The sequence below is a fragment of the Giraffa tippelskirchi genome, chromosome 3 (genome assembly GCF_054371585.1).
Source record: "Giraffa tippelskirchi isolate mGirTip1 chromosome 3, T2T-mGirTip1v1.2.pri, whole genome shotgun sequence".
Taxonomy (NCBI): domain Eukaryota; kingdom Metazoa; phylum Chordata; class Mammalia; order Artiodactyla; family Giraffidae; genus Giraffa; species Giraffa tippelskirchi.
In genome coordinates, this window is record NC_137277.1 from 48,811,431 (window position 1) to 48,955,609 (window position 144,179).

At 45.7% G+C, this 144,179-nt stretch overlaps 1 protein-coding gene and 4 long non-coding RNA genes across 7 annotated transcripts in view; 2 read left to right on the top strand and 3 right to left on the bottom strand.

The window, feature by feature from the left end:
- The window catches only part of LOC145543332 (uncharacterized), a 10,846-nt gene extending 7,176 nt beyond the window's left edge, over nt 1–3,670 (bottom strand). The window contains exons 1-2 of the long non-coding RNA XR_014080647.1: nt 3,469–3,670; nt 1–2,239 (exon numbers count right to left, since the gene is read on the bottom strand). The exon at nt 1–2,239 is cut by the window's left edge and continues 2,106 nt beyond it. This is a non-coding gene — a long non-coding RNA (uncharacterized LOC145543332). The remainder of the gene's footprint in view (nt 2,240–3,468) is intronic.
- Nucleotides 3,671–44,623: 40,953 nt separating this feature from the next.
- On the top strand, nt 44,624–106,120 carry HNF1B (HNF1 homeobox B). 3 transcript variants are annotated; one of them, XM_081584497.1, is made up of 9 exons: nt 44,624–45,175; nt 49,796–49,995; nt 54,630–54,894; nt 56,961–57,196; nt 82,288–82,448; nt 88,148–88,283; nt 92,628–92,822; nt 96,055–96,173; nt 105,620–106,120. In XM_081584497.1, exons 1-9 carry the CDS (start codon nt 44,832–44,834, stop codon nt 105,638–105,640), a joined length of 1,677 nt encoding a protein of 558 aa, XP_081440623.1. In that variant the 5' UTR covers nt 44,624–44,831; the 3' UTR covers nt 105,641–106,120. The 3 variants fall into 3 exon arrangements, with proteins under 3 accessions (XP_081440623.1, XP_081440624.1, XP_081440625.1); XM_081584498.1 differs by having other exon boundaries at nt 44,832–45,175; nt 88,151–88,283; XM_081584499.1 differs by having other exon boundaries at nt 44,832–45,175; nt 54,708–54,894; nt 88,151–88,283.
- Nucleotides 49,075–58,353, bottom strand: LOC145543337 (uncharacterized). Its single transcript, XR_014080650.1, has 2 exons — nt 56,936–58,353; nt 49,075–53,632 (listed from the first exon to the last, which is right to left on the bottom strand). It is a non-coding gene; the product is annotated as an uncharacterized LOC145543337 (long non-coding RNA).
- Nucleotides 58,581–65,492, top strand: LOC145543336 (uncharacterized). Its single transcript, XR_014080649.1, has 2 exons — nt 58,581–58,795; nt 63,426–65,492. It is a non-coding gene; the product is annotated as an uncharacterized LOC145543336 (long non-coding RNA).
- Nucleotides 80,094–82,084, bottom strand: LOC145543335 (uncharacterized). Its single transcript, XR_014080648.1, has 2 exons — nt 81,950–82,084; nt 80,094–80,610 (listed from the first exon to the last, which is right to left on the bottom strand). It is a non-coding gene; the product is annotated as an uncharacterized LOC145543335 (long non-coding RNA).
- Nucleotides 106,121–144,179: the final 38,059 nt, after the last annotated feature.

Sequence of the window (144,179 nt, forward strand, 5' to 3'; positions counted from 1 at the left end):
AAGAGCAGTGAATCCCCCCAAAGTTCCAGGGCTCCTCATGGCTCAAGGACTCTGAGATCAGGCATCCAGTCTGACTCAGTGTCTCAGGACGGCCAGGAAGTCCCTTCTGGCCCCTCAACTCCCTCACACACTCACACCGCACTCCCACCCCCCCCCCACACACAACTCTAGCGGATGGAGGTACCAGAGAGAGGCTGGGAAACAAAGGTGGCTTTCACCCAGAACCAGCTGAGAGAGGACGACCGTGGCAGGGTCTGCAGCCCCGAAGCAGGGTGCCGTCCTGTGACTCTGAGCTCAAAAATGTGTGAAATTTCTTTTTGCTGGGTATTCTACATCAAGCGGAACCTGTTCTCAGAGAAACATTCCATTTCACAGACCCTAATGGCTTTCCTCTGTGCCGATGCATTAATGAGGCTCCGGCTCGTTCTAATCAGAAGGAAGCCATGCAGATAATTGCCTGAATTTTTAATTCAGGGTTATGATAGGGGAATCAAAGTCACACTGCAGTTGCTGAGGCTGCCTCTGGTTCCAGACCATTGACTTTTGCAATTTTCTTTGATTCCCCCTCTCCGTCTCTTTCTCCCCCACCCCCAGCTCTCTCCCTCTCCCTCTCTCTCTGGGACTTGGTGGAGACTACAGTTTCAGGTAGGGGCGGGCTTGGAGTAATGGAGCAGCCTTGGGGTCTCTACACAGTCTTTCTTCTTCCTCCTCCTCTTTTAAACCCTCTCCTTCCCCACCACCACCCCCCACACACACCATAAAAGGATGGATATGGCCTGCACCTGTCACCCCAGGGCTGGTTCTGGGAGAGTGGCCCGCACTGGCCTTCCCACTCAGGGTCTTCATGCCTGCAGGCAGAAACAGGAAATTTGCCCCAGGAGAGGCTCTCCCTTGGCAATTGACTTCTCATTTCATCCCAGTTCTTTGGAGCAATGGAGAGAAATGGAAAGGCCAAGGGGAAAGGCAGCTCAGTGACCTGCTCTAGATGATGCGGGGACTAGAGCAGGTGGGAAGCTGGAGGGATCTAAGCCTGGGTCTTTTCTGAATTAACTCACACCACAATCCCTGCACACTGGCAATTCTAAAGAACTTACAGGTCTCTGAGAATTTACAGGTGGTAGAAAGAGGTGCAGGCAAACTGGTTAGATTATTTGCCACCCACCAGCAAGTACCCAGAGGTTGGTACAGAAGGAGGCTCCCTGACGTTGGGCAGTCTTCCCAGTGTATCCAGGACCTTGGAGTGAAAGAGAATTTGCTAGGGTGAGAGTCAGTCTTTCTGGCTCAACCCCAACCAGGCAAGCTGGCTTTTCCGGGAGAGCGACTGTTCCTGCAAGGAACGTGTCTTCTCCCAGCATCCTCCAGGGCTGGCTCTACTACAACACCATCAGCAGATGTTTGCCCTGGAAGCCAGTAGTCAGCAGAATGACTCCATCCCTTCCGGATAGGGCTGCTGAATACCTGGTCACCAGTCACATAGTCTCTAACAGCAGAATTTATTTCCACATCTCTGGTTCTATACAGGTTCAGGATTCTTACTTTCAGAAAGAGAGAAAAGATGCTCGCACCATGACTGAGCATCTTCTAGGTACCAAGGCTCCTTCACCATCATTCCATTTAATCACAACTAGTGCCTCATGAAGAAGAGATGACCGCCTCTACCTTACAGATCAGGAACATCAGGTTCACCAGAAAGAAAGGGAAATTTTGCCACCTCCTGTATCTCACTTTCCATTGGAACGTTTCTTCAGTGGAATCCAGAAGTTCCTTTATAGTTGTGTTCTCAGGGCTTGGTGATGCCACTACAAATGCAGTCTTTCCAACTGCAGGCTTTCAGAAATTATAAGGAGCAGTTAGCTTTATCATGCTGCTGGAATTTGCTCTCCACGGGGCTTTTGTCTCCTCAATAAAAACGTCACCTCATGCTTGAGACCCGGGTTTGACCTCTACTTCGGAAAGATCCCCTGGAGAAGGGAATGGCGACCCACTCCAGTAGTCCTGCTTGGAGAATTCCAAGGATGGAGGAGCCTAGTGGGTTATAGTCCATGGGGTCGCAAAGAGTCAGACCCAACTGAGTAGCTAAGCCTTTCACTTTCATGCTTGAAGAATAGCTCTCTCCCTAGTGAGCCCTAGCAACCTTCAATATGCTCTGCTGTCACCTAGACACTAACCAGGAAAGGAGAGAAGACTCAACTCCTTAGCAACACGCCATCCATTTAGACCAGTGGACCTCATCTTGGCTCTGTAATATATGAAGATAGCACAGAATATCCTAAGAAATATTTATGAACCTATGTTGAACTTTTTATACAAAATCACTCTCCATTTCTTTTAATTAAAAAAAAAAGTCATGTGCTTTGGAACACCTTTATGCAGAATCAGGGTCTCATCTATTCAGGAATATTTCGACCCAGAAATCGAACCGGGGTCTCCTGCATTGGATTCTTTACCAACTGAGCTATCAGGGAAGCCCATCATCTATTCAACCAGTCAGCAAACAATGAGCACCCACTATGTGCCAGGCTCTGCCAAACGCCAAGGATGCTAAGTTAAAAGACTGAGTCCTGCTCTCCAGGAGGTCGCAGTTTACTGGGGTAGATGGATGTGTAAAGACTTACTGTGCAGGGTAAGGGCTGCAGCAGAGGCAAGTATGATATAATATGAATATTGACAGGGATTCCGAAATCGAGTTAACAAGGTGATAAGTCAACTCCAACAAAATGGAGAGGAACAGCAAAAATGCTTATTCCTGAACCCGGAGTATAGACCCATTCTGGGACAAAAGACCCGATTCTAAATTTGGTTCCTGGGACTTCCCTGGTGGTTCAGTGGATAAGACTCCATGATCCCAGTGCAGGGGGTCAAGGTCCAATCCCTGGTCAGGGAATTAAGATCCCACATGCTGCAGCTAAGCCCTTGCGCTGCAGCTATGGAGCCCATGCCTTCTAGAGCCTACGCACCACAACTAAAGAAGCCCGCCTGCCAACGATTGTAGAAGCCTGTGCACCACAATGAAGATCTAGTGCAGCCAAAAATAAAAAATATAAAATAAACTTGAGTCCCTTCTCACTCAAGAGCCATCTTTCTCTTAGCTCCCTGGAGATCCAGACTGCTCCCCAGGTCCTGTGCATTCCAGCTCCAGCCCTGTGAACTTGGAGTTAATGATTAAACTGGGCATCGGTGCCATGGCTTCCTTGGGGTGAGCTGGACTGCTCAGCTCTGGAAACTGCCAAGTTCCTGGCTCTGCTCCAGCCCAGGATAAGCCAGAGACACAGCCAGCCCCCACACCCAAAGGCAGCTCTTTTTCCAAGTCGGCTGGAATCTCAACGATATGCAGTCGTCGAACCTCCTGCTGCACACCCAAGGCACTGTGGTACTGTAGAAAGGGGGTGTTCGAGGAGGTGGGAGTCTTGGGTCCAAATCCTGGTTCTGTTCCTAACCAGATGGGTGACCTTGGGACAGTCTCCTTACCTGTTCTGAAGTTCAGGTTCCTCATCCATAACAAAAGAAGGTTAGACCAGAGCATGCCTTGTTCTCTCACACTTCCATGACTTTGCACATGCTGTAACCTTTGCCTGGCACACCCTTCCTATCTCTTCTGCCTTCTTACTCATCCTCCAGGATGCAGCTGAAGGGTCGCCATCATCAGGAACTCTTCCCCAACCTTCTCCCTACAGACTGAACCGGGTGCCCCTCCTTTTACCTGATAGCACCCTGTGTTCCCGTTCAGCCCATTGTCATCATTGCTTTGTTTGTCCCTTTATCCTGACCCACTAGTCTGCAACACAACAGTGCCTAGCATCTAATGTATGTGTGTTCAGAAATTTTAAGTTTCATCCAGTTAGAGTCGTGATGATTACTGATATTGATGAAATTATTTCTACCATTTTATTTTGTGTTTTCTTTCGATCGCTTCTTTTTACACATTCTACCGAATTGACTGTATCTTCTTCTGTTTGGTTTGGAAGTTTTCCACTTTATTTCCATTCTTCTTGTAGGAATCCTTAAAATTTTAACATAAATACTTGTTTTAATGACTATAAAGTTAACCAGTATCTCTAACTTCTTATCCCCAAATAGACTTCAGAACATTTTAACTGTTCTTCCTAAATTCCTATTGTGTCTTAATATTTTATTTTTATTTTTAAACCTCTAAAATTACTTCGAAAATTTTTGTAGCTGATAATTATTTAGATATAGCAGTGGGCTTACATATATATTTTATTTTTTGCTCATATTGCTTCTTGCAAGGCACCTCCTTCTATGTGGGCTCAATTCACTTCTAGAAGCACATCCTTCAGTAGTCCCTTCAGTAAGAGTTTATGATGATAAACTCTGTCTTCGCTTGAAAATTTTATGATTTTCCCTCGGGGCACTCGGGCCCGGTCCTTACCCTAGGCAATGCTGCCCGCTCCTCTCCGTTCAGCCCCCACTTGCTGGTGGCGGATGATGCGAGCGTCTGGGGTTCTTTGCTGGTAGTTGCTTTAGGCACGTAATCTGTGGATTTTATTTATTTTTTCCTCCCAGTTACATTGCCCTCCGAGATAAAAAATCCTCCCCCACACCCGCCGGTGAGAGGGTTTCCTGGTGCTTGGAAATTCCTCCTCTTTTACGACTCCCTCCCCGGGACGGGTCTCCGTCCCTAACTCTTTTGTCTCTCTTTTTTTATCTTTTATAATTTTTCCTACCTCTTTTGAAGATGACCAAGTGGGCTTTATCCCAGGAATGCAAGGTTTTTTTAACATCCGCAAATCAATCAATGTAATACACCACATTAACAAATTGAAAGAAAAAAACCATATGGTTATCTCAATAGATGCAGAAAAAGCCTTTGACAAAATTCAGCATCCATTTATGATAAAAACCCTCCAGAAAGCAGGAATAGAAGGAACATATCTCAACATAATAAAAGCTATATATGACAAACCCACAGCAAACATTATCCTCAATGGTGAAAAATTGAAAGCATTTCCCCTAAAGTCAGGAACAAGGCAAGGATGCCCACTTTCACCACTACTATTCAACATAGTTTTGGAAGTTTTGGCCACAGCAATCAGAGCTGAAAAAGAAATAAAAGGAATACAGATAGGAAAAGAAGAAGTAAAACTCTCACTGTTTGCAGATGACATGATCCTCTACATAGAAAACCCTAAAGACGCTACTAGAAAATTACTAGAGTTGATCAATGAATATAGTAAAGTTGCAGGATATAAAATTAACACACAGAAATCCCTTGCATTCCTATACTCCAATATTGAGAAAACAGAAAGAGAAATTAAGGAAACAATACCATTCACCATTGCATCAAAAAGAATAAAATACTTAGGAATATATCTACCTAAAGAAACAAAAGACTTATATATAGAAAACTATAAAACACTGATGAAAGAAATCAAAGAGGACACAAACAGATGGAGAAATATACCGTGTTCATGGATTGGAAGAATTAATATAGTGAAAATGAGTATACTACCCAAAGCAATCTATAGATTCAATGCAATCCCTATCAAGCTACCAATGGTATTTTTCACAGAACTAGAACAAATCATCTCACACTTTGTATGGAAATATAAGAAACCTCGAATAGCCAAAGCAATCTTGAGGAAGAAGAATGGAACTGGAGGAATCAACCTGCCTGACTTCAGGCTCTACTACAAAGCCACAGTCATCAAGACAGTATGGTACTGGCACAAAGATAGAAATATAGATCAATGGAACAAAATAGAAAGCCCAGAGATAAACCCACGCACATATGGACACCTTATCTTCGACAAAGGAGGCAAGAATATACAATGGAGAAAAGACAATCTCTTTAACAAGTGGTGCTGGGAAAACTGGTCAACCACTTGTAAAAGAATGAAACTAGAACACTTCCTAACACCGTACACAAAAATAAACTCAAAATGGATTAAAGATCTAAACGTAAGACCAGAAACAATAAAACTCCTAGAAGAAAACATAGGCAAAACACTCTCCGACATAAATCACAGCAGGATCCTCCATGACCCACCTCCCAGAATATTGGAAATAAAAGCAAAAATAAACAAATGGGACCTAATTAAAATTAAAAGCTTTTGCACAACAAAGGAAACTATAAACAAGGTGAAAAGACAGCCTTCAGAATGGGAGAAAATAATAGCAAATGAAGCAACAGACAAACAATTAATATCAAAAATATACAAGCAACTTCTGCAGCTGAATTCCCGAAAAATAAACGACCCAATCAAAAAATGGGCCAAAGAACTAAACAGACATTTCTCCAAAGAAGACATACAGATGGCTAACAAACACATGAAAAGATGCTCAACATCACTCATTATTAGAGAAATGCAAATCAAAACCACAATGAGGTATCATTTCACACCAGTCAGAATGGCTGCTATCCAAAAGTCTACAAGCAATAAATGCTGGAGAGGGTGTGGAGAAAAGGGAACCCTCTTACACTGTTGGTGGGAATGCAAACTAGTACAGCCACTATGGAGAACAGTGTGGAGATTCCTTAAAAAACTGGGAATACAACTGCCATATGACCCAGCAATCCCACTGCTGGGCATATACACCGAGGAAACCAGAATTGAAAGAGACGCGTGTACCCCAATGTTCATCGCAGCACTGTTTACAATAGCCAGGACATGGAAGCAACCTAGATGTCCATCAGCAGACGAATGGATAAGGAAGCTGTGGTACATATACACAATGGAATATTACTCAGCCATTAAAAAAAATACATTTGAATCGGTTCTACTGAGATGGATGAAACTGGAGCCCATTATACAGAGTGAAGTAAGCCAGAAAGAAAAACAACAATACAGTATACTAATGCATATATATGGAATTTGAAAGATGGTAACGATAACCCTATATGCGGGACAGAATAAGAGACACAGATGCATGGAACAATTTTATGGACTCTGAGGGAGAAGGTGAGGGTGGGACGTTCTGGGAGAATAGCATTGAAACATGTATATTATCATATGTGAAACAGAACACCATTCCATGTTCGATGCATGTGACAAGGGCTCAGGGCCGGGGCAATGGGATGATCCAGAAGGATGGGATGGGGAGGGAGGTGGGTGGGGGGTCCAGGAAGGGGAACACATGTAAACCCATGGCTGATTCATGTCAATGTATGGCAAAAACTATTACAATATTGTAAAGTAATTAGCCCCCAACTAAAATAAATAAATTTATAAAAAAAAAAAAAAAGAAAATTTTATGATTTTGCCATCTCTCTTGGAAAATAGTTCAGCTGGGTATAAATTTATACACCAATGATTATTCTTCCTTTGCACTTTGAAGATTATTTCCACTGTGTTCTGACACATTTGGTGGCTAATGAGAGGTCTCATTTCAGTCTGACATTGCTGTATAGGAAACAGGTTTGTATTCATCCCTTTTCACCCTTTTAACATTTAAAAAACATAGCTTTTAACATTTTTGTGTTTTGTTTTGTTCTGTTACTTCTGCAGCTGCATTATGTTGATGTGTCTACGTGTACGGTTGTTTTTATTTATCTTGCATGTGACTCAATATACTCCTTTAATCCAAGAACTCATTTATCTTTTTTCCAAATTTTGAAGCCAGGATTCCTTTAAATATTGCCATTTCCAAATTTTCTCTAGACTCTCTTTTAGAATCTCTGTTAAAAGTATCTTGGACCTTCTCATTCTCTATTTCATGTCTCTTAACCTCCATCCATAACATATTTCTCTTTACTTAACCATGTTTCATTTTGGGTGATTTCCTTAGTTCCACATTTCATATCACTAATTTTCTCTTCATTTGTAGCTTTTCTATCATCTAACCAGTTTATTAAGTTTTTGGTTCCAATGACCTCTATTTTTCAGCTTTTAAAAGTCCACTTTTTCAGACATCCTTATTCTAAATACTAAAAACTGTGTCCCTTTCTTAGCCTTTTACCTCTTTAAATATTTTAAACACACACATTTTATAGTCTTTTATGGAATGCTCTATTATCGATAGCTTTGTATTATAGATACAAATGCTCCCATTTATTATCTCCGTTAACTCTCCCTCATGGTGCTTCGGCTCCTGATGTAGTTTGTAAGTTTTCATTATGGTCTCATCTTCAGCAGTGATTATCTTCCGTGCAGTTTCACATATGACTCTTCTAGGACCCTAGTGATTTTGCTGGTTCAGATTGGTTCTTATACTGCACCACCTGGATATTATCAATTCCAACTCCACACTGACATATGACACTGGCTTGGGTTTACAATTTCTCATGAGCATCTGTTCTTCCATCCAGAGTCCTAGGTGGGTATTAAGACTCCTGGTAAATTCCCTAAGTTGGTGAGCAACTCTCCAGTTCCTATTCGTATACAGAGGAACCCTTAGAATTCTCCCCATTTCCTCACCTCTCCTTACCCTCAGTTTCTCTTCTGTGCCTTCACTTAGTACTGAAACTTAACCTCCCTAGCCTATCTCTGAATCTGAGACCCCTGTCAGCCATCGTGGTCTCAGTGCCTACTTACTATGCTAACTTTGAACCCTTCTCTTTAGTTCTTTCTTACAAGCTCGACAATGTATCTGGGGGGAAATTTTTGTTCTACTTAATCCAGATTTTCTATGAATTTGTAGAGAAACAAGCCCACTCTAGTCAATCTCATTAACCAGACATTTCCAGAAATTTCTTTATGATGAATGATATATGCAAGATTCCTCCAGCTCTAAAGTCTATACTTTTTTAAAAAATATTTTTTATTGGGGGATAATTGCTTTACAATATTGTGCTGGTTTCTGCCATACGTCAACATGAATCAGCCACAGGTATACATATGTCCCCTCCTTCTTGAACCTCCGTCCCATCTCCCTCCCCATCCCACCCCTCTAGGTTGTCACGGAGCACTGGGTTGAGCTCCCTGTGTCACACAGCACATTCCTACTGGCTCTTTAACATGCGATAATGTATATGTTTCCATGCTATTCTCTCAATTTGTCCCACCCTCTTCTTCTCCTACTGAGTGCACAAGTCTGTTCTCTATGTCTGCATGTCCATTGTTTCCCTGCAAATAGCTTCATCAGTACCATCTTTCTAGATTCCATATAAGTGAGTTATTCACATGTACTCAAAGGAGAAGCTTTGAGAAACAGAAATCCAAGAACCTTGTCCATCTTTCCTAGACATATGGAAATAAGACATAGGATTCAGTGACTCTAGTGGACACCTCTTGGCACATGAACCAAGGTTCTCTCCCAGTTACATTTGGTGACAATAGACAGAAAATATACTTTTGTGTGTTATTTAAAATGGGAGCAATTCTACTGACCCAATTTATGGAATATTAGAAGACTTAAAGAACTGTTCTAAAGAGCTTTCTGTGTATTGTGATTTATTCCCAACAATGCTAGCAGTCCAATGTCAAGGCACATTACTGATGAGCTCTTCTTCATGGGTGTTAGAAATGTGAAAGGCTTAGGTGAGAGGGGAGTTTGGGGGAGAATAGATACATGTATAGGTATGACTGAGTCCCTTTGCTGTCTACCTGAAACTATCATAACATTGTTAATCAGCTACACACCAATATAAAATACAAGATTTTTAAAAATGCATATGCATTAAGCAGTATATAATATAGCCTTAATTAAAAAAAAAAAAGAAACGTGCAAGGCTTATAGGAGGAAGACCAGTCCTCAGAAAATCCCCATGCAAGCCTGAGCCACTGAAGGAAATTGTCTCTACAATCTGCCTTTCTAGAATGAAGACATAGTAATTTCCTATATTACAGGATTTTATTTATATTGCCCGAAACTACCCCAGAGAAGGCTGTGTTTGTTTTGTCCATGAAAATCATTGCAGTTTGACTCAGCCCTGAAAAGTAAAGTGTGTTAGTTTTCTGTCTTACTCTTTGAGACCCAATGGACTGTAGCCCACCAGGCTCCTCTGTCCATGGGATTCTCTAGGCAAGAATACTGGAGTGGGTTGCCATTCCCTTCACCAGGGGATCTTCCTGATCCAGGGATTGAACCCAGGTCTTATGCACTGTACGTGGATTCTTTACCATCTGAGCCACCAAGGGACACAGAGATGAACAGCATGAGGGCTCTCCAAACCCTCACAGTCTGGATGATACGAAACATGGATAAAAATGGGAACTTTCCTGTGATTTTTTTTTTCATTTTATTTTCATTTATTCGCCTACTTAGCATCTTTGGCATTTCTCCTAAACAATTCCTCTTCTGGAACTTCCCTGGTGGTCCAGTGGTTAAGACTCTGCACTTCGATTACAGGGGCATGAGTTTGATCCCTGGTCAGGGAACTAAGATCCCACATGCCACGTGGTGGCCAAAACAAACAAACAAACAAACAAATGCTGATTCATACCAATAAATCAGTCTATGGGATTACATCTAAAATAATAAACAATATTTTTAAAAATTCCCCTTTCTTCTGAACAGTGGGAGCAGCATTTTTGAACCTCACTTCATGGTAGCTTGAAAAGTATAAGGTGTCTCAACAAGCTCCACCACATGAAATTCATTTTCCCCTTGAAGCCACAGAAGGGCAGAACTTAAAACAAGCCAGCAGGAGCCTCCTCTTTCTCTGAAGCCCAGAGCCCCTGCCCTGCACGTCTCTTGGGGCACCTGCCACTTTTCATTCTGTATTATCACTGCTTGAATATTTTTCTCATCTTCATCACTGGAATCAAAACCCCTTGAAGTCAGGGCTCATGCCTGGTTCATCTTACAGTTGTTTAAGTGAAAGTGAAAGTCGCTCAGTTGTGTCCAACTCTTGGTGATCCCACGGACTTAACCTGCCAGGCTCCTCTATGCATGGAATTCTCCAGGTAAGAATACCAGAGTGGGTAGTCCCTCCCTTCTCCAGGGGATCTTCCCAACCCAGGGGTCGAACACAAGTTCCCCACATTGCAGGCAGATTCTTTACTGTCTGAGCCACCAGAGAAGCCCATAGTTCTGTAAAGTTCTGCTTAAAATTGCTTTTGTCCTATTTGATCTAGTCCAAAGGCAGTTGAGGCCCAAGACTGTTCAATTGCTTACTGAAATATTGCACACCAATAAGAGAATTCCCTGGCAGGCCGGTGGTTAAGATTCCGCCATCTCAATGCAGGGGGAGCTGGTTTGATCCCTGATCTGATCAGGGAATTCAGATCCTGCATGCTGTATGGCCATAAAAAATCTTTTTAAATAAAAAAAAAATGCATACCAAGACAGTGGCAAATAGGGTCAGCAACACTAGGACCGGCATATACACTCAGCAAACACCTGTTCTCTAATTCAGTGCTTCTCAGACATTAACCAACCACAGATCGCCCAGGGTGATTTTCTAAATGCAGATTTTGATTAAGAAGGTCTGGGATAGGGCCTGAGGTTCCGCATTTTTAACAAGCTCTCAGGGATTCCAGTGCCACTGGTCCACAGACCACACTCCGACTAGCAAGGATCTAACACAAGACAGACCCTGTGCTGTGGACACCCACCATGTGGGTTGGCATTGAGAGGTTGGAAAAGAGCAACAACGTATAAGAAAGAAAGAAAAAGACCCAGACTCTCAAAGCTGAGAGTTCGAAGGCCACAGGAAAATGCAGACCGGAAACATGTGCGGTTAGGGTGAAAGTCTGTTCATAGTATCCTAGGTGACAGGAGAAGGAAGAACCAACTATTTCCCTGGGTTAACCACAGGAAACTTCAATGTATTTCCTTGCAGGGCAGTCATTTCCCTCTCTAGTGACTAACGCTAACACTTTTTTTTTTGTCTGAGTCTTCAAGCAGAAGTGTACCACGGCAGCCTCCTTCAGGCATGTGTACCCACAGGCCCAAGGACCCCATCCTCTCCCACACTCCCAGTGCTTCTGCAGTACTGGGGCCATTACTAGACTGATCATCTAATCAGAAGATACTGACCCAAACTTCAGCCTCTCTGGTTCCTCTGAGTCCACCTGGTTTTGAGACACCAGGTCGTGAATGCCTGACTTCTTAGTATGGTGCTGGGTGGAGGGAGGGGGAAGTTGTGATGAAAAGGGTTGGCCGTCTGCCTATCGGTTATCATATAGCTGGGGTGATTCTAGAACGAGAGCTCCTTAACTCTGCTACTCTGACACCGTGGGATTTTTTTTCTTACAGAATGAAAAACGCAACAACAACAAAAACCCTTGTTTCAGTAATAATCTCATTTACATTTAATTACATTGCCCTGGGCATTTTTCTTTCATTGGCAATGATTGAAGCCTATAAACAGTGTCTAGGGCCCTCAGGTCATAGTCACTTCCTGCAAGAGAAACTGAGATGGGGTCCCTTAGCCAGCCTGGAGCTGCTGGGTACCTGGAGTCTGCCCCGTTCCCCCTGGGGACTGGCATGCCAACTCTGACAGCAAGTTCTCCAAAAGGCTCTTTGAAATAGGCTGGGAAAGGGAACAAAGATGAGGAAGTAAGTTCCTTGAAGGGGCCACCCAAGTGTTGCTGCCAAGAAAGATGCAAAAGCCCCAGCTCTCCAATTCTGTATATCTTATCCTTTCTTTCTTAAGGATCCCCTGGAGAAGAGAATGGAAACCCACTCCAATATTCTTGCCTGGAGAATCCCATGAACAGAGGAGCCTGGAGGGCTACAGTCCATGGGGTTGCAAAGAGTCAAACACGACTGACTGACTAATACGACTTTCTTAAAGATTAACAGGGGGAAAGCAGCTAAGCTGAGCAGAGTGCCTCAAAGTCAACAGACCCCAAGTGCATGGTCAGAGGCAGAGCACAAGAGTGGCAGCATGGGGGTGGGAATGGAGGTAGCTCTTCTGGGGACACTGGAATTTTGGAGAGAGAGAAGCCTGAGAGGTTGTCTAGATCAGTTTACAAATGGGAAACCAAGGCCCAGCCAGGGGAAGAGTTGACCCAAGTCTCTATGCAAATACTCCTAGTATATTTTAAATGCATTTATGAAACTATAGGGATGAGGGTACTTCACCAGCTGGCCCAGTGGTTAAGAATCTGCCTTCCAATGCAGCAGACGGGGGTTCGATCCCTGCTGGGGAGCTAATATCCTACACGCTGCGAGGCAACAAGAGAAGCCCCCCGCCCCTGCTACGGATCATAACTAGAGAAAGCCAACACACCTCAGCACTGAGCCCCTGAACCTCAATGAAGACTCAGTGTAGCCAAAATAAATCAGTAAATAATAAAATAGAATATGGGCATATGTCCTTTTACTAAAATCCCCTTGGACTATCATCAAGGAGAGCTTCAGAACTGATCTGTGAAGGCTCAAAAGCTGTAAAGCAAGCTCAACCATCTTTAACCTTCTTGTTGATACTCTTTGACTCCCTGGATTCACTTGGGAAAAAGAAAAATCATCACATTCATGAAAGATATATGTGACCACGTTAAGTCAGGGGCAGGAAAACTACAGCCCTCTGGTTTGAACACCTATGAGTCGAGAATGGTTTGCACATTTTTGGATGGCTGAAAAGAAAACAAACAAAAAATAACATTTCATGATCTGAGAAAATTAGGTAAAATTCAAATTTCAGTGCCTCTAAGTAAAGCCTTGTTGGTACACAGCCACGTGTGTTTGTTTATAGATTAACTATGGCCACTTTTATACTACAATGGCCAAGTCCATCAGTTGGCCAGACTATAGTGTGTTCAAAGCCAAGAATATTCACCATCTTGCCCTTTACAGAAAGAGCTTGCAGGCCCTTCATGTTGAGAATAAAGGTTTGGAGTAGGATGTTAGAAGTGATCCCAGGCTTTGCCATCTAAAGCTAGAAAGTTCCAAGGTGGGGTAGGGGTGGGACACATCACTCACGAAGAAAATTCTCTACAAGCTTACAGAGGACCGTGTATGCAGAGGGCAAGGATTAATCCCCTGTGTGGAGAGAGGGCGGTGTCTTTGTGAGCTGCCTGTCTCACTTCTGGGCCTTCCCTGCATTTGACAACCTACATTAGCCCTGAATGCCCCTCCATCAGAGCCTCTGGTGGTCCCTCAACATGATCCTTAAAGACCATAGCCTTTCCCATGTAGGTATCACTGGTACACCTTCAGTCTGAGACCTTGTGTCTGCTATTGGTATAGTCAGAGATTAGAAATAAAGGCCTCCAAATCAGAAACGTGTGCTTTGACTTCGTATTAACAGTGTCGGAGAGATTACCCCGGTCATCCAGTGGTTAAGAATCCGCCTTCCAATGCAGAGGATGAGAGTTCAATCCCTGATCGGGGAGCTAAGATCCTGCAGGCTGCAGGACAACTAAACCAGTGAGTCACAATGAGAAGAACCCTAGAACCACAGCAAAGAGCCTGTGCAGCCAAAAAGGAAAAAAAAAGTGTCAGAAAATAGGGTGAATGAAAAAGCCTCTAGAATTTCCTCCTCTGAGACACTGCCCCTACTCCCTTGGGAAGATTTAGAGACACTTACCTTTGAGCCCCTTTGAACCTTAAACAGCATTCAGCATCATACTGCAATTAACACATTGTCTTATAAGTGATTATTTGTGTATCTGTCTCCAGAAAGACAAGGACCTGATCTTTTCATCTCTGGACCACCCCCTCTCCCCCGCCGCCCCAGGACCTAGGACCACATGTAGCACATAGTGATGCATAAGTTTGCTAGAGTTTCTATAACAAAATACCACTCATTGAGTGTCTTAAGCAACAGAAATGTTATTTTCTCATAGTTCTGGAGGCTGGAAGTCCAAGATCAAGATGTCAGCAGGTTTGATTTCTCCCAAGGCCTGTCTCCTTGATTTGCAGACAGCCTCCTTCTTCCTATGTCATCACAAGGCCTTTTCTGTGCTAATCCCTGGTTTCTCTTCATCTTCTTATAGGATGGCTCAAGCTCAGTCATGTCTGACTGTTTGCAACTCCATGGACTGTAGCCCGCCAGGCTCCTCTGTCCATGGGATTCTCCAGGCAAAGAATACTGGAGTGGGTTGCCATTTCCTCCTCCAGGGGATCGTACTGACCCAAGGATCAAACCTGCATCTCTTGCATCTATTGCATTGGCAGGTAGATTCTTTACCACTGTGCCACCTGGGAAGCCCTCATCTCCCTATAAGGACCCCAGTTATGTTAGATTAGGGCTCTACTCTTCTGACGTCTTTTAATTTTCATTATCTCTTGACAGTTTCTAAAGATCCAAATGTAGTCATATTGAGGGTTAGAGTTTCAACATGTATATTTGAGGGGCATGCAATTTATGCCACATCACTGACTGCCTAATAAGTTTCTTTTGGAAAGAAGGAAGGAAGGATGGATCATATGTGCAAAAATATTTACAAATGTCAGAGCAGGTTACACATGTAACTATTTCACTATCAAGCAGTGGAATAAACCCTCCCCCTCTTTAACTTCCCCTCTCCTCCTGAAACTAACTCACGAGCCACCAGACATCGCCTCTGTTCAGTTTCATGCAGCAAACATGAGAAAGGGGCCTGTGCTATTCTGGTCTCCCCAGGGGTATTGACCTCAAAGCAAAAGACTCTCCAGCCCTCACAGTCATCTTGGGTCCTCGAGGCAGTAAGATACACGTTTTACATCATAATCTGGTGTATATTCTTCACAAAACAATAACATTACTCTGCCATCCACTGGCATTTTCCAACATATTCTTTGAAAAATAACTGCTTTCTGTCTGTGAACCAACAAATTGACTTTATATCCCATTAAATGGACCAGTTTAAAAACCCTTGCTATGTTCCTTCAAAGGAAAGCGAAAAAGGGCCCCTTCCCTTTTTTCCCCCCAGATCAGCCTTCTCTATCAAACTTAACATTGTACAGAAGAGTTCTACAGACATTATCTCATTTGATTTTACAACAATCCTGAGAGATACATTTTGCAAATGAAGAAACTGACAGCTAGAAATATTAGTTAACTATGCTCAAGGTCATTCAGCCAGAATTCTACTGGGGTTTGAACCCATGTTCTCTGACTCAGGTTCAAAATACTCTCGTATATCATGCTGAGTAGTTTCATTTTTGTAAAAAGGGGGAAATTTTGCCCATTTTCCTCATCCACATATTTACTTTAATGCCATCATTGATTATTCTTACCTTACTTTCTAGCATTAGAAAAATTTTAAACTTTGGGATAATTTGATTCCTGGTTAGATTAGTCTCAAAATTTTTATAAAGCCTGAGTAAACTTTTTTCTGATTATTAAAAAATAGAAATAAATTATATAAAATTTGGTAAAATATTAAAAAGTTGAAAAAAAATAAAATCAACCAAAATCTGAATACCAGGACTTTCCTGGGAGTACAGTGGTTAGACTCCACACTTCCAATGCAAGCGTATGGGTTTGATCCTTGGTTGGGGAATTAAGATCCCACATGCCCCATGGCCAAGAAAATTTAAAAAGAAATAAAAAGTAAAATCAAAATATGAATACCCAGACCCAGAAAAAAAAATCATTACAGGCATTTTGGGTATTTCTTCCCAGTTTTCTTGTCTATACACAGGCCTGTTTTTAGTACTTAATTGACGTCATACTTGATTTTATTGTCTGAACATTATCCCAGAAGTCTTTTTCCATGTTCTTTCAAACTCTTATGTTTTTAATGGCCCCCAAAATATTTTATGATGTGAATGTGCCACAATTTACTTAACCATCCCCTAGTGTTAGACACTGGTTTGTTTCTAGTTATCATTTTTGTAAATCAAACTTAAGAAATAATGACCTAACTACTTTTCAATGCCCAGGTGTTTTTCCTGGGTCAGTTCCAACATTCTCTAAATCTTTTTTGGAAATAAGACCTAGATGGAGACCTTCAATATTATGTAGTTCAGTATCTTCGATCTAAAGGTGTGGATTCCTGCAGAAGTTCCCATGGGGCTGTAGAATAGTATAGGTGAATGATGGATGGGGCAGAGTCAAGAAGCCCATGCCCTTGAACTTAGGAATTTGGGTCATTTCAGCAATTAGAAATGAAAAATGATTTTATTTATTTGTTTGTTTTTGGCTGTGCTGCTTGTCATGTGGAATCTTAGCTTCCCGAGCAGGGTTAGAACCCCCACCTCCTGCATCAGAAGCGCAGAATCTTAACCATTGGACCACTAAGGAAGTCCCAGAAATGAAAAATAATTTAAGGAGACCCTGGTCCAAGGGCTATATTTCCATCAGTCACCTGTAGCATGACCCCTACAGCAGTTAAGTCTTCATGGAGGGAAACATCAGAATTTGGGAAAGGGAAAGTTGCCCCCAAATTACACTGTAACGTAACTAGAGAAAGGGGCCCTGGCCCAGATCAAGCAGGTCTCAACTCAGCGTTCTCTTCATCCTTCTGAACAGATGTAGTGTAAGTCATAAAGCATCAGTGAAAATTTCGTAGGACTGAATTTTCCATCCCCCAAACAGGCAAGTGGTACTTGTGCACTGAGGTTTACAGTCTGGCTGGGCAGAAATAAAAACTCAAAAATAAAACTCAGGTAAAAACTCAAAATAAAAACCAGCAAATCAATAGCTTCAGTGTATTATAAAAACCAAGAATAGATAAATGGAACCACTTCCATGGAGCAATTTAACTCCCCACAGAGGTTTAAGCAGAAATTTTGTTTAGCCTTTTTTTTTTTCCCCAATGCCAGAAATACATTAGGGGAAGAGACCTATTTTCTTTTTATTTTTAAACTGTTTATTTTGTATTGGGGTACAGCTGATTGACCATGTTGTGACAGTTTCAGGTGAACAGTGAAGGGATTCAGCCATGTGTATACATTTATCCAGTCTCCCCCAAAACTCCCTTCCCATCCAGCCTACCATATAACACTGAGTAGAGCTCCTTGTGCTACATAATGGGTCCTTGTTGGTTATCCATTTTAAATATAGCAGTGTGTATATGGGGAAGAGACACATTCTAATATCAAATACTTGAACCCTACTGGGACTGATGCTGAGACTGAAGGTCCAGTACTTTGGCCACCTGATGTGAAGAGTCAACTCATTGGAAAAGACCCTGATCCTGGGAAAGACTGAATACAAAAGGAGAAGAAGATGACAGAGGATGAGATGGTTAGGTAGGATCACTGACCCAATGGACATGAATTTGAGCAAACTCCGGGAGATAGTGAAGGACAGAGGAGCCTAGTGTGCTGCAGTCCATTGGGTCACAAAGAGGCAGACATGACTTAGCAACTGAACAACAACTGGAGTACATGTTTTAACAAACACCCAGACAGTAAATATCTGCCTTTGGTTGGTCTAAAATTATGCCCTGCCTAACTTCCACAACCTCCATGCCGTCTTGCCAGTTGCTAGCTTCCAGCATCAAAATTCCACCAACTGCTGCATCTTGGTTCCTAAGGAACCTGCCTATTGCTGAACTGCATTACTGACATTACTAGTCCCCACACCTTCCTTTGCTGCTAACTTTGGATCAAATACAGGTTACACTGTCAACTCTGTGAGTTGGTAGCAGCTTTCCAGAAGGCAAATTGACATGACATATCAAAAGCCACAAAGAGGTCTATACCCTTGGGCCAAATAATCAAAAGAGAAATCAAAAGGAAAAGAAAATTTTCAGAAGATGTCCAACTTAGTGTCATTTAAAACTATCCCACAATAAGTTAACCACAGCACATCTCTCTTACTGGCTGTTATTTGTTGAAGTGGTTCTCTTACAGGTCTGGACAGCCTTCTAAAGCTCACAACACCTCTGTCACAGATGTGGAAACCAAGGTTCAGAGCACTAAGCAGTCACTGAATGCCTAATAAATGGCGGAACCCAGGCTTGAACCAAAGACTTTGTTCCGCTCATCCCCAGGATTACCTGGGACCCGGACACCCTAGCAGTGAGTGTCAGGAGTGAAGCATGATGCCATGACCTCCATGGTGAGCCTGAAGACGTTTCAGCCAGGAGGAAGAGGCCTTCCTGAAAGAACCTTATGGGACCAGAGAAGGACTCCAAATTAAACCCAAAGTTTGATTATAATATTCTTTAAAAATATGTGTAAAAACTGAAAACGGAGACTTCCCCGGTGATTCAGTGGTTAAGATTCTGCCTTTCAATGCATGGGACGTGGGTTTCCTGGTTGGGGAACTAAGATCCCACATGCCATGGGCAACGAGGCCGGTGGGATACCGCTACTGAGTCCGCTCGATCTAGAGCCTGGGCTCCGCAGCGAGAGAAGCTTATGCAACACAGCTAGAGAAAACCCAACACAGCCAAAATAAAATACATAAAAATGTTTGAAAACTTGAAAGCACTCACAGAGGCAAATAGTTGGCCTAGCATTTAGGGGAGGAAATGAGTGGATGTTTTATTCTATTTATATGTTCTTAAATGTTGTCATGCCAAAGTCTTAACAGCAAGCCTTAAAAACAAACAAACAAAAACCTGACTTGGTCACTGACTGGAGCTTTATAAATGTATGTAGGTGTTTTTCTCTGTCTCCTACCTTTGAGTAACTTCTCCACCCCACCAGTTCTCTCGGTTTCATGATGCTTGCACCTTGTTGAAACCACAGCTTCCCCTCCGGGGATTGCTGGTGCTCAGGAGGGAATCACGGGGAGGACTTTTTCAGCAGAGGTGAGAGGATATTGGAATATGACATCACTATTCAAATAGTGCAGGAGAGAGGGAGAGCACCAAGTGCCAAGGAGAAAACCAGTGGGCTTTTATGGCTCTGTTTATGGGAAGCGCTCCACCGGCTGAAAGGTCAGGAGCTGACGTGTCCAATGGCACTGCAGCATCACATGAAGAAATAGAACCTTATAAAAATTCATAAGCTCACCAAGCACCCACTTGACTCGGGTAAGGGGTATGGTGGCCAGAATGTTGTCAGGCCTCAGAAAAAAGGAAGCCGAGTAGCTAGCTGCATCCTGAGGACCTAGGTCCTTCTAGTAAAAGAACACTCATAGCACTTCTCTGGTGGTCCAGTGGTTAAGAATCTACCTGCCAAGGCAGGGGACATGGGTTCGATCCCTGGTCCGGGAAGATCCCACATCTTGTGGGGCAGCAAGCCCGTGCACCTCATGAGCCACAACTACAGAAACCTGCATGCCCTGGCACCCTCTCTTGAGCTCCGCAACAAACGTGGCCACTGCAATGAGAAGTCCACACACTGCAATTAGAAAAAGCCTGCACGCAGCAACAAAGACCCAGTGCAGACCAAAAATTAATAATAAACAAAGAACTGAAAACAAAACCACTAACTAGTAATATACATTGGGTGCTTATCATATACATGCATTGCAGAAGCTCCTCTTGTAGTAGCTGATTTAATCCTACAATAAGTACCATGAGTTTACTTTCTACTTTACAGAGGAGGAAACTGAGGCTTAAAGAGGTTAAAAAAAAACTGGCCCAACTGAGATTCAAGCCCAGGTCTGCCTGATACCAACGGCTGTTCTCCACAGCGTTTCACTACCCACACTGCCCAATGGCCTTGACCTCGTCCCATCAATGACCCTATGTGGTACCAAGCACTGCTTCCTTCATGTGGAAGACGTTGTCATTCCCTTAGGTCACAGGAAACACTGCCTCAGACTACCCCTCTCCCCTGGGGGATCAGATCTGAGGGAGGAAGTTTCCTGGGCTTCCTGCCTCTTCAGTAAAAGAAAGAGGCAACGTGTCCCATGATGGAAACTGTCTGGGCTTTGGAACAAAATGGATCCAGGTTTGCATGCTGACATCTGCATTCAGTAACTTGAGTAAGTCACTGAATGTCTGAAAGCCTCAGTGTACTCACCTGTGAAGTGGGGGCCCATTTGTGAGTGGCGAGAATTGCAGTCCATTCCAGTGCCTGGCATGAGATGAGAGTCTTTTCTCTTGGTTAGTAATCTGTTCCTTACTGATTCTGAAGGAACCTACTGCCCTGGTGCCCCCTCTTCAATGAAACTGCTATGGGAGAATAGGTTAGTACCCTCGAAGAGGCATCAGTCACCTGGCATGCATCTCTGGGTGGCTACCTTTGGCCACTTCCTTTCCCTTGACAAGATTTGCCTGATCCATCCACCAATGGAATTTCTCTTTCCTCTGATGGGAGTTCTCTCCCTTTCAGCTCTCCATTCCCTAGTCTCCTAAGATGTTACTTGACCTGCCTTCCCTCATAGCTTGGGCTTCCCTCATAGCTCAGTTGGTAAAGAATCTGCCTGCAATGCAGGAAACCCAGGTTCGATTCCTGGGTTGGGAAGATCCCCTGAAGGAGGAAATGGCAACCCACTCCAGTATTCTTGCCTGGAGAATCCCATGAACAGAGGAGCCTGGCGGGCTACAGTAAATGGGGTCGCAAAGAGTCGGACACGACTGAGCGACTAAACCACCACCAATCTGCTAGCTGCTCTGTGCCTTCCTGTCCACAGTGGCCTTTGCAGACCCTTGGAGCCTGCACCCAGAAAATTCCACCAGGGCATGGTCTGCCAGGGCAGTGACCATGTCTGCTTTCCTCACGCTCTATCCCCCACGATCTGAGCACTGTGCCTGGCATACAGTAGGTACTCAATAATTGTGTGATGAGTGAGTGAACAAATGAATGATTAACGCCTAGTTTGTATGGCCTGAGTGGAGAGTGAGTCATTCTGCAAACGTTTGCAGAGGACCTATTGTTGGCTGTGGGCGGACAGTCAGAGATAGAAGGTCTGTTAGGCTCCCTGGGAATCAAGGTAGATTATGTGCAGCTTCTCTGTTACGTGTTTTATGTACATCCTCTCATTTAATCCTCAAAAGAACTCTACACATGTCAGGGAAACTCCCATTTTACAGGGAAGACTAACTTGCCTGTTCCCCACCTAGGTGGGGTGTCTAACCCAGGCCTCCCTGACTCCAGCGCTTGTGTTACCTGCTCACACAGCAGACCACCGAGCACAGAGATGAGGTGCATGGGCTCCAAAAGTCAGACAGTTCGGATTCAGAGCCTGACTCACCTCTTACCAGCAGTGGAAATTCTGACAACTCATGGGTCTCTTCAAGGCTTAGTTATCTTATCTGTGAAATAAGGATGGGGGTATTTCCTACCTCAAAGATTGTTGTGAGAATGGAATGAGGCAATTTAAGTAAAATACACTGAGCCAAGCACACAAGTCTTTGGCGACAGCAGCCAGCCATAACAGGGGCAGTAGTAGTAATGGTAATAGTAATGGAGGTACTAATGGTGGGCTTCCCTCATAGCTCAGTTGGTAAAGAATCTGCCTGCAATGCAGGAGATCTGGGTTTGACCCCTGGGTAGGGAAGATCCCCTGGAGAAGGAAATGGCAACCCAGTATTCTTGCCTGGAGAATCCCATGGATAGAGGAGCCTGGCAGGCTTGCAAAGAGTCAGATATGATAGAGCAACTAAACCACCAACCAATTAATGATGATAGGAATGGTGGTGATGATACTAGAGGTAGGAGAAAGTCTGGTGGTGCTAGTATTAACAGTGGCAGTAACTACAGCTACCAGTAGTGATAGTGGTAGTAGTGGTAGCAATAACAGTGGTAGTAGCAGTCATGGTAGTAGTAATAGTAGTAGTCATTGTTGTTCAGTCGCTCAGTCGTGTCTGCCTCTTTGCCACCCCAAGTACTGCAGCACCTCAGGCTTCTCTGTCCTTCACCATCTCCCAGAGCTTGCTCAAACTCATGTCCATTGAGTCAGTGATGCCATCCTACCATCTCATTCTCTGTCACCCCTCTCCTCCTGCCTTCAATCTTTCCCAGAATCAGGGTCTTTTCTAATGAGTTGGCTCTTCAAATCAGGTGGCCACAGTATTGGAGCTTCAGCTTCAGTATCAGTCCTTCCAATGAATATTCAGGGTTGATTCCCTTCAGTAGTCGTAGTAGGGTGATTTTAATTTCAATGTACCCAGAAGCCAACGCGGTGATTTGAGGAGGTTGAATGGGTTTGTCCTCTTAGTGTCCTACCGCATTAACCTGGAGACTGTGTGACCACAGGAGCAGGGTAGGGTGGAACTGAAATCCAGCACTCAGGGACCTCCTTAGGGGTCCAGTGGTGAGGACTCCGAGCTTCCACTGCAGGGGCAGATACCTGGTCAGGGAACTAAAATCCTACAGGCCACATGGCAGAGCCAAAAAATAAGAAGAAGCAAAGTAATCCAGCACCTAAATGCCAGAGGCCCTGAGATCAGAACAGAAGAGCTGCAGCTCCCAGGCACAGTCCTAGAGGAGAGAAGTTACTTGGCACCCATAGGACCTGAACCCACCCCCAAGGGAACACACATGGGTGAGGAATGGGGTGAGAGGCATACCCTAAGGTAAATCAAGGAGGGTTGGCTTTAGAGACAATTTTATTCCTGGCATTTCAGGCAGACCTCACGAGAACAAGTTTGCACAGAGGAGAACAGGAAGGTCAGGTGCACAGAGGGAGCAGAGCAGTGCGGGTGATGCTCCACCCAACGGTGATGCTGGGACAGTGTCGGCTGGTGCTCCCCACTCTCAAATGGGGTGGAAGCAAAGGAGCCCCAGGTTACGGCCAGTTCCCCTTCTCTTCTCACTCGTCTGGACCCTTTCGTGTGAGTTTGAGAGCCACTGGTCTGGAAAGACATGGTGGCTAGTCAATGGGGAGAGAGTTTAAAAGGTCTCAGAGTCATATTTAAAGAAGCCACACACACACACATACACACACACACACACAGGCCTAGAGTAGGGCAGAAGGCTGAGTACGTGTTGTGGGTGTCAACACCAAGAATGTGGCTTTGGAGCAAGATGGACCTGGGTTCAAATACAAGCTTCTGTGGCTATGATACCTCAGGCAAGGGGGCAATATTAGCCTGCTAGGGGCGTTAGGCAGATTAAATGAGACAACATCTGTAAAGAAATTAGCATGTGCTACTAAGTAACATGTACTTAGTAGTAGCTTCATTGACTGCTCAGAGAAAGGCAGCTATGATGATGATGACGATGATGATCTTTATTATTGAGCGAAAGTCATTCAGTCGGGTCCGACTCTTTGCGACCCCATGGACTGTAGCCTGCCAGGCTGTGTTTGTTTTGCCCATGAAAATCATTGCAGCTTGACTCAGCCCTGAAAAGCAAAGTGTGTTAGTTTTCTGTCTGACTCTTTGAGACCAAATGGACTGTAGCCCACCAAGCTTCTCTGTCCATGGAATTCTCCAGGCAAGAATACTGGAGTGGATAGCCATTCCCTTCTCCAGGGGATCTTCCCAACTCAGGGATCAAATCCAGGTCTCCCGCATTGTAGGCAGATTCTTTAACAGCTGAGCTACAAGGGAAACCCATCACTATTACGTCAGGTTTCCCTGATGGCTCAAGCAGTAAAGAATTCGCCTGCAGTGCAGGAGACACAGGAGACTCAGGTTCGATCCCTGGTTTGGGATTGAAGAGGAAATGGCAACCCATTCCATTATTCTTGCCTGGAAAATCCCATGGACAGAGGAGCCCAGAGGACTACAATCCATAGGGTCACAAAGAATCTGACATGACTTAGCATGCACGCAGTGTTACATCAGCACAACAATGTAGAGACATTGCTGAGACTTCCGTGGTGGTCCAGTGGTTAAGAATCCACCCGCCAATGCAGGGGACACAGGTTTAATCCCTGGTCTGGGAAGTTTCCTCATGCCATGGGGCAAATAAGACCATGTGACACAACTATTGAAGCCCATACACCCTAGGGCCCATGCGCTGCAACAAGGGAAGCCACCTCAATGAAAAGCCCACAAACCATAACTAGAGAGAAGCCCCTGCTCATTGCAACTAGAGAAAGCTTATGCATAGTAATGAAAACCCAGCTCAGCCAAAAATAAATAATAATTAATTTTTAAAAAATTGCTTTTACATCCACTCCCACAATCTTCTCAGTTATATGGTCTTATGTGGGAACTGTCCCGTATTTTGCTCAATTTGTGTCACATGTGATGGAACTGACTTCTGAACAAGGTTTCCAGACCCATGAAGGTCAGAATAAAAACACACATATATCTCTTGACTGTTACACGATTCTGAGTATAATTCTGGACATAGAGTATTTGAGTGATGGGTAAACTCATCCATTGGCCAATGGTGAAGTTGATAGCTTGCAAGTTTTCCAGCATGGCATCTACTGGGGCAATCCAACAATCATCTTTTAAGCACCTGCTATATGCCAAGAGCACTGGGAACGTCTGCTCTGGGGAGTCTGTCCTACGTGTCCCTCTGTGGGAGAGCATTACCGGGCCAAGATGGTGACAGTCAGGCTCTACCAAGATGGCGGTGGTCAGGCTCTCTCACCTCATTTCCTGTAGACACTGACTTAGCACACTTATGTGATAAATGAGCTCATACAGGGTACGGTACAGGTGCACTGTTATACAACTCTTTGGAGAGTCGCCGCTTCTGTTGGCAGTGTTAAATAAGGCCACTCGGAAAGTCCCTGGCTGCTGCATCAGCCACCCCAAAATAAAGCGTGTCTACAATTCCCATGGTTCCTTGAACCTTCTTCCAGCTCCCCAACTTGTGCTTCACCTATCTGGAGTTTGTTGATTGGCAGGACATCCCTTTTCTTATTGTTAAGTGATGGCCCTGGGAGAGTCCCCTATACTTCTTCCCTCTGCTCTGACCAAACTGACCCCACTCCTGGGCAGAAACACTGGCATGGAACAGAAGGGACAGTACAAGAAACTAACTTGGTCCAGTGAATTTAGGCATTTGATTTTCAAGTTCAAGATCATTTCCTCAGAGACTAGACAGAATTGATGGATCAGTTACTCTGACACTGAAGGACAGAAAGAACTGCAAGGCCTGCTTAAATAAACTCAAGAGAAGCCGAAGGGGTGAAGGTCCATTTTAAATATCCTTCTCGGCCTCACTGCTCTTTCTGCCTTACTGGTCTCTGTTTTGTCATCTGGAAAATGAGGATATGAGGCCAGCTGGTCACCGAGGTCATTTAAGGAGACCCTGGACATGGCTCCATGTGGCACCTGACGATGGGAGAATTCTGGCTCTTCTCCAGTGGTGAACTCCCCAGGGTCATTATCCCCTCTGCCCTGCCCCCATATGCTAGTGACCACTAAGCTTGCTCTCGACACCTCTAAGAACCATTCCAGCTAGACCTCTGATGCCACTTCTAAGGTTCTTCCCAGCCCTGCCTTCTCTGCTCCCAGCCATGACTCAACACTATGGCGGGGTGGGGGGGCTTGAATAATGAGTTTCACTTCTTCCTCTCTCTCTCACTGCTGGGTGATTTCATAATGACACACCCTTCCAGAGATGGTCGGGGACACTTCAGGTAGATGGAGGCAAATATGACTGTCCCTTGATGTCTGTTTCCTCATTCACAAAAAACAAGTGCATGCTTCGTTTTTAATCGATAGCGTCACCCCTAAAGAAATTTTGTGTGACAATCCTATCAATCAATATCTCAGGCAGAAACTTGGATCAGTGACTCCTTTTTCACAAATTACAAAATGAATAGTCTTGCCTCTCCTCCTGTGCTCCTGCCCTCTCTCTTCAATCCAGAAATGCAGGGGCTCTTTCGTGGGCATTTACCCCTTTAGAGAGGAGGGGAAATGATGGGTATTCATATGAGGTTTCTTTCCTGCCTGATTCACTCTCTGTCATTGTGGCTGAACATTTCCCATACGACCAGGCAATATTTGAATAATTATCATTCAACAAGCAGAATGGTTGACCTTCGGCAGCTGGGTGACTCCTAAAAATGAGAGTGTTGTAGGAGAAGGCAGCGTCGAGGAGTCTAGGACAGTGCCCGACTCAATGTCCCTTGTTACAATCACAGAATGCGGGTTAGTTCGGAAGTTCCCAGGACTGCCACGCATCACCCAAGCCACTTGGGAGAGCATCTTGGGTAGGAGCTGGGCTCAGGTGAAGAGGCAGTGATAAATGAACCATACCTCAGAAGAATGGCCATGTGACTGAGATAAAAATGATCTACTCTGCAGACGGTGAAAAGATGAAACCAGGCAGGACTGAAATTCAAACACCAGGGGAGTTTTTCATTCATTCACTCATTCATTCAAAAAACACTTATTGGGGACCACTACATGCCAGGCATTGTTCTAGATTCTGGGGTTATATGGGCTGCCCAGGTGGCACTAGTAGATTCTACTAGCAGAGAATGAACCAGATCTCACTGCCTCCCACCCCACCAGAAAAAAAAAAGAATCCCTGCCTTCCTGGGGCTTAGCATTGAGAAAACAGACAATAAACAGAATTAAGTAGTTCACCACATAACTTGTCAGATAATGATAAATGCTTTGGAGAAAAAGGAAAAAAGGCAAGGGAATGGGGCTTGAGAATATCAAATAAGAGGTGGGCTACAGTTTTATTAAGGGTGAGCAGGAAGAGCCTCACAGAGAAGACAACAAATCAGTAGAGACTTAAGGGAGAGATCTTTGGGGAAAATCCCCCAGGGCAGGGAAAGAGCAAGTTCAAAGGCCCTGGGGCAGTTTCCAGGAGCAGCAAGGAGACCCTGTGACTGGAGTCAAGTACCTTCCATCAGGCTTTTGCTCTGAGTGAGACAGGAAGCCACTGTATATTTAGAAGCAGAGAACAACATGATTTCTTTTTAAATTTTTATTCATTTTTTTATTTTGGCTGCACATAAGACTTCTCTAATTGCTGTGCCCAGGCTTCTCGTGGCTGCAGCTTCTCTTGTTGCGGAGCTCAGGCTCTACGTGTGCAGGCTTCAATAATTGCAGCACGTGGGCTTCAGTAGTGGTGATGCATAGTTTTATTTGCCCTACCACATATAGAGTATTCCAGGGATTGAACCCATGTCTTCCACATTGGCACGTGAATTCTTAACCACTGGACCACAGGGGAAGTCCAAACATTACCATTTGATTGAACAAAAACTCCTTGGTTGCTCTGCAGAGAACAGACTATAGGGGGCAAGAGCAGAAGCAGGGGAGACCAGATCAGACAACAGGAAAGATGACTGGGATGACTGAGGGGGTGTTGACGGAGGTGCCAGGAAGGGACCAGATTCTGGGTTTATTCTGAAGGAAGATCCAACAGGGTTTGCTGAAGGGTAAGATACAGGTGTCAGGGACAGGAATGCCTTCTTGTTTGGAGGCATGGAACAGTAGAAAGATGGATGTATCATTTATAGAATTGGGAGATTGGAGGAAAAGTTGGTTTGAGGAAGGAAATAGGAAGCTGTGTATAAACAGTAGGAAGGGGGAGATACATGTGGCATGCGGGCCCCACCTGGAAGTGGGCGGTTCAAAAAATCTTATAGAAGCAAGTCAGTCATCAATGCACAAGCGATGTGGCAAGGAGGGGAAGTTCTGGTTTTTTGAGTCAGAACACCTGGTTTGGAGTCCCATATTTGCCACTCACTAGTCAAGGGATTTGGAGGCATGACATTTAAGCTGTCTATGCTTTTCTAAAATTATTATTGTTTTATTTTTAATTGGATGATAATTCCTTTACAATGTTGTATTGGTTTCTTCCACACAGCAGTGTGAATCAGCCATAAGTAAGTATACATATATGTCTTCCCTCTTGAACCTCGCTTCCCAAAAACCCCTGCCATCCCACCCCTCTAGATTGTCACAGAGCACCAAGTTGAAGCTCTCTATGCTTGAATCTGTTTATCTTCAAAATCTGAAAACATATATAAATATATATAGACACTTTGTAAAATGCAGAACATTACACCCAAAGCAAGAGGTTCAGGGCTAGGAGACCCGACTCGGGAAACACAGAGAGCCAAATGTGAAGCCTTTTAATATAAATACGAGGTTGGGCTAGCTTCTTTACCTCTTAAAAGTCTTGTTTTCCTTGTGTGTAAAGTGGAGATAACACAGCCTACCTTACAAGACTGTTGTGAGAATTCTTGAGCTAAAAATTTTAAAGTACCTAACAAAGAGCTTGGTACATAGTAGGTGCTTAATAAATTATGGCCATTGTTACACATAAATGTAACTGTTATTATAGATTGATTTATTCATACATTGGCCTTCTGAGTGTGTGGTCACCTGTACAAAAATTCAGAGTGGACAGACAATATTATTTCAGGGAAACAGACAGTATTATTGCAACATACATTGTAATATATCAATAAATAATTTATTATGTGCCCATGTATACCCTCTGAGATTGTGAGCTTGTAGGGAACTGCAGGGAGCTGAGAAATAATAAAAGAGTTTAAACATTCAAACAAACTTTCTGAAGACAAAGAACCTATTTTTCTTTGTATCGTCTGCTGCTGGCCTGGTTCAGTGACTACACCCAAGAGGTACTTTATAGAGAGACTGTTGTTGTTTAGTCACTAAGTCCCGTCTGACTCTTTGTGACCCCATGGACTGTAGCCCGCCAGGCTCCTCTGTCCATGGAATTCTCCAGGCAAGAATACTGGAGTGGGTTGTCATTTCCTTCTCCAGGGAATCTTCCCAACCCAGGGATTGAACCCCAGTCTCCTGCATTGCTGGCAGATTCTTTACTGTCTGAGGCAGCAGGGAAGCTCTTATAGATAGGATCAAAGAAAGGGATCTTAGAGCTCATTTTGTTCAATCATCTCCTTTTAATATTAAGAAAATCAGAGCCCAGAGAGGGCCAGTGACTTGCCAAAGTGGCCCAGCAAGTAAGTGGCCCAGCAGAGAGAGGGCTGGTGCTCAGCTTGCGTGACTGTGAGGTCAACGGCTTTCCACCGTACCTCTCACAGATGAGGAATGATCGAATCCAGCGGTGGCTAAATCAGGAGACTCTCATGACATGAACCCATGTAGGTCTCTTTAATGGGCTCATCCTGTCTGACAGAGACTCAGAGGGTTTCCTTGTAGGGATAATACGACAGAGCAGGGGTTCTGGAATGGTCCTCTGAGCCTCCTGGATTTCCCTGGGGCCGGCAGTGTTTGCATTGGCCTAGACATTTTCCACCAAACCTCCCGGCAAATATTTGAAGGCCTTGATATAATGCCACACAAATAACCGTATCTAAAGCTCTCCCGTGTAAACAGCCTGGAGTCCTTAGTCAGTCAGCAGTGATCAGAGAGAAAAAGCAAAACCAAAACTTAGCTCCTTGAAATAGTTTTTGAAAGGCAAACCTCAAAGCCCACCTAAAAGGTGGCACATTTTTGTTGTGGTTAAAGTCACACATATTATTTACACTATTCATCGCAAACTGGGAGAGGTGTGTGTTTTCCGTGATACAGAAGAAATTTCCTGTGATAGCAAAAGTGGTTTTAAAAAGTAACTTTTTTCCCAATATTTTAACCATTAAAAAAAATTTTTTTAACTTTTTATTTTATATTGGAGTATAGCCTACTCACAATGTTGTGATAGTTTCAGGTGGACAGCAAAGGGATTCAGCCATATAGATACATGTGTCTATTCTCCCCTAAACTTAAAAAGTAACTTTAGAACTTCAAAAAACTGTCCCTCATTCTCTCCCAAGCTTTGCATGTACCACGTTTTAACAATTCCTATCTGATAGGGACAGGGGAAAGACTGTAGAATTAGATTAAATGGAAGAAATTTTTTCTGCTATGAATTATGAGATGGTTCCTATAATATTTCCCATCTTTGGCAGAGGGGTAAAAAGTACTATTTCTTCACATATTAGCAAATCTGGCAGTAGCACTAAAGAAGCACTAAAGTAGGACCGGAAGATAGGGAGAAAGTCACATGAAATCTCAATATAGTGGTTAAAGTTTAGACCAAAGAAGCCATGGTGGTAACCACAGGTTAGAAGTCCCAGGACCATCACCCAGCCTGACTACCTGTCCGTTACCACCCACCACTCCTAACTTTCGAAGAGTCTTCATACAATCATCTCTTCCTCTGTTCTGCCTTCAAACCTTGTAAATTGAGAGTTCTACTACTTTACCTCAGGTGATCACGGATTAGTCGGATCAACTACCTAACTGTCTTCAGAAGCAGGGAACAAAATAACCTTAATATATTATTATTGACAATAATAGCAACTAACATTTATGAAGGCTCAGTTTCTGACAACACTGTGCATTCTCTAATCTAATCTGCACCAAAACTATGAATTTACACTATGTTATATCCATTTTACCCATGTTGAGCCTAGGTCCTAACTAGTACATTATTATAATTTAAATACCTGAAACTTCTTTATAAATAATTGATAGAATTTCCAGATTATACAAGCCTTAAAAGATCATATGATCTTCTTTTTTAATAATTTTGTTGGCTTATTTATTTTACTTTAGGCTGTGCTGGGTCTTCATTGCTGTATGAACTTTTCTCTAGTTGCGGCGAGCAGGGGCTACTCTCCAGCTGTGGTGGGCAGGCTTCTCACTGCAGTGGCTTCTCTTGTTGTAGAGCATCGGCTCAAACATGCGGGCGTCAGTAGTTGTGTTACATGAGCTTTGTTACTGCTCTGAGATGTGAGGGATCTTCCCAGACCAGGGATTGAACCCATGTCTCCTGCAGGCTGATTCCTAAGCACTGTGCCACCAGGGAAGTCTCATATGATGTTAATTAGTAACTTGCATCTTTCTTCTCATCACTAATACTTGATTGGGAGTAATTCATAAGCTATTACTAGGGTCATACTATAAAAATGTTTGAAGCTTTTTTCTCATTTAATCTATTGAAATGCCTCTAAATAAATAAGGATTTCAAAGTGTCAACGGCAGCTATGATTATTGAAACTTGCACTTTTTCATTTTGCTTTAATTTTTTTACAATGATTATATATTACCAAGAACAAAAAAAATAATAAAATTATTTTCATTCTTGAAAAATAAAAAAAAAGATTCTGTTGCTGCATGGGCCTGTGGCAAAATATTGACATAAATCCATTATCACAATAAGTCAGTAATAATCATTTACACTTGCTTAAGAGCTGTATGGTTGGCAAAGCACTTTTGCATACTATGGCAGTTAAATCCTCACAGTAATCCTATATAATATGAAATATGATGCCCTCTTTCTAGGCAAGGAAACTGAGGCTGGCAGCATTACAGTTTGTATGACTCAAGGTTATTCGTTTCTACAAGGTGGAACTTGAACTTGGGCACCTTGACTCCAAGTGCTTCACCTCCAAGTGCTTCACATAATCCACTACCCCAATATCTTCCTAATATTACCAATCCACATGCCCCGGATCCTAGATATTTTCTGGATACTGCTCTGTCACCTCGTCTTAAAGTTTGCAATATGAGTTTTCACTCCAAGGATCTACTGTTTTGAAAGGGATATCTTTATTGTAACAGCTGCTCTCGATTGCTGGAGAGATAAAGATAACTTGTTCTTAGCTAGACCGACTGCGGAAAGATGAAACACATGTTGTAAATAGGCGTTTACCACCTCCTGGAAGGTCCTCCCCCACCTTCCCTGGTTGCAGACTTCCCCGAGCCCTGATTGCTCGCAGAGTCCAGGTCAAGGAAGAAACTTCCAGAGAACAAGAATTAATAGTGTACCCATTTTCAGATGCAGAAACTGAGCTCCAGAGAGCTTAAGTCCCATAGTCCCTCGTCACAGGATGGAATGGAAATTCAGACCCGGCAATTGGTCCCCGCTGCCCGTGGGCTTGAAGTCTCCTCTGGACAGCCCTTGAGGAATATACAACAGAAAAGAGGGAACCAGGGACTCTGGTTTGGTTTTTTTTAAGTACTCACACACACACACACACCCTCCCCCCCAGTGTGAGCATGCATGCAGGAAGCAGGTAAACTGAACAGCAAATGCTTAGAGAAAGAAAGAGTTGGGGATTGGGAAGCAGGTAGTGAGCAGGTAAGAAAGGTGCCTCTCTTTTTACTTTATCCAGTTTTGATTGTTTTCTGTTTTGTAATGTCTCTTATGGAGAAGGCAATGGCACCCCACTCTAGCACTCTTTGGCCTGGAAAATCCCATGGACGGAGGAGCCTGGTAGGCTTCAGTCCATGGGGTCACACAGAGTTGGACACGACTGAAGCGACTTAGCAGCAGCAGCAGCAATGTCTGTTAGGTTCTTAAAAATTGTTGTAAAACAAACAAACTGTATCATTGTAATCATTCTTAAATGTACATTTCAGTGGTATCACGTGGATCCATAGTGTCATGTGGTATCACGTGCATCCATAGAGTCATGTAACCATCACCACCATCTTTCTCTAGAACGTTTTTCATCTGGCCAGACTGAAACTCTGCACCCATTAAACAATAACTTCCCCTTCCCCACTTCCACCACCCCCACTCTGCCTTGAAGCCGTCGCTGTAGTTTCTCTCTCTGTGAATTTGATTGTCTTCCGTGTCTCCTCTGAGTGGAATCACACAGTATTCGTCCTCTTGGGACTGACTTCTTTCACTTAGCATAATGTCCTCAAGGTTCATCCGTGTTGTAGCATTTGCCAGAATCCCCTTCCTTTTTCAAAGCTGGAAAACATTTCACTATATGTGGACATCACATTTTGCTTATCAATCCATCTGCTCTGGCCACTTGGGTTACTTCCACACTTTAGCTGTTTGTTTTTTTTTTTTCCTTTTTTTTGCCATCCTGCATGGTTTTTGGGATCTTAGTTTTCTGACTAGCCAGTGAACCTGGGCCCTCAGCAGTGAAAGCGCTGAGTCCTAACCACTGGACTGCCTGGGAACTCCCCACACTGCAGCTATTGTGAATAGTGCTGCTGTGAACTTTTGTGTGCGAATATCCCTGCTTTCAGTTCGTTGGGGTATATCCCCCCAAAAGTGGAATTGCTGGATCATAGGGTGATGTTTATTAGTTTTGTAACTTAGAAAACAAAAGTTTTTATTTTGTTAGATAAGAAAAAACGTTTACTAATGAGTCATGGGAGACCACGGTGAAAATAAAGAGCTTCAGGACCAGGAGCGGGGCTGTTTGGACGCCAGGAGCAGCTGGTCGGGCCGTGCCGTTCCTGAGGGCAGGGCTGGTTTGGCAGCCCAATACTGCGTCGCAACCCGGGCCCAGCACCACACCTGTCTTCTTGGAGGTGCTCGGTACAGACCACTGTCCTCACGGGATGACTTCTCCAGAGCGTCTTGGCAAGTGGTAGAGCTCGGAGGAGATGAAAAGATGGCTTGGAAAAAAGGTGACAGTGGAGGACGGGGCGTTGCCACCTGCTTCCGCACTGTGCGACCGGGCACTTCATTTCCTGAGACACTGTCCACCTTGATTCATCACAGGACTGTTGTGAAAATACACCGTTCACTTATTCCTTCACTCAACAAATATCACATGCCTCCCAGTGCCAGGGCTAGATCAGATTTGAAACAGAGACATTTCTTTCAATAGATAAGGCTTCAGGTTTCCTCTGGTGTAATTTTGTAAAGTAATTTTGTACTTTTTTTTTTTTGGTATTCTTTGATTCCAAAGAATATTCTTTTATTCCACATTGAAGTGCTCTTGTCTCATTCCTCTTTTTTTCCCTAAGTTTTTATTGTGGTAGAATATACATAACTTAAGAATATACATAACTTAATTTTAAGGTAATATACATAACTTAAAATATACATAAATTTACAGTATTAATCATTTTTTAAAGACTTTTTTTTAATATGGACCATTTTTTAAGCTTTTATTGAATTTGTTACAGGATTGCTTCTGTTTTATGTTTTGGTTTTTTGGCTGCAAGGCATGTGGGATCTTAGCCCCCTGACTGGGGATCGAACCCACGCCCCCTGCTTTGGAAAGTGAAGTCTTAACCACTGGACCACCAAGGAAGTCCCCTAATCATTTTAGTTATGCTAAAATATATGCGATTCCCTGTGTTGTAGAGTATATCCTTATAGTTTAATTTATATCAGATAGTTTCTGCCTCTCAATTCCCTACCCCTCTATTGCTCCTTTGCTCTTCCATCTTTCCACTTGTAACCACTAGTTTGTTTTCTATATCAGTGAATCTGATTCTTTTTTGTTACATTCACTAGTTTGTTTTTGCAAATTTCAAATCTATTCCTCTGTTTTTAAAAGCAAGTCTCTTACTAAAAAAAAAAAAAAGTGATTCTCTAAGAGCTGCGGACATGCCTTTGTTCCGATGGCTCTATAACCCAGAAGGTCACCTCCCAGGTCTTACGGGAGAGAACACGTGGGTCGAGAACTTCTGGGAAACCGCAGGTCCCTCTGCTCTCTGAAGAGCGCGCTGGCTTTTCTAATCCGTAATGGTCACCTCCAGCTGCAAGGAGGAGTTAATGAGGTGTGTGGGACAGTGATGGGAAATGGTCAGCCTCTATATCACTCCTGACACCACTGCTGAGCGAGGCCCATGGAGGGGAACTAGCCATCGGGTGAGAGAGATGGACCAGAAAACAATATGCACTTCATTAGCCGGTGATTCTGAATGTGTGGAAAGAGGCCAAGGTCCAGCCCACAGACTGTGACGGAACATTCTTAGCAGGCCGTGAGGTCTGGGCAAAGGCTGGGCAGGCAGAAAGCATGCTGCCTCCGTCCAGCGGGCTCTTGGGGACATTCCCCCTCACTCTCTGCCTCCCTCTCTCTGTCTCTCTCCCTCCCTGTTTATTTTTTATTTGCTATTTAATGCCTCATTCCCTGGGGGGATAGGGAAGATAACAGGTTACTGTCTGGGAACCCCAGCCTGTGACTCAGTACACACCTGGGCACACAGCCCACCAGCTGCCAGTTTCCCCCTTGCCCAGCCGCTGGACCAATGCATGATGCCCCAGCTGAGGCTGTGGAAGTCAAGCCAAGCCTCTCTTCCTCCTAGGGCCTCAGCTCCAACCCATGGCAGACAGACACTGTCAGCCTGGGTCAGAGATGGCCACTGTCATGTCCCTGCGATGCCATGGGGCTCCAGCATGCTCTCTCAACCTCTCTGTGCCCACACCAGGCTCCCTGAGGGTGTCGAGGATGGCGGCGGTTGCTGGGTGGGAGTTGCAAAGAAAGAGGACTGGTGGGGCCTACAACTGGAGCCCCAAACCCACCCCAGAAAGGATCCTCCCTGGGTCAGGAAGATCCCCTGAAGTAGGACCTCCCACTCCAGTATTCTTGTCTGGAAAATTCCACAGACAGAGGAGCCTGGCAGGCTACAGTCTGTACAGGCTATGGGCTCATGAAGAGTCGGACATGACTGAGCATACATGAGCACACTCACATTGCCTAAGGAGAGAGGTTCAGACCCCTGGGCATGGCATCCAATGTTTGCTCATATCAGTCCTCCCTAACTTCCCAGCATCATCATTAGCAAGATCCCTCCATGGTCCAGACAACTCAGCTTGCCCTCTGCCCCCATCGCCTCCTCACCTACTTTCAGGCCTGCAAGGCTTTGCTTAACAATTCTTTCTGCCTGAAATGTTCTCTGAGTTCTTGTCAAAATTGTACTCACCCTTCAAGCGCTCTGAGTCCCTACAGAACTTGGCTGATTCCCCTAGTATTATTAGCATTTGCTTCTATTTATTCATTGTGCCAAGTGGCTTACATATTTATCTTTCCTGCCAAATTCTACACTGTTTTCCTTTTGACCGACAAAGAAACTGAGGTTCAGAGTGGCAGCTTGCCCAGGGTCACATCTGGGAAGCAGCAGAGACAGGTTGCAAACTCAGATCAGCCTGGTTCCAAGCCCTACCCCGAGTCCCCTATCATTGCTGCCTCTCGGCAAGTACAGAAAATGTGTGAAGCTAGGCAACACGAGATCTCAGTGTAAATCTTGAGCTTTCTGAGCATAAATGGAGAAAACTAAAAGTAGAAGGAATAGTTTTATCTCACAGGGCCATTATGAAGAATAAATGAGACTCTTTATGCGAAGCAATCAGCACCATGCTTATTGTAAAGCCTGTTCCACTTGGTCTAGCAATAGAAGTGAGTATATAGGACTTCCCTGGTGGTCTAGTGGTTAAGACTCTGCTTCCACTGCAGAGGACACGGGTTAGATCACTGGTCAGAAAACTAAGATCCCATATGTCGCACGGTGTGGCCAAAAACAACATAAAATAATTCAATAAAACATTTTTTAATCTAAAAAAGAGAAGTGAGTGTGTATGTGTCTATCTCTCCCATTATAAAATCAACTGTTTCAGAGCAGCAATGGAATCACATTCATCTCAGCACAACTAGACAGCTTCCGAAGTGCCCAGCATCCAGTAGGTGCTCAATAAATGTCTGCTGCATTGACCCAGCAGCCCTACGTGCTCTTACCCCCAGGCCTGGGAGCAGGGTCTGTGTCTCGTCACCTAGCATTAAAGAAGACCTTGGTCATCCCTTAGCTGAGGCCCAGTGGCCACTCATGTCTCAGATCATGTCACTGACCTCCTGACCAGACACCACCCGGCAGAGCAGGGGTGTGTCCACCATGGAAGGAGAGGGGACACAGATGGGGAGGCACGGGTGACACACCAAGGGGCTAGTGGCTCCTGTCTCGTGCACTGGACCCAATATCTTTCCTGACACCATTCCAGCTTTTCCATCACTTGAGCATGACCTCAGGACTAGAATGAGGGGGTAACTCTTTTCACCTTATCCTTAAATCTTGTGTCTGTTCTAGGCTGTGCCTTATGCTAATCTTATCATTGTACAAACACAATATTGTGGAGAGGACTGTAGAGTCCAGCTTCAGAAGACTTGGGTCAATAGAGGGTGGTACTGGAATCCTCGGTGGGTCTTTTTTCCTCTCTGAGCCTCGGTTTCCTCGTCTGTGAAATGTGAATACTAATGCCTGCCTTGCCTTCTTTGCAAGACTGTTTTGAGGATCAAATGAAAGGAGGAAGCTCTTTGCACACCATAAAACACTGTACAAATGTTAGGGCTCTTTATGTGACTGGAATCGCCTTAGACAAGAAAGACTTTGACCTCTCTCTTTCTAACACATCACAAGATTTCTCTGCCCTGAAACTGTTTAGGGTGCTTCTCTATACCCTGTCTCTCCCATCCCATTTGGGTTTGGAAGATGCAAAGGAACCAGAAGGAAGGTACTTAATATGGAGCACTAGGGAGTCCTCAGTTCAAGGCCAAGGTTCCACTCCTTAACCATTTGTGGGTCCTTGGGCCAGTATTTACCCTTTTAGAGCCTCTATTTCTTCATCATTAAAGCAGGACTGACACAGCCTAGCTCACAGGTTTGTGGGAAGAATACAGCGGAGAGTACCACGAAGGTCCCTCACTAACAATTCTTTGACTATTAATCTGAAAACAGATTCCAGGAAATCTTAGTAAAGAGTATTGCCTTTCTTTCTTTTCTGAACACTAGCCTGGCCCATATCGTTGATTCAATAAACACTTATACAGCCCCTGCTGTGTACTGGGCCCCCTGCCAACCTCACTTGTCATGGGTGTAGTAGAAGGGCTAGATTATTGCTCTGGAGTGAAGGCTGTCTATGCCAGGTGTAGTATTTATTAGTTTAATATCATACTAGGTCACTCGTTTTTAATTTAATCTTTTACAAGCTCCTGGGAACACCCTATTTCTAAAAATGACCCAGCAAGAAGGAGGTGGGTTGTTGAATCAAATGAGAGAAATCTCCTCTACCCTTAGGAGTTTTCCTGGCAAAGATCATCTGATAGCAGCTTGTTTGGGGAAATAAAAGCGCAGAGCTGGAAGGGATTTCTAGAAAGGAAGCTGAGGGCTGGGGTGGTAGGATCTGACATCCTCCTGGAGCCATTTGTCCCAAGCTTGCAGCAGTCCCTGAAGGACTTCACAGGTAGTAGACCCTTGGTCGAGTTTGTCAGTGAACTTACCCTAGAAGTTGTGCTTTAGGAGGAGGGAAGGAAGGGAGGCAGGAAGGAGCCCTTGAGCTGTGTGCTTTGATTGAAAAAGCACTTCATTTGAAACCAAGTCCAACCCCCCTACAAGGTGTTTTTCTGTGTTATCTAATTTAATCCTTCCAATAACCCTAGGAGATAGAAATTCCACTATTATCACCATTGACATATGGTGCTAATATAAAGACTCAAATTAAGTAACTTTCCTAAAGCCACACCCACAAACAGCTGCTCTGTTCGACTCCAAATCCAGGATCTCCCAGGTGATCTGTGCTAACATCTCTTGGGAAAGTCATTTCTCCTCCCTGAATCTTTTTCCTCATTACAAAGATGAAGAAGTGAAGTGAGATGCCTCTCAGGTCTCTTTCAGATATATAGTTTTTATCCAAGATTCAACAAAACTGTAGCCCACAGGCTAAATCCAGCCAGCCAATTGTTTTTTGTTTTGTTTTGTTTTTTCTTTTGTTTTGCTGTGTCCTGCATTGCCAGGTGGATTTTTAACCAATGGATCACAAGTGAAGTCCATCCAATTGCTTTTGTAAGTAGTTTTATTGGCACAGAGCCACACAATTCATTTGTGTATTGTCTATGACAGCAGAATTGAGCAGTTGTGATGAGACTATAAGCCTCAAAAGCCTAAAATACTTACTAACACACTGATGTGCTTAGTCGTGTCTAACTCTTTGTCACCCCATGAATGGTAGCCCACCCGGCTCCTCTGTCCATGGAATTTTCCAAGAAGGAATACTGGAGTGGGTTGCCATTTCCTACTCCAGGGGATCTTCCCAACCCAGGGATCAAACCTGAGTCTCTTGTATCTCCTGCATTGGCAAGCAGATTCTTTACCAGTGTGTTTCTTCTGTAAATGTTTTCTACAAGTCTGTAGTTTGTTTTCTCATTCTCTTGACCTCGACTTTTGCAGGGCAGAACATTTTAATTTTAATGAAGTATTCTTTCATGGATCACAACACAGTTTTTAAGAGAAGACTGTCATATTCATAATAACAATCCAGCCCTTTATGGAAAAAGTTTGCCCACCCCTGAAATATGCTAGTCTGTAAGTTTCAATGGTGATAAACTATACATGAGAAATGGGAAAGAATGTATAGGGCCATGCAGCAAGTGTAAACAAGGGAGCAGTAAGGAGGTGGCTTCCACTGTTTACATTTTACACTTTGGAAGTACATACTTTTTACTAAGTTATCATTTGGGCTTCCTCAGTGGCTCAGACAGTAAAGAGCCTGCTTGAGATTCAGGAGACCAGGGTTCAATCCCTGGGTCAGGAAGATCACCTGGAGAAGTAAATGGCAACCCACTCCAGTATTCTTGCCTGGAAAAATCCCATGGATGGAGGAACCTGGTGGGCTACAGTCCATGGGGTTGCAAAGAGTCAGACACGACTGAGCAGCTAACATTAACAAAGTTTTAATTTGTAGCAACATCCATAAATCCTAAGTGTATAGCCTGATGATGTATCCACCATCCTGATCAAGATAGAGAACTTTCCCAGCATCCCAGAAAGCTCCCTCATTACCCATCCCTGTGAATACATCCCCCAAAGTAACCTCAATTTTTTTTTTAGGAGGACCATTGTAAAAGTCTTTATTGAATTTGTCTCAGTGTTGCTTCTGTTTTATGTTTAGGTTTTTTTGACCAGGAGGCATGTGGGATCTTAGCTCTCCAACCAGGGATCAAACCTGTACCCCCTGCACTGGAAGGCGAAGTCTTAACCACTGGACCGCCAGGGGAGTCCCAAGTAGCCTCAATTTTAACCTCTATCACCATGGATTAGTTTTTCCTGCTTTTTAACTTTATATAAATGGAGTCGCACATTATATACCCATTTGGGTCTGGAAAGGGTATTTAAACTACAACCTCTTGCTGACAACTTGAAAAATCAAGTATAAATAAGGACACAAAAATCACTCTTAACGGTATTGTGCAGGAATGATTACTTGCGCATTTATTCAGCAAAAGTTTTATTGAGCATCTTTTATGGATCAGACACCTCTCTGGACATTGAAGAGTAAGTTATGAGATGTTCTCCATCTTCTTGGAGTTTACTATCCATGGTGCCTCACATCTAGTACTACTCAGAGTTCCAGCCTGAGCTCATGTGTCATCTGCCCAAAAGTCTGGAAATGGACAACGTGGTCATTCTGGAATTTCAAATCATAGAAAAGATAGGGAACTTAAACGGCCATTCAGACCAAGTGGCCATCTCTCAAAAGCAGAGTCAGAGAAGGTGCCCAGCCAAGCCTTTTGGGGAGGTGAAGAGTTATCCAGAAAAGAGTGTTGTATCCAGAGATGGAAACTCAGGCTCTAATGCCACAGTCTGGAATGCTCTCTAGGCTGCAATGCTGCTCTCTTAACAATAAGGCTTCCAACCTCTTTTAGACTAGGATGGGGCGGTATTCATGCTTAACTCTAGAGATGCTTTGATTTTGAGACTTTCTAGAGACTCTCCCGAATCAGTGCAAAGAGGGGAGCATCAGAGAACAAGAGGACTGGGTTCTCCCAACTGTAAGCAAATCGGGGGAACCGTGGAAAGTAGGAGGAAGACTGTGCACAAGCACAGGACAGCAGGGTCACCTAGGCCGTGAAGTTACAGGAGAGACTGAGTCCATGGGAACCACAAGGGCCATTCTGTGAAATTTCTGAGATGGTGCCAGGAAAACTTTCATAGACTAATGAGCCAACTGGATTTTAAATGATCTTGGATCAGGGACTACATTTCCCATAGAAAAATCTTGGAATGTGAACGAGCGGATTCATTGTTTGAGTAGAAGGACCTAATCTGGTCTCCTTAAAGTCAGTAACTCAAAAAAAAAAACAAAAAAAAAAACTGGGAATAAAAGAGCCCCAGAAGACCAGCTGCCTTACTTCTTTGCATGTTTTCATGATGGGCTGTCTCTTTCTAAACATGTCAGACACTTGAACCTGCAGTTACTAATTCATTATTTTTTTACCTTCACAAAAACACAGTAGAGTATTAGGATCATTTTCCACCTAAGGAAACTGAGGCTCAGAAGCTTATGTAATGCAAGCTTATCCAAGTTGCACAGCTGGTTAAGCAGATTGCAGAACCCACATTTAGGTCTGTTTGACACCAACATCTGCTCTCTATTCTCTGCTGTGAAATCACAGCAGAATCCCCCTTTCAACTTCCCATCTCCCAATGCAATAAAACTGGAGCCCTTTCCCTTTCATCCTAAAGCCCTACTCAAAAATCGAGCCCCAATCTCAACCCTTCTATTAACTTATTACAGTAGCTCCAAGCCACCTCTTTAAAATGTCCTACATCTTCTTTTCCCAGTTCTTTAAAATGGGGCTACTATGTCAGCCCATCATTACTTTATCCTGTGGGAAGCATAAACAAGCGTATTTCAGTTATGTTCTGGCTTCCTCTGTTTGGAGGAAGCCTAACCAAAGTGTTTTATGAGATAATTCATTTGGTGAGTGTTTGTGACCCACATCCCGAAGGACCCTCTGCTGGGATCCTTACACTTTTTCTTTCTAAATTTCCGTATGGGTCTGCTCACAGATCTATAGTTGCAGTTACTTGGTGAGCACCCATATTGCATCAGGTGGTATATACCAATACCTGAGCGAGAGCATTACAGGAAGCTGCTGGCTTTGAATACCCAGATTACCTGGACATGCATAGGAAATTTCCCTGTACTCTGGGCAATGTTCTGTGTGTTTCCATTGGCTGGGGTAGGGGGGAAGAATGGGTTCGCTGACACCTGAATTTTGAGAGATAAGGAAGCTTGAGAGTCAGACTGGGCACATGGCAGTCGGAACTACAAATCAAAGCTTTGTTGTTAAAAGGGAAGTGATGGCTGGTTTTTTAATGGGTTTTCCCAGCTAAACACAGAAACTGATCTTCATTACACTTGACTGCTTCTATCATGATAGCAAGTGAGAGACAGAGAAAAAGCGATTGTTCTCCAGGGACATTTACTCTGAACACTTCATTATCCCTGCTGAGGGGAGCTGGGGAGGCAAAAAATGTTCTCCCATTGGGCTGAACTGTGAGGGGCAAGGAGGTGCCATATGTCACAACAAACTCCAAAACAATAAGGTGAAATGAAGAGCCCTCGTTTCTGTGAACCTATTACCCTTTTCTGGGGGAAAGACACTGAGATGCTGTAAAGGTCACCCAGAGCTCCATGCACACAACCACCCCTTTATCGTGGGTGGTCCAGGAGTGCAGAGCAAACCCTGAATTTACAAAAGCCAACCTAGCTCCTTAGCGGGGCTTCCCTGGTGGCTCAGTGGTAAAGAATCCTCCTGCCAATGCAGCAGACACGGGTTCCATCCTTGAGTCCCCTGGAGAAGGAAATAGCTACCCACTCCAGTATTCTTGCCTGGGAAATCCCATGGACAGAGGAGCCTGGCAGGGCTATAGTCCATGGGGTCGCAAAAGAGTGCTGCACAACTTAGGGACTAAACAACAAGCTCCTTAGCAGCCTAACTTGGATCAACCACATCTGGGTTTCAGCCCTGGTACCTGAACCAAGCAGACAGATCTGATGACCTCCCCATTCCTACTCCTACTCCTGCTGAAATTCCCCTCTTCCTCTTAACTGTCTTTAAAAGGTGGGAAAGAGGGGAGACTTTGCTTAGAAGCTCCTTTGCAAATTCCCTGCTCATTTTGAATGTTTGTCCCTAAGCTCCCAGCCAGCGCTGAATCTGCCTGGTTCTGAGAATCCTGAACCTCCCAAGGGGCTAGATTTTACTACTAGAAACCGACTGCCTGCCTTCTCAGAAAAGTGTGAACACTGTTCCTGGAATACAGGGTTTCACAGGTGGGCTCACTCAATGTACACAACGCCGCATCCTCTGGGCTTTAGGTTTCAATATTTCTTAGGTGATGAACCTGAGGCTTAGAGAGGGGAAGGAGGTGTCCTCTGCCCCAGGAACTATGGGACTGTGAGCCATGGGTCCTAAAAAGCCCCTGCTGCCCTGGGTCTTCTGCAGGTCCTGGGCAGCCTGGAGGTCGGTGCGCACCTCCTTCCTCCTTCCTCCCCTCTGAGCGCCTCGGGGAGATGCAGGTGAAACTGAGAGAGATGAGAGGTTCCCGACTTCCTTCCTGGGCCAGGCCGGCGTGAACAATCACTTCTGTCCCTCGCTAGCTTGGTCGGCCCCTTCCCAACTTGGTGTGGGAGTCACCAGCCACCGCCGCCTTGACCTCGGGTCCGCAGAGATCTGTCTCTGGCCCCGGGAACCGCTGTGTCCTGGAGCTGCGAATAAACCAGAAATCAGTGCGCACAGAAGACATGTGGCTTCAACTGTCCAGCCTGCTTTCACCGCCAGAAAGGAGGCCCCGCAATCCCAGTTTTGCCCCGAAAGCGCGCTTTGATATTATGGGTTTTAAAGCTCAGGGGCCCGGGCGCCCAGGTCCCCGCGGCTTGGCCGGGCTGGATGCCGGTGCGGCCCCGCTGCACCAGGTTAGTCGGCGCCTCCTCTTCCCAAGGGTTCTCCCGGCCTCCTTCCCGCTGGCCTAGGCTCTGGCGCCGACAGTTCTACAAATCCAAGCCGCCAGCCCCGGCGCCCGAAGGCCTGGGATCGGCAGAGCGGTAACCCAGGTAGAACTCAGTGCCCGCCAACCACCCCACATTCCGCACTCACCCCTGCCCAACACACCCCTCTTTCCCCGGGTCTCCGCGTCCACTCCCCTGCGGTCAGTTTCTTCCTCCGCCCGCCCAGCTCTCCGGGCCCACCGCTTGCAGGTTGGTCGGGACGCGGCCCCTCTCCTTTGCTTCTCCCAAGAGCACCCCAGCTTCCTCCAGCTCTCACCTGAGCCCCGAGCGCAGTTTCTCCTTCTCTCCGGATTTAAAGCCGGACCCGCAGCGGGTGGAAAAGTCTCGGCGCCTTGCACACCAGGATGCAAGCTACTTGTTTAACGAGTCCAAAGGTCAGCTGAAGTTTGGCTGATACACGGAAGCGGTACAAGAATCTCTTCAGCCCCCCGGCGTGAATACCCTGGACCCTAGCATCCTGGCTCCCAGCTCGGGTCTCGGGCTCTCGGGTCTGCCTCGCACACTCTCACTCTCTCTCTGTTCCCCTCCCCCGCGCCCCCTCCCCCGCGCCGACTATTTGCATCTTGCCGAAAGCCGGGCCCTCCCTGCTAATTTGCATATCTTATATGGCCTAATGGTGGCGATCATGGCAAGTTAGAAGTTTTCTGACTCCTCTCGGAGGAGACTCCGGGACCCCGGGGAGTAACAGGTGTCTGGAGGCTGAAGGGTGGGGGGGGTTTCTGGACTTGGGGTTCGCTTGTGAGACTCCCCTCCACCCTCCTCTCTCGCACCCACCCGCCCGCCCCCTCACCCCCTTCTTTCTCTGTTCTTGGAAAATGGTGTCCAAGCTCACGTCGCTCCAGCAAGAACTCCTGAGCGCCCTGCTGAGCTCCGGGGTCACCAAGGAGGTGTTGATACAGGCCTTGGAGGAGTTGCTGCCGTCCCCGAGTTTCGGGGTGAAGCTGGAGACGCTGCCCCTGTCCCCGGGGAGCGGGGCCGAACCAGACACCAAGCCGGTCTTCCATACTCTCACGAACGGCCACGCCAAGGGCCGCCTGTCCGGAGACGAGGGCTCTGAGGACGGGGACGACTATGACACCCCTCCCATCCTCAAGGAGCTGCAAGCGCTCAACACCGAGGAAGCGGCGGAGCAGCGGGCGGAGGTGGACCGGATGCTCAGGTAGGCGCGGGGCGAGGTGCGGAGGGGTGCGCCCGAACACCTGGAGCCCCGGGCCCCGTGGCTGAGCCACACGGCCTCCGACTGCTGTTGCCAAGCCTGGTTCCCACCAGAGAAGTCCCCCGGGGGGCGCTCCGCTTCTCTTCCAACACCTGGACCCCTCCCAGCCCCTCAATCGGACGGCCCGAGCCCCGAAGCCTCGTGAATCCCTGCCCACCCCGTCGCCCGGGACCCGCGGGGCCCTCCCGGCCGGGTTGGGGTTCGGCCTGGGAGAACCGAGCTGGCAGAGCCCTTGCCCACGCGGCCGAAGGTGCGAGTGGGCGCAGTGAAACCTCGGCGATCCCGCCGTGCCGAGGCTCCGGGCCCGCAGCAACCCCAGGCCACAAGCACTTCTCCCGGGGTGCCGCCTCTGCGGAGCCGGCCTGGGGCGCGGCGTCCTGCGGCTCTCTGCAGAGGGACCGGCGGCTCCGGGGCCGAGATCTGGGGGGCGCCTTCTCCGATGGGTGCTCTCGTCTGCAGCGCCCGCGCAAGGCCCCGAGGTTATCCAGAATCCCCAAAGCCCGTTTAGATCTGCGAAAGGAAATGCTTGCACGTTGTCGGGTTGGAGTGGACTCTCAAGGGGCAATGAAATCGCGTCTCTAGCAAGCGAGGGATCAGTGCGTCCAAGCCTCCAGTTCGGGGTGGATTTGGTGGGAGAAAGGAGGGCGTTCCCGGATCTCGCCGCTGACACCCCGGCGTCCCGGGGAATCCAGGCAGGCCGGCCGCCCGGCGGTCTGTCTCTCGGCCCCGGGTGGTTTGCTAAGCCTTTCCGAGCGGCCTAGGGCTTTGACAGCTTGTTACTAATTATCCAAGGAACTGAGCGGTTCACTTAGACCGCTCGTCGCTCCCAGCCAGGCTGCTCTGGGACTGAGACCCTCGCTTGGCCTCGGAACTTCCAGCGCCGCAGTCCCCAGGCAGGGCCAGGGCCGGAGTCGCGCCCGCGACCGGGGCAACCCGGGTCACCCGCCCGCAGTGGCCGTTTGGGATGCGATATGACCTTGTATTTGAATTTGCTACCTGGGGACTCGGCGGCTTACTCTCTAGCAAAACAATCAGGGGAATTTCTAGATTTTTTTTTTTTTTTCCCTAACTTCCCGAAAGTCTGTTGCTACAGTTAGTTGGTAGGGTTTGAGGTTCTTTCTTGGCTGGCGGTTGCCCCCTTGGCGGCGATTTCTCCCCGGCCCGGGCTAAGGGTGCAGGAAGGTGAGAGGGGTCAGAAGAGAGCGGCTGGGGCGCCGGGGCGGCCCGGAGATTGACCGCGGGCCGGGAGGAACCGCCGATGTCCGGCCGGCCGCCACCGAGGCCCGCGGGGCCTAGGCCCATCCGCCTGGCCGCAGGCACCCGCCTTACAGCGGGGTTTTGGAAGAAGAACCTGGGGCGTCCCTCGGCACCCAGCTCTGCGCCGGGTTAGACGTGGCAGAGATGTAATATAAACTGAAGCACGTGGAGTTAGGGTGTTATTAATTTATTTCTATAAATCATCAACAGAAAGATACACAAAAAGTCGTGATTAGGTTGAACAGAGAGGCGGGTTATTCATTGGTGAAGTTGTAAACGCGGCTTCGAGGGGGAAGGAAAGCAGAAAGCGGACGCGCGGGGCTGTTCGCGGCTCCCAGCACACACGCACAGGGCTGCCCGGCCCTCCCAGGAGAGACCCCGCGGCGCCCCGAGCCCCCGCGCCGGACCCGGGCTGCCCCGGAGATCGCCGACACCGCAGGCCGGGCGGGCAGAGAGCCAGGCCCGGCCCTGGGTCTCGGACCTCAGCGCTCTTCGCTGCGCAGAGCTCCGGGCTCCAGGGGGCGGGGAGCCAGGCTAGGGGGCCCAAGACCCCCACCAGGGGCGGGGGTGGGGGACACACAAGACAGGCCCTAAGGTTTCTCCTCCTTTCCCCAGCGGCTGCTAACTTCCCTCCCCCACCTTCAGGAGTGGTCAGACTTGATTAAAGTAATTTTTCAAGAAATCGCTAGCGGTCCCCAGGTCACCGCGCAGTTGGCTGCTTCACGCCAGACGCGCGCACTCCCCTTTTGGTCCACCCTGCTCCTCTAAGGCGGAAAGAAAAGAACAGGACAAGTCACTTTGGGGAGCGGCTGGCCGCTCTTTCCATCTCCAAGAAGACAGAGAAGAGAAAAGCGGGTCTGGGCTGCGCGCTGCAGGTTCCGGCCCCGGCTCTAGGCTGGCGCGCGCGGTGAAAAGTTGGAAAGTTGTTGCTCCCCAAGAAGCCCTGATGGAGGCTTCTTAACGAAGAAATCTCGGCGATCGGAGCCGGGGTCCAGGGCCTCTCGGTTCGTGGCATTGTTTGGAAAGGAGCGTGCTGGGCTGACCAGGCGGGCGCCGAAGTCCGGCGCTTGACACCTGCGCCCTAAGGACAATGCCGGGAGCCCTTCTCCCGATCCGTGTGTTTATCAGGGTTGCGAACCCCAGATCACTGGCTGTATTTTTAAATTTCAAAACATAACCGACTCTTGGGGCCCTTCCCGGTGAATCCATAAGAATGCTGTGGTCAGAGCTATAAAGGTGTAACTACGCCATCTTATCCCCAGCTCTGGTCTTTAATGCGGGCTGAAAGATTTGCTATCGTTTATATGGTTTTCCTGGCCTTTTGTTTTTTGTTTTAAACCTTTCCAGTCGTTAAGCTAATTCATTCTTTCCACGGAATTATCTGCTCTCAGAACATCACACTATTTCAGTTAGGTTTCTTAAACACACAAAATAAATACAAGTAAAAAATTCAAACCAAACCAAAAAAATAAAAGAATCTGTCGAAGCAGCATTAACTTTAAAAATCTAAATACTTTTTCTAACTTTCGAAGTTGTTGTTGGTATCTGTTGAAGGTGTTTTTTACCCTAAAAATATCTGTGCAAGTATTTAGCAGAAATAAACTTTTAAAATGAGTGCTGATGTTTACACAGGCATGTTCAAAATGTTACATTACTTTCCTCTTACTCAAGGTGAATTATCCATGTTTGAAATGACGCAGTTCCTCATTTTTTGTTCCTGTTTTTACTTAAATATTGTTGTATTAATTAGAAGTACCTTTATAAATACTTGAGAAATATATTAAGCTATGTGTAATTTTAAGTTTGCATTTCTCAAAAGCATCGCTATCAAAACTTATGTTCTCATAAATTTAATATCAAAGACTTGTTAAAATAATCCCAATTTTTCAAATGCTTACAAAAATCTGTCTAATTACTAGGTTAAAAAAATTCATTACACAAATGTAATTTTAGTTGACATAAACATCATCTAGAAATAAATCAGTTATTTCATCTTCAACTGTATCTATTTTTTTGCCCTCTGTAATTTTGCTTATTGTTACCTCTGAAACTAATTATTCCCTTCATTTTTTTCATGTTTTATCAGGCTATTATATACACCAACATACCGTAATGGAATGCTGGGGTTTTTTAAGTTAATGATGTAGCTGCCTTAAACAAATAATATATATGGATATATTGCTTCATGAATATTTTTGTTCTATACTGTGCACTCTTCTCTTAATTTTTGTTTTCAATTAGATCGCTCACTTTTAAGCTACCTATTCAATAAGCAAGAAAAGATATTGGCAAAGTTGAAACATTTGGAATAAATTCAGAGGCACTAATACATTGTTCTAAAGAAGTTTTTGTGCATTACCTGTGTTTGTGAATGAAATGAACTTAAATGAAAACACTTAAATGGAAAGTTTAAGTTCTTACCCCAAGCTTGAAATTTATGAGAAAGATTAACTTCCAGACACTCTTACCCTATCCAAGGAGAAATGTAAGAATATAGAAAGAAAATGGCATTTGGAATTATTCACATCTTATTCAGAAATTGAAATTATCCGTCCATCTGTGTGGTCTTATTTGGGAGGTGGGGCTGTAAAAAATTTTTTAACTTTATTTGCCTCACATCAGTGTAATGATTCCTCAGCCCCCCAGGAGAGGAACATCATTTCTTAAAAGTTTTCTGAAACTCTGAAAACTGTTTAACATTTGGCTAAGACGTCCTCCTTGCTTCTCCAGAGGTGGTCACTTACGTTTTACTCCCATTTTACACGCAAGAAGCGGAGATGCCCATCCCAAAGGGAGGTGATATGGGAGAAGTCCAGGTGAATTTAGAGATGCTACCTCCTGTCGTGGGGATCAACCAGCCTAGTCCCAAGCGAATGACACCTCTGCTCTCTGGTGTGCCTCTTCCTTTAAAATCTCTCACATTCCAGAAAAGTGAAGGAAAGCAAAACAAACAAACAAACAAAAACATAAAACAAAAACAAAAAGAAACACCCAGGAACTTTTCTTTCTGCTTCCAGAGAGAGAGTGAAGGCTTGCTTTCCCATTACTGAAGCAAGGAAATCATCTTCCTCTTTATCCTCCAGATCTCAGTTGAAAGGGATGGAGTACACTATATAGAAGCTTTCATCTCCTCTTTTGTCCAGGTTCTACTTTAGCCTCGCCTCTCTCCCCAGGATGTAACTTGGGCAGGAGGAGAAATAGGGGAAGGTCAGAGTTTTGCACAGAGTTTAAGTAAAACCTGTAGAAAGAGGATATTTGTCCCCAACCTCTTCCACCAGCATCCTAACCCTCTGTTTGTCTGTCTAGCGAGGACCCGTGGAGGGCTGCCAAAATGATCAAGGGCTACATGCAACAACACAACATCCCCCAAAGGGAAGTGGTGGATGTCACCGGCCTGAATCAATCACACCTCTCCCAGCATCTCAACAAGGGCACCCCCATGAAGACCCAGAAGCGAGCCGCCCTGTACACCTGGTACGTCCGAAAGCAGCGGGAGATCCTCCGACGTAAGTGCTTTCAACCTGCCTCTGCCTCAACCAAGACTGACCTTTGCCCTGACTGTGACCCTTGTGGGATGCCTCAGTTTCCTTCTCATCGAAAAGGTCTGCGTGGCACTTGGCAAATATAAGGAAGCTGTCAGGTGGATTTGACTGCCCTGCAATGAGTTGGCTTATGTCATTTTCTTCTCCCGAGATGCCCTAGTCCCCAGCCAGTTGATGTGACAAGCCCATCGGTGTGTGTAGCACACCTTGAATATTTTGCTCCCTGCTTCCAACATCTTTCTCTTTGAAATCAAGTAGGTAACAGCAGAATATTGAACCCGAAGTAAGCCAAGCATCTTCTCCCCTTGGTCCATGACCATGGATCAGACTTTCCAAGGAAGACATTTAGTAGCAATCAATAATGTTGATCACTATTATTGTTATTTTCCTTCTGTCTTGAAGAGTATAAAAAATAGAAAGCATTCGTACATATTGATATGTTAGGAACTTGACCCTGTTGTTTGGGAGGATGGGGTGGGGTGGGTACAACTGAGTTCTGAAGCAACTTAAGATGCTTACTCACATTTACCAAAATTGGTAGAGCTTTGAGACACCAGCTGGTGAGCCTGTCAGAGGAAGAATCTGCTTCTGGCTAAGGCAGGACTCAGTAAAAGCATCTGCATTTGCAACTCTGAGTGATGAATTCTTATCCTTCCCATTGTCTTTCCCAAATTTCCTTTCTGTCCCAAGATTTCTTCTATGTAATAACCCTGAGAGATTTTTGTTTGGAAGGCTAGGGAAGTTTGAACTACATTTGAATGATAAGAGTATCAGTAACCTAGTGTTTTTATTTTAGGAAAAGTGCACTTTTACATTATATTTTGATTTTTCAATCCAGCCCTTTTTCTAGGAAAATTTTATGTAAGTTTTCGCTCTTCCCACATACTCTTTTCTGGGCTGTGGGCTTCTCTGTCTTTGTTAAGATATGAGTTTCCACCACTTTCTCGGCTGAGTTTTTCCTGTCTCGCTAGAGGACTACTTTTAAAAATCACTCTTGTTTTCTGTCACACACTGCCCTGAAGTGATGGTTTCAGTATTTATTGTCTCAATGTCCGTGGGCTGGAAAGGCCTTCAAGATGCAAGGAAAGGGTTAGGGGTTCATCTTATATTGCAGTGATTTTCTCCTTTGCTGGTAGCATTAGATAACTTGGAGCTTCCCTGGTGGTTAGGTTATAAGAAGCACAGTGAGAGCTTTTTGCTACTGAGAGGAAGAGGCCCCTTTTAAACTCTGGGATGCTCCACCATCCATGGTGACTATGTCTTTAAGAATTTGTGTGTCTGACATGAAGCAACTCCCTGTAATTCCTGTAAAGCCCAAGAAAAATTTTCAGGAACCTTAGTCTCCAAAGGCCAGAGAACCCTTGGGATGTGCTTTCATTCCAATCCAAGCCTCAGGCATCATCTCCCATTTGAGTTGCCTCTCAGTGTTTGGTGGGATTTCCCTCAGAAAGATGGAGGCAGGAAAGGTCAACCAAAGGCTTCTAAAGGACAGAAGTCCCAGAAAGGTTCTCAAGATGCTTGAGAATGACATTTTGCAAAAATGTATGACCATCTCTGCGAAGGATTTTTCAATTATTGTTATTATGGTTTTAAAGTCCCATGAGACAGAAAGCTTAAGAAGCATCCCTTCATTCTGTAAATATTATATGGGCACCTATGAGGTGCCAAGCACTTGCTGGGCTGTGAGATACACAGGTTCTTTTCTCCAGGGACTTACAACCTAATGAGGAAGATGAGATGTTTGAATAAATAATGACAGCTTTCTAAGAGCTGTTATGAAAGTATACACAAGGGACAGCCAGAGGAATTGCTAATTGCCTAGAGACATCTTGGAGGGCTTCCTGGAGGAGGTGTCATTTGAACCAATTCTTGAAGATTGAATACAAGATATACTAGCACCGGATAAAAAATAGGAAGAGAGATGAATAAAAGAAGGACACAAGTGGACAAGTAACAGGTGGCAAATAGTAAGAGAGAATCGGGAAAATAAAAAAGACACATGATAACAAATTTTCATAAGAAGCTAAAACTAATAAATGGTAGTATTCATGAGCTTATCTTCACAGATAGAATCTCCTTGTCCAAGCTGGCTCTTGAGCCTATAAAGAGGTTACTGATGCCATCTTCTCCAAGTTAATTTTTATGGGCAACATTTTCTGTGCACTGCCCCTCACCCCCACCATTAATCTGGAAAGAAGTAGGGGAGAGTTGGTGGTGGGTGGAGAATATGTGTGAGTCTGGTTCTTCAAAAAGGGCAGCCAACAGCCAGAGGCGGCCCCTACTCTGTGGGCAGCTGCAAGTGTGTCTTGCACTCACCACAGACAGAACTTCGGGAGTACGTTCTGTTACCTCCATCCAAGGCCAGTTGGAAGATTTTGTGGGTGTGTGGTTTGGGTTTGTTTTTAGTGAGAGGTTTTTCACATGTGGCATCACCATCAATGGTTGTGAGTTCAGTGTCTACAGCCTAGGTTCACATCCTGGCTTCTGCCCCTGCCTCTAATTAGTATGAACCTCAATTTCTTTATCTGTAAAATGGAGATAACAATTCTTCCTAAGAGAGGTGTGAGAGTTAGTTGAAGGGATACATTTGGGGGACTTTGTATAATAACCTCACTGTAGAAATGGTTCATTACATGTTCACGGTGATGACAGGTTATCTCTTCACATCAAATGAGGAACCTTGTATTGATCCTGGGTCCTCGTGATTATCCGTAGTGGCTTTGGCTGTTATTCACGACAACTCCACAGGACCACAGGGAGAAGAGGAGACACTGAGACAGACATCCACTGAGCAGGGGACTTCCTTCTCCCCCTCTGATTGTCCCAAACTCCCTGCACTTAGATGGCTGCCGTGAAGACCAAATAATACGGGAATTGTAAAAGCGCTTTGAAAAGTAGAACTTCCCTGGGAATTTGGGTGATCATCATTGTCATCACCATCATCCTGACCAGGGGCATATGTTCTAAAAGACTCTTTAGGGCCCTTAAGTCCTCACCAGGCCCATTCCATAGGCAGAGAAGCCAAGGGACCAGGAATTACAGAACTTAGCTGGGACCCGACGTTATCCCATGGAGTCAGTGATTTCCTGCTAGTAGATGTGGCAGAGACACTCTCAGGTATCTAAAGGAATTATTGGGAACCAGTGAAAACAGAGCCCAAAGTGGCCTGAGAATCTTCCAAGGTGGATGGGGCTCCAATCAAAGGTTCCAGTGACACGTTCTGTCTGTCTGCCAAGGACACAGCTCGTTAACTCAGCTGATCAACAGCTGGTTAAACAAAGACCAGCACTACCTGCATTGGGGGTCTAGGCTTGTTAGGGACCCACCAGTTCTTGATGGGCCAAAATGGAAATGGATCTTTAGATCATAGCAAGTTCCCCGTCGCTGGAGGTAGGTAGGTGGAAGGCCGCATGGTAAGGTGTTATGCAGAGGATTCAAGCTGTGGCCTGACTTTGGACCTTGAGAGTTTTCTGAGACGTGCAGGGATGACTCCAGGAACCAGGAAAAACATCAAGGTCCAGAACACGGGGACCAGGAGTTAGGAAATGAATCTGTTATGGGTCCTTGCTCAGCAGGGTGCTTGGCCTCTCTGCTTATTCATCTGTAAAATGGAGTTAATACCATGATGAACTCTGCTTCATGCAGATGTAAGGAAGAGAACAAGGAGGCTGCCTCTTTCATGAGTAAATATCAAATCTCATTGCAGCCACAGAGGCTAGGGGGCCACCACTGGGTGATTTGTCATCTTTCATTCATTCAATCAAAATATATTGAGGGTCATGATATGCCCAGTCCTGGGAATTGGATTGTCAGGGAGCTCCATACCATCTATATTTACTTGTCTCCAACTCTTAAAACACCATTCTTAGGAAAGTCCTGTGTTTGCCATCTCTTGCACTTCCTATCTTTCAAATGTGTGAGCAGGTGTGTAAGACCTTTCCCTCTTGGGCTGTTCCCCTCATAAATGGACCCCTGAACACACACACACACACACCATTGCCTTGAAGATGATTGAGCGCTAAAGAGCTGCTTCTTCTTTTTCCAATACAAAGATCCAGTTATATTTATTTCAAAGCAGTAGTCAAAAGGTTTGGGGTTTGCGGTTTTTCAAAGAGCATAACATAATGTTGATCCCTAGGATCTATGGGTGGAGAGAGCTATTTTCAGCCTCTGAACATTTTGTCTAAGTGCAAACTGTACCTTTTAGCATTTTTCCCTCTAGACCTGAGACTTGGTGGAACTCATCTCCTTGACATCAAAACACAAGACTTCAGGATTCAGAGAGTTGCTTCATGTCTGAGAGCCAGTGAGCCAATGAAATAATAATAATAATAAATTGTCCTGAGAACAATGGTCAGCCACGTTTGAGCTCCTCCAAAGAAAGGAAAGGGGTTGGCTTTGGTGGAGCCAATGGAAATAGGCAGTGAGGGGCCTGGGATGAGCCTGCCCTCACCCCTGCATTCACACCTATAGTTAACAGCAGACCCCAAAGCTCACGGGAGAGAAATAAAGGTATTTTTGTCCATTGATCTGTCTGTCTGTCTATCTGCTGAGTGAAGGCTACAGACCCTATCAAATCTACTCCTTTCTCTTTTCAGAATTCAACCAGACAGTCCAGAGTTCTGGAAATTTGACAGACAAAAGCAGTCAGGATCAGCTGCTGTTTCTCTTTCCAGAGTTCAGTCAACAGAGCCAGGGGCCTGGGCAGTCCGATGATGCCTGCTCTGAGCCCACCAACAAGAAGATGCGTCGCAACCGGTTCAAATGGGGGCCCGCGTCCCAGCAAATCTTGTACCAGGCCTACGACCGGCAAAAGAACCCCAGCAAGGAAGAGAGGGAGGCCTTAGTGGAGGAGTGCAACAGGTAACACCACCGGAAGCTCCCCCAGAGCAGGCAGGCAAGCACATGGACCTGAGCTCCATCCCCTCAGTCCTGGAATGTTGAGACAATAGTGGTGCTGTGCTTAGTTGCTCAGTTGTGTCCAACTCTTTGCCACCCCATGGACTGTAGCCCACCAGGCTCCTCTGTCCATGGGGATTCTCCAGGCAAGAATATTGGAGTGGGTTGCCATGCCCTCCTCCAGGGGATCTTCCCAACCCAGGGATTGAACCCAGGTCTCCCACACTGCAGGCAGATTCTTTACCATCTGAGCCACCAGGGAAGCCCACTTGTCCAGATAAGTGTGGCTAAATCAGGCTTTCCCAAAGTGTGTTCCATGGAATCCTCATTTCAAGTCATTAATAAATCAGCCTGAGAAACATCACCTGCATAGTTTCTCTTAGGGAGTCACAGTGTACATTCCTATATTAAAGGCTCTGAGAAGTCCTGCAGTCAAGAAACGCACTTCACTTTGCTGAACAGGTTGTTAACCAGGGGGTGTCTTTCTGTGGCATAGCCCTATGAACTATTATCCCAGGGAATGATGGAGAATGATGGTCTAAAATATGCCAATGAAGGGAGAATCATGCGTTTGATCCCCCTACAGACCAAGGGAAAGCTATACCTTAGCCACAGACTGGCTGTGACCTAGACCAAATGTTGGTTCAAAGGGAAACTTAGCAGGAGAGCAAGAATTGGTCAGAATTCCCTCCACTCTGCCCACACTGATTAGAGTTGTTTTTGTAGAGTTCATTTGTTTTTAATGACATGGACATTTTTTTAAGCTTTTATTTTGTACTAAGGTATAGCCGATTAACAAACAACATTGTGATGGTTTCAGGTGAACAGTAAAAGGACTCAGCCATACATATATACGTGTATCCATTTTCCCCCAAACTCCCCTCCCACCCAGGCTGTCAGATTTTAAAGAAAACTGTTAGAAATCCTCTAGATATCCTTTAGCTTCATTCTTGCCCCATCTGCTCTGATTCCAACCTTCACTTTTTAAAAATTCTGCTCTTTGCTTTGGCTAAGACCTGTGGGTTCTCTCTGTCTCTGGGCTGGACCAGCTCTGGCAGGGGGATGATGCAACCAGAGAGGTCTGGCAGGGGCCCGGGGAGGTGAAACCATCTGCCCAGATGTGTCACAGAGTCCTCAGCTATGCTCTGGCCCCTACTGATGAGAGGGAAGCCCCCCAGTATCCAGTGGGGTCTAAGAATCTCTCTCATGCCTGGCACTGGGGTTTCCTCAGCAATGATGACTGGAGACCAGCTGTCTCTGCTGGTGTGTCCTCATTTATACCTCACCCAGCCTGCCCTTTGGAAGGGATTCTTGTTGTGTGAATAAGGAATTTGGCTTCCATAGCACCTTTGCGGGGTGTCCAAACCCTGAAAGATCAGAAGCCATTTCAGAGTGCTATGGAGGGACTCAGACTAAGCCAGCAAAGGAGCTTGTCTTTTGTAGGACAGGAAAAATAGTCACATACAGTGTCAGGAGGCTCACCTGGACCTTCCCCCTGAGATGGCTGCCCCTCACCTTCCTCTCTTGTTCAAGAGCCACACCAAAGGCTAAGCCCCAGACTTCTGGGGCAGTGAGCCTGCTCAGAACCTGTGTTCCACCCTGCTCTAGCCATCCAGCCATCTCATCAGATAACTACACAGGCTGGCCATTTCTTAGGCTTCCCATACTCTCTCATTGGCTGCTTCACACTCCTTGCCAGCACCCACCCCCCTCCATGAGAGTATGTGTGTGTGCTCACTCACTCTCTAGTGTCCAACTCTTTGTGACCCCATGGACTGTATGTACCTTGCCAGGCTCCTCTGTCCGTGGGATTTCCTAGGCAAGAATACTAGAGTGACTGACTTGTCATTCCCTTCTCCTGGGGATCTTCCTGACCCAGAGATCGAACCCAAGTCTCCCATCTGACAGGCGGATTCTTTAATCTCTGAGCCAGCAGAGAAGCCCCCGCTATAGTGTACCCGGGGCCAAATGCCAGCAGGCCTCCCCCCGGACCACCCTCACTCACCATCTCCCCTCTCTCCTGTTCTCAGGGCGGAATGTTTGCAGCGAGGCGTCTCCCCCTCCAAAGCCCACGGCCTGGGGTCCAACCTGGTCACTGAGGTCCGCGTCTACAACTGGTTCGCAAACCGCAGGAAGGAGGAGGCGTTCCGGCAGAAGCTGGCCATGGACGCCTACAGCTCTAGCCAGACGCACGGCCTGAACACCCTGCTCTCCCACGGCTCCCCTCACCACCAGCCCAGCACCTCCCCTCCAAACAAGCTACCAGGTAAGCAGGGCCCAGCCCCACCGCTTGGCAACCCGACCTTCTGGCTTCTCCCCCAGGGGTCTCATGGTGTCTCAGAAGAGGAAATTCTTTGGGACGGTCCTAGGGCCGACTTTCTTCTGCTACTGAAATGTTCTCATGAGAGTAGCGTGCGGCCGTGGTCGGATTTCCTCTGCATCCTTGCTCGGCCTCCAGGGAGCCCTGCTCCCCATTCTTCTCCAGGTTCCTTTCTTGTGTGTGTGTGTGTGTGTGTGTGTGTGTGTGTGTGTGTGTGGCTGCTGACTCAGCGGGTCAGGGCCGCCACTGGATGAGACAGAGCAGCCTGTCTTGTCGGTGTATCGGGTCAACACCGCCAGGAGAGGGGTTGCCTCCTCCATCCTGTTTGTGTTCATCCCCAGGGCTCTGTCCAGCTGCAGCAGGAGGAGTCCAGGGGCCTCTGGGCAAGGGCCCCTCTGCTTGGGGACGTCTGTGCGCTGCCAGAGTTAGGATAGGGTTGGTCACATGAAACCTTGGCATGAGTTGGTCAGAAATGGCTGAGTACCTACTGTGTGCTGTGTGTGCCAGGCCCCGCCCAGCCTGGATGAGGATGCCCCTGTTCTGGGGCGTGGGCTTGTCGGGACGGAATCCCACTCCGTCCTTCCTATGGGAGAGCACCCCCACGTGCTGGGGACTCCGTGGGTCCTTCCGGGAAAGCGGACTTCTTCCCAGCCTGATGTGTTTACTGAGGTTGGTGTGGTGCCTGTGTAGACAGAGCATGGTACTGTCTACTGTCTGCTCGGGGAGGGGTTTGTTGAAGGAGCCGAGAGCTACTTCCAACTCCGGGGATGGTTCTAAACTGCTCCGGCCCCTCGCCGGCTGGTTGCCCTTCTGCTGGGAGAGGCCTGAGGCCCGGGAGCTGACCTGAGTGCTGGGGGCACTGGCTCAGAGCCCCCACCTGGACGATCTGTAAGCATCCATTCTGCACCGTCCCTCGCCTCCCACCTCCGGCATGACCTCCTCGGGGGTCTCTGTCCAGCGTGAAGCCTGGGCCAGGGAGGGGCACTTTTCTGGGTGCTGTTGCCACCAAAGGGAAGGGCTCAGCCGCATAGGAAGAAAGTTGGGGTCACTCTTGAGAGGCAGCAAAGCCTGCAGATGAACACTGGGTTCAACGCAGCCTCTCTGCGGTAGTAATCCAGAGCTGGAGCTGAGAGCTGCGGGAGGGCGTGGCTGGGGCAAGGGGCGTTATTGAGAAGACAATGGCCATTGTGCTGGGACCTGTGATCTCCACACCAAAGTCAGGGAGCCTGCAAGCCAAACAAAGGCCCAGTGGCTTTCTGACAAGCTGGGGTTGTGGTGAGGTCACCACGGGGTCGTCGGCTTAGGCATTCTATATAGTGACAGGAGACCCAGAGAGGCGGGGCCGGAGGGGCCAGAGCAGGTACTAGGGCCTGGGCAGGGGGCCGGGAAACACAGCCCAAGACACCACCGGTCCATCGGTCTCAGAAGGCACGTCCCACTGGAAGTGGATTCTCCAGAGTCCCCGGAAGTTGAGACCATGTTACGTATCAGGGAATGATAGAACTGGGAGGCACTTGGAAGAAGGAAATTGAGGCCCAGAAAGAGGTAGTAACTTTGCAGAGTTCCCCAAGGCAATGATAGTGGAACAAGGACTAGAACTCAGGGATATAGAATCCCACCCTGTACCTTCCCACAGCACAGACGCAGGCTGAGTGCGGGCACCAAGCTAGTGATGAGTAAGACACGCATTCCTGCCCCTGGGGGCTTCTGGTCTAGTTGGAAAGAACTCAGGCTGTCGTGGAGCCCCCAGAACTGCCAGGGATCGAGTTTATCTTTGAGCGTTTTCTGCCCCTTTGTAGGGAGGAGCTGCTGTTTACGGAACAATCATTATGAGCCACTGTATATTTTTAGTGCCTACCTTTCTCTTTCCCTGAATTTTAACTCAGAGTTCATCAAGATGGTCCACACCCACCAGGGACTGATTCTCTGGACTTAGTTTTGAATCCTGGGTCTAACCCCCATACCTGCAGCGCAGCCAATTCGTAGAATTTCTCTGAGTCTGAGTTTCCTGTCTGTAAAATGGAGATAGGGTACCTACCACCTGGGGTCCATGTGAGAATTCAATGAGAGGCTGTGTGAACACCGTCTTTCCCAGTAAACCATAACTGTTGTTGTTGTTTAGTCGCTGTTATGTCTGACTCTTTTGTGACCCCGTGGACTATAGCCTGCCAGGCTCCTCTGTTCATGGGATTTCCCGGGCAAGAATACTGGAGTGGGTTGCCATTTCCTTCTCCAGGGTATCTTCCCAACCCAGGGATCGAACCCATGTCTCCTGCATTGGCAGGAGGGTTCTTTATCACTGAACCACCAGGGAAGCCCAAACCATAATTACTGTCACCATTATTATTATCACAGAAAGCTAAACAAGTGGTCATGGCAAGAGTCGGTTCAGTTCAGTTCAGTCACTCAGTTGTGTCTGACTCTTTGCAACCCCATGGACTGCAACACGCCAGGCTTCTCTGTCCATCACCAACTCCCGGAGCTTGCTTAAGCTCATGTCCATCAAGTCGGTGATGCCATTCAACAATCTCATCCTCTGTTGTCCCCTTCTTATCCTGCCTTCAGTCTTTCCCAGCATCAGAGTCTTTTCAAATGAGTCAATTCTTCACATCACGTGGCCAAAGTATTGTAGTTTCAGCTTCAGCGTCAGTCCTTCCAATGAATATTCAGGACTGATTTCCTTCAGGATGGACTGGTTGGATCTCCTTGCAGTCGAAGGGACTCTCAAGAGTCTTCTCCAACACCATGTTTCAAAAGCATGAATTCTTCGGTGCTCAGCTTTCTTTATAGTCCAACTCTCACATCCATTCATAACTACTGGAAAAACCATAGCTTTGACTAGACGGACCTTTGTCAGCAAAATACCGTCCCTGCTTTTTAATATGCTGTCTAGGTTGGTCATAGCTTTTCTGCCAAGGAGCAAGCCTCTTTTGTGACAGGCAACAGGAATCTATTTCCTTTTCAATTTCACACATTGAGGCCTTATTGCCAAGAGACAGTGAAATGTTCTGGCCCTGAGGCTGGGGTGCAGGATGCTACACCCCAGGAGGGGTTCCCTTCTTCAGGGAAGTGTGCCCAGGGCCACCCAGATGACAGGCTGAAGCCCAGCACTTGGGGAAGGTTTGGTCTGCACTCCTCATGATGTACTTACTTCCCATCACAGTCCCTGAAACCAAGGTGTGGTCTCTAACCAAGCCCCAAACATACCTGGATGCAGAAAAGAGCTCTGGTGGCCGAGGAGAAACAAACATCCAGACTCAATACTCGCAACTTCTAGGGCTGAGCTGGGGAGACAAGGTCCCCAACCCCAAGCCCCGACCCTCTCTCCTCTTTCCCCTCCAAACCCCAATCCCCCAGCCAGGAGGACAGGAGGCGCCTCGAGACGCATCTTCCCTTGACCCTTCTCCCTGGGGAGGAGAGCATCTCTTCTGTACCTGAGTCCCCACCCTCCCAGCCACACTGACAGCGCTGTGGCCCCACTTGCCCACGGTGACCACAGTGTGACCCTGGCCCTGGAATGTCCGGCACAATAGGAGTGGCAGGAGGAGCCCTTTGCCTCTGTCAGCGGCTGATTGGTTACAAGGTGCCCTACAAACACATGGTCAGCAGAATCAGCTGTTTTCAGCGTTGCCCCTCCCGGCTTTACAATCACACGCCAGCATGCAGCCCAGGGTTGTCATGGCTTTGTCTCCCTCATGCATGCTTAATTGACAATTAAGTTGGGGCTTTGAACAAGCCTGGCTGCCGCTGATGGGCCTTCATCTTTCCAGGGAGTGTCACAGGGGCACCCTTTGTTTGCTCTGCTTGGGGGCCTGGAGTTACTGTAGCCGGCTGCCAGCAGCCATTTATCTTCAGCCGGGAAGGCCTTTATCTGCAGCCCCCCATCCCAGCTCTCGCCAGCAGGAGCTGTCCCCGGTTATAGGCCCTGTGACAGCCCATTCTGAGGCCATTGAGCAGGCCCGGAGTGATGGCCCCGACCTCCATTCTGGAGCAGAATCAAGGGAAAGGCCCCCCAAAGGTCAGAGAGCAGGGCTGTGGCGAGGAAGCGGACTGGTTGGAGACTGGTGCCTGTATTGATCCGCCCGAGGAGGAGGAGGAAGTTGGAGTGGGATGGAAGCTGGGCCAGCCTTGGCTCAAGCCCTGAGATTGGCTACATCATCTCTGGTGGCCTTGCGTACTGTCCCCTTTGCTCCCAACTGTGTCAAACTCGCCCAGCTGCCTCCAGCAAGGTCCCTTGGCCTCCTTGCGATAGCAAGGGAGGGGCAGAGGTCTCCATCAGCCTTCACTCACCCAACATCTGATCTCCTGTATCACCTTTCGAGGAGGTAGAGGCTCATTCTCCTGGAAAGAAAGGGAGTCCCAGAGGCAAGAAGAAGCCTTGAAAGATAAGCTTTGGATGCCCTGAGCCCCAAAGCCTCTTTACCCAAGAGGAGATGTGTCTTTCTTTTTTGTTGTTGCTTTGTTATCATTTTACTTCTTTAGTTTTGGCTATGCTGGGTCTTTGTTGCTGCGCAGGTTTTCTCTGATTAAGGCAAGCAGGGACTACTCTCTAGTTGTGGTGCGAGGACTTCTCTTGTTCCAGAGCAAGGATGCACAGGCTTCCATAGTTGCAGCTCCCAGGCTTCAGAGGACAGGCTTAATAGTTTCCTGGTGGCTCAGTGGTAAAGAAGCCACCTGCCAACGCAGGAGACAGGGGTTCGATCCCTGATCTGGGAAGATTCCACATGCCGCGGGGCAACTAAGCCCATGTGCCACTACTGTTATAGAGGCGTGTATTTCTGTGGCTGCCTGCTCCTCCCTCCCTTCAAATGCTGTTCCTCCCTCTCCTAGCCCAGGAGCTGTCCTTGCCTCCCGCCATGGTCAGATCAGAGCTGGAGAACCAGAGAATCCTGTCTCCTGCCTCCCCCTCATCCCCTGTTACATCTCCTTCTAACTTGCCTGCAGAAATCTAACCCTGGGTCTTAGACTAACCAGACGTTGAGTCAGGACATCCATGTGGTCACTCTGACTTTCCCTGACAGTGAAATCTACAGAATCCAAGGAAATCTCAAAAATGCCCAGGGTTGTGAGTAACTTTGAATAATCAGAACAGCTAATGCTGATCGAGCCCTTCCTGGATACCAGGTCCTGGGCTGATATTTGCATCATCTTATTTAATCCTCACAACTTCGTAGGATAGACACTGTCTATATCCTTACCCTATTTTATAATCAAGGAAAGTGAGGTGTTTAGAATGCAAGTACTTTGCCCAATTTCCCCGGTGGCTCAGTGGTAAAGAATCTGCCTGCAATTCAGGAGACGTAGGAGATGCAGGTTCGATCCCTGGGTGGGGAAAAAGCTCCTGGAAGATGAAATGGCAACCCACTCCAGTATTCTTGCCTGGAGAATCCCATGGACAGAGGGGCCTGACAGGCTACAGTCCATGGGATTGCAGAGAGTCGAATGCAACTGAGTGACTGAGCATGCATGCACATAGAGTTCATAAGCGGCAGAGACAGGTTTTGAACGGATACACTGATTTTCTCTTTGCTTTACGCAGATGCTAAGCGCTTTCAGGCATGGAAATCAACACACACAGGATCCTCCTACAGTTCCTTCTTCTCCCGCATTCTTACTATTCCTCTTTGAATGACAAAGGGGCTTTAAGGGTGGGGTCTCCCAGTCTGGCTATTTTGCTGCTTCCCTCGCCTCATCCCACCCCCACCCCCGCAACTGTTGCCCCTGACCAAGGTGGATTCTGTGCCCTGCCCAGGGAAGAAATCAAAGCCCCCTCTTTCACCACCCCATCCCCATCTGGGTGGAGATTTGAACTGCCCTTGCAGTCGGCACTGTCTGGGGCACTAAATGCCTTAACAACTTAATGGGTCTTCGGAGACAGTGCAAGCACCTCGGCTCACCTCTGGAGTCCCGCCCACTCCCTGGGCAGCAGACAAGCTGAGGGGGTTTATGAGGTCAGTTGTAAAAATATTCATCTCCGCAGCAACAAACCTCCCCATGGTAAAGAAGCCCCATTGTCCCTCTTTTTGCTCAGAAGAGAAGCAAAAACCCTGCCTTGAGTCGTCTGCTATTTTAGAAAACATGTTTATAGTGATGTGGAGTTCCGGGGTGGCCAGGGCTCCAGTGTTCTCCTTGTAGGGACTTTATCTGACTGCCATTTTATCTGTTGAATTCAAAGGTCATTTTATCTTGCGGGTACCACCCCATCGGCTGCCACTAGATTGGGGAAGACAATCAGGATATTAATCAGATTAAGAGGCTCAGCCTTCAGAGCATTCTGCTGGCAGCCTCCCCCTGATAGCGGGCCAGCCCCGGTCTGCATACAAAGAAGCCCGGCTGCCCAGGTCAGTGGGGCTCCAGCCTCGTCACAAAGGGGCCAAGCAGATACTGGAGTCCTATCGCTGGAGCAGCCCTATCTGCCTGCCTAATCCCCCTGAAGGACCTTTAGGGAATTCAAGGGCTCCTTGCTGCCTCCTGTGGGGTCCTGAGGTGGAAGGAAGCTGCCGGCAAGCACATTGCCCCCGCCTGCAGGTTATGGGAGAAGTGTCCTTGGAGTCTGTTTGTTGAAGGTTTGATGGAAACTAACAAGAACTGGGAGAGAATTAAGCATCAAAGGTGCAGAGAGAGGCAGGGAGCTGTGCAAGGTTTGAAGCTAACTGCTCGATAGGAAGCCACAATATCAAACATGAATGGGGAGAGAAAAAAGCATATATATGTATGTATCGTAATATATATATGTATATTTGAAATCTAGCCCCAAAATAAAGTCAAACACATTCAATCCTGGTTATCATCCTAGCTGTTCATAAGAACTCTGCTACAGAACTTCTCTGGTGGTCCAGTGGTTAAGAATCTGCCTGTCAATACAGGGGACACAGGTTCGATCCCTGGCCGGGATAGATCCTACATGCCTCAAAGCAACTAAGCCCATGCACCCCAGCTACTAAGCCTACATGCTGCAACTACTGAAGCCTGTGTACCTAGAGCCCATGCACCACAACAAGAGAAGCCCCCGCGATAAGAAGCCCACGCAACACAACTAGAGAGTAGCCCCACTCGCTGCAACCAGAGAAGGCCCACGTGTAGCGACGAAGACCCAGCACAGCCCCTCAAAAAATAACTCTAGTATTGAGGTTGGCAAACTTTCTGTAAAGAGCCAGATAGTGACTGTTTTTGGCTTTTCAGGCCTAAAACAGCTGTCTCAGTCACAGGTGCTCAGCTCTGCCTTAGGAGAGCAAAAGCAACCATGGACCAGGTGTGAACAAATGGACATGGCTGTGGTAGGGATTAAAATTTTAATTTCCTGTGATTTTTGTGTATCACAGAATATTCTTTTTTCTTTTTAAAAACCACTTAAGGATATAAAAGCCATTCTGAGCTCATAGGTCATACAAATACAGGCCTCTTTGGCCTGCAGACCACTGTTTACTGACCTGTGTTCTAGGACAATGGTTCCTAAATCTTACTGCACCTTAGAATCAACTGGAGGACTTCTAAAAATCCCAGTGGCTGGCCATGCCATAGATGCCTGACCATCAACAACACTGACACTTAATATACGCTAAAGATACTCCAGGCTGTGGTTTTTCCAGTATTCATGTACAGATATGAGAGTTGGGCATTAAAGAAGGCTGAGTGCAGAAGAATTGATGCTTTCAAACTGTGGTGCTGGAGAAGACTCTTGAGAGTTTGTTGAACTGCAAGGAGATCCAACCAGTCAATCCTAAAGGAAATCAATCCTGAATACTCACTGGAAGGATTGATGTTGAAGCTGAAACTCCAATAATTTGGCCACCTGGTGCTAAAAGTTGACTCATTGGAAAAGACCCTGATGCTGGGAAAGATTGAAGGCAGGAGGAGAAGGGGACGACAGAGGATGAGATGGTTGAATAGCATCATTGACTCAATGGACATGAGTTTGAGCAAACTCTAGGATATGGTGAAGGACAGGGAAGCCTGTTGTGCTACAGTTCATGGGGTCGCAAAGAGTCAAACAGGACTGGGCAACTGAACAACAACAAAAAGGATACTCTAGGGAAATGCTGTTTTAAATTTAGTGGGCATAACAATAGCATCATAAGCTATGGAGGTCAATCTGGATTCCAACCTCAACTTGGCCACTCATCAGCTGTGTGACCCAGGGCAAGTATCTGGGATCTCTGAGTCTCAGTTTCTCAATGTGTAAAATGGGGGCATCCACTCATGCAGATGCCAAAGGATTAAATGAAATAATATATGTAAAGCACCCAGAAAGTAGCAGACTCTCATAAATGGTAACTATTAGCAGTCCTTGCAGAGCTTAGTGGTTTGGGTTATTCCTCTTTCTGTTTGTTCCTCTTATCTTTCCATCTTGACTTGGAGACAATTTGAGTAGTTCTACTAGATACTCATCTTGGTGTTTGCAGCAGACTCAGGCTGGCTTCTTGGAGTAACTGGGTCTGAGGAAGGGTTTCCTGCTTCCAGGAAAGACTGCTCTGTGATAGCCATAGAGCGTTTGCAGCATCATGGTCTTCTGCAATGGCTCAGCAGTAAAGCATCTACCTGCAATGCAGGAGACACTGGTTCGATCCCTGGGTCAGGAAGAACCCCTGGAGGAGGAAATGACAACCCACTCCAGTATTCTTGCCTGGAAAATCCCATGAACAGAGGAGCCTGGTGGGCTACAGTCCATGGGGTCACAAAGAGTCAGATGTACATGACTGAGTGACTGAGCACACATCCATTGCCATAGGTTTCAGTGAATTGATGCTAAACAGTGAGAGAAAGCTGGGAAGAACCATAGATGGCCATGGGGTACTACAGGGGGTCATGACCATGTAGCAAAAGGTCAGGTACATAAGATGACCTTGAATTTCCTCTACCTAATAAGGCATTCCTCTCCTTTAATGAAGGTTGTGAGTACCCTTGCTTGTTGGTAATTAGCCCTGAGAACCTGCCACTTAGAGGGGGTGTGGTGCTTTCCTGGTGGAGGCCAAAGCTGAGAAGCTTCATGACCTTTGTTTTTAGGAAGGAAGCTCCCCAAACTTCAGGCAAAAGAGTGGTAAGAAGGGGTTGGGTGGATGCAGTTGCTGCAGTGAACACCGGAAACCTCAGATGCTCCCAAGGGCTGAATTTCTGGAAGCGATGTTCCTCTACTTGAGCCATTTGCTTTAAGATAGCTCCCTAGCACCCTCTGGTCTGGCTTCAGCAGCCCTGTGCAGCCACGGAGGCGCTTGACCAGCAAGGCTCAGTCTCTCCAGTGCTCTCAGGTAGTCAAGAGATTTCTCAGGACGTGTATACTGCGTGTCCCTCCCAAGCTGGAGACACACCGTGCATGTAGACGCTCTGTAGTGTTTAATGATTTTTCTAAGGGAAGTGCACATCCCCCAGAGAAGCTGGTCACAGGCAGTCCCTTTTCAGGACCATGCTCAGAGGGGTGTGTCTGGGTAGCAAGGTGTAGCACCCCAAACAAGCTTGGGCTTGAAGTGCGGTTCTGTCGCTCTCTGGCCATATGGCCTCAAATGAGTGACTTAGCCTCTCTGAGCCTCGGTTTCTTCATTTGTTAAATAGGGATCACAATGTATATCTCCTTCAGGCTATCATGTGAGGCTTAAACATGATAAAATGCATCCAGCACCCCTACCTGGTGCTTGACCCAGAAGGAGTTATTGGGTTGACTCAGGTACCCTCAGGGCATCAAGAGAGAGGAAGAGCTTTGGTTCTCCCTGAGTTCTGGATAAGGCTGTGGTTTGCAGTTTCACCCTGGAAGAGTTTCCCTTTTCATGAACCCTGCTAGTCATTTGAGACATCAGGAAGAATGAAACTCAAGTATTGACAAGATCTGTGGTTCTCAGATCTGCTTCCCAGGCCACATCAAAGGCGTCTGGGGATCTTATTATTACAAAAGTACCTATGTCTTTGGGGCTTCCCAGATGGCTCAGTGGCAAACAATCTGCCTGCCAATGCAGGAGATGCAGGAGACACGGGTTCAATCCCTGGGTGAGCCCTGGAAGAGGAAAGCCATTTCATCCCACTTCAGCTTTCTTGCCTGGATAATCCCATGAACTGAGCAGTCTGGTGGGCTGCAGTCCATGGGGTCGCAAAGAGTTGGACATGACTAAGCAACTGAAAACAAGCACAGACCCCCATCAACACCTTTTAGAGTCAGAATATGGAACAAGTGGACAGGCAAGGGAAGTTTCAACAACTCCCTAAGAGATGTGGATGGGTAGTCAGGGCTGGACATCACAGGCTAGATGGGACAAGGCTAGAGTCTAAAGGGGTTGGTGGCAGTCCTGAAGGTCTCCTGTCGAAGTAGAAGAGGTGAGAGAGCTGGTCTGAGGGCCCTAGACTAGGATCCAGGAGCCTCGAGGCACTGAGGAGCAGGGGTGATCTTGGGCCGATCGTTTAACATCTCAGAGATTCTGGCCAATGAGACATTTCAGCTCCGACAGGTTATTATTTGGAGAGTGGGGCTCCGGGGCTCTGCTGTTGGAAGTTGCAGAGGGAGTTTTGCCATTGTGATATTTTATTGTTAAGCTCATATCTGCCTCTCTCCCTCCCGGTCACCCTCACTCCCTTTCTCCTTCCCCATTTCAGGAACTGTGTGCCTTCCACCTTTATTAGGGACCATCAGAGCTTTACAGCTCCAGCAGATTGGGTGGGGCCAGTCACAATAAACAGATTTATAATGGGTATAAACGAGACACCTATAACTGCTGAAAATTAACACTTTCAGGGCCTTTGAGTGGCAGCATGCCTGCCCAGGCCTTCTGGCTCTGCCCGCTACAGGGGGCATCTTTGCAGTCGGCACCTGTTGGATTGTGTTGGCCATGAGGCCCAGTGAGTCCTTGCTTAGCAAGGAAGGAAAACCTCTGGACAGCATCTCCCATTTGTGAAACATCAGTTTGCATGGTGGATACAAAATAAGAGCTTAATTTATCTCAGGATGTCTTAGGGATGAAAACAGAAATGAGACTTTTCCTCCTTCTTTTTGAGACTCCTATTTCCAGGTGGAGTGTAGGGTTTGCATTCCTACCTGTCAAAAACAGAGAAACAAGCTGAATAAGTCTTACTCTCACCATGAAGAGGGTAGTCCCCGAGCCTGCTAAAAATCCAGCTCACCCAGGAGGGAGAGAGACAGATGATGAGCTTAACGTATGTTCCAAGTGAGAGAAATATGAGCTGTGCTAACACCCAAGGTTGAGTTGGCTTTTGTCCCACTGAGTTTCCAGCCCACAGCTCCATGCCTGGCACATAGTACACCTTCCAAGTATTTGTGGACTAACAATATCTCTTATGGAGAGCTTCCTATCCAAAAGCTTCACGTATAAATGCCCTGCTTTATAAGTCTCTTATTCACTTACAAGCTGAATGTGGAATTACTTTCATTCTATACATAACGTATGTACATATTATTATGTAAAGCATATTCTCCCCTTTCTAGAAACGATGTCATTCAGCTCCACCTCCATGAATACTGCTTAACTAAAGTATACAGTTCACCAAAAAAAAATCACTCAATGTTAAACACTACCAGGAAGTTTTCAAAGAACATGTTATTATTCTTTCTCCCTTAAGCTTCTCCTAGTTTGGTGTACTAGTTTAGTTCTACTAGATGACTTCCTTTTTAAAAAAATTGTATTGGAGTATAGTTGATTTATAATGTGTTGGTTTCAGGTGTACAGCAAAGTGAATCAGTTATATATACATGAAAAAGTGAAAGTGAAAGTTGCCCAGTCATGTCCGACTTTTTGTGACCCCATGGACTATAGACTCCATGGAATTCTCCAGGCCAGAATACTGGAGTGGGTAGCCTTTCCCTTCTCCAGGGGATCTTCCCAACCCAGGGATCGAACTCAGGTCTCCTGCATTGCAGGCGGTTACGTATCTATTCATTTTTGTAGATTCTTTTCCCATTTAAGCCATTACAGAGTACTGAGTAGAGTACCCTGTGCTATACAGTAGGTCCTTATTAGTTATCTGTTCTATACATAGTAGTGTGTATTTGTCAGTCCCAGTCTCCCAGTTTATCCCTCCCTCCCACCCCTGGTGACCATAAGTTTGTTGTCTACATCTGTAACTCTATTTCTGTTTTGTAGGTAAATTTATTTGTACTCTTTTTTTTTTTTTTAAAGATTCTACATATAAGTGATACCATATGATATGTGTCTTTCTCTGTCCAATGTACTTCACTCTAGATTACTTCCCTTTATCATCTCTTACCAGCATCCCTTGGGGCAAGAAAAGAGCAAGAATCACTCTTCCTGAGTTTTCGTTGAGCAACTGAGGTCTAGAAAAGGGATTGGACTTACTGCCTACCAGTCATCTGAAGAGACAGTAAGGAAACTAGGCAGCTATTAGGTCTTGGGGTGCTCCCTAAGCACATTACTGGTGCTCCTGGTCAGTGGAAGCCAGTGATCATCCAGGTTCCATGGTCTCAGTGCCCAGCACCTGCTGCTCCCTGGTCCAGCATCTGCGAGCCTGCCAGGTGATCCCTGGCTGTCTGTCGCTGATGATGGTGATGGTGATGACAATGATGCTGGAGCTGCCCTCCACGACAGTGAGAAAGAGGCTGGGGTCTGGCTGGGCAAGTTTCCCATAATGAGGCAGTTCTGACACTTGCCAGGCCTCCTAGGATCTTCTGCTCGGGTATCACCTCCCAGTCGGGTCCTGCGTATGAATAGATCGCAGTGGAAAACCTCTCTCTTCTAAGGCAGTTTTATTAGCCCTTCAGTCACAATACAGATGTCTGTTTATGGGTCCTCACTTTTATGTGGACACCCAGTGGCTCAGTCTGCTGATGACTTTATGGCCCTCCCCATTCCCTAGCCCCACTAGACGCGTCATGATTCTCCCTGACAGCCCAGCCGAGGGGGCCTTTGTTGCAGCCACATTACCCTGCCAGCAAAGGCAGCCTCTCAGAAAGGAAACCCCAGGAGCCAGACTGCGGCAGGCCTCTGTCTGCCCCAACAGCCTTTAGGCCTAACGATGTCCATCGTTAACCCTTCTTAGTTTTACCTTAGACTCCTCTGGAGAAAAAGCCGTTTGAGTTACTCAGGTTGCCATGGTAAATCCCCAGTAATCGATCCTCCCGACCCCCAAATTAACCCAAGGGGCCTAAAACTGGGTTCTAACATGGCAAGACTAAATTTGGGGTTCCTGCCAGCAGCCTAAATAAACCCTTTAGAAATGGTCAGCCCATGTTAACGGAGGTGCCTATTCCCACCCTGTTAAAGGCCCCTTGTATATGCTTAGGCCTTAAGAGGTAGGGAAGGATGGGAAGGATGGGGGAGGGAGGGATATTTAGGGAGGTCAGAATGAACGTGGACACACTGCTATATCTGAAGTGGATAACCAGCAAGTACCTACTGTCTAGCACCAGGAGTGCTGCTCAATGTTATGTGGCAGCCTGGATGGGAGGGAGTCCAGGAGAGATGGATACACGCATATGTATGGCTGATTCCATTCACTGTCCACCTGAGACTGTCACAACATTGTTAATCAGCCATACTCCAATATAAAATAAAAAGTTTCTTTAAAAAAAGGAAGTGGGGAATGGGTAGGCTCCCCACTCCCTACAGGCATCCCACTGGCTCTTTCCACTCTTGATAAAGCACTGTCCGGGGTCTCCGGTGGGAAAAGAAAGAGTCTCTGTGTCATACTTATTCCTTGGCACCCCCATTTTGCACCTTCCAACATGAAGTTGCTGAAATGTATCAATGCTCTCTCTTCATTTTGATTGTATTTTAATCTCTCTCTCTCCATCTCTCTCACTCCCCCTTCTTCCTCCTTAAAAATACACGTGTTCCATTAACCTCAGAAAACCCAAGAGATTCAGAGGATCAGTTATACCATTGTCACTTCTCCACCGCTCTGTCAGGGTTGAAGGGCGGGTCATGCATTCATTCATATGTCCTCTTATCGAGGGCAGAGCATAGTCTGTGCAAGGTTCTGAGGCAGGAGATCGTGGAGAAGACAGACAAGGTCCTGCCCTCATTGGGCTTACATTCCAACGAGAGATGCAGCCAAGAAACAAGAAAAAAAACAAAGTCATTTCAAACTATTCATGCATCATCATGGGAGGTTCAGCACGTGTGTGTATGCTAGGTCACTTCAGTTGTATCCGACTCTTTGTGACCCCATGGACTGTAGTCTGTCAGGCTTCTCTGTCCATGGGATTCTCCAGCCAAGAATACCGGAGTGGGTTGCCACGCCCTCTCCAGGGGATCATTCTGACTCAGGGATCGAACCAGTGTCTTTTTATGTCTCCTGCATTAGCAGGCAGGTTCTTTACCACTAGCGCCACCTGGGAAGCCCCGAGGTTCAATCTGGGGTCAATGTGGGTCTTTCAAGGAAGAAGGAGAGAGGTAGGCTTTAGAATAGCTCTTCTTTGCTGGGAGACCCTAGCTAAGAGGTAGTAAAAATGGCTTGTTCCTCTTTGAACCTTGGCCTTCCACTCTGTCCAATGGGCATCTGGAACCCACTGAGAAGCAGACTGTGTAAAACACTTACAGGTGTGAGGACCTCTCAGTTTCTTGAGGGTTAGCCGGGTGACTTCCATCTGCAATTGCATCTCCAGGCTGGCGTGTTCACTGCAAACCCTCTGGTATTTGCCGGCAGAAACCCTCTCTCTGCTAAGGAGCAGGCGTGGTGGCCGAGCTGGGCTTTATGCGGAGGACAGGCAGAATTCCTGACGCCCTGTCCACCTCCCCACCTGGGTCATTTCTCAGGTGCACATTCGCTTCTTTTCTCAGCCAAGATGCTGTTGATAGAAGCCTTTTTCTTTCCTTGGCTACGTTTGCTTTGATTTTTATAGGAAAACCAGTTTGTGGGCTTCCCTGAAGTATCACTCAACTTTTACTCCTTGAGTTCAAGAATGTTTACCGTCCCCGCAGGTCTGTCTGTGTTTCTCCTCTTTTGAATTGGACTCCTAACTAAGCCACCTCGGGGAGAAAGAGATCTAGAGTTGAAACCAGCCCCGTGTTTAAATTGCTTTCATCTTGCCTCAGATTTTTACTCCCAGGCTTTCAGATTTTTAATCTCCTCAACCCCTGGCAAACATCCATCTGCATCCTCGGAGAGAAGAAAATGTTAATAAGAACCAGCTATGGTCCTGTGTGACCAATGAGGAAACCGAGGCAGCAATGCCAGCCTCTTGGAAAGTTTTCATTTTTTGAGTTCTCAATTTCAAGCCAGGGGAATTGTTCGCATTCTTTCATCCCCAAATGAGTGTCTTAGAAGTTCACCAGTCTGAATAATTTGTGTCTATGCCTCTCTCCTCAAGAAAGGGAACTCCTCGGGACTTCCCTGGTGGTCCAGTGGCTAAGGCTGAGGTCCCAAAGCAGGGGACCAGGGTTTGAACCCTGGTCAGGGAACCAGATCCCACATGCCACTACTGAGTTCACTTGCCTCAACTCAAGATCCCGCAGGTGGCAACTAAAAATTACAAAGTGACTCCTCTTTAGGAAAAGGGGGAAAGGGTTTATAAGGACGTGGTAGTGGACCCATCAAGACTGGCTTAATTCCTTTCTGTCGCAGCCACCACCCCCACCAACCCAATGTGTTTTGACTTCATAGGGAAGGCAGCTCTGTCTTCTTATAATTGATGGACGTGGTTGTTTCCTTTTTGAAAGAGTTTTCTCCTCTGCACACTCGCTCCTGCCTGATTTTTCGATTCCCATTTCCAGACCCGACAGGGCCGGGCTGCGCTCTGCGTGAGGTTAGGAACACAAGGGAAGAATGTGTGTGACAGGGCCCCGGTCGGTTGAGTAATGTTTACTCTGTTGGTGGCTGGGACGAGCCCTTGAGCTGGCAGAGGTCCACCAGCCAGAGGAACATTCCTGCATTATCAGGGATGGGTGATTGGCTTGGAAATGTCAAGGGTGAAAGGCATCCCACCAGATTCTGGGTGCAACTCACAGACCCCAGTGAAAGGGACCCCCAGGCTTCGGGGTCAAAGGCCACATGGGGTCAAGCTGAGTCTCCCACTGCCCAGGAGACCCAACCTCTTTGCTTCTTTCTATAAAAGAGCAATTCTGGTCATGCTTTCTGAACTGACACTGCTCTTCTGTTTGCCCAGCATTTTCTTTTCCAGGAAAACCCAGAGCTTCCCTAACTTTTTTTTTTTTTTCTAACTTCATTTTATTCATTTATCATTCTGGCTTCTGAGGAAGGGAGATCTGTATGCCCAGGTTATAGACAAAAATGTTGAGGCCCAGAAATTGATAGGCCTGGAATCATCAGAAAGTCAGAGCAGAGAGACAGAGTATGTATGAGTTTAAAGTGGCTGAACACTGGTGCCCAGTTGATTTCTAGAATTGTGGAATTGGCGTCTCAACTGGTCTTTTTTTCACCATTTAAAAAAATTGAAGTGAGCTTCCCAGGTGGCTCGGTGGTAAAGAATCTGCATGCCAGTGCAGAAGCTGAAGGAGACACAAATTTTATCCCCGGGTCAGGAAGATCCCCTGGAGGAGGAAATGGCAACCGATTCCAGTATTCTTGCCTGTAGAATACCATGGACAGAGGAGCCTGGCAGGCTACAGTCCATGGGGTCACAGAGAGTTGAACAAGACAGAGTGACTGCGCATGCACACACACACACACACACACACACACACACAGAGAGAGAAAAATTGAAGTATAAAGAACAGAGTTTTGACAAATGGGAGGAGATGGTCAGGTTAGATCCTGCTGTTGAGCGGGCTACATGAGACAGAAGATGGGGGGTCAAGAGTGGAGAAAGATTGCACTTTGCCCTAGCTCATCCTGAGGAGCATGGTGCCCTGGCTCCCTGGAGCCACAAGACTCGGCTTTATGCATCCAGTCTAGACAAGTCCTGTATACTCTCTTCCTCATAGAGTTGATGGGATGAAAAATGAATTGTGGAAGGACTTCGTAAATAAAGGGTACGTGGGACAGACCAAAAAAAAAAAATTGAACTATAGGTAATTTACAATTTTGTGTTAGCTTCAGGTGTATAACAAAGTGATTCAGTAATACATATATTCTTTTCCAGTTTTTTTCCCTTATAGGTTATTACAAAATATTGAGTATAGTTCCCTGCACTATTCAGTAGGTCCTTGTTGCTTATCTCGTTTGTATTTAGTAGTGTGTGTATGTTAATCCCAAACTCCTAAACTGTTTTCTGAAACTCATCAAGAGCTAGATTAGACACATAGGGCTCTGTGGGGTAGTTCTCAACTCCTGAAGCACTGGTATGGAAAGTTCCTGTGGTTAATTACACCCTAGGCAGCTGCTCCCCAGGGTCCTCCTGAGAGGCAGTTGCATCCATCTTTGAACATCTTTGAACATAAGAGCACAGTCAGTCCTCTAGAACCCGACATACCCATCATAAAAACCACTGTGCTTTGCAAGGTCACACAATAAAAACTGCAGTGCTTATGGGAAAAAATGGGGTTAAGAGCACAATACTCAAAAACGTCGTCAGTGACACCTTTTAAAAAAGATAAGAGTCTAATAAAAAAAAAAATTAGCAGTTTTACACCTGTTAAATGCTTAGGAAATACATAAACACTGTACAACAATAAATATGGGACTTTACCTTGAGAAAGTTCTGAAGTTTGCCTATTGAAGTGGGTGTCGGAAGCGGCGAAGCTGGTGGTGGGCAGAGACTTATCTGAAATCGGAAGGAAAGTTGTAACTTCAAATGATGTGGACGGATGTGGCTATGGCACATGCAGTGAACTGACGTGTTTGAAGGGTGTGAGAATGTGTGTGTGTCTGTGTGCATGCATTTAGTGTATCCTATGTGAATGGATAAACAAGGTCCTACTGTTTAGCACAAGGAACTCTATTCAATATCCTGGGATAACCCAGAATGGAAAAAAATATAGAAAAGAATATATATATATATGTGTATAATTAAGTCACTTTGCTGTACAGCGGAAATTAACAGAGCATTGTAAATCAATGATACTTCAATTAAAAAAAAAAAAAGCTTTTAAAAAGACTGTAGGGTTTTTCTATTGTGGCTCCATTCAGCTGGGTGCAGATTTCTGAAATTGATGTTATACTCAAGTTATTCCCTAATGTATCAATAGAATTGAAGCCCATCCTTGTGTGTGTGTTAGTTGCTCAGTCGTGTCTGACTCTTCGCTACCCCATGGACTGTAGCCTGCCACCAGGTTCCTCTGTCCATGGAATTCTCCAGGCAAGAATACTGGAGTGGGTTGCCATTCCCTTCTTCAGGGGATCTTCCCAACCCAGAGATTGAACCTGGGTCTCCTGCATTGTAGGCAGATTCTTTACCATCTGAGCCACCAGGAAAGCCCAGAGTCAATCCATACTTTTGTTTAATTTGGCCTTGCCACAAAGCTTGTGAGATCTTAGTTCCCCAATCAAGGATTGAACCCACACCCTGGATAGTGAAAGCGCAGCGTCCTAACTACTGGTCTGCCAGGGAATTCCCGCAACCCACACTTTTAGTACCAATATTAGCACAGCACTGACTGTATTTTGTCCTTCTGCCAGAAGGGATGGTCCCATGTTCTGGGGCTAGGATGCTCAAAGCACCTGAGGGCTTATTCTCTCATTCAGTGAATATTCGTACATCAGCTGCTCTGCTAGGCTCTGAGGATGCACGAATGAGTAAAAATCATCTCTTCCTTTAAGAGAGAGAGAGAAGGAAACATATCATCCAAGCATTTCTGTGCAGGTGACCAGCCTCTGCTGTCAGAGTCACTACTGCGTGTAGAATACAAAGGATGGAACAGATAACTACTAGGATGAATCAAGGAGAGCTTCACAGAAGAGGTGACATTTAGCCTGCTTAAAGGATGGGACATGGAGAAGAAGGGAAGAGCGTTCTAGACACAGGGAACAGCATAAGCAAAGGCACGGAGGCAGGAGATGGCAGGGTTCTGACATGACTGTCTGGGATGTGGTGACAGATGATACAAATAAGGCAGAATGGAGTCGTAATGGCCCAATTCTGCCAGTCTCAGGTGTTGGGGCTTTTCCAGGAGGGAGTGAAGAGCAGTGGTAAGTGTCCAAACAGGGCAGCGAGATGGTGCAGTTTTGTTCTAGAAAGAAATCCTGATGTGCAGCAATGTGAAGAGCGCCCTGGAAATGGGCGTGGGTGCAGGAATGCAGGGCATGGAGAGGCTGGCTTCTGGAACCAAAAGCTTACAGCCACACTGGATAGAAACCAAGTGATTTGTCTCTGTCCCACATCCTGTTGGCAATTCAGAAACAGCATCATCTCCCTGATGCTGAGGAGTGGGAATAGGCAAGAGTTGACACCTCCTCACCAAGGCCTCAGGGATGTCTCTAGATACCAGCTTTTTGCTGCTGGACACACTTGCTGTGGTTCTAAGGGCCAGTGATGGGGATGTGGACAATTAACTGAATTGAAACCAGGAAATGAGTGGAAAATACGTGGCCACTTTCTGGCCTTCTCATTGCTCCTGTGGGAGCTCTGTGGCTATCTGCCTGGCACCTTTAGCCAGTCACTGTTAAACTAGAGCGTCGTATGTTCATTTTCAGAGAAGGGAGGATGCCATTCCACTTCTTAACTTCTTACAGGCTTCCTGCCATGGTGCCTGGCACAGGATAGGTGCTCAGTGAAGTTCTGAGTTCTGTAAACTCAGTCTTCCTAAAAATGTCTTTTAGACAAAGACCATCCTCCCACAGGAGGAGCTGATGTGTCTCCAGTAACTGTTATATGCCAAACATGATCTGGGTAATTTCACACCCGTTAACACATCCAGTCTTTTCCCCAGTGACTGAAGAGATGGAAATTGTTAACAATAAAGAAACTGAAGATCAGAAAGGTTAAGTAATTCCCCCAATGTCACACAGCTATTATGTGGTAGAATCAGGATTTAAATCCCAGTCACCTGGCACCAGAGCCTATTCTACTTCGGTTCTCCTTTCGAGCCCTCTTCTGAGTTTGTGAAATACACAAGGACCTGACCTCTCCATCCTCTAAGAAGCACACATGGCTGGTCTTGCCGGGGGCTGAGACCTTGTGATATACCCTTCACCTCGGCATCCCCTTTTAAGGCGGCTGGCTCATTTCAGCCTCCCTCTCAGGAGCCTGATTGCCAAATTCCTGGTGAGAGAACCATCGGCAGGAAAGGTTACAGGTGCCCCTAGAGCAGGTTGTTGCAATATTTGATTATCCATTTGGCTGTTACAGAAGAATTCTTAACTGTAATTGATGGTTGTTGCTGTAATAGTATATTGCCTGTATTTCTACCTCTAGTAATGGGCTTTATGTGCTAGATTTTAATACCCTTGAGCCTGGGCAAATGCACATGCATGCTAAGATGCTTCAGTCACGTCCAACTCTTTGCAACCCTATGGACTGTGGCCCATCAGGCTCCCCCTGTCTATGGAATTCTCCAGGCAAGAATACTGGTGGGTTGCCACACCCTCCTCCAGAGGATCTTGCTGACCCAGGGATCTAACCCAGGTCTCTTAAGGTCTCTTATGTTTCCTGCGTTGGCAGGTGGGTTGTTTACCACTGTGCTGTGCTTAGTCACTCAGTCATGTCTGACTCTTTGCGACCCCATAGACTGCAGCCTGCCAGGCTCCTCTGTCCATGGGATTCTCCAGGCAAGAATACTGGAGTGAGTTGCCATGCCCTCCTCTGGGGTCTACCACTAGCACCACTAGTGGCAGAGGTATTTCTACCTCTAGTAATGGGCTTTATGGCTACATTTTAATATCCTTGAGCCTGGGCAAGTGTGCAAGTCTTTTTAAAAGAAACATGGTTTCCTTGCACAGAACTGATCTGTTTTGAGAGATCATAAATGCCCTTAAAGTGGTCTTTGTAGGTGTGAAACAAATGGTGAGACTTTGAAATGGTCCCTCTTAGCAGTGGGTTTCCTGGTGGCTCAGACAGTAAAGAATTTGCCTGCAATGCAGAAGACCCAGGTTCAATCCTTAGGTCAGCAAGATCCCTTGGAGAAGGAAATGGTAACCCACTCCAGTACTCTTGCCTGGAGAATCCCATGGACAGAGAAGCCTGGTGGCGGGCTACAGTCCATGGGTTGCAAAGAGTCGGACACGACTGAGCGACTAACACTTTCACTCTTAGTATATAGTATTGAAATGTCTACTTAATTTATCAGATTATGTTCATGCTCTGATTTCATATACTTGTATCTATCAATAAACATTGTGATACTTGGAAAAAAATCACCTGCTTCCCACCCCACTTTGCAGTGATAAAAGCCCCGCCCCCACCAAAGCAGGCAATCCTCTGACTGAGAGCTGAGCGGGGCTGGAGCTCACCCAATACACTGATGGCTTTGAGCTGAGCTCAAAATAGAGATCCTCTAGTCCCCAGCCAGACACTGTCTCTTAACCGGAGGTCCTTAAAGGAGGGTGCGGAGGTCTAGGCCCATCTGCCTTTGGAGAGAGCATCTCCCTGTTATATTTCTCCCATAATGAAGTTCTGCTAGGGGAGAAAGCAAGGTCTACAAGAAAACAAGTTCTGCAAAGCACCACAGTCTTGAGCTATGCCGCCTGGATTCTAACAAATGGTTCTCGCCTCCCTCCTGCCAGGCTCCCACGTAAAGCAGGCTTTTGTTTCCTGTGGATACCTTTGGTTAATTATTTTTAAATAAATAATTATGTAGCCTGGGGGTAGGGGAGAAGTCTCCCTGCGACCCATATTTGATCATCCGAGGACTGGCCCTCTTCCTTCAGCCAAATTAAATAGGGGAAAGCGAGCGTCTGTTTGACTTGAGACCAAATCGATGATGGGGACAAGCTGGGAGGTGAAAACACACCTGACTCCCAGCGTTATCACTACACTCTCAGGAGCAGAGCATCTTGGGGAGGTAAATAGCTGGTCAGGGAGTCAGAGGAAGTGGGAGAAAGCAGGGTGAAGTCCATTTTCTCTGAAAGGAAAGAACAAGAGGGCAGGGGCCAGGTCTCCCTCCCAAGTTGCTTCCAGGACGAAGCATCAGTGGTTGCAGCAGAGTCAGGTTCTTTGGGAATGATGCTCCGTGGGAAGGTAATTCCATTCAGGACTTAGAATCTACCCTCCATTGTCCAGAATTCTGGAGTCTTAGGACAAATATCTTGGAGTCCACCCCTACACCAGCTCTCTCCCTGCAGGATCCCAGGCCGAGCCGTGGGTGCTATTTATTTGGCATTCTACAAGGAGTTTCCTAGATATTGTTTCTGATCCAGATTAGCCATATTAAGGAAGCGATCTCTTCATTTTACGGGAGGAAACTGAACCTCAGAGAGAGAAGTGATTTCCCCAAGATCACACATCTGTTAAGAGCAAAGTCAGGATTGAAATCCAAGTTTGTCCTGCTCCAGAGCACACAATCTTCCCTCCTGGTTAGAAAACCCTTCCTTTTATTGATTTGAAATCTGCCTCCCCGCTTTTCTGGTGGACCCAGCTGCCTTCTGAGCTCACCAAGTTTCAGATCTCTCTTCTCCTAGGTAAGAATCCTGCTGGGAACCCAGGGGCAGATATGAGCAGAGCAAAAGGACCTAATTTAACCCAGTGGGATGGAGTAGAGGGTAGTGGTGATGAGACCTAGGAACTGCAGATAGGTGCAGAGGAAGACCAGAGAAGGCAATGGCACCCCACTCCAGTACTCTTGCCTGGGAAATCCCATGGACGGAGGAGCCTGGTAGGCTACAGTCCATGGGGTCGCTGAGAGTTGGACACGACTGAGCGACTTCACTTTCACTTTTCCCTTTCATGCACTGGAGAAGGAAATGGCAACCCACTCCAGTATTCTTGCCTGGAGAATCCCAGGGATGGCGGAGCTTGGTGGGCTGCCGTCTATGGGGTCGCACAGAGTCGGACACGACTGAAGTGACTTAGCAGCAGCAGCAGCAGCAGAGGAAGACAGACAAAGCGGGGCAGGCGATGTTGGTTTGGAGACGTGAAGGTCTTCCTTTATTCTTTTGAACTTCGTGGCTCCTGTTCCCCCCCAAAATATAGTGCCCCAGCCCTATACCTACTGAATTCCAGTGTTGTCCTGCTGCCAACACCACCCCCATCAGCAGCCCCTTGAATCAAAGGAAACAACCAACAGAAGAAGCCCACAGAACATGCATCAAACTACTTTGTAGTCCAACAAGCTGCTCTTGAAGGTTAGACTCCTGCGCTAGCGTGTGTTTGTTTTCTCCCCACCCTTCTTAAGCTCTAGGTCATATCAGCCTTGGGGAACGTCCTTCGAACAATCCAAGGAAAACTGGCTTGTGTCTCCTCTTGGCAAGCTCCGTCTTTGTGAATTACAGGCTACTGGTTATGACAGCTCTGCCTGGCTCCCAGGGGGACTTTTGTAGCCTCCTCGAGCAGGTGGGGGCTCCCCTGGGGGCCAGAGGCAGGGCAGGGGGTGAGCGGACCAACAGAACTTGGACGCTTGATGCGGTGATGTTTCCTCCTGGGGAAGGAGAAATGAAGGAGAAGTTGGCCCTCCTTGCCGAATGATTCCTTAGGCATTTGGTCTCTGTCTCTTGCAGGTGGGAACTGGGTCCCCTAAACCTTTCTGTCAAATCCAAGGCAGAAAATAAGAACATGGTCTTTCTCAGCTTTGAGCTTAGGGCAGGATGGCACAGCTTCCCCCTCGGCTTTGTCTCCGGCTGTTTCATGGGCACATCAAACAGGACTTAAACCCTGCACACTGGACCCAGGTTCTCTTCCCCCTTCAGCTTCTTCCAGTCGCCGGGTCTCTGCCCAGCACTGTCCCTTTCCTGAGCACAGACTCACATTTTGGTTCCTGAGCGAGAGGGAGAGTCAGAGCAACGAGGCTGTACAACAAGGCTTGCTTCTCCCCTCCCTTGCAAACCAAACAGCAGTGGTCTACTAGGCATTCACTTCCTGCCTATGGGTGCTGCCTGCCCCACCTCCGGGCACACACGCCTTCCCCTGGGCCCTGGAAATCAGCCAAAGGGGACCCACTGAAGGAATGTGAGTTCCAGGTCCAAAGACTCCTGGCTACAGCCCTGGTTCCATCCTGCTCTGCTGGTGTCCCCTCGGTCACTAGGGCTTGGCCAGAATGGTGGTACACAGAATGATGCATTCAGTTGTGGCCCTTACAAGGGTCATGGCTTCTCTGGTAGCTCAGTTGGTAAAGAATCCGCCTGCAATGCAGGAGACCCCAGTTCGATTCCTGGGTTGGGAAGAACCACTGGAGAAAGAATAGGCTACCCACTCCAGTATTCTTGGGCTTCCCTTGTGGCTCAGCTGGTAAAGAATCTGCCTGCAATGCAGGAGACCTGGGTTCGATCCCTGGGTTGGAAATATCTCCTGGAGAAGGGAAAAGGCTACCCACTCCAGTATTCTGGCCTGGAGAATTCCATGGACTACAGTCCATGGGGTCACAAAGAGTTGGACACAACTGAGCCACTTTCACTTTCAAGGGTCACTGGGCCAGTGCCTCTCTGTAAAACCTGTCAGCTCATACTCTGCAGCCCTACATAGCCAAGCAATGCCAGGGAAACATTTCTAAAAGGCATTTTGAAAACCAAAAGAAATACTCCAGCTAGGAAGGGAAAGCCCCTAAAACCTAAAAGCACTATGTAGAAGCAACAAGAAATAGAATCCATTCATTTGTTCATTCATTCATTTGACATATTTTTCAAGTGGCTACCAAGAGAAGGGGCTTCCCAGGTGGCTCAGTGGTAAAGAATCTGTCTGCCAATGCAGGAGACACAGGCTCAATCCTTGGATCGGGAAGGTCCCCTGGAGAAGAAAAGGGCAACCCACTCCAGTATACTTGCTTGGAAAATCCCACAGATAGAGGAGCCCAGCAGGCTACAGTCCGTGGAGTCGCAAAAGAATCAGACACGACCTAGCAACTAAACAACAACAACCAAGAGAATACAGCAAGGAACAAAACAAAACAGATTAAAAACATGCTGCCCTCATGGAGCTTCCATTCCAGACTTCAAGCAGACGCCGAGCAACCTCTGCTCTAGAGAAAGACAGCTGATATGTCTCATAGATAGACAGGGGAAAGAAGGCAGTGTTTTCCCTCCTTGTCATCTACCCTAGAAAACAAGTGATCCTGGGTTAGGTGGCACTAATATTCCGCTGTTGGGTCTGCCTTGTTTTGCAGGAGTGCGCTACAGCCAGCAGGGAAGCAATGAGGTCACTTCCTCCTCAACAATCAGTCACCATGGCAACAGCGCCATGGTGACTAGCCAGTCGGTTTTACAGCAAGTCTCTCCAGCCAGCCTGGACCCGGGCCACAATCTCCTCTCACCTGATGGTAAAATGGTGAGTACACCTGGGCCATTGTAGCTCTGGAGCTGATAAGATAAGAGGCAAAACAAACACAACTTCTCACAAGGCCTGCCTGAAACAATGAACCATTGTAGCCCCACAGGGGAAAATGGGGGCCGTCCAGAGTTGGAACGGAAAGGTAGAGCCAGTGACCCAGCCTCCGGCGGGTGGAAGAGGTGTTCGGTTTGAACCCAGCCAATAAATCTGACAGAGCCCTGCTCTCATTTTATTGATTGAATGCCTCATAAAGGAGCAAGCCGGGTGGGACCCTGTTTGTTTTGGGGCTGCCAGTGACATTTAAGTTGATAAAATGTTCATTCATCCTCACCCCCCCCAACCAACCCAGGGCCTCCAAAGCCAGACTTTTTAACCCAGAGAGCACCTCACTTTGAAACAACCCCCCCCCCTTTCTCTTCAGCACTCCCCTGATGCTGCCCAGGAGGGTGAGTGAAGTCAGGATTGAGTGGGTGGCAGAAGGTGGCAAAGCTTCTGGCCCTGGGGTTTTGAAGGGCACTGGGCAGCAGTGAAGATCATAGCACAAAACAGTGGGTGGGGTGGGGCAGTGCTTATAGGGGGGGAGTGGGAAACACCGACTTTGAAGTTTGCAATGACCGGGTTCCAATCCCAGCTCTGGCACTTAATAGCTGTGTAGCCTTGGCCAGGTTCTAAGCTCTTTCTTTCTCGTCTATAAAACGTGGGTAATAACACTAGGGTTGTTGGCGGAACAAATATGATAACATGAGAGGTACTCAGCACTGTGTTTGGGATGGTCAATATTCAGTGAATGACAGCATGGTGGTTCTTGGGTGAATATCAGTATTGTTTTCCCCTCAATGACGTTTTCTCTACCAGTAACCACAGCCCACCCTCAGATGTCAGCTGAGCACCCCGGTGAGGAATAGTCTAGTTGATGCTGAATTTTCAAGGTTCTAAGCCACAAGCAACGCCAGCACACCCTGGGGAGGGTGGCTTCCGAGACAACATGAGCGTGACGACACTGGGAAGGGTAGGACGTGGAAAACTTGATTCTTTGGGTCATGCTCTGTGTTTCAGGGGAGGGAGGAGCTGCAGATTCCTGGCTTCCGAGCCCGAGGTGGAGCCCTGCACCCTCAAGGTGTCTGACCCAGAGGCAGGTGGGAGCCGGGGTGGGGGGCAGGGCAGGGAGCCGATGCCATTTTAGACCTTAACGTGTGCGCCGTGTAGGCAACACAGGAATGGTGAGTCACAGGTGATTGAGTCCCCAGCTCCCTGGAGGAAAAACAAAGTGTAGTTTCCGAGGGGAGTGCCAACTCTAGTCTGGGGACCTGAGTCGATGGCTTCCTGGTCGTGGGCTCTGCAACAGGAGACAAAAGATGCTCCCGTGGGAGGCATTTTACAGCCCCCTTGCCCACCCTTCATCCCTTAAGCTTCTTCTTTGGCTGCCTCGTGAGGCCCAAGGATTGCCCAGACTTCCCCGGAGGAGACGGGGGGCCTTGGGGAAGTCTTCATGGCTTCCCAGTGGAGGACATCTGGAGGGAGACCTCTCCTGTTGCTTGAAGGTCCTTGGTGTTTCCCTGTGAGCCCTGCTTTCCTTCCTCCTGAGAAGCAAACAGCCTCACCCAGGCTGGGGCGCTCCAAAGGCAGCCTCAGGACACGCTCTTTCCTTCCTCTTCTGCTCGACAGCGCCCTAATGGGCAGTCTGTTATTGGATTGATGATTGACCAGGACAGCACACCTCAACGTTAGCAAACACCTGGAAGCTTGTTTGCAGCGACCAGCTTTTCACTAGTTTCCAACACCCTGGCTCGTATGTTATGTCACTATCGCTGGATGCCCAAATTCAGGAGTCTGTTTTCGGTTAATATGTAACAAGCCCATCACAGATCTTGGTCCACCAAAGACAGAAGTGGAGAGTATGGTTAAAAATAACGCCGGCAAGGGAACAAGTGTGCCCGTGTCTTGGGCTGTGTTGTTTATCAGCCGAAGGATGGACGTTGCCTAATTTCAGTTTCCTCATCTGGAAAATGGGGGATAACAATGCCTGCGTCATGGGGGTGGTGCGAGGATTGCCTGTAATTCTGCTGTTTTGGGGGTGAGCCCCAGCCAGGGAATGACAATCTCTGTGTGCTGACTTCAAGTAGAATGTGCATTTGAAATCATCCCCCAGGGATTGCTTTTGGAAACAAGGGTGACCCATTTGAGCTTTGTTTTGCACTCCAGGGACCCCACCCCATTCCTGAGTGGCACACGTCCACAAAGAGCTGGCCAGCTTTCAGGTTCCAGTCTGTGTGTGTTGAACCTTGTGTTTTAGAAAAGCACACGCCGGATACCCTCACGGCATCAAAGCAACAGACCCCCATGGAGAAAAGCTCAGCCCTAGACGCAGATCGTCCGCTCTTCATGGCCACTCTACCACTTGCACACATTTCTTAATTTCTCCAAACTTCCATTCCCTTGTCTGCAAAGGAGGGGTAACAGTATCAATCTCGTAGGCAGTAGGCATGTGAAGCACATAGCAAAGGACTGCAGAAGACAACGCTGAGACCATCCAAACTCTCCAGATTACCCTGTAAGGATGGTGACTGGTACTCTTGGCAGCTCCCTGTCTTCCATCTGTCCTGGAGGCAAAGAGGTGATGGTTGTGTTTTATTCACTTTTTTGATTTTTTTTTTTTTTTGATGTGGATCATTTTTAAAGTCTTCATTGAATTTGTTACCTTATCAATTTTTTTTTTTTTGGCCTTGAGGCATGTGGGATCTTAGTTCCCTGACCAGGGATGGAACCTGCAACCCCTGTGTTGGAAGGTTTAGTCTTAACCACTGGACCACCAAGGAAGTCCCAATGGTTGCATTTTAGAGTAGGAAGGAGCTTGACCAAGGTGACCCCCCCCCCAAATAGGAAGGAGATAGGATTTGGGGTTGAGCAAAACTGGGTTTGAGTTTTGACTTCCTTGCTTACTAGTCAGGTGACATAGAGCTACTCTCTCGACCCTTCTGAGGCTCAGTTTACTTAATCTGTGGCAGTGGTTTAATTGCTCAGTCGTGTCCAACTCTTGCCACACCATGGATGGTAGCCTTCCAGGCTCCTCTGTCCACGGGATTCTCCAGGCAAGAATACTGGAGTGGGTTGCCATGTTCCTTCTCAGGGGATCTTCCCAGTGCAGGGATTGAACCCTGGTCTCCTGCATTGCAGACAGATTCTTTACAGACTGAGCCACACGGGAAGCCCTTCTTAATCTGTAAAACAGGGCAATAATCATAATGCCTTCCTACATGTGTCCTTATCTATTGAGGACAATCAGTGAAAGCACTTTAGAAGCATTAAAGCTGGGGGCGGGGCAGAGAGGCTCAAGAAGGAGGGGCTATATGAGTACTTATAGCTGAATCACATTGTTGTACAGCAGAAACAAACACAACATAGTAAAGCAATTATCCTCCAATTGAAAACAAAATTCTGCTTTACATGAATGATTTAAAGAAAAGAAACACTAAAGCCATACACGTTTGAAGTTGTTTTTATCATTGGCACCCACGTTTCTCTTTCACCATTAAAACCAAACATTGAAATGGCCGAGATTACTGTCACTCCATTGACTTTCTGCATTGACTGCATTACTCAACAGAGTCTGAAGGCAGGTCAGATTTTTTTTTTTTCTATGACTCTGACATTTTGAAAAACAAGTCTGGCAAACAAGCTGGTTCTCTCTTGTTTGATGTGGTCAGAATTCCTTCTTGGGCACGTGACCCCTAACTCACAACGTGATGCTCATTTTAAAAACACAAACAAACCTGTTTGGGTTTCTTTCTTTCTTTCTTTCTTCTTGAAATTCACTTTGGAAGCTATGGGATTGATCAGAAAGGCAGGTAGGAGATAGTGTCTTCCAGGGGTACTGATGTGAGAACTATAGTCTGAGGAGCTCTGGGTCACAAGGAAAAGGCGACTCAAACATCTGATGTATGTATCCCAACCCTAAGCCACCTGTGAGCATCACTGGTGCTAGCAAGAATGTCTGGGTTAGTTCAGAGTGAGGGGGGAACAGTCCTTTCTTAGTAATAATTTTTAAAATTATTTTAAAACCACAAAAAGTAAGCTACTTAATCATGAATAAAAGTGTGTAGTGTGTGTGTGTGTATAAAACTGAAAGCTCCTTATAATTCATGGGGAAATAGTGGAAGTGTTTCTGATAACATAGAATCAAATTAAGCATGTCTATTACGTCTGTTACTGGTTAACACTATTCAGAAAGTTCTAACCCATGCAATATGACATATAGACATATCAGCACTAGCAAGGAGGAGAGACCCTTCTAGCATTAGATGCTTGAAATGCCATTATATATACACTTGGGAAAATGACAGTCCTTAAGGAAAAGACACTTAGGAATAAATGAAAGGATTCAATCCTTAATAAAAGGAATCAGAGTGGCCTTGGATAACATATACAAAACTCAGTAGCTTTCTCTTACTAATCTGTCATTAAAATATAATGATAAAACAGAGTGGGAGTACCTGGGACCAATCCTTATTTAGTAGCTTTGTCATTACAATAGTAGCTCCTTAAAAAAAAAAAGGTGTTTTTTTTGTTTGTTTGTTTTTAATGTATAGTAGAGATTTGGGGAAAGTAGAGAAGCCCAATAATGGATAACGACTGATCTTCCCCAGACAGACTTTAGTAATAATTGCAGGGGAAGAGCCCTCTATAAAAAGTAAGAACTTGAATTTTAGAGTCAGACAGACCTAGATTTGAATACCAGAGGTATCATTTATTAGGTTGTTGGTTCTCAGGTAATATGCATGTCTACTCTGAGCCTGTTTTATCATTCATGAAAAGGGAATGGCAGAAGCATCTGCCTCATGGGTATGTGAGTTAATACATGAGTAGTGTTTTCCCAGATCCTATACTCAGTGAAAGCTTCCATGTACTCTGGGCCCTAGACCTAGGCCCTAATCTGCTACACTAGGGAATCCCAGGGCATTTCTCCAGTTATTATTTGTAGCAATTACATATTTTAGCACCAATAATATAGATAGCATAGAGCAGAACAGAGGATACTTTCTTTCCTTTTTTTTAATCCTTTTTAAATTTTATTTTTTAAGCTTTTTTATTTTGCATTGGAGTACAGCCAGTTAACAATGTTGTGACAGTTTCAGGTGGACAGCAAAGGGGCTTAGCCATACATATCCATGTATCCATTCTCCCCTAAACACCCCTCCCATCCAGACTGAGATATAACATTGAGCAGAGATCCCTGTGCTACACAGTAGGACTTTGTTGGTTATCCATTTTAAACATAGCAGTGTGTACATGTCCATCCCCAACTCCATAAGTGTCCCTTCCCAGCATCCTCCCCTCCTGACAACCATAAGCTCATCTCTAAATCTGTGAGTCTGTTTTCAGAACCATTTCCAACATGAACCAGTGACAATCATATCATACACATGAGCTGAATAATCTCTAAGACAGGCTAGTGATTCAAAGGAAGTCAACAAAAATGCACATGAGGGAAGGGATTATGGTCAATATTACTTACCTGTCTCTCCTCTGTATCTAGAACAGTGCCTGTCCCTCAGTTGATGCTTAATAATTGTTACTGAATGAATGCATGAATGCACCAGTGAATTAGCTGTGCCAAGGAATTGCTAAGTGCTGTCATTTTGGACACTGCTCTTCGCAACCTGGGTTCCGCTCATGCTGCTCTTGTTTTTTCTCTCCAGCAGATCTCAGTCTCGGGAGGAGGTTTGCCCCCTGTCAGCACCTTGACGAATATCCACAGCCTGTCCCACCACAATCCCCAGCAATCTCAAAACCTCATTATGACCCCCCTCTCTGGAGTCATGGCCATTGCACAAAGTAAGCTCTGTTCTTGGTCAGAAAACTTGGGGGCAGGGAGAAGTGCCTTGGGAAATGAGTCAACCTGATTTAAAAAAAAAAAAAACAGTAAAGAAGATATTCTTCCAGCTCATCCACCACTTGTAGATTTGATTCATCTCATTTCATTCCTTATCTCTCTCCTCAAGATTTGGATTGTTTAGCCTAAAATTAGAGGAAATTAGGGAATGGAGGTGAATCTGGGTTATAGCTCACTAGCTGTGTGTCCTGGGTCAAATCATTGCATCTTTATGAGGGTCAGTCTTCTCATCTGTAAAATGGGTTGTGGGGGCAATCCAATGACCGGATATGTAGGCACCCTTGTACATTGATACAGTATGAATATGTATAATATTGTAGCTTATATTTTTGTCCAGTGATCATTCCTATCCCTAAGTATGTGGTGGGTTTTTCCAGGAGATTGGGTTTTGCTGATGTTTCTTTGTTTTGTTTGAGGTGGAGTAAGACATGAGGGGCTCCCTTCTATTTTTTTTTGAATATAAGATTTATTGACTGATTGATTTTGTTTTGGATGTGCCCCCCATAGCATGGCATGTGGGGTCTTAGTTCCCCAACTAGGGATTGAGCCTGTACCCCCTGCAGTGGAAGTGCAGAGTCTTAATCACTGGACCACCTGGGAAGTCCATGGGCTTCCTTCTTAACAGGGAATTCTGTATGGTCAAATGAGACCTCTTTGGCAGGTGGTGAAAACATACTGAGAAGGAATTCTGCAGGAAACTGTCATAGCATCTCCGAGCCTTGACAGATTTAAAGAGAAATAGATTGTTTATGCCCAGGCCTGAAGATAGAGCGAGGCGTCAGGTCCTTCCAGCCCTGGGGGCTCACCTCCCACAGCCAGTCTGTCCCCATCCATCACAGATGGGCCATTTCAGCGCAAGAAGGCTGACAGAGGTGTGCCTGTGGATGCCACTCTCAGAGTAATGATGTTGATGGTGTTTAGTGTATTTTCAGCCTTGTGTTGATAGCTCAGGCCAAGTCTTCCTTGTGATCCAGGGAGCATCCATGAGAGGTCTTGAGGGAGAGCTATGGGAGGTACATTTCCCATCTCTCTTCTACCCTGGGGATCACCCGCTGTCTTCGTGGCCTCTCTGTGTCCAGTGCCCACATGAACCACTTTTTTATTTGTTCCTGCCTTTTTCGCTCCTCTATCCACTCTCCCTAAACCTTATCTAGCCTCAGATCACTTCTGAAGGGGTGGACTTATGTGCTCCTTGAGGGCAAAACCGAGCCAGGCCCATGGGAGTCACCAGAATTTATTTAATGAGTACATTTGGCCCCCTCTCTGTCCTCAGCTACTGGGAAACTGATGCTCTCCCCACTTAGTTTTATAAAAGGAACCTTTAGAGGACTCACAAAATAAAAAAGGTATTTTAAATTTGCTGCCTTTTCACGGGGCCATCTCCAGGAATGTGGTAACCACACTAAAGCCAGGGTTTGAGAATGAGATCAGATTCCTGAAACCAGCTTGCTTGACTTCTAGGAGATTTGATTAAAAGGCCCATGGATAAGATATCTCATCTCTATTTCTACAACCAAAACTATACACAAACTGTCCCACTTACCTTCTTTCTTCACACCTCCAGCTTTGGCTGACACACACACAGTTCTATATTTTCTTAGGCACTATCTGAATTAAAATTTTCCCTGGAGCTATTACACATTTTTTTCATTTTGCTCCTCCTAATTTTTCTCACCTATAATTCTCTACTTTCTTACAATAATCTTATTCTCCTATTGCAGACAGCCAATACCAGAGTGCACTGACCTTAGATGTGTGTGTGTGTGTGTGTGTGTGTGTGTGTGTAGTTGGAGTGGGGAAAGCACGAAGCATGATGAGGGTCACCAGCAAACAGGTTGAGACACAGCAGTCCTACCCCAGGAAGTGGCAGGATGAAGAATCCATTATGGAGTCCAAGCTTGTTCTGCTCTCTGCACCACAGGCCAGTAAATCGAGAGATGAGTTGTTGGGCAATAAACAGCCAATCCCTGTCCTGTTGAGTGGGGCTACCCAGGTGGCGCTAGTGGTAAAGAGCCTGCCTGCCAAAGCAAGAGACATGAAACAAGGGTTTGATTCCTGGGTTGGGAAGATGCCCTGGAGGAGGGCATGGCAACGCCCTCCAGTATTCTTGCCTGGAGAACCCCTTGAACAGAGGTGGTGGGTTGCAGTCCATAGGGTTGCAAAGAATCGGAAGTGACTTAGCACGTACATCCTGTTGAGTACATGGGCCCTGCCTGGTGACTGCAGAGGCCCAAGGAGAATGTGATAACAGACTCCCCAGCAGTGCCAATTCATCATTCTCTACTCACCTGTTGGACTGGATAACATGCTTCTTAAGCAGGAACCAGTGCCCAGAAAACAGATGGGAAAGCCAAGAGTCACACTCCGCGGGAGCTCGAATGACATCAGTGGCTTTCCATCCTGGAACTGAGGCACATTAGGGGCACAGGCTGTGTTGAAAATAAAATTCCTGGGCCTCACCTCCAAAGGGTTTGACTCATTATGTCTTGGGTGGGGCCAAGGAATGTGTATTTCTTAAAGGGCTCCTCGGGACGACTCAAAAACAATAGGCTGGTTGCAGAACTAGGTCCTCCAATGTCATCCACTCTAGACGGGATCATTTGCTTTTCTAGGCAGAGACCTCCTGAAAAGAGCAGTGGCAATGGGCTTGGGGAGAAAACAGCAAATCCATGGGGCTCCCTTGGAGTCTGAGACCTTATGGGAAGGCTAGGAAACAGGAGATCAAGGTGTCAGGTGAGACACTGCCTGGAGGAGAAGCCAAGCCCCTGTGGAGTTAGAGATAGTGCTGTTCTGAGTGATCAGAGGACCCCTCCTTCCCAGCCCCACCCAGGAGAGCCAGGAGGGGGCTTATTCCCCTTCCCTTCTCTGCTCACCTTTTAGGTTTCTGATAATGGTATCAGGTAAAGCTCTGAGCAGGCAATTGTTGAGGCCTCTGTGCTATCTCCACGGAGCACTTCCCCCTCCTGTGAACCTGCTTATGGAACCCTCCCCATCTCAGGAAAGGTTCTCTAGGTGTCTTTTCCTGCATCTGCCTAAAAAAGATATCTTTTTTCTGGATTTCCGTCTTCAGCTTGTTCTGCCCCTCCCCCCACCACTTCCTAGAAAACAAGGTCAAATCAAAGGAACCTTGGCAACTCCCAGAAAGAAGTTGAGGGTATCTTTCCCTTCATCCTCCCATCCCCAGCCCCACCCCGCTTCAGCTACCTGCCCCGGAATCCCGCCCAGTGAGCCAATGGAGGATGGGTACCAGGGACCTGATCTTGGCCGCAGTGGCCCCAGTTCTAAAGAGACCTCAGGATATAGACACAACACAGAACCATGAAGGTCCCCGTCCTCCAGAACAGAAAGATGGCAACACCTGCTATGACTACCAGCCTTCAACTTATTACTTCCTCCTTCTAGTACGTGGTCCTTCCATTGCCACCAGCCATGTGCTGCCAAATAAGACACACTCACTTCACAGACTGGCTGAGTCACAGTGTTTTATCCCCTCTCTGCTCTAGTTAAGAGAATGAGCATCTGACCTCTCTCAGGTCATTGCACAGCCAGCCAAAGGAGGGTCTTCAAGCTGCACACCTCTAGGACCATGGAGGAGGTTTTGTTTTTTATCAAAATGTGGGCCCCTGCACACTCCTGCCCCCTGCTGGACAGACATATCTGGGCAGTAATCTGTACCTTAGAGTGGACGCCTTTAACTCAGTCCTGAGTGCACCAGTGCAAGCCTCCCTCAGAGCCAGGCATGGATGGAGTGGGCAGATATGTTGTTGTTGTTCAATCGCTCAGTCGTGTCCAACTCTTTGCAACCCCATGGACTGCAGCACGCCAGGCTTACCTGTCCTTCACCATCTCCCAGAGTTTGCCCGAGTTCATGTCCATTGAGTCAGTGATGCCGTCCAACCATCTCATCTTCTGTCATCCCCTTCTCCTACCTTCAATCTTTCCCATCACGAAGGTCTTTTCCAATGAGTGGACAGATATAGAGCGCTGCAACCCCAAGGGGGCTAAATTTGGGAGGTCAGAGGACAACTTTGGGAAACCCTCAGACCTCAGTCAGACTTATTGAAATCCCATTTCCATCTATAGCTGTCTGTGGAATGTGGGTGAGTCTCTTTATCTCTCTAAGCCTCAATTTTTTTGGTCTATAAAATCTCTTCCTTGGCAACCTGTTATGTAACAGCCTCAACCCAGTGCTGGCAAACAGCAGGGGCTCTGTTGATGACCATTCAAGTCTGTTCGTCTTTTCTCACCCCTGAAGCTGTCTCTGATCCTTCCTCTCGTTCCCACAGGCCTCAACTCCTCCCAAGCTCAGAGCGTCCCCGTCATCAACAGCGTGGCTGGCAGCCTGGCAGCCCTGCAGCCCGTCCAGTTCTCCCAGCAGCTGCACAGCCCTCACCAGCAGCCCCTCATGCAGCAGAGCCCGGGCAGCCACATGGCCCAGCAGCCCTTCATGGCTGCAGTGACGCAGCTGCAGAACTCACACAGTAAGGACCCGGGCACGTCGGGGAGGGAGCCCCAAGGGGCCTCAGTGGCCAGCGTCTTCACTCTCTGGGTCTGAAGTTTCTTGGAAGCTTCCTGGTTTGGTCACTTTTCCCTACCTGTGATCAACCAAGACAATTTCTTTCTTTCATTTTTTTAAAAATGTGTTTGGCTGCACTGAGTCTTCGTTGCAGCACATGGGCCCTTCAGTCTTCGTTACAGTACATGGAATCTTTAGTTGCAGTATGTGGGACCAGGGATTGAACTTGGGACCCCTGCATTGGGAGCATGGAGTCTTAGCCCCTGGATCACCTGGGAAGTCCCAAGACAATTTCTTAAGCACAACTCTTATGCGATGCTGTGCCTTTTCTGGTCCTCTTCTCTACCCCTGGAATTCCCAGGGAAGATTTTGCAGAGGACAGTTAAGGCCGATCTGGGAAGAGAAGCTAGAGATAGAGATCTGGGGAGGTAACGTAAATGTGGAACAAACCCATGCCCCCTTTCCCGCCCTGGTTCCCATGGAAGAGATCCTCAGGCAAGCACACCCCCTCTCCCAGTGAGCCTCAACTTAACCTTTTCAGTCCAAAATTCCAGGCAGCTGTTATCAGATGATCAGACTTGGCATATAACTTGCCTCCTAACTGTCTTCTCTGAATTTGAAAAATCTTCTGGAGTCCCCACACTGTCTGATTTCCACACCCCAAACATCTCTAATTGAGAACCATACCACCTGCACACGGAACATTCCAGTTTCCACCCCACACAGAGAGGCTGCTTCCCATCTCCGATGTTCTCACCTACCTGAAGACTACCTTTCAGCCATTTATATTTTGGAGTTTTGGGGAGTTTTTTGCCATGCTGAGCATCATGTGAGATCTTGGTTCCCCAACCAGGGATCGAACCTGTGCCCCCTACCTTGGAAACATAGGATCTTAACCACTGGACCCCCCGGGAAGTCCCCCTTTCAACCATTTACTTCCTATCCATGCCTAGCCCCCATTTCTCCCCCTCCTGAGCCCCAGAGCCCCAGCCCTCTGGCTATGTCAGGCTATAGGCCCTCACCTCCGAGTCTGGGGAGAAAGCATGGGAAGGATGGTTTTCTGTCTTCAAGCACAACCCCATGGAGACACCTGGGCTGCCTCTGGAATAGAGCAATAGTCTTGCATCAGACAGACCTAGATTTAAATCCTGGCTCTGAGCCTTAGCAGCTATGTAGCCAGTGGTAATTTCCTCAGCCACTCTCAACTTCAGTTTTTTCATCTTAAAATGGAAATAATGTGCATGTAGAGTCACTATGAAAGTGAAACAAAGTAAGTATGAATTGTGTTTGGTAAGTATTAAGAGTTATTAAAATGTGGACTTCCCTGGTGGTCCAGTGGTTAAGACTTCATGCTTCTAGTGCAAGGGGTGTGGGTTTGATCCCTGGTTGGGGAACTAAGATCCCACATGCCACATGGCCAAAAACTTTGAAAAATAAATAAATTTTAAAAAGAGTTATAAAAATGCAAATAATTATTTATTAAGAGTGTCTAATAGGAGGAGGCAGGGGTAGGAAAAAGGATTTCAATTTCTCTTCTGGCTGCGAGTCTGAGGGGCAACGGCTAAGTTCAGCCTCCTTCTACGCTCTCGGGGCTCCATCCTGCCCCAGGCCTGTGTAGCTGGTTTCTGCGTACCATCTCACATTCCAATCACATTTTCGTGGCTTTTAAAAAATCTGCCACAGCCTGCAGCAGAGTCTGGGACCACACGTGTTACACTGCCCTTCCTCCCCAGTCCTGACAGTGTGCTCCCCCTGCCTCACCTGGGCAGGATTCCTCAGTGACGAGGCTTGGGTGGGACAGTCAGACAGGGGTCACCAGCGACCTGTGGACTGCCGAGGCCCCGCTGTCCTGGCTGGCTCTGAAGAGAGAGCTCATGGGGCCCCAGACCAGGAAATAACCAGCCTCCCACCAAGGGAAGGACAGGCTGAGACAGCAGGCTGTGACCTTCACCCCCATTCCCTACTGGTGGACTCCTGGGTAGAACAAGCTGGTCCCTCCCACAAGGCCAAACATCCACATGCTTTCTGGGTTGGTCATGTGACCTGGAGTTTACATGAATCTTATGGATGAACTAGCATGAGTCAAAGGTTCCAGACTTGGTGGACACATACTGGAAAAACAGAAAGCGAAAACCACATGCTTCTGGAGCTTTTATTGGAATCTAGGCTCAGGGAGCTTCCCTGGTGGCTCAGACCGTAAAGAATCTGCCTGCAATGTAGGAGATGTGGGTTCAATCCCTGGATCAGGAAGATCCCCTGGAGAAGGGAATGGCAACCCACTCCAGTATGGAGAATCCAATGGACAGAGGAGCCTGGAGGGCTACAGTCTGTAGGGTCGTGAAGAGTCAGACACAACCAAGCGACTAACACTTTTGTCCATCATACTTCATTTGTGTGATGTCATAAGACATTTTAGTGCAAATTGCAACAGCCCAAAATTATACAAGTAATGACACCCATGTCTATTTAACAATTATTAATCAATCTATAATTGCTAGCATGAGACCTGGGGCTTGAGTCACTACAGAAATAGTAAGCAAACAGGCCAGCTCCTTCATTTTGCCAGCTACTACGAACTTTTTTGGACTTAAATTCTCAGATGCACCACACGTGCCCCAGGATCAGTTGTGTTTGGGGTGTTTGTTTATTTGTTTTTGAATAGTTATTTATTTATTTGGCTGTGCTGATCTTAGTTGCAGCATGTGGGACCTAGTTCCCTGACCAGGGATCAAACCCAGGGCCTGTGCTTTGGGAGCATGGAGTCTTAGCCACTGGACCACCAGGGAAGTCCCAGGATTACTTGCTGATATCCAGGCATCTAATACTTTGAAAGTCAGGGGGAAAGAAGTGCTCCCACCACAGAAGCACCGTCCACCTCTGTATACCAGGCACTGTGGAAACCTATTTATCTGTTTGGTAAAGTGCTTTAAACATGATCTCTTTTAATCCTACAACAAATATCATTCCCATTTTACAGAGGAGGAAACTGAGGCTAACTGAGCCAGGATTTAAACACACGGCCATTCTTTCTGATCACATCACACTGCCTTGCCCAAACATAACTACCACCCCCCCCCACCCCCTTTTATCTGCCTGGGGAAAAAGGAACAGTGGTGTGGGATGAGGGGTGGTCTGTAGCTGTGCTTACACTCTTGTGAGATCTGCACCTTGATCTTGTCTTCACTCTGTCTCTGCAGTGTACACACACAAGCAGGAACCTCCCCAGTATTCCCACACCTCCCGGTTTCCATCTGCGATGGTGGTCACAGATACCAGCAGCATCAGTACGCTCACCAACATGTCTTCCAGTAAACAGGTAATGCCAGCAAGAAGTTAGAGGGAGGGGAGGGATGACTATGACTACTGATGTGCAGAGAGCGTGACAAGTGTGGACTCGGCCTCAGTGTGGTCCTTCTGAGGCTCCCCAGGTACTTTCTTAAAGAATCCCTGAGGTCACAAGGTAAAAATAAAAGAATCCCTGAGGTCACAAGGCATAGAAGATGGGACACAGGCTGAAGGGGCTTGTTGCTCCCCTAGCATCCCTAACAAGAGCACTAGAGTAGCGAAGTGTGATCAGTTGCTACAGACTGGATTATACAGAGCCTGTAGGCACTGAGGTTGAGTATCCCCAGTGGATTGGTCATGATCCATGGACAGGGTATTTCCAAGGAGGGCTCAGAAAGTCAGACCCTCTGGAGTCTCATGCTTTGCAAGAGGGATCCCTGAGGATTTCCCATCAGTTAACAAATAGAGAAAATGAACAGTGAGTCAGAGGTCCGGAGGCTGATTCACCCAGTTCAGAACTCATCCTGAACCCTCAATGCTGTAAGCTCCAGAAAATGACCCAATTCTGCCAACCCACGGGGACTCCCCAGTAGACAGCCTGGCCTTACCAGGGGCCTGTGTTCACTTGGTGTTTTATAGAGAAGCTCATAATCAGCTTCCTGGTGCATTGAAAGTGGGGAATCCAGAGGCTTAGTCACCATTTCAGTTGATGACTAATTCCCACCTCCACATACATAGAGGGGATGAGGGTAAAGACGAGCCATGGTGAGGCTACAGCTTGGGCAGCTGGACTGGAATGAGACAGAGAGTTAGAAAACAGGACAAGTCGTCTGAACACAGGTCACAATTCCAGAGTAACACAATAGGACCTTTTAGTAGCTGGGGTCTGTGCAGTGTGGGAACTGTTTGGGCTTTATTGATTGCTAGATTAGTAGGTGACAACCTTGAACTTCATGTCAGAGGCTCTCAGCAGCGTTTGGTCCTGTGGATGGTCTTTTTTTTTTCTTTCCCCATCAAATCACACCTTATCCAGTGTCATGTGCTCCTGAGCAAGTTCTTTCACGGGCTCAGCCTTCTCTGCTCTTCCTTTGCCCCCATCTCCTCCTGGTCCTGCAGTTGGGCTCATGGAACAGGTGGATTCAGTTCCTGGCTTTGCCACTTGCTCAGTGACCTTGACCTCCCTGAGCCTTCACTTTCCTCATCTCTAAAACAAGTCATGGCATCTACTTGTTCTGCGGATTGGATGATGCCGTGTAGATTAAGTGCCTGGCACGTCTTGGGCACTGAAACACACATGACCTAGTCCTTCGGGCTGTGGAATGAGGTGGGGTAGGGAGGGAGAGGTGTGTGGGACCCACTTTGCTACCCTTCTCTCACCCACTGGAAGATGAAAGGACGCCCCGGGTGCCCTGCCCTTCGACTCCCGTGTGATTTCCCACTCTTTGTAGTGAGCAGGGAAAACATTTATCTGTGCTCACCAATCTCAATCAGGGGGGCAGCCAGGCGCAGCAGCCCTGCTTGGGAATACCTTCCCCTTTGAAAGGTTTATCAATCCATCTGCCGCTTGGGCAGCCCTGGACGGGGCTGTGATTAATGATTCCTGTCTTTCCCAAGTTGACTTTGATGCTTGCTTGTTGAAACAAGTCCTCTGAATTCAGGAAATGGCCTCTTAATCAAAATGCTTCGAGACGCTCTCTGAGATGCTCTACCGGCCCCCAAACGGGACCGAGTGGCCAGCCGACCTTGACGCCACATGAACAACCCTCTAGAACTACTGTGAAGTCATCTCGAAACCCCCAGACATTTCAGGAGTCTGATGATAGACTCACAGTTCTATAGGATGATGACGATGACAGTTAGTAAGGCTAACACTCTTCATGTAACGCTGTACAGCTGATGCTTCTCATGAACGTTATCTCATTGTTTTCTTTTTGCCAAAACCTCCTAAGAAGTACAAAGAAATAAACCAAGGCTCAGAGATACAGGGTAACCTGCCCAAGTCGCAAAAGATAATATACTGGGACTGAACTTCCAGACTTTTGGTCTTAGATTCTAAATCCTGGACTTTTCCCACTTAAACAGTACTCGTCTTCCAATACCGATCTTTCTTTATTTTTCACTGCATTGGGTCTTCATTGCTGTGCATGGGCTTTCTCTAGTCGCAGTGAGCAGGGACTACTCTTCCTTGCGGTATGGAGGCTTCTCATTGAGGTGGCTTCTCTTGTTGCAGAGCATGGGCTCTAGGGCTCATGGGCTCCGTAGTTGAGGCACAGGAGCTTAGTTGAGCCAAGGCTTGTGGGACCATATTTCCCAGACCAGGAATCAAACCCGTGGCCCCTGCATTGGCAGGCAGGTTCTTAACCGCTGGACCACAGGGGAAGTCCTGGCAATACCCGTCTTTAAAAAGCCCATGGTAAGCCAGAAAGAAAAACAACAATACAGTATACTAATGCATATATATGGAATTTGAAAGATGGTAATGATAACCCTATATGCGAGACAGAATAAGAGACACAGATGCATGGAACAATTTTATGGACTCTGAGGGAGAAGGTGAGGGTGGGACGTTCTGGGAGAATAGCATTGAAACATGTATATTATCATATGTGAAACAGAACACCATTCCATGTTCGATGCATGAGACAAGGGCTCAGGGCCGGGGCAATGGGATGATCCAGAAGGATGGGATGGGGAGGGCGGTGGGTGGGGGGTCCAGGAGGGGGAACACATGTAAACCCATGGCTGATTCATGTCAATGTATGGCAAAAACTATTGCAATGTTGTGAAGTGATTGGCCCCCAACTAAAATAAATAAATTTATAAAAAAAAAAAAAAAAGAAAAAAGAAAATAAAAGATGCCAGTTTCTAAAAAAAAAAAAAAAAAGCCCATGGTAATCACTGCTCTTGTGGTCTGTAACAGTCAGGAACAAGAGTAAAACTAAATCTACATAACTATATTATAGTCAGGAAACTTTCTTCCTGCAAACGGCAGAAGAGAGGATAAGAAAGATGGAATGAAATAAGAGGAGGGTGAAGATGTTGCCTCCTGGCAGTAGGAGGAACCCAAGATGAGGAAAAGTTGTACAGACTCTGTTCTGAAGGCAAAGGGTCAGAAGTGAATTGTAGAAGGGAATTGGTGGCAATTCTGCTTTTTTGTTGTTTGAAAGTGTTCTTTTCCAAAAAGAGTTTTAAGACTATTGCTAGGAATCAGGGTCCCATGACGTAAGAAAAGGAAGATTCCTTGGCCAAATGTGTTGGGGGAACAGCTGGGTTTAACAGAAATCCCACAGGACAGGACTTCTCAGAATCTCTCCTGTGCCAATGTGGGCATTGAACCGGGACCATCCCGGGCAGGGCTGCTTTAGAGGCATCATAGAATGCTAGGAAAAGCCAACGGGTCTGAGCCAATCCTGGCTCCTTCACACCTGCTTCATGACCTTAGGCAGTTGATTCAGGGCTGTGAGTCTCAGTTTCTTCCTCTCTAAAGGGGAAGCTCCCACCTCCCTCATACAGAATATTCAAAGTGCCTGAAGATCATGCCTGGTACACAGTCATGTGCTCGAAATGACAGCTTCCTCCCTGTTCCTACCCCTTTCTATCTGTAATCCCTTAGAAGACGCCTTCCATTTGCTCCTTCAGTATTGAACTCACTGGTTGGTCTGCACGTGGTCAAAGGAGGTTTTGACAATAACATGTCTCAGGATTAGGACCATCTCTCTGGCACATCCTGCCTCCTGCGCTGGGGCTCCAGATCCCTGCTTCCCACTTTTCTGCTGCACAAGGATGCCCTTTCATCCACCTCCCAGGAAAAAAAGCCAATCTTTCAGGGCCTCTCAAAGCACCCAAGCCCTTTGTGTGTGGCCAAATGCCTGGGCTTTAGTAGATATTCAGTAAATATGAATGAGTGAGTGAATGAATCAGTGAATGAATGAGTGAATTAAAATCTAGCCTTTTTTTTTTTTTTTAGTACCTCCCATTTGCCATGTAGCACTCCAGGTGCTTTTCCATCTTACCTTTCCTGGCTAACCCTCCTGCAAAGTAGAAATTTTTATGCCTAGTTTACAGAGCCAAAAATGGAGGTTCAAAGATGGGGCGGAATGTGGCTAAGCATACAGGATGGTAAATCTGGAGCTAGGGTTCCAGACTTTGGTTCTTCTCACTCCAAATCATTCAACAACACTCACCTTCTAAGATCCGTTTTTAAAGTGTTCATAAAAATGACTCAAGGTTATGCTGGCCTGAGGCTAAAGCCAGGATTTGACCTTGTCTCCCAGTGTTTTCCATCGTCAAGACAGGCATGCCACAAGACCTTGTGGATCGTGTTTCAGAAACCTCAGGCTGGAACTTTCTTGCTGGGAATCCTTGGCAGCTACTGCCCTCTGTCCTTTCCAGAGCCTGTCTCCCACCCTCCACCCCCCGATCCCATCACCCGCAATGAGTCCTGGCGAGTTACCATCTGAGTGGGTCTCTGCCTGAGCCTCCTGCAAAAACAACAGCCCTCCAGCCTGGAAACCAGACCACAGCAAGCACCAGCCTTGGCTAAAACAAGTGTGGGCAGGCTGTGAGCAGACTCCTGTTTCCACAACTCTACCCACCACTCCACTTCCTAGTTTACATAGAGAGAGGTCAGGAGAGGACCCCCCCCCCAACCCCACTGCCCAGAGCAGTCACCCTTCAGGGGTGCTGATGAGAAGGAGGTGGGCAGCCTCATCACAAATCCCCTGAAGCTGCACCCACCCCTCCCTCCACCCCCTCCCCACCCACTCCCGACCTTCCCCACTGGTGTGAGGCAGTGTGGGCTTGATGGTGAAGAGTCAGTGTGGGAATTAGACAGACCCTGTCTCCAGCTTCTGCCACTTTCTACCTATGTGACCAAAGGCGAAGGTCCAGCCTCTCTGAACTTCAGTTTCCTTACCTGTAATATGAAGATAACGATTCCTCCTTTGTGGGATCATTGAAAGGGCAAAATGCAATAAAACTTGTGAAACACTCAGCTCAGTGCTTGGCTGGAAACACCCAGTCTGTGGCAGCTGGGTCAACCTTGGTTTTCCCTGAGGGTAACCTTGGGTGTCTCTCGGGCTTAGAAAGGAGGATTTTAGATGGCAAAGGGCATTTATTTCCCCCTGGTGTCCCACTCAGAAGATAAAAGGCAGTAATCTCACATAGTGGGTTTTCTGTTGAGACATCCTGGGCAAGTCACTTAAAATCTCTCTAAGCCTCAGTTCCCTCATCTAAAACACTGAAAGTATAATCATTTCTTATAATGAATAGAGCTATCATTAACCTAACAATAGATTATTAATAATCATCTGTATTCACTGTCTCCACTTCCTCACCCCCAATTCTTTTTATTTTCTTATTTTTATTGAGGTATAGTTGCTTTATTCTCTGAGTTTCAACATAGCAATTCACAATTTTTAAAGGTTATACTTCATTTATAGTTATTATAAAATATTGGCTGTATTCCAGTATCCATGCTGCACATTAGATCCTTGTGGGTTATTTATTTTATTCATAGTAGTTTGTACCTCTTAATCTCCTCTCTTGTTCCAACTCTCTTCCCTCTCCCCGTTGGTAACCACTGGTCTGTGCTCCATATCTGTGAGTCTGTCTCTTTTTTATTATATTCACTAGTTTGTTGTATTGTTTAGATTCCACATGTAGTGACACCATACAGTATTTGTCTTTCACTGTCTGACTTATTTCACTAAAGCATGATGTCCTCCAAATCCATCTATGTTGTTGCAAATTGTGAAATTTCATTCTTTTTTATGGCTGCATAGTATTCTATTGTATATACCTGGGGTAAGGGGTGTACAGAGACCTGTACGCCCCCACAGTTCTCTCTTGAGAGCATTCCAGACTGGCTTTTGTCCCCACATTCCTGAAACCCCTCTTGTCCAGCTCACTAATATCTCCACATTGCCAGATCCAGCGGTTACTTCTCAATCTCTATCTCTGACACAGCCAATCGCTCCCTCTTTTTCTCACTTGAATCTTAGGACATTACCCATTCCTGGTTCTCCTCCTATGGCACTGGCCACTCCTCATTTCCTTGGCTGCCAGCTCATCTTTGCAACATTTACTAGTTGAGGGGCCCTGGGGCTCATTCTTTGGCCTCTTCTCCTCCATGTTTATTCCTGGGTGATCTCCAGTCGCATGACTTTGGATCAGGTGTACATGACCATGGGTCTTATCATTCTCTCTCCAGTACTGACCTCTCCCTTCAGGGCACATTCACAAACCCAGTGCCTCTTTGGCAAGTACCGGTACATGCCTAATATACCTCACCAGCCTCTCGGATCGAATCTGCCTAACACAGCAGCTCTTCATTTTGCCCCAGTTTCTCCTGACCCAAACTGCTTTCTGCTTGGGCTTCTCCATCTCCAAAAATGCCATCAGTTGTTCAGGTGAGACACCTGAGAGTACTCGCGATGATTTCACACCCCACATCCCACATCCTGTCCACCAACAAGTTCCGCTAAGGGTCCTTTAAAATGCATCCTCCATCTGACTGCTTCTCACCTAGCCCGTTCGTCTTGTGCTCCTGCAGCAGCCCCTAACTTCCCATTCCTGCCCCACAGGGACGGATGTGCTCTGCTGGCCACTCAGCAGCCAGAGTGGTCTCTGAGAAAGGAAAACCCACCATGTCACCCCCCACCCGTCAAAAGTCTCCACTAGCTTTTGGTTGTAACCAGACTGAAACAGAAACTCCTAAGACCCCATGTGGTCAGACTGAAGCTCTCCTTCCTCTGTCCCTCAGCTTCAGCCAAACCAGAGCTGAAGAGCTCCCACCGCAGAACTTCTGCTCCTGCGGTACATTCTGCTGGAATATACTTTAGTGTGCATCTTTGCATATGCTCGTTGCATTCAGCTCAAACCTCAAAGAGCAGGGGGATCACCTCCTGACCCCCCTGCATAATTTCTTCCCCCTTCCCTCCAGTCATTGTGACCTTTTACCACGCTTATTTTTCGAGAGTATTCATCTCCTCCTAAACTTTTATGTTATGCATTTCTTAACTCATTCATTGTTCAAAACTCTCACTAAAACGTCAGCTCAGTGTGGGTGGGGACAGAGTCCCATTCACAGCTGCATGCCCAGTGCCTGCGAAAGTGCTCAGCATAGGGAAGGCCCACAAAACCGTGTTAAATGAATGAATGATGATTACCTGCCTCAAAGGTGTGATGTGAGAATTCTATGGAATGATGAGTGTCAAGGCTTTCCTTAGTAATGCAGCCTGGCACACAGTAGGACCTCAGTAAATGTCAGCTCTTCCCATTATGGATCAGATCTTCTTAGGGTGAGGACGTCCTAAAGAATCCTCCAGCCGCCCCACCCTCCAGACGGAGGGCTCTGTAGTCACTCGGGGACCCCGAGGCAGGGTCCCTGTGGGGCTGGCTGAGCCGGGCCTCTGTTCTGAGGGAGCCCAGCGCGCCCCTTATCAGATGTTTGTGTTTAGACTCTGAAGGGGGCAAATAACTCTAGTTCCTTTGACAACATTTAGGGCTCTGCCACCATTTTATTATGTGAGCAAACATTTGATAGCTGGGAAGCCCATCCCTAATGACAGGTCATAGAATCTCGCTGGCGTCTGCTTATCTGTTCTCCGTGTTTGCTCTTCCATTGAAACCTGCAAGGTCACAAGCCATTTTCTCTCCCCTCCACCTGAAATCTGAAAATTGGAAAAAGCTTGATAGTGAGGAGTAAAGAGACTGGAGAGAGCAGCGGTGGGTGGAGGGAGGAAGAGGAGGCAAAGGATATCAGAGCACCCTGCCCAGGGGCTCAAGAATGCAGAAGGGCCAGAAACCTGTCTCCGCACATGGACGCACCACTCAGCCCCGCTCTAAGGAGCACCGGGGGGTGGGGGTGGGGGACAGGGAGCAGCTCAGACTGGGGCACCCCGGGCACCCCTGGACAGTTGTACCAGCACCATGGAGAGGACAGCACGCCTAGCAGCCCACCTAATCCCCCAACAACCTTCATCATAAAGGTGGGGAAACCAAGGCCCAGAGAAAGGAGTTTGAACAAAAGCAAAGCTCGTAGGGACTTTTTCCTGGTGGTCCAGTGGCTAAGACTGCACACCCCCAAGGCCAGGGGCCCGGGTTTATCCCTGGTCAGGGAACTAGATCCCACATGCTGCAACTAAGAGTTTGCATGCCGTAGCTAAGGCCTGGTGCAGCCAAATAAAAAAAAAAAAAAAAAGAAAAGAACAACAAAGCTAATAGAAGGCTCTTAACCTCGGTGTAATGTAAAGAACATCAACTGGGAGGTCTCCCAGAACTGGTTTGAATCTCTGGCCCCACACTCTCCTAATTCCAAAACCTTAGGCAATTCCTGGACTCTCTTTGACCTTGCTTTCCTAATCTGTAAAATGGACATAATAGCAGCCCCATACAAGGCTATGGCTGGGAGAACTGGTTAATGGGATAATAGTGGGATAAGAGGCCTTTAACAGTGTGATAGATATGTGAACGTGTTGTGTGTGTCTGTGTCTGTGTGTGGAGGGGAAAGTGTTTGAGGGGGAGTCTTGAGAAAATGAACCATTAAGTCAAAGGGCAGAACCTTCCTCTGAGATGACAACAAAGGGGAAAGGGAAGGAAGAGAAGCAAAGTGGGGGAAAAGGGACTCCCCGGAAGGAAAACACAAGCTGTGATCTTCCATGACAGTTGAGATGAGCAAGGCCCACAGCTCTGGGAGTGGAGGCTGCCACACGTGGGGGTCTGGCTCTTCTCAGGGACTCCTCCACGCTGGGTCTCCTGCCCCAACCCACCCAGAAGCCTGGTCTCAAAGGCCTTTAGCCCTTGGATCCCGGTCCTCTGATTTCTTGTCTTGATAGTAGCAAGCATTATAGAAAGCACTTTGCAATTTCCCACACTTCTTCCTGATGGAGCATTAATACGTGGTGATTTTCTCTTGTGCGCTGTGGCCTTGGGGCTCAGCACACACCAGCAGCATCAGCCCAACCTGGGAGCTGATTAGAATACAGGTTCTTAGGCCCACCCCCGGCCCACTGAGTCAGAATCTACCTTTAACAGGATCTCTGCTACTCTGTTTGGGAAGGGATCTGGGGGACCCCTGCTCTTAGAGGTCTTAGGAAAAGACCCTTCCTTCAAAAGCAAAAGCTCCCCATCCAGCTGTCTTTGCCACCGAACTGAGCAATTTATAAAAAGCACTCTCACAGGAAGAGGAGTCCCATTTCAGGATAAAGGTTGACAAGTTATGACTATTTCAAGGCCATTGGCAATTCACTTCTCTCTTCTGAGATGGCCAGGGAATCCAGCTCCTAGATGTTCCTAAAGGGAGTGTGTTTCAGGACCATCCCTGCAGGACTCTGAGGGCACGGGGTCCTCACACCTCCAGCCTCCAGCTCTTTGCTGGTTGAGTTGGGTCTCAGCTCCCCCAGAGAAGACAGACGCTAAGGGCCCAGGTCCCCGCCAGAGGCACACAGCTGAGCTCTCTCTCCTCTCTCTCTGCAGTGTCCTCTCCAAGCCTGGTGATGCCCACACATCACTTACTTTGTGCACAGCAACAAGGACCCTTATTTTCCACACCATCACCTTCCGGGCAGCTGTCACAGAGAAGCGCAGTGACCCGACACACAGCACCTGCGAGAGGTCCTTGCTCACCTGCTGTCCTGCCGGCGCCTCGGACACTCGCTCTGAGAGGCACAGCCCCTTCTATGCAGTATTGTCACGATGCCTCTCCCCAGAAGTCTGGTCTGTCCTAGAGGCAGGAGACAAAGAAGCGGCGGAAGAGGAAGAGAGAAAGCCGTAGCGTGTACATCACTCTCTTTCATCGAACAAACTGAAGTGAAAACTTGAATCTGTTACTGAAATGAGAAGAGGAGGACGTGTGCTATTGAACTGAGCCAAACACACTGTAAATATCAGCCACCTCCCCCGTCCCGCCCCCCATCCCGGCTGATCTGGAGATTTCTTTTAAAGAAGTAAATTTGTCCAATGGGTGTAAACTGTAAACTACTGTAATTAAGTGCAATTTCCCTCCCTACTTCCTGTCCCCTCTGCCCTGTATATAATACTAAAGCGTCTATCGATTTTCTTTGTAAAGGTCAGAGTTGAATTTTCAAAGTGATTTGCCCCCTTTCTCTTCCCCCACGGAGAAATACCTAAGGCAGAAGTGAAGCCCTTGACCCCGCTTCCTTGGCCCTGGACACACACAGAGACTGTGTATTTTGGAATGACTGCCAGCTCACTCTGATCTCTTGATGTTAAGACACACCTCTGGGTCCCTGGAAGGGCTGAGCATAGTGTCAGAGTAGTGTCTTAGCTTCCGGAAGGGTTGGGAGACCAGCCAGGACAGCCCCAGGAAACCCCAAGGCAGGGACACTGGCTGTTTGATAGCACAAGAAAAAGTTGCCCTTTTAGAAAACCTCCCATTAAAACAATTTATTTTATCATGGCCCAGAGTCTCATATTTCTACCTCTGATGTTTTCCCTGCCTTGGTTTCTCCAAGAGCCCCTGGCCCCTGGTCTTCTTGGAATTTTTCACTTACTCCATGGGGCTTGCTGCTGCATGTCCCATTGTCTTCAGGCTGGCCTTATTGTTAAGGTAAGAAAAGTTTTTTCCCCCAGTCAGACTCCAATACTTTGTCTTTCTGTGACTCATCGGAGTAGACATGGAGCCAACTCTCGGTGACTGTTGGTCACAGGAACAGAGGAAAAAGTAGGAAACGTGGAATCATCATGGGTAACATTGTCAGCTTCATCTTAAGCATGAACTCCAACCTTTCTTTCCTCCCATAGGGCTGTTAGTCAGGAGAGTGGCTCCTGTGGGTATCACCTCCTGCCTGGGTTCTTGCCTCCGGTGAGGATGCTAATGAAGACAAACAGTCCAAAAGGTGAAAAGGCAGAAGACTAAACACTCTCCAGTTGGGGCTTTGCCACAAATAATCCAGCGTTGGCTCTAGGAAGAAGGAGGCTGGACCTTTCCTCCTTGCCGTCTCTGGCATAGACCTACCAGTGTGTGGTTTCTGGCTTCTAGACAGAGCAGTTCCCAAGCTGGCTGTGAGTGAGGGCATCATGCTGAAGAGGTCCCAAGCAACGGGTTCTTCAAAATCTCAAAGTGGTAGAAGATGCAGTTCTTAGTGAGCCAGGCAAAGGTACTGAGAGCCCAGTGCAGGGATGGAGACAGTTAGAAATGCTGACCTCTTTTGGCTCCTGGCTCCCCTCCAGACAAAGTTATTTGGGCTAAAGTGGTCAAGAGAAAATTCATGGATGGGTTGAAAAGGGCCGGGACCAAAGCCAAGCACCTTGTGTCAAGAGAGGCCAGGCTCTGCTGACTCTGGGGGAGATGTCTTATTGATTGGCTCCTGTGAGTTCAGGAAGAGGAAGGGAATATAGGTCTTGAACGCCAGCCTCGACTGGAGCCCTATGTTTGAATTCACATTGTTTCTGGAGCAGTAAGTATCTGCATTTGATAGATTTTATATCTTGTGTTATTGTAACAATCCTGAAAACCCAGGAGGTCTTAATCACTCAAGAAGCCATCTGGGAGTGTGGAGGACTTGGGGAGGGGCAGAAATCTCTAGGAATTTTTCTTAACTAGACCCTATGTGGACCAAGACTCATAGAAGGTGACCCTGGAAGCTGAGATAACCTCCCTTCTAAATCAAATCTCTCTTCTCACTGACTCTAAGAGGGGCAAGGAGGCCCACTGTGTATGGATTCAGGTGGGCATTAGCCACTCTAAAGATTCATCTGCAACTACAGGCCTCCATGCCTTCGTCCCTTATGGACCCGTCCCTTGGGAATCCCTATCCCAAGCAACAGGTTTTTCAAAATCCCGATGTAGTGGGAGATGCAGTTCTTAGTGATGCAGGAGTCTCATATGCTGTCTCAACCAGAAACAGCAAATCTTGGCCTCTTTTGACACATGGTACTTGGCCTTGGTCCCAACCCTTTTCAACTCAACCATGCATTTTCTCTTGAATGCTTTAGCCTAAATAATATTGTCTGGGGGAGCCAGGAGCCAAAAGATCAGTTCCTTAAGGACTAACATTTCCAGAAGATCTCTTTACACCCTGAGCTCAGACTAATAGACAGACAATTCTGTTTTCACCATGACCTGCTGTGGTTTCTTGGGTGAGCTCTGGGGAAGGCAGATTTAATTTTCACATTGTGGATAAGAAATGAAGTCAGTCATGTAAGCCTGCCTTAAAGTGGATTTGAATTGTCCGTACCAAACAGTGAATTATTTCCCCCAAAGGCAGAGAGAACTGGAGTGTTAACTGCTGGGTTCAGGTGGATAAGAACACAGTGTAGACAGCCAGGGAATCTGAGCTCTTGGGATGGGGGGAAGGTCTTTGATGTTCATTTTGGAGTGAAAATGCCTTGATTAGAATCTCCAACATCACCACTTAACCCTGTCCTCATTGTCCTCCTGCGGAAAAGTGGGTGATTGCAGTAGTATCTACTGTATAGGATTGTTGAGTAAATGAGTTCATACTTGCTAAGTGCTTGGACGTGGGCCTGGTACATTGTGAATACTGTGTGTTAACTATTCTCTCATCCCAGAGTGAGTGATAGTCGCTCAGTTCTCTCCAACTCTTTGTGACCCCATGCGCTGAAGCCTGCCAAGCTCCTCTGTCCGTGGAATTCTCCAGGCAAGGATACTGGAGCAGGTTGCCATTTCCTTCTCTAGGGGATCATCCCGACCAGAGATCAAACACAGGTCTCCTGCACTGCAGGCAGATTCTTTACCATCTGAGCCACCAGGGAAGCCTACTATTAAGAAACATTTTTAAGTATAAAGACAGGTCAACTTAAAAAGTATCAGCAGATACATGCTTGACTTTATCTTATAATCTATAGACAATATGTTAGAATATGTAATGAATCCATACAAGTTTTCTAAAGGAATACCAGAGATAGAAGTAGCAAGAAGGTTATAAATGACAATTCCAGAGTACCTTCTCATACATTCTTCTGGACCTGGTTGATCTTTCCAGATACCCTCATCACAAGTGTGATGTTTGGTAAAGAAAACTGCCAATAATTGGTGAAATGATTTTGCTCATGCCTATGGTACATGACCAACGAAGCAGTGAACCAAGGATGAGTCAGGGAGAAGAGGTCTGAGGAGAGAGAGGGAAGGCTTGACTGCGGAGTCTGTCTCTTTAGGGGAAGAAGAAGGTAGAAGGTGGGGATGATTGGGAGGAGACGACAGAGAGCCAGGAGGCTAGGACTAAAGCCGGCTACAAGCTCCTAGAGGCTGAGGGTGTTGGTGGTGGGGGGTGGTCATGGGAAATACAGGGATCTAGGAACAGTGGGTCAGGAAGAGGCAGGAGTGAACTTCCTCCCAAGGACAGTCAGAGCTGAGGTGTCCCCTTTGAATGCGGAAGTAATTCAAATAAATGCCACTGAAATCTGTTCTGAACAGATTGCCAATAATGGACCACACAGTGGATTTGCCACACAGTGACAAATCCATGTCTTTTAAAATACTTTAAACACTTTGAAACAGTTGTTTCAAACAGACTGAATATTTACAAGAAGTTGCAATCAGCTAAATAAAATGTCTATAAAGCCCCTCCCTGTCTCCCTCCTTCCCTCCTTCTCTCTGCCTCTCTATCGCTCTCTGTCTCAGTCTCTCTGTCTCTTTCTTTCATACAGAGGTCATTCCAGCTGGGCAAATACTAGATTGTCAGATAAGATTTATAACATGACAGTATTTTATTAATGAATCTTCGGGGTATGCAGACCTTCACACATGCCTGGTTGACCAGTTTTTTCCCTTTCTTTTCAAAGTCGCTCAGTCGTGTCTGACTATTTGCAACCCCATGGACTATACAGACCATGGAATTCTCCAGGCCAGAATACTTCAGTGGGTATTCCCACTCCAGAAGCCTTTCCCTTCTCCAGAGGATCTTCCCAACCTAGGGATCGAACCCAGGTCTCCCGCATTGCAGGTGGATTCCCACTTTCTAAGGAAGAATGAGCAGAGCAAACTTGAAGGGGATAGCATCAAAAGCAAAACTCATCAAAGCAGATTTTTGCAGTCTGCATATGTATGTGTATGCCAACAGACCACCCAAAATTTCTTTGCAGTTTCCACACACTTAATTTTCTCACTAGATACATACTGGGATATCCTCCAAAGGCTGGTTTCCTTCCTGTGCTCTATTGTTCAGATATCCTTAATAAACCAATTATATTAAATGATTTCAAATTAGTTATGAAAGGGATAAAAAGATAAAGTCGGTTTTTTAAAAGACAAAAAAAAAATCACACTGTGAGGAAAGCATGCCTAATTTCCTAAGCCATTACAAAGCCTCTGTGTATCCCTTTGCATTTGGAAACATCATCTAGTCCAAAATAATATTTCTCATTTATTTATTCAAGAAATACTTATGGGACTTCCCTGATAGTCCAGTGGTTAACACTCTGCAGTTGCAATGCAGAAAATGCAGGTTCAATCCCTGGTTGGAGAATTAAGATCCCACATGCTGCATGGCCAAGAAATAAAAAAAAAAAAAAGAAATACTGACATCTACTGTGTGCCAGGCACCATTGTTCTAGACACCAAGGATACATCAATGAATCAAATAGATAAAAGTTCATTTCCCCTTGTGAACTTTACATTCTGGTTAAGGAGACAGGCACTAAGTATGTGAATGTGTGTGTGGTCATATCAGGTGATTTTTTAAAATCTATGAAAAATGCAGCAGGGAGACTGGGGTAGCTACAGAGCTGAGTGAGAGGGAGCATGAGGGTCAGGGTGTGAGCAGAGTGCTGGGTGGGGATGATGACCAATGACAGGGAGTTTGTCACCTTTGTAAGGGCTGCTATAAGCTCCTGGAAGGACTTGTATTCTGAGGGAGCTGGAAGCCCTCAGGAAGTTGTGAGCAGAGCAGGGGCAAGATCTTCTTATGCTGTTTTGCTTTTTTTTTTGACTGTGCTGTATCTTCATTGCCACGTGTGGGCTCTTAGTTGCAATATGCAGAATCTAGTTTCCTGACTAGGGATCAAACCCCTGCATTGGAAGCGTAGCATCTTAACCACTGGACCACCAGAGAAGTCCCTTGGCTTCTGCTTTAAAAGGATCCCTCTGGCTGCTGAGTTGTAGGGAAGGCCCAAGAGTGACCCCAAGGAGACCATCAGGGAGTCATTGCATCACTGGAGCCTGATACCAGGGGCTGGTGGTGAAAGTGGGGAGAACCTGTCTGATTGTGGATATGGTTTTAAAGGGAGAGAATCTGCAGGCACTAAGATTTTCTGATAGTTCATATGTGACATCAAAGAAGATTCCAAGGTCAGGGGCCTGAACAAAGCAGGAAATAGGAATTGATGCTACAGAAAACAATATTACCTGGACAAAGACTCTGTGTCAGGCATTTTGTAAACTGGGACTTTAGGAAGCATCTGGGTAGTATATCATGCTGTGGTGTCAGGGCTCTCCAGGTGACAGTAACCTGACATCTGATATTCATCCAACAAACATTTATTGAGTGCCTACTACGTACTACATACTCTTCTGGGTATGGAGAGAAAAGCAGTTTAAAAAATGTTACTCTTCCCATGGGGCTTACAGTCAACTGGGAGGGAGCCAACAATAACAAAATAAGCAAACTAATATAATATGCCAGATATTGATTGACAGGTAATGAAAGGAAACACAAAGCTGAGAGAAGGAGGTGGGGGTGGGGAAGGAGATGGAGTCATTTTGGTAGGGGGATCCCCTTGCTTTCCAAGACAGGGATTTCTTGGAGTCATCTTGACTAGAAACAGAATGCATTGTGTTTTTTTTTTTAATTGAAGTGTAGTTGATTTACAATGTTCTGTTAATTTCTGTTGTATAGCCAAGTGATTCAGTTTTTGTATTCTTTTCCATTATAGTCTATCACAGGATATTGACTACAGTTCCCTGTGCTACACAGTAGGATCTTGTTGTCTATTCCATATATAATAGCTTACATCTGCTAACTCTAACCTTCCACTCCACCACTCTCCCAACCCCGTCCCCCTTGGCAACCACAAGCCTGCTCTATCTGTTTCACTTGTGTCATATTTTAATTATTTATTTATTTATTTTTGACTGCAATGGGTCTTTGTTGCTGCGTGTAGGCTTCCTCTAGTTGCAGGGATTGGGGGCTAGTCTCTTTTTGCAGTGTGCAGGCTTCTCACTGTGGTGGCTTCTCTTGTTGTGGACTACAGGCTCTAGAGTATGCAGGCTTCAGTAGTTGCTGCATGCTAGCCCAGTACTTGTGGCTCCCAGGCTCTAGAACACAGGCTCAACAGTTGTGGCCCGTGGGTTTAGTTCCTCCACGGCATGTGGCATCTTCCCAGACCAGGGATCAAACCCATGTCTCCTGCATTGACAGGTGGATTGTTTACCACTGAGCCATCAGGGAAGTACTGTGTCATATTTTAGATTCCACGTACAAGTGATATCATATAGTATTTGTCTTTCTCTTTCTAACTTACTTCATTTAGCTTGATACTTTTAGTGGCATTCATGTTATTGCAAATGGCATTATTTCATTCTTTTTAATGGCTGAGTAGTATTCCGTCATACATGGGCACCACATCTTCTTTATCCATTCATCTGTTGATAGACATTAAAGTTGCTTCCATGTCTTGGCTATTGTGATTAGTGCTTCTATGAACATAGGGGTTCATGGATCTGTTTGAATTAGAGTTCCATCAAGATATATGCCCAGGAGTGGGATTGCTGGATCATATGGTAATTCTATTGGGTTGACCAAATATTCACTTGAGTTTTTCCATAAGATGTTATGAAAAACCCAAACAAATTTTTTGGCCAACCTCATATTTTTAATGTTAAAAGAGAGCGTAATTCTGAATCACCTATACTGGTGGTCAAAAATTTGTTCTCCCTGCCATCTCCTTCTCTAGAAGAACTGTATTAGTTTCCTCTGGCTGCTCTAACAAATGGCCACACACTCAGGGGCTTAAAACACCAGAAATATATACTCTGACAGTCTGGGGCTGGAAGTCCAAAATCAGTGTCATCGAGCCCAAGCCAGGTGTTGGCAGGGCCAACTCCCTCCCGAGGTTACAGAGAATCTGTCCCTTGCCTCCTTCAGCTCTAGCAGCCTCCTGGTTCCCTGGCTTAACGGCCACGTCACTCCAGTCCCTGCCTCCCCGGTCACATTATCTTCTCTCCTGTGGTCAAATCTCCCTCTTCCTCCTCCCTCGAAGGATGCATGTCATCACATGTAGGGCCCACTCAGACTATCCAGGATATTCTTCCTTCATCACATCTGCCAAGACTCTTTCCTTTTAAGGAAAAGAGTCCTTGACAGCTCCCAAAGATTCAGACCTGATATTTTGGGGGGTTGTTATACAGTCTAATGGGCTGCCCAGGTGGTTTAGTGGTAAAGAATCTGCCTGCCAATGCAGGAGATATGGGTTTGATCCCTGGGTCAGGAAGATCCCCTGGAGTAGGAAATGGCAACCCACCCCAATATTCTTGAATGAAAATTCCATGGACAGAGAAGCCTAGCAGGCTGCGGTCCATGAGGGGCCACAAAGAGTTGGACACAGATGAGCCACTAGGCATGTGTGCGCGTGTGTGCACGCACACACACACACACACACACACACACACACACAGTCTAATACAGACTTTACCACAAACGCAGGAAAGAAAGCTGAAGTTGCTCGTTTCTTTATCAATGATAATTCATGATTATTTTTGTAAAATAACTTGCCTTGCCCAGGAAACACAGATGGTGAGGAGAAAGATACTTGTTTCTTCATCTTTATGAAATCTACTTTCTATGGAGTCACACTTTGGAAAATCTTGACACAATTAGTAAATGAAAAACTTCAACATGGTGCTCACGTTTGTATCATGGAAGCAAAACAACAGGCTGCCACTGTAGTGATGGTTAACCATTCATCCAGCCCTTTGTTCAGCTGGTAAATATTTACTTCTGCCATACAGAGGCATGATGAGGAGCTCAGGCTGGGCGAGTCAGGGAAACTGAAGTTCAAATCCTGGCTCTACCTCTTACCAGCTGTGTAATCTTGGGAAGGGTGCTTAACTTCTCTGAGCCTGTTGTATTATCTGAGAATTGGGTTGTTGTAGGGATTAAGTGAGATACAAGGTGGATCAAGTCCTTCACTTGGTACATGAGAAAGTCTGCACTAAATGTTAGTTATCTGCATCCAGTTTTTCTGGACCATGTGAGACAGAACACAATGCCCGCCCCCCCCATCCCCATTGTCACTGAATGCCTGCCCCTAACTGAAGTGTAAATTCTGTGAGAGTAGGGACATAAAGTTTTATTCATTGTTTTGTCCCCGCCATCTAATACCTGGTACGCATTAGGCGCTCAGTAAACATTTTTTGAGTGAATGCATGTGTGTATCTATGTCATGGAGTTTACTAGTTGTATGCCTGGAAAATGACCCCAGCATACACCTACCACCACCACCCTTACCACCTCTGTCTGGGGCCTCCCAAGCTTTGAAAGAAGGAGCAAGTCATTGTTATTACTGTTATAAATGGGGGCCACGAGAAAGGAAAGAGATGAAAACGGAGGTCCTAGGTAATGTCTTTTTTCCAGTGGAGTTTTAGGGTTAGTTAGACCAGCTTAGAACCCATTCTGGCTTCTGAGCTGACACTCAAAAAGGAAAACCAACAACAAAAACAAACCACTTCTGTCTACCTGTGAGTCTGATCTCTCTACAGGCAAGTGCACCAAGTCGCTTCAGTCATGTCCGTTTCTGACTCTTTGGACTATACCCTGCCAGGCTTCTCTGTCCATGAGATTCTCCAAGCAAGAATACTGGAGTGGGTTTCCATGCCCTCCTCCAGGGGATCTTCCCAACCCAGGAATTGAACCCGTGTCTCTTGCATTAGCAGGCAGGTTCTTTACCACTAGCACCACCTGGGAAGCCCTCTGATCTCTATACCTTTGGCAAATATTCCTATCACCCAAAGAAATATAACCAGATTGCAGACCTGTCAAGGACAAAAGGTTATGCCTCTTTACTGGCTTAACCCAGAGCTTCATACCTTTGACTATATTCTTTGTACATGCTCCATATACAAAGCCTTTTAAGTGTGGCAGAGAGATACATAATAGATGCCCATTCACTCATTCATCCAACAAATATCTTTTGCACACTGGCTTGAGTTGGGCACAGTGGTGGGTACTGCAGATTCCAAGATGTCTTGAAGGGGTTGCCTGCCTGGCTGGGGAGACAGAAACATTAGCAAATTATTGTGATCAGTGTGCTATGTCAGTGTTAGAAGGTAGAGTGCTAAGGCAGTGGAAGAAATCTTGTTTGGGTGGAAATCAGAGAAGTTTCCCTGGAGGACAATTGAACTGCTTCATGAATGAATGTCAGTTCACCAGGCAGATGGTGGAGGGGATGGGAAGACACTTCAGACTGAAGGCCCACAAAATCCTAAAAGAAAGTCCAGATAGGTTCCAGTATGGTCTCAGTCCAAAACTTCTGTCTTCCGTGTGCCCAAGACCCCTCCTGCCTGAAATTCTCTTGCCCTGGCTCTGAAAATCGTGATCTGACACAGTGAAATGTGTTCTTTAGGCTGCAGGTCCTTGGGTCAAGGTTATGGGTCACTAGCCAGCCAGTGCCTCTGAGAAGTGAACTAAGGCCTAAGAATCAGATACGTGGGCCTCACATCTCAGATGAGCAGAGCTGAGGCATGGGGTAAGGCATGTGATGTTTACGTTCAGAAACTGCAAAGCCACTAGCTTGTAGAGTGTCATTACGTCTGCAGGTGGAGGGTAATTTTCCTGTTACTCAAGGACTCCTGATCAGGCTCTGATTGGTCTCTGGGGAATTGTTTTATGACCCAGAGCCAGGCAGCGCTAGATAGGAGATGTGGTTTGCTGGGCAGAAATTTACAAGGCAGGAAATTGCTTCACTGGGCACAACCATTCATAAGAAACACCTCTGGGAAAAGGAACCTGGGCTCCTGGCAGGTCTGTCTCAGGCCATTTGTTTACATCAGCAACAACCCGTGTTCCTGGTTACACAATGTGGCAGCGTCACTTTGAGTGGGGGATCTTTGCCCCTTGGAAGAATAAACACATTCCTCACTCACAGGGGAATTAGCAGACCTCACAAAACTTTTCACTGGCTCCCCTGGAGGTCTTAATGTCATAAGAAGGTGACTCTACACATGATTTGCTATACAACCTAACCGACTCTGGATTCGGTTGAATTGTCCTTTACAGGGCAGTGCAGGCTAAGATGCAGAGAGTCTGGTGTTGAAGGGTGAAAAGGGTGGCAATCCAAGCAGCTGCCAAGGCCACACTAGATTTCTTATGAACAATCCAGGGGTTTTGGGGTCATTGGTCAGTCTTCGGGGAGGAGGTGACAGGCTATGGGGTTGTTTAGATGTATTCCAAAGCCCAGGTTTCCATTGTCCACCAGCTCTTGGCTGAGTTCTAGAGTTTAGAGCTTTCAGGATGAGAGCCATCAGACCTGAACAGGTCCTAGGGAAAAAAGATAAGGGTCTGTGGTTAGAGTCTCCATAACTATGGGCACCTGCCTGGCGAGTTACCGGAGGTTCCAGCCCAACACTGTTCAGTGGAGTCAAGAGTCACGATTAGGCCCCACTCCGCCCCACTCCCCTCCCCATGTAAACCCAATCCCAGTCCTAGCCTGGCCAAGGGGGCTTCCACAGGCTGGGTCTCTTCTCCAAGGCCTTGGGGTCTGTGTCTGTGACATGGAGGAGAGCCTGGTGCCAATTTGTGTGGCTGCCCTAATGAGAGGATTATACGAAACCATGAGTTTCCTCACTCTAGGGCGTGTTTGCACACTTAGGGTTGGGTGCATTGTCTCTGGGGCAGTTGGGCAAGTCAGGAGACTTGGAGGGAAATTTCATTTTATGTTTTTTAACCTTCCTAGGAAGAGTTGCAGGCAATTCACCCTTACTCCAACTTAGTTCTGGACCATCTCACTGTATCCTTATGCTATTAGTGTGACATCCAAGGCAGCAGTGATCAGTGGCAGAAAGCCCTGGGCTTGGCCCATCTGAGCTCATTCCATTTGCTTCTTGGAGACCATTTAGTTCTGTCTACCACTAGCAAGTTCTAAGAGGGCCCAGACCATGTTATTCTTATTTACCACTGCACCTCCAGTACCTTGTGCAGTGCCTGGTACACTACAGATTCTCTATAAAGGCTTGTTGAATGAATAGCAAATTCATGAATGAATAAATGAATTAGTGACACTTCTTTTGAAAGTTGAAATCCATTGATATAGTGAATCCATGATAAATCTACTCTGAACTTGCGATCACCTAATTTCTGCGTCATCACGTAAGCAGGCAGCCTTGATTTCTACTTTCCTTGTACAGTCCCTTGTACAGTGGAGCAGTTGTGTCAGGGTAAGCAAAGCCTACCAACGCCATTGCAAGGACAATCCCTAGCCGAGGATCTTTTAGATAATGAGTTCATTAAGGATCCATTTTAGTAATTATTTTCAACCCTGCTCAGAATCTCATACATACTGCCCTGCTCATGCTCTGTGAAGGAGATTGCAAAAAAACTTTAGAGGCATTGCCTCTAGACATCTGAAGAATGGGGTTACTGGCCACCATATCTCCAAATTCTACTAGAGGGACCAGGATAAATCCAGAGGTGAAGGGATGATCCCCCAGGGTCAAACTGGAGGAGTATGTGAACAGGGCAGCATAGGACAAACCCGGAAGAGTGGTTTGGGATCAAGGTTGTCGGCCATCCAAGTGTGTTAGAGGTCCACTTTGGGTTGGAACAGGTGTCTGGGTCTGATGTCCTGAAAGGCATCCTTCTTCTCAAACTGGGATACAGGCCAGTGAGTCAGGGGGTCCTAGGAAAAATAGCTCATCTTGGAGTATCCATTTTTTTATTCAGAGATAAGTAATTTTAACCTAGAAAGTCATGGTAGAAAATACAAAAGTTACATGTATTTTTAAGATCAAATGTGGGGTGTCAAAAAAATTTCGTTTCAGTGACCTAAAGCCCCAGGCCTGATAAGAAGTGTGAAGGTCACTCTTCTCTGCCACTAATGTTACTTGAGTAGAACAGTTTCAGAAACACTAGCCTAAGTGAGTCACACAGAAAATGCCACCCACTGACAGTGCTCCCACTGTCCCTGCACACTGTTAGACCCTCGGTCCATTCAGTGAAGATGCCCTTGACAAGACAATGGCATCAGTCCAGCAATGGTCTCTCACATTGTCTGGCCCCTCTGGGACCCCAAGAGGTTAACTTTTTGTCCTCCCAGGCTCTTGGAGATATAAAGTCCTCTGTCCAAGAGAGGAGGAGTTACAACCCCACTATTGTTTTCTTTTGGAAAAGACCCTGATGCTGGGAAGGATTGGGGGCAGGAGGAGAAGGGGACGATAGAGGATGAGATGGTTGGATGGCATCACGGACTCAACGGACATGAGTTTGGGTAAACTCTGGGAGTTGGTGATGGACAGGGAGGCCTGGCGTGCTGCAGTTCATGGGGTCGCAAAGAGTTGGACACGACTGAGCGACTGAACTGAACTGATTGTTTTCTCTATTCTTGGTGGCCAGCACAGAGGTGTTGACTTGTGTTGGGATAGCCTGAACTCCAGACTAGTGCCTCCATCTCCTCCTTCCTTTCTCCGGAGGGCGGTGGCAGCTCTGGCCTCAAAATCCCTGGGGAGCTCAAACCAAACAACACAGGCACAGGTCACAAGTGTGGCTCTGGGTGGGGTCCCTCGGAGACAAGTTTCACTTCCTTGGTTCTAAGGACTAAATGGTTGAGAAACTCTTCCCAAGTAGAGACTACTTTTCAGGTTTTATTCACTTGTTTGAGACAAAGTCACAGAATCACATAGGGGAAAGTCAGACATGTAGATCATCAGTAAGTGAACAGCTTCACTCTGAAATATACAGAGATGCACAATGAATGGTTATCTGGGTCTGGGGGCATCCACAGTAGGTTTACGTTTTGGCAAACTTTGGTGGCCAGATTCCCTTGGGTCCCCAGTTCCAGCCCCTACCCCTTCCTCTGCTGCTGCTGCTGCTGCTAAGTCGCTTCAGTCGTGTCCAACTCTGTGCAGCCCCGTAGATGGCAGCCTACCAGGCTCTTCCATCCATGGGATTTTCCAGGCGAGAGTACTGGAGTGGGTTGCCATTGCCTTCTCCACCCCTTCCTCTGACCTCCTAGCAAGTGAAGCTTCTCTGGGTCTCCCTGACTCTAGCATAAACCCTGGGAGTGGGAATGAGGTCTCATTCATTTTTATACCCACTACTGCTTAGCGGAATCACTGCACAGAAGTCATCCTCAATAAATAATTGCTGGTGATCAGTTTGACAAGCGTTAGGCTAAGCCATTTACTAAATATTTATGTTCCGTGCAGTCTGCTGGGCATAGGGATTTGGTGATGAATAAGAAACAATCTCTTCCCTCAAGGGGCTCGTGACTTAGTAGGGAAGGCTAATATGAAAAACGATGACTGCATGACAGAGCAAACCCGAGTGGCAGCATCAGTGTACCCCCTCCACATCCCCAGACAACGAGGGTGCTGACGGCTCTCTAGCCGGTGGGCTCAGCAGCTGAAGCGAGGTCTTCTAAGTCCACTGAGGTGGGCTCGGCCTCCTATAGCTGAAGTCGTGGGAGACCAAAGGGAGGGTCACATCTGAAGGTGGGCTTTTGCAATCACAGGAATGCCTGGCGTGGGGGGCCCCGGAGGTGACCTCTCCATCACCCTGTAGAAAAGTGAGGCCAGTCTAACACCTGTTGAGACAGGTAACTCCCATTTGCTCATTGTCCCGTGTTTGCAGAAGAGGAGCAAGGGGCTCTGGGGAGTGAGAGGGGATGGGTCACAACCAGGTGAGCCTCTTTTGGGCAGCACCACCAGCATTAGCATGGAGATGGAGTGCCCATCTTGGAAGGATTTATAACTCCAGATCTCAAGGTCTTATCAAAAACAAGCTTTTTCTCAATCTCAACATGTCAGAGGTTGGGGGGTGGGGTGGGGAGAGGGGGGCGGGGCAGGCGGGTAGGGATGGACCAGAGAGCAGTGCTGGAGGTGAAACTGCAGCGGACATGAACCTTCAGCTATAGCAGAACAGGGGCATTTAAGAGGAAAGATAGAGAGAGAGACAGAAATGGAGCTGTTCGTGACTAATAATGTATTGGACACTGAACTGGTTAATAATAATGCTTAATGTCTTGTCTCATTCCCTGTGGCTCAGGCCTGAAAGGTCACAAACATGCTTTGGAAATCCTAAGGCAAGCCCTGAGCGTCAGCCCAGTGGGAGCATTGTGTTGCCCAGGCTTCTAGAAGCTTCTCCCCCTCCTCCCACTGGAGTTCCTCACCCAGGGCATTTTGTTGTTTGCAGGAGGGGCTGGGGGGCAGTGTCTCTGGTCATACCTAGAGTTTCTGAGGCAGGAACACAGCAGTGCCATACCTGGGGGAGGGCAAATTGACCCCTGTGCTGTTTTGGGGATGGGGGGAGAAAGGGTGGGGTGTGGTAGGGGGAGTCAAGGAGGCAATTGGTGAAGGATGAAGATGGGGAGGGGGAGACTGACTGTAAGTGGGACCCTCAGGTCTACGGCTACTGAAGGTACCAGTGCTGCTTCTGTCATCTCTTTCTTCAAGCCTTCCCTGGCCATTCATTCTTACCTACCGCCACCTGAATAGAAGGTATATGGGCTTCCCAGGTGGCTCAGTGGTAAAGAACCTGCCTGCCAATGCCAGAGACATAAGTTCAATCCCTGGATCAGGAAGATCCCTTGGACGAGGGAAACGGTAACCCACTCCAGTATTTTGGCCTGGAGAATCTCACGGACAGAGGCGCACCTCGCAGGCTACAGTCCATGAGTGTCGCAAAGAGTCGGACACAACGACTGAGTGACTAAACAACAGCTTAAATAGAAACAGCGCCCAAGGGAAGCATCATCCTCTGCCTTCCACCCTGGACCACACCCCGGCAGCCCACCTAGAAGCGAAGGGCCTGGGTGTTCCCTTCTGTCGCAGGCCTGGCCCCTGTGACGGCTCTTCTGGACTCAGGCCTGGTCTGCATTCGGCTGGCAGGCAGGGCGGCAGGCTCAGCAGGAGTTGAAACTGTCCCTCAGAGGATGCCTCTGCATGCCTCCCTCCTCCTGCCTCCCCTGAGACAACGACTACCCCAGGCCTGGGCGGCCGGGCGGAGTTAACAAACACAGCCAGGCTCAGGGGAGGCTTGAAAACCTCTCCTTCAAGCTCCCCACTCTAGCCTAAGCAAATCCCCCACTGAGACTTCAAAGCCAGCCTTGTTTGCCTGGACACAGGGCAGCGACGATGCTTTCCCTTTTGACCTAAGACAGCATCACTGCCGGAGGAAGGCTGGCTTGGCGCCGACCTAGAACACAGGATCCTGCTTGAGGGCTGTGATGTGGGCAGTCGGAAACCCGAACTGCCAGTCCAAGAACAAGGGATAAGAACTGTCCCCGGACCCCTGAATGATCCTCTGGAAAGACTGTTCCAGCTGGGACTCAGTTCCAAAAAGGCAGGCTCCACCCCACTACAGCAGGGAGTAATAGACCACACCAGTGAACTGGGAATGGAGACCACAGGGCCCATGAACTTGCTGCTCCCCAAATGCCCACCTTGTCTCCAGGGTCTGCTCATCATAAATGTGGTGGTGTGATGTGTGTGCTTGTCTGGGCCAGGTGTGTGTGTGCCCACACACACATGTGTGCACAGAAATGTATATGTCTCTGATCCCAGGCACCACTCCACAGTTCTCTAGGAATCATGCCCCTGACTCAAATTCTGAAAACAAATTCTTAGGCTTGATCTAAAAGCAAGAGCAGAGAATGGTGTATGAGAAACAGTAAATTTTTTATAGCAGTAAATTTTTATAGCAAAAATTATAAAACTTTATTCAAAGATATATGTATATATTTTGAAGTGTAATTGATTTAAAGTGTGGTGTTAGTTTCAGGTGTACAGCAAAGTGTTTCAGAATGTATATATATATATGTATATATGATATATATATTGTTTTTCTCCTTCTTTTCCCTTGTGTGTGTATGTGTTAGTTGCTCAGTTGTATCCAGCTCTTTGCAACCCTATGGACTGTTGCCCATCAGACTCCTCTGTCCATGGGATTCTCCAGGCAAGAATACTGGCATGGGTTGCCATTTCCCTTATGGATTATTACAAAATATTGAGTAGAGTTCTCTGTGCTATACAGCAGATCATTATTGGTTATTTGTTTTATGTATGTGCCATGCCGTGCTTAGTTGCTCAGTCATGTTGGACTCTTTGCGACCCCATGGACAGAGGAGCCTGGAGGGCTACAGTCCATGGGGATTCTCCAGGCAAGAATACTGGAGTGGGTTGCCATGCCCTCCTCCGTTTTACATATAGTAGTGTGTATATGTTCATCTCAACCTCCTATTTATCCTTCCCCCCACTTTCCTCTTTGGGAACCATAAGTTTGCTTTCTATGTCTGCGGATCTAAGAGAAGTAAATTGATTCAACCCATCAGCTCCAGAGATGGAGAAACCTATCTTAGGACTTATTTACTTACTTGGGCTTTGTTTACCCTTCAGCTTACTTCTGCCAGGTCAATGATGAAACACTCCCATTTTCAAGGACCCTCACTTTGAGGCCTGACAAGTGATCCCAGATTGTCAGGTTCAGCACCCAGCTAGACCTTTAACAGGATTTTTTATAATAATGATGATATGATGATTTTTCCCTGAACACTGTCCCCCATATATTGCCCATCCCATGCAAAAGAGGGAATTGAGAGTGTGTAGGCTCTTTCTGAAGATCTGGCTCCATGATAGAGATGGCATAGGGCAGGAGACATGTATGGACAATAAAGGCACCCAGAGGAAATTCCCTGGCAGTTCAGTGGTTAGGACACTGCATGGGTTCAAGCCTAAGATCCTGCAAGCCGCATGGCCAATAAATAAATAAAGCCACCCAGAGCGGGGTTCACATTCTAATTCTGCCACTCACTCCCTACGTGATACTAAGAACATTATTTAACACTCTGAACCTATGTTTCTTCAGCTGTAAAGGGGCTAAGACCTACTGGATGATTCTACCCTAAGAACATTCTTAGGGATTATAATAAGAGGAAATCATTTGCCAAAGAATAGCTTTGGGGCAGAAATCCAAGCTTGGGGCTGCAGACCCCACACATACCACATCCACTGCAGCTCCCTTCACAGTTCATAGGAACAGCATCCATGGTGGTTTAGAACCCAGACACTAAAGCCTGACTGCCTGGAGTCCAGTCCCACCTGCCAATTTCAGCTGTGTGACCTTGAACAAGCACATCTCTGTGCCTCAATGTCCTCATCTATAAAACAAGGATAATAACAATCTCTACCACAAGAGACAGTTTGCCTTTGTTGTTAAGGCAAAATGAGTTAACATAAATAAAGTGCTTAGAAGAATGGGTGTCATTGAATATTTTAAATTTTTATGATTGCATTGTCAGTGCTACAGTCACAAGGGCAAGGAGGATTTGGGTAGCTAGAATTTCAGTAATATAGTTCAGATGGAAAATGTATGGATTTAGCAGCTTGGAGGCTGCCAACAGACTACAGGGAAACACCTGGTTGGTCAGGGGTAGGTGAAGTCACTTGGGGCTGCTGCCCCATGACAGGATAAAACTCAAATTTCAGAGTTTCTTATCTCATCCAATCCCCTTTTTAATGTAGTTACATTTATGCTACATCCCTGAGAGATCATTCTCCAGGCTTTACCAACTCCCAGGGTGGGTTTACCTCACTGTCAAACAGTTGAATGATTCTCACATGGATCCGCAAGCTGCCCACTGGTCCAGAGGGCACTGTCCTTTCTCCTCTCCATAACACCTTTCCATGTGTCTATTCTCCTTAGGCCTTCCCTTTGAGACTATCAATTTCTAGGATATTTGCTATTGTCTTCATAGAGGATCCAAGAGAACGTGCAGATAAATTATCAAAACTATTAAAAGAATTGTGCAAGGTGGCTGAACTCAGGATCAGCATACCAAAAAAAAATAAAAAATCATTCCTGTATACCTGGACAAAACTAGTAGAAAATGTAATCTTTCAGAGTTTCTGTCACCATGTCCACAGAACAAAAGGTATTAGTAAAGGCTCTACTAAAAGAAGTCTTAATCAATGTGGAGAAAAATAAAACTTTATTGACAGACAGAAGGTCTAAATAAATAGAACAATATACCGTGTTCGTGGATGGAAAATCCAATATTGTTTTTTGATCCCAAATTATAGATTCAATGCAATTCCAATAAAAATACCAACTTGACTGTATCTACGTATAGGAAACTTACAAGCTAACCTCAAAGTATGATAGACAAAAGCTAAGAATAATTAAGACAATCCTGAAAAAGAAGGAGGAAACATTTGCCTTACTACATGTAAAACGTTTTCAATAAAGCTGCAATAACCTAAAATGTATGATTTTGACACACAGCAAGATAAATAGTTCCAATGGAATAGAATAGAGACCTCAGAAATAGATCTGTGAATATAAGAACTTGGTGTATTATAGAAGTGATATCACAGATCACTGAGAAAGGATGAACAATTCAGTAAATGGTGCTAGAATGACTGATTATCAATATGGAAAAATAAAATAAAATTAGCTTCCTACTTCATACTGTATATAAAGAGCAACTTAATGGCTTTGATTTTAAAAAGGCAAATTTTTAAAGCTCTTAGAAGAAAATATTGGAGAATAGTTTTGTGCCCTTGGGGTAGGACAGGATTTCTTAGGTAAGACCCTCAAAACACAGTACCATAATGGATAAATTTGACTGAATTAAAATGAAGATTTGATGTATTAAATAGATTTAATGTTTATTTTATTGAAATGGAAAAAACAGTATAAATAAAGTTAAAAGTCAAACCATAGAGTGGGAGAAAATCTTTACAATGAATACTACTAACAAAGGATGAGTTCTAGATTATATAAGGAATTCTAACAAATCAATAAGAAAGAGACCAACAATCGAAGAGAAAAATCTTCAAAGAATATAAACAAACAAGTCACAGAAATGGAAACCTAACAGGTAAAAAGTATATGCAAAGGTAATAGACCTCAGTAATATTTTGAGAAATTTAACTTAAAATCACAATAAGAGAGACTTCCATCATCACTAAGATGACAGTAAAGATTCTTTCTACAAAAGGCATAAACTCACAAGAATGAAGAGAATGGGAAAGGAGATTACAACAAATTTTGGAAATTTTAGAAGCTAGAAAGCAAATAAATGAGAGGTAATTGACTCAGTAAACCTAAGAAAGCTGAATCTCAATCTAGAAGTGGAGAAAGTAGGAAGTAGTTCTACCGAGTACTTCAGGCAATGAGGATGAGTGAAGATGGAGTGAAACATATCAAGATTAGGTGGAAATCTTTAAAAAGCCAATGTGTGTGCTTAGTCACTCAGTTGTGTCTGACTCTTGGTGACCCCATGGGCTGCCTCCCACCAGGATCCCCATGGGAATTCTCCAGGCAAGAATACTGGAGTGGGTTGCCATGCCTTCCTCCGGGGGATCTTCTCAACCCAGGAATTGAACTGGGGTCTCCTGCACTGCAGGTGGATTCTTTTTTTTTTTTTTTTCCTGCGGGGCAGGGCAGGGGTCAGCCCTGGGGTGGTCAGTCAACAACCCACTGAACATATGGGCACACCGAGCCTGAGGGGAAAAGGGGCTTCACCCAGGGCTGGCCAAGGAGGCCTGGGGGCTCTTCTGCGCCTCCAGGCTCCCGAGTCCTGCACCTCGGCCCGGTGAGGTGGGGCCTGTGGTGGGGGTTTAGCTGCTCAGTCGTCTCCGACTCTTGGCGATCCCATGGACTGTAGTCCACCAGGCTCCTCTGTCCAAGGGACTTTCCAGGCAAGAATACTGAAGTGGGTTGCCATTTCCTTCTCCTGCTGGTGGATTCTTTACCAGCTGAACTACCAGGGAAGCCCCTTAAAAAGCCAATAGGGTCACATATTTTCCTTTCCCTTGCTTCACGCAGCCAAGACTTTGAAGAGAGTCTCTGGAAAGAAAACAACAGACAAAGCTGAGGGCAGGTTATTGTACGGAGAACAGGAGGATAAGTGAATGTTCATATGCCAAATGTTGATGAAGTGAAGGAAGCCTTCATTCTCCAGGATGGAGAATGAGCAATGCTTCCCCAGGGATTCTCACTAGTCCACAAGAAAAAGCTTAACACTTCTGACATCAGGGGTTCCCCCAAGGAAATGGAACAGCCAGGTAAATCTACAGTGAGCCCCATAATTGATAAGCCCTACTCTCAAATTCAGGGCTTTCAATCAGTTTTTAATTTCCCCATGCTCTCTTAGAGAGCATCTAAGAACCACCAGACTCCTTAAGAACTCCAACATGAAAAATAGAGATCAAAACAAACAGGAAATTAAAACCTGGAGAAAACCGATTCTATGCAGGAAAAGGAAACTAAAAGCAAATAAACAAAATAAAAGCAAATAAAAAAAGACTATAATTATTATTCCTTATCAGGTAAGAGTAGATAGCACATCCATAAAACAAGAGCAGGAAACTATAAAAGAAACATTAAGACAATTAAAAAAATTAAAAATTAGAAATTTTAAATATATATGATAACATCAGTGGAAAACTTAATGAATGAGTTGGAAGATAAAGTTGAGAAAATTCCCAGAAAGTTTAAGTAAAATGCAAAAAGAAAAAAAAAAAAAAGAAGAAGAAACCAGAAGGGAAATGCTCAGATAAATAATGAAAGAAAATTTTCTTAGAAGTAAGTATCTAGCATGTTAATGAAAACATCCTTTCATACAGATGTATTATCAAACATGTAAAAACTCAGAATGGATTCAAATGAACTTCAGAAAAGTGGCCACTTCTGAAGGATCAGAGGTGAAGAATAGGAGTGGGGAGGGATACGGAGTGAGTTTCAACTAAATCTATAAACTTTCTTTTGAAAGAACTGAACATGGCAAAATGTTAGCATTTATTAAATATGAATGGTGATATATGAATATCTGTAATAATCTCTGAACTGTTTGCATACATTTTATAATTAAAATATAAATGCAATGGGGCTCAGGAAAATATATAAGAACAATCATAACAACTTTATTCATAACAGCCAAAACTGGAAAAAAAATCAAATGTCCATCACAAGAAAATGGATAATTTGTGGTATATTTACACAATGGAGTAGTACTCATTAAAGAGAAATGAATTACTAGTACATGAACAAGGTGAATGAATCCCAAAAATATGCTTAAGAAAAGGAGGCAGATAAAAATGTGTAGCATCCAACCACAGGCAAAATGAATCTAGGGTGACAGAAGTCAGAATTGCCTAGAGGAGGACTTCCCTGGTGGTCCAGGGAAGAATCCACCTGTCAATGCAGGGGACATGGGTTCGCTCCGTGGTCCAGAAAGATTCCACATGCCTCAGAGCAACTAAGTCCATGTGCCACAGCTACTGAGCCAGCGCCCTAGAGCCTGCAATCTGCAACAAGAGAAGCCACCACAGTGAGAAGTCAAGAGAAATCACTGCAATGAGAAGTCAAGAGAAGCCACCGCAATGAGAAGCCAAAGCACTGAAGCTCTAACAGAGCAGCCCTTGTTCATTGCCACTAAAGAAAGCACACAACGAAGACCCAACATAGCCAAAAATAAATAAATAAAATAGTTTAAAAGACAAAAAGAATTCCTAGAGAGAGGAAGAGGAAGACTGGGAGGTTGAACGGGAAGGAGCAAGAGGGAACTTGCTGGGGTGATAGAATTGTTCCTTACCTTGTTTTGAGTGGAGGTTACAAGAGTATATACCATTATCAAAATTCATTGAACTGAACATTAAGATCTGCATTTTATTGTCTGTAAATTACACTTCAGTAATGAATGAATAATGAAATGGAAAGAACAGGTGGCATAAAGGAGCTTCAAAATTAAGTTTTGGATAGAAACTCGTATCACTCTGACCCTATCATGTTCACGAATGTAAAGCTCCTCTGTGTGTTGGAGAGCCAGTGTTCATAGATGGTCTATGTGTCTCGTGTATTTTCATCTTTTTATCTGCTTCCGAGTTCATGCGCAATGGTACTGGAGCGATGGTCTGTTTCAGAACTCTGGGCAGAGCTAGACAATTGATTCTATTAAACTACACAAAAGTTAGAAAGAAAATTCACAGAACTCAGGCCTCATCTTGGCCAACTATCAACTGATCCATGAATGTCCCTCCCAACATTCCTGATGAAGGGTAAACCAGCCTAATGCCTGACCCCCTGCAGAGACAAAGCACTCTCTCCTTCCCAGGAATGATAAAAATCATGACAACTGGCATTTCCTGAGTGCTAACTCTGTACCCTGCACTGCTTTAAGCCTTTTGCATGTACTGATACGAGTCAGCTCCTTCCAAATTTGGAGAGCCTTTCAGTAGAAGATTCAGATAGGATTCCAAAATTTCCCTCTGATCCTCACAGCTCTCTTAACGAAGGGGGAATGAGAATTTTCATCTTGGAATGGGTTGTCCATGGAGATTATAGGAGAAGAAAGAGTCGATATTCATTGTGTTACGTGTTTATCACCATAAGCGCAGTCTATGCTGGGCTCTGAAAAAATAACAGTAGTAATAGTTAACATTTAAAGAAGCATATGCTCACCTTACATGCATTTAGCTTACTTAATCCCCATAACAACACTGTTTTTCTACAGATGAGCAACTTGCTGCCTTGAAAGTTTAAGTAAGGATCCTAAGGTCCCAAAGCTAGCAGCCAGCATTCTAGCTCAGGCTGTCTGGCCCAGAGGCTGAGCTGTTAACCAGTCTGCTCAGGTTTTGAAAGTTAATATGTTTCTGAGAAGAATGTCATGGAAAAAAATCTCCTGCCCAGGAGGGAGAAGACCTGAACTCCGCTCCCTCCTCTACTCCTTTCTCTTCGAGTTTGAGCAAATTGCTTTCCTCACTTCCATGAGTCTGAAACAAGAGAGTTGGACTAAATGATCCGTGAAGCCCAGACCTAACTAATTATCTGTGATGCAAGCTCAGGGTGGATCCTTTCTCACCTTATGAATGTGCCCAGCATAACATTTCCTAGGGCATCCAATTAACATATGGAGATAATGATGACAACGATGATGAAGGAGGAGGAGGAGAGGAAAGAGAAGGAGAAGGGAAAGAAGAAATGCATGCATACATGAATGAGTGAAGTGGAACCTTCAGCATTTTCCTTTGCAAGAAGGAAAAAGTGTTCCTGGAAAAGGAAAGAAAGTCCTTATCTCACTTGCTTTTCATTGGCCTAGAATCTCGGGACATAAAAAAAATACAGCCAGCTTCCTCTCTATCGCTTTGCCCCGAGGCCCAGCTGTAGGCTAGAAGCAGAAAGTGAATATGCACAGAGTGGCCAATTAGTTCCCTGAGTGCCCTCCTGACCTCTGACCCCCGCTGGGCCACCCCATCCATTAGCTGTCCTCTCCCCCCCCACCCTCCTCTCTCTCAGTTTGAATCGCTGTCCGGCCATTCTCTTTCAGCAAAGAAACATGCTCAGGCATTCAGCCAGCCGCTGCCACTTTCTGTTCTTTTGTCTCCTCCCCCTGTTGCCCTTGTTGCTAACCTGGTCACCACTCCTTGACCCTAGGCTGGGCTCTCTCCCCTCCTGGGATGGGGAGCGGGCAGCAACTGGAGGCAGGGCTGGCTGGGAAGAAGAAGGTGAGCTCTGGCTTTTCCTTTTCACCTGGGCCTCATTCCACAAACTTGAATTTTGGTCCAAACCTCATCGTAAGAAAGTCCCTGTAATACTTTCTCCGGGATGATGATCTCTTTCAAAGGCAAGCACTTTGAAAAGTTCATGTGGGTGAAGGCAGTGTTCTGTTCCTTGGAGATGTTAGCTATTCCTCCATGAGGTTGGAAAATCAATAAATATTTATATTCCATTGATGAGGAAGGGAAAGGCTAGTTCAAGAGTATGGGTGTGTGAGTACATATTTGTGAAAAAAATACAAACCAACTATCAGAAGAGGAAAATAAAGAACTTTTATTGCACAGAAAAGGAGCTTCTCCGGTGGCACTAGTGGTAAAAGAATCTGCCTGCCAATGCAGGAGACATAAGAGATGCAGGTTTGATTCCTGGGTTGGGAAGATCCCCTGGAGGAGGGCATGGCAACCCACTCCAGTATTCTTACCTGGAGAATCTTATGGACAGAGGAGCCTGGCAGGCTACAGTCCACAGGGCCGCAAAGAGTTCGACACGACTGAAGCGACTTAGCACACACACACGCGCATTGCAACAGAAAAAGCCTTCCAAGTGCTGATTACATCTACTAATTCCTTAGAAGTCTAGCTCAGAGAACAAAGGAGCTGGTGAGTGAGCTTAGTAGAAAAGGGTAAGCACTTAGGATTCAGAGCCATTAAATCCAGGTCTTGTCACTTGTCTACTGGGTGACTTTTGGTAATAAGAGTGACTCCTGTTTTCTGAGTGCATTCCTTGTGCCAAGCACTTTACACACATCATCTCATTTAATCCTCATAATAAGCGTGAAGCAGAAATTATTAGCAATCATCATCTCCATTTTACAAATAGAGAAATGAAGTCTAAGAGAAATCAAATTATGTGTTCAGGGTTGTATACATGATAAATGGCAGAGAAGGAATGTGAATGAGGTCTATTTGACTCCAGAGTTTTTAAACAGACTGCCATACTTCCTCCAAGTTATAATGTACCTAAGTTATTAAATCTTGAGCTTTGGTTTCCTTACCTATAAAGCAATCATCTGTGAAGCACCTAATAGTGATGACTAACAACTCCTGAATGCTGACTATCTAGCCAGGCATTTTCTAAATGCCAACATACATCATCTCATTTAATTCTCCCAGTGTCCTAAAGAATAGGAACTATTTTTATCCCCATTTTACAGAAGAAACTGAGGCTTAGCTGTGTTAAGAAACTAACCCGGTCACACATGGCTATTGAGTAGCAGAGCTGGGATTCTGATTTGAGCCTGGTTGGTTCCAGAGCCCAGGCTTTTTTCACTTCTCACTCTATGTCAGTTGCATCAGAAAGGCCTACCAAGGGACTTCCCTGGTGGGCCAGTGACTAAGACTCCACGCTTCCAATGCAGAGGGCCCAGTCGGGGATCCCTGGTCAGGGAACTAGATCCCACACGCTACAACTAAAAATACTGCATACCACAGCTGCAACTAAGATCCAGCACAGCTAAATAAATAAATCAGATAAACATTTAAAAGGGGGGCGAAAGGCCTACCAAGAAAGACACAAAGTACATGAACAAGGAGAGGGCTCCGGGAGTGTAGGGAAAGATGAAGATGTCAGGGTTGGCTTTACGGAGAATGTAGAGGAGATTGACTTGATGGAAATTTATTTGCATGCCAGAAAGGCTCAGAAGTATTTCTCTTTCACAAAGTGAAGCACACACCTGATTATGTACCAGCATTTATGCTGAAGAAGGAAGCAGAGTCCTTGTCATAACCATGTCCAATAAATAGTAAGGGAGGGACTCATCCTGGTCCTACTTCCCCCCTCCCCTCTCCTCCTAGCCTGATAGCATCTAGAATGGCGCCTTGCACACAGAGGGCACTCACTTGACAGATATTTCTTAATGAAGAGTAGATGATACCTCAAGAAGGATTTGTCTGGGGATAAACGGCTTTCCCAGGTCTACAGGCTGCTGTAGCCTACCACTGGAAGGCCCTACTCCCGCTCATCTTTCTCCCTGCAGCTCCCCTGACAAGCCCACAGGCTGGGGGATAAGGGGGCCCACTGTACCAGAGATGATTTATGGTTCTTTGTTATACAAATTCTTTCACATTCCTCCCCCATCTACTTGTTGCAGCCAATTCATCACGATATTTAAATGAAACTTTAGATAGTGAACTATGGCTCACAGTCATGAAGACAATTGTTCAGGACACCCAGACCATAGACCTAAGTATTCAGATCTATAAAAAGACCACTTCGCCATGGGGGATTATCTTAGATTTCCCTGCTTTTCGCAAGGACTCAGGGAAATGCCTTTGTTTCCATCTTAAAGAATCCCAGATAAAATAGATAACTAGTGAGCACCTACTGTAGAGCACACGAAACTCTACTCAGGGCTCTCAGTGACCTTAAATGGGAAGGAAATCTAAAAATGAGGGGATACATGTATATGTATAACTGACTCACTTTGCTGTACAACGGAAGCTAACTCAACATTGTAAAGCGATTACACTCCAATTAAAATATAAATTAAAATAAATAAACAGATGAAGTAAAACAGCAGAGGCCCCAAGGAAGATATTTCAGTCTGGGCTGCAGAATAACTTTGCAGAGACACCTCAGTGGTATTTCCCTCAGTGCTCCAGGAACCCCAGATTTGTTGAGTCAATCTGCCATCGAAATGAAGATGACAAAGTGAAATGAAACTTTCTTTGATTCTTCATGCTGTAACAATGAGCTGAAGTTACGCTAATCAAAATGAACCCTTTATCATGGCCATTGGAATAAAACAGGAGTAAGCATTTCCTTCCATCGGTTATTAAGCCTATTTTCATCATATCACTCATGGGATACACTGGCATTATCTTAACTATGAACTTCCCCTGTGGTTCAGCAGTAAAGAATCTCCCTGCAATACAGGAGATGCAAGAGACGTGGGTTCGACCCCTGGGTCGAGAAGATCCCCTGTAGTAGAAGATGGCAACCCACTGCAGTATTCTTGCCTGGGAAATCCCATGGACAGAGGAGACTGGCTGGCCCCAGTCCATGGGGTGAAAAAGAGTCAGGTATGACTTCACGACTAAGCAACAACATCTTCACTAGGTCAGTACGGTCAATAGAATTGAGACTTAAATTCTTGGGCAACAATCACATACACTAACTCTAATACAAAATCTTGTGGAACTGGGCACTTTAGATTTTATTTATTGATTTTTATATATCGTCACCGTATTGTGAAAAGAGCTATAATTGTTAAGTAATAAAATGCCAGATGCAATTTTTTTTTCTCTTCCCCCACCCCCCAGATGCAATTTTTAACACGATTTTTTATAATCCAAATGAGTAGGAGATGCCTTTTCATTTCTGAATACACAATGCTAAATAAACTCACTGCCTCTCTCTATATGTCATTTCCCTCTGTTGACAATTAGGAGATGAATTTTTACTTCCTATCCTCCTAAAAGACAGAAAATTCAAAATGCAGGATCTCTCTGGTGATCCAGTGGTTAAAAGTCTGCCTGCCAATGCAGAGGACATGGTTCGATCCTTGGTCCAGGAGGATTCCACATGCCCCCAAAGCTACTAAGCCCATGTGCCACAACTACTGAAGCCTGCAGGCCCTGGAGCCCATGCTCCACAACAAGAGAAGCTACCACAATGAGAAGCCCACACATGCCAGCTAGAGAGTAGCCCCTGCTCGCCACTAGAGAAAGCCCATGTGCAGCAATGAAGACCCAGCACAGCCAAAAATAAACAAATAAATGAAAATCTTTGAAAAGAAACTCAAAATGCAACATAAACAGCAGAGAGATATTTTATCAATGCGTTAAAAAAATTCAGCATTCATTTTAATATCAGTGAACCACATCATACTTTAGATGTATCAAGGAATCTTAAATAACACTTTTTTGTAAAATAATCAAGCCCCTGTATAATGGTTTAAAACATTCAGGTTTTCAATTTGCTTAAAAGAGAGGTTCAGTTAAAGTTGCAAACTTCCTTGAGTTCACTCTCTGTGCTTGGTAGCATAAAATATTTTTATTACATATATTATCAGCTAAACCATTTATCATGCACTGTCCTTGCTCCCCACTCCTTAAATGCCAGCATTTACCTTTGACCTATATGATGTGAACATTTTATTGTTCATTCCAGATGATTCTGTTTCTGTTTTGTTATCTGCAAAATAGAAGTCTATGCCATATAATCTATAAAAGTATTGAATCACCATATTGTATGCTTGAAGCTAATAAAATATTGTAATCAACTATGTTTCAATAAAATTCTTTGAAAATAATCTATCCCAAAGCAGTCAGATAAAAACAAAATAAAAAACATGCATTGAAGAGATACATGGAGAACAAGATTTGTAAAATATTAACTCTTTCGTCAATTTGTTAATGTTCACACTACTCTGATTTTGATTTTCCTCTAAGAATTTTTGTTCACCAAACTGAGTAATAATTCTGTGTTAGATCCACAGTTCTCAAACTGTGCCCCGAGGGACTATAGAGTGCCACAGCAGCAAGTTAATGGGGCAACATAGAATATTTTGAAGTTTCAAGGGCAACACAGTGATACTCAACATCTGTTTGAAACCACGTGAACTTCTAGTACACTAAGATAGATCATAGTTCCAGCATTAGACTATTATCCTTTTGATAATGTCATGTCTTTTCTTTTTTATAATTTTGTTTATTTATTTTTGGCTGTGCTGGGTCTTCGATGACCACAGGCTTCTCTAGTTGTGGTGTGTGGGCTCGGTTGTTATGACATTTGAAATCTGGGATCTTAGTTCCCCAACCAGGGATGCAACCTCGGGCCCCCTGCAGTGGGACTGAGAAGTCTTAACTATTGGATCACCAGGGAAGTCCCTGTGATGTCATGTCTTTGAGAAGTTGGATTTTCTGCAGTTGTGATGAAAAGCAAGTACTGCATGAATATCAGTGTGGAACAGGAAATGAGTGTGGCAGTGTCTGATCTGAGCTCAAAGTTTTCAAAGCTAGACAGAATCCGCCTGCCAATGCAGGAGACGCAAGAGATGTGAGTTCAATCCCTAGGTCAGGAAGATCCCTTGGAGTAGGGCATGGCAACTCACTCCAGTATTCTTGCCTGGAAGAACAGCCTGGTGGGCTACAGTCCATGGGGTCCCAAAGAGTTGGACATGACTGACTGACTGAACACACCCACAAACACAGACACACACACAGCACTCAACAGACTCATCCATCCCATTAGCAATGGAGATGAGTTTGAGTAAGCTCCAGGAGTTGGTAATGGACAGGGAAGCCTAGCGTCCTGCAGTCCATGGGGTCACAAAGAGTCAGACACGACTGAGTGACTGAACTGAACTGATGATTATTTAACAATAAAATAAGAATACATTTTCTCTTTCAGTTTATATGTATTTTTAATGGCTACTAAGTTGTGAAATCACAGATAGATGTTAAGATAGTGATAGTGGATAGTGAGTCGCTCAGTCGAGTCCGACTGTTTGCGACCCCATGGACTATACAGTTCATGGAATTCTCCAGGTCAGAATACTGGAGTGGGTAGCCTTTCCCTTCTCCAGGGGATCTTCCCAACCCAGGGGTCAAACCCAGGTCTCCCACATTGCAGGCAGATTCTTTACAGGCTGAGCCACAAGGGAAGCCCTGTGTTCAAGGGAAGATGTTAAGATAGTTGGCCCTAACAAATCTATTAATGGAATTGTTAGGTGTTGGCTTGGGTTGCCATGAAAAAACTACTGAGACACTAAGAGCACAATTAATCGAGAAAGTTTGAGAATCTTGATTTTCTCAATTGTAAACTGAGTCTAATAATAGTGTCCATTGCTCTATTAGACACTATTAGGCAGGGTTGCAGTGACATTAAATGGATTATTAATATGTGAACAATATTTAGAACAGTGTCTAACAAGTCATTGTAGTAGTAGTATTTGTTACCTAGGACAGTTCTTTTCAATGATCTTTGACTTATTTCTATGTGATAGAAAAAAATAGTTTTGGAGTATGTGTCTGCATCAGTAACATCAAAGCTTTATAAGTGCCATCATAATCAAAAATCTCTATTAAATTTACTATCTAGGAAGAGAACAGAAATTACTTCATTCTAAATGCTTTAAAATCTCTTTGATTTTTATGTTTCCTGGGATTTAAATCTTCATCTAGTTATTTAAAGACTAGAAAAAGAATTTGTCTCTGGTACATAGTAGAGAGTTTTAAATTTTATTTATTTATTTTTTTGAACATCACATTGATTTTTATTTCAGTTAATTACCAGCATTTTAGTGTGCTTTTCTTTTTATATAGTATTTTGCGTAGTAGTCTTTAAATGGTTATAGAATTCTCTTGCTTAGATTTTAAGTATAGAAAAGCTTCATTTTTAATCAGTTATATATTTTGTTATTTTATTTTATTTTTATTGAAGTATAGTTGGCTTACAATGGTATGTTAGTTTCAGGTGTACAACAAAATGATTCAGCTATATATACATATTTTTAATTGCTATCAAAAATTATTTTTCAACAGGTTTATATTATTTCAAAAAAATTTTTTTAAATATCATTCAAGGGAACATCTAATAAAATTTTTGCCCTCCTGCCACACCCTACTCCCCAACAATGACTTTCCATAAACTGGTCTGCCAAGGAGGCAAGCAGAATTAACTTCCTATATATTGATTATTGGAGAAGGCAATGGCACCCCACTCCAGTACTCTTTCGAGGAAAATCCCATGGATGGAGGAGCCTGGTAGGCTGCAGTCCATGGGGTCGTGAAGAGTCGGACACGACTGAGCGAATTCACTTTCACTTTTCACTTTCATGCATTGGAGAAGGAAATGGCAACCCACTTCAGTGTTCTTGCCTGGAGGATCCCAGGGACCGCGAAGCCTGGTGGGCTGCCATCTATGGGGTTGCACAGAGTCAGACACGACTGAAGCGACTTAGCAGTAGCAGCAGCGTACTGATTATAACCTTTGTCTTTCTATAGCCTAGCAAACACCTCAAAAGTGCTTTAATTACCTTTTTTAACCTTTTATTTTTATATAATCCCAGACTTACAGAAAAGTTGTAAAAATAGTACCCCAAATTCCCGTATATGTATCACCAAGATTTCCCAAATATTGTTATTTTATTAATTTGCATTATCATTTACTTCGATCATTTTGTTAACATGGTGTCTGACAATTTCTCCACTCTAAATTCACTACTTTTCTCTTCGTAATTAATAATATCTTGTGAGAACATACTTTGTCATGTAAATATCCTGTTTCTCATCCAAATTTCACCCACTCATTTTACCATCCATCAATGATTCAGTAATTACAGTGACCGTTGCCAAATAGTGATTTTTTTTCTTTTGTGTATGTGTGATTTTTTTAATTCCATTATTCTTTCTATGTTTATTAGCTGACGTTCTACTGGGACTCATTTTATCTTCTTCCACATTATTTACTCTTTTCAGTTATTTATATGTTGATATATTCTTATTTTACTCAGTGGATTCTAATACCCGACTTTCATTGTTTATTTATGTTTAATTGTCCCAGATTTGGCTCGTACTAGTCCCTTTGGTATAGCTCTTTTTTTTCTTTTGCCATGAGGCATGTGGCATTTGGGTTTCCTGACCAGGGATCTAATCTGAGCTCCCTACAATGGAAGCCTAGACTTAACCATCGGACTGCCAGATAAGTCTCTCAATGTAGCTTTTTTTGTCATTCTGATATGTCCTACCATTTTTTGAGCATTTCCTAATTTACTCATTTAATACAATGAGTTCAAGGTTCATCTTGTTCTTTGAAATTTGAAATTCATTGTCCATCAATAATTACCCAATCTCAAATACACCGAAAGCAGTTTTAGAATTACTACCAAAAAACCAAACAAACCCAACCCTCAACCACTGCAAAAACCCAAGCAAATTACAGTTTAATATTTAGTTACAGTTTATTTTTTTCTTTAGTCTGAGAGCATATAGCAAAAATTGTATTCTAAATTCCTTGGGTTCAGTTAATTTTCTGTCTCATATTCATATACCTGCTTTTCCAAGTGATTGTATTATTCATTTAAAACCATTAGGTTGATTTGTTTGCATTCCATTTTAGACTTTTCCTATATTTGTGTGTGTTCTTTCCAGATCTAGCTCGAGAATCAGCCAATCCTTCAAGGAGGCATGGATCTTTTTATTAGCAAACTGAATTTAGAAGCTAAGTTGCTCCTAGGGTGACACTACTTCTGGACTTTCTCACTGGAAGGGTTGTCATGTCCAGTTCTAATCCAATATACAGAATTCATTCTACTCTTCTTTCTTTCCATATTTGTAAAGCCCTTTTCTCTCAGTGAGAAATTTGAACTCATTGTCCATAATATATTTATATGTTTATTTATTTACCCAATCTCGGAATACACAGAAAGTAGTTTTAGAATTGCTATCAAAAAAACCCCAACTATTGCAAAAAAACCAGGTCAATTACAGTTTAATATTCATTTACAATTCATTTTTTCTTCAGTCTGAGAGTATAGAGCAAAAAAAATTATATTCTAAAGTTCCTTGGGTACGGTTAATTCTCTGTCCCACATGTATACACGTTTTTCCATGTGATTATTCATTTAAAACCTAGGCTGATTTATTTGTATTCCATTTTTAGGCTTTTCTCTTTTTGTGTGTACGTGTTCTGCTTAATATATGAATCGTTAACATGGCTCCAAAAGACAGAACTATACAAAGAGGAATATTCAAGAGAAATATCAGTTTCTGTCTTCTACTCACCATTTCAACCTCATTCCCAACCATTTCCTGTAAGTAACAGTAATCTCATTAATTTCTGGCTTATCCTTCCTGGTTTGCTTTTTGGTCAAAAAAGTTACTTGTGTACTTTCTCATTTCCTTTTTTTTCATACACAAAAGGTAGCATATTATAGATACTCTTTTGTTCTTTGCTTTTTTTCACTGAATTTTATATACTTGAAATTATTCCTTGGGGGTTTATAGACATCATCTTCAGTCTTTCTTACAGATATATAGCGCTCAATTATGTGTTTGTACCAATACTTTACTCAATCTCTTTCCTCTAATGGGCATTTATAGTGTCCCATATTTTGCGAATCAAATAGTACTGCAATGATTAACCTTGTGCATTTGTATTTTCATATTGTTGGAGGGGTATATTTAGGATAACATTTTAGAAGTAGAGTTATTGGACCCAAAGTAGACACCTTTGAAGTTTTTTAGGTACCTAGCAAGGTTTGAATATAGAGATTTAAAATAGTTTTTGTGATGATATTTATTATGCATTTGTTAGAATAGATGTTTTGTTTTCGATTTTGAGTTACAGACTTTTATATCTTAACAAATATGTTCCAGTAACTATAAGCAATCAAATAGCAAAATTCCTCCTAAGTATTATTAGATTTTGCATGTAATACTTAATTACATTTTAGCTCTGAGAGTAATGATGGGCAAAAATAACAGGGTAGGGGAGGAATCCCTTAGGTCTGAAAAACAATACTAATACAAAGATGGGTCACATTCCGCCTGTGGGAATGATCAGGGACACAATATTTTTACATCTCTAAGGAGGAGGTATTTCCTCTCAGTAGAGCTGATGATCTGAAGTCACTGGAAATATGATGAATAGTGAAAGGAGCTGGTCGGCTGGTGCTACAGGGCTGGTTAATTATACTGTAAATCATGCAAACACCGACACATTGAAACACATTGAACAAAAAGCTTCTCTGGACATTTTTTCCTTCTCACTAAAAGAACAGCTCTTTAAAGGAAAAAAAAAAGCAAAAAAATAAACCAGACAAATTGGTCATTCTATTAGGGTGACGATGTACAAAATGCTCACATTAACCCCTAGAGAGGCAGAGAAGCTTTTTGGCTTTGATGTCCATAAGGCATTTAAAAAATGCTGTGTAAATATGATTGGACACTCTTGGTTAAGCATTGTAGGAGTAAGGACAACCAACTCCCACCTCTGCTGTCTATGGTCAGTACAATAATATTATCCTGGAGTTTTATTATTTGTGTCTTTCACTTGGGAGTCTTCCTTTATATAGTCTAGGATTCACCAATAATTCTCTACCCCTTAGAAAGGTAAATATTCCATTTGGAAACTTTTGTGGGATTTGGGCTTTCACAGATGAAGATCAAAGATAGAAATTAGTCCTCTGCTCCACTGCTGGCCAATCAGGTCAACAGCTCCTCCCAGTACCCTAGTTTTTTCCACTGTGAAAAGAAAAGAATCTCTCTATGGCACAAATACTGGTATTTTACTGTATTTGCTTTCTTATTTATACTTCACTGTCTCAACATACCAGCTAGATTTCTCCACTGTAAATTTGCTATTTTTTGGTTTATAATTAATAAATACCCCATGGGACATATTTCACGACTATGTAAATATGTTTCTTATAGGTGGTGAAGAGTTTCAGGAAGAGGCCTCAAATTCACAATAGGGGTCCTCACTGTGTGTGAGTACTCAGTCGCTTCAGTCGTTTCTGACTCTATGCAACCCCATGGACTGTAGCCGTCCTGGCTCCTCTGTCCATGGGATTTTCCAGGCAAGAGTACTGGAGTGGGTTGCCATGCCCTCCTCTAGGAGATCTTCCTGACCCAGGGATCAAACCCGTGTCTCTTGAGTCTCCAACATTGGCAGGTGGATTTTTCACCAACTGAGCCACCAGGGAAGCCCACCAATACATGTAGCTATTTATTATTAATTATTATGAAATAATAATGAGGATATTATTTTGGTTAGTTGTGTACCCTGATGAAATTTCTTTTTTGGATGGAGACCTTCTACCATATTATACTCTATGTGCTGATCCAGCCTTAGATCATAGTGGATTAAAACACACACACACACACACACACACACACACACACACACACACCCTTCCCTGTAAATTCTCCTAGAAAGTTTAACTTTGGGGTCTGTGGACACGGAATTTTTGCCAGCTCTTTACTTCAGTGTGGACTGTCCACTTAGAGGTGAATAGGATGATGCCAGAGCCCTTTATTCCAGTGAGACTGGAGTGCCACCATGAGGTCATCTTTGGTCCTGGCAATGCTTCCTTGAATTCTGGTCTGGTTACAAGCATATTTGAGTGCTCATATTTATACTGCATTTACTGTCATTAAGGGGCTTCCTTGGTAGTTCAGCTAGTAAAGAATTCGCCTGCAATGCAGGAGACCCTGGTTCGATTCCTGAGTCAGGAAAATCCCCTGGAGGAGGGCATGACAACCCACTCCAGTATTCTTGCCTGGAGAATCCCCACAGACAAGGGAGCCTGGAGGGCTGCAGTCCATGGGATCGCAAAGAGTCGGACACAACTGAGCGACTAAGCGCACACATTACTGTCATTAAAACCTGAAAAGTACATTCTATACTTTTGACTCTTAACATTTTGTACATTCAACTTGATGGCAAAACAGAAATGTTTTCTGTTTAGAAATGGATTTCTAAAGTTCTAGAGTATTGGTCAGGCTTGAGAATTTGATATTGAAAAATTAGCCCCCGGGAAAGTGAGATTTTTGTCTAAGTCTGAATGATTGCAGATTTGTTACCTATAAGACCCTGAAGCTGTAATCTAGAAATTTCTAGCTTCCTTTGCAAAGAACTAGTAATTCCTATTTCCAAATGATCATTAGAAAACTCCACTTAGGTGTTTCACAGAAATGTCAAACTCAATCGTTCTCTAAACTTTAGGACTTCCCTGGTGGTACAGTGGATAGGAGTCAGCTTGCCAGTGAAGGAGACACAGATTTGATCCCTTGTTCAGAAAGATTCCATGTGCCTCAGGGCAACTAAGCTCATGCACCACAACTACTTAAGCCCGTGTGCCTAGAATCCGTGCTCTGCAATAAGAGAAGCCACTGCAATGAGAGGCCTGAGTCAGAGAGTAGCTCTGACTCTCTACAGCTAAAGAAACCCCGGGCACAGCAATAAAGACCTAGCACAGCCAAAAATAAAAATAAATAATAAAATAAAATTTTATTTTATTTCTCCAGTTGTGACAAGTGGGGCCTACTCTCTAGTTGCTATGCACAGGTTTCTCATTGCAGTGCCTTTTCTTGCAGGCTTCTCATTGCACCGCTTCCTTTCATTGTGGCTTCTCATTGCAAGGCTCTTGGGCACACGGGTTTCAGTAGTTTCAGCACATGGGCTCGATAGTTGTGGCACACGGGCTTAACTGCTCTGCAGCATGTGGGATTCTTCCCAGATCAGGAATCAAATCTGTGTCTCTTGCATTGGCAGGCAGATTTTCTACCACCGGGCCACCAGGGAAGCCCTACAATAATTTCTGTAAAAATTAAACTTTACTATATACACTACCACATGTAAATAGATAGTGGGAAGCTGCTGTATAGTTCAGGGAGCTCAGCTCGGTGCTCTTTGATGACTTAGATGGGTGGGATAGGGGCAGGGAGGTCCGAGAGGGAGGGGATATATGTGTACATATAGCTGATTCACTTCATTGTACAGCAGAAACTAACACAACATTGTAAAGCAATAAAATAATTAAATGCAATTAAATTTTCTAAAATTAAACTTTATTATATTGCTCTTACACTATCCTAGCCCTCCAATATTTCCCATCCCCATAAACAGAGCCCCCCTCACCCAGTCACCAAAGTTCAAGACCTGGGAGCTGCTCCTCTCTCTCTGTCTTCCTACATCCAGTCACTAAGGGAGTACGATCAACATCACAACCTTCACATCCTTTTGATCTGCTTTCTCCTCTTCCCTTTTGCTACAGCCTTCTTCCCTCACTTGACTATTACTGTGATGTTCTTCTGACTTCCCTGCCTCCAGACTTGCCTCCCTTCCATGTTGCTGCTAGCGTGATCTTTTCAAATTAAAACGCTGTTTATATCACTGATTTGACATCCTTTAAGGGCTCTCAGTGCCTACAAGATCAAGTCCAAGCTCTTTGGCGTGCTCACAAGGTGCACAGGAGCTAGTCCTTACCCACCTGCTCAGCTCCATCTCTTGCGGCATCATCCACTTCTGGTTTTGTTGAACCACTAGTAGATCCCCAAACACAACAGGGATCATCATAACCGCTTACATTTGTTGCTACTGTTCCCTTTATTCAGAAGAGCTTTGCCTGTCGTCTAACTCATCAACATCAATTTTTTTTAAGGGTTTGCAAGCTTTATCTCCTCTACAAACCTTTTCTAGTTTCCTAAGAGGTCCAACCCATTCTGACACCACAGCCCAAACACTCCCTTACCTCCTATAACTCATATTACAGTGCTTGCTCTGTTTGAAAACAGGTTCTAATAGACTTTAGTCACTATCCTTAGCAGATTTTAAGCTACTTGAAAACAAGAACTATATCTATCTCTGCATCTCCAGGCCCAAATTCATGCCAAGCACACTGTGAAAACAATAACAAAGTTCGCTGAATGAGAAGCAGGGAGTGGAGGAGAAAAAGATTTTCAAAAACATACTTTTAGGGCATGCAGTGGTCACTCTGTCCGTAACAACAAGATATCCCAACCAACTCCACTGCAGTGTTATACAAAGTTTGTGTACTCACTTGCTACAGCTGAGAAACCATGTGTGTCTACCAGTCAGACCATACTGGTTTTTGGAGAAATTCCAGTTATACAAAACCATGATTCAAAGTCCTTACCACTTTTATTGACGATGGTTTTTAATTGTTTTGTTTTTTTTCTCAAGAGGAAATGGTCCTTTAATGAGTCAGCTGGACATTGTCACAGTAGAAAATGGTATTAGTCTGACAGTTTTCATTTGACGTTATTCACTCGCTCAGTCACAATTTATCACAAACCACCAAGCAAAAGATATAGGTTCTTTCCTGAGTCCACAAGATTGGCAATTTCAAGAATCTTTGTCTATTTTATTTCACTTCATCATTCAACAAAATTTATTGATCACTTCAGGATGAAACAGTATCCATGCTAGGCCAACATAATGTGAAAATAAATAAGATACAGGCTCAGCCCTCAAAAAGCTTACAGTCTGGTATGTGATGATGTGGAAAACAATTAACATGCAACAGCTAAAACAGAGACATTTACAAAGTGCCGTAAGAACTCAAAGAAAGAAGATGGACTATGTCAAGAAGGGGACATTCAAGGTAAGCTTCTTAGCAGAGAACACATAAACTGATTTTTCAATTGACGTATAGCTGACTCACAATGTTTCGGGTATACAGCAAAGTGATTCAGTTTTATATGTGTGTATACACACACACACATATATTCTTTTTCAGAATCTTTTTAAGTATTTTTTTACGTGGGTCATTATAAGACTTTATTGAATTTGTTACAATGTTGCTTCTGTTTTATGTTTTTTGGTTTTTTGGCCAGGAGGCATGTGGAATCTTAGCTCCCCAACCAGGGATGGATGATGCACCT

Bases quoted from the DNA above. Each gene is read 5' to 3' on its own strand.
- HNF1B (XM_081584497.1), top strand. From the start codon at position 44,832: ATGGTGTCCAAGCTCACGTCGCTCCAGCAAGAACTCCTGAGCGCCCTG. The intron at 82,449-88,147 runs GTGAGTACACCT...TTTTCTCTCCAG, and splicing joins TCTCACCTGATGGTAAAATG to CAGATCTCAGTCTCGGGAGG. The intron at 92,823-96,054 runs GTAAGGACCCGG...CTGTCTCTGCAG, and splicing joins GCAGCTGCAGAACTCACACA to TGTACACACACAAGCAGGAA.